General features: G+C 46.2%; 2 protein-coding genes and 1 long non-coding RNA gene across 7 annotated transcripts; 2 read left to right on the forward strand and 1 right to left on the reverse strand.

Moving 5' to 3' along the window:
* The first annotated feature begins 1,218 nt into the window (after positions 1-1,218).
* Positions 1,219-105,934, forward strand: agap1 (ArfGAP with GTPase domain, ankyrin repeat and PH domain 1). Of its 5 annotated transcripts, none has more exons than XM_036128281.1 (19): positions 1,220-2,050; positions 33,835-33,893; positions 33,976-34,063; positions 34,799-34,813; positions 37,432-37,517; positions 37,598-37,739; positions 39,850-39,984; positions 48,484-48,611; positions 48,685-48,846; positions 48,925-49,017; positions 61,994-62,098; positions 67,063-67,225; positions 70,445-70,609; positions 72,611-72,772; positions 80,195-80,349; positions 80,801-80,891; positions 84,498-84,720; positions 101,957-102,206; positions 102,292-105,934. In XM_036128281.1, exons 1-19 carry the CDS (start codon positions 1,888-1,890, stop codon positions 102,499-102,501), a joined length of 2,595 nt encoding a protein of 864 aa, XP_035984174.1. In that variant the 5' UTR covers positions 1,220-1,887; the 3' UTR covers positions 102,502-105,934. The 5 variants fall into 5 exon arrangements, with proteins under 5 accessions (XP_035984175.1, XP_035984174.1, XP_035984171.1 ...); XM_036128278.1 differs by lacking the exon at positions 1,220-2,050 and adding an exon at positions 24,362-25,633; XM_036128279.1 differs by lacking the exon at positions 1,220-2,050 and adding an exon at positions 24,362-25,633 and having other exon boundaries at positions 72,611-72,760.
* LOC118557901 lies at positions 89,750-95,834 on the forward strand. Its single transcript, XR_004928097.1, has 2 exons — positions 89,750-89,995; positions 94,384-95,834. It is a non-coding gene; the product is annotated as an uncharacterized LOC118557901 (long non-coding RNA).
* A 1,511-nt stretch (positions 105,935-107,445) lies between the features above and the next one.
* Positions 107,446-110,405, reverse strand: gbx2 (gastrulation brain homeobox 2). Its single transcript, XM_036128329.1, has 2 exons — positions 109,519-110,405; positions 107,446-108,467 (listed from the first exon to the last, which is right to left on the reverse strand). Exons 1-2 carry the CDS (start codon positions 110,027-110,029, stop codon positions 107,923-107,925), a joined length of 1,056 nt encoding a protein of 351 aa, XP_035984222.1. The 5' UTR covers positions 110,030-110,405; the 3' UTR covers positions 107,446-107,922.
* Positions 110,406-143,665: the final 33,260 nt, after the last annotated feature.

A 143,665-nucleotide genomic window follows, 5' to 3' on the forward strand; every position in this document is an offset into this window, starting at 1 on the left:
AGTGTTGCTTTCTAGTTTAATGTTGAAAAGAATGAAAAAAATAAGAAAATAAAACTGTTTCTCCTGCCTAAATTTGCCTGAATTCTGTTTTTCTTTGTAATAATTTTTTAATTTTTCATCTTTAAGACACCAGGATTTGCTCATAAATGTATCATTTTGTCTGTCCGATTACGTAATCTTTAAATATTAAATCATCAGCGGTTATTAGTTACTCAGTAGTTATTGAATACTTTTTTTTCTCTTACCTAGGTCCTGGCTGACTACTTTTTACTTTTACTTCAATAAAAACATGTTGAAGTAGTCCTACTCTTTGGTTTCTCTACCCACATCTGGCTGAACCAGGACATTTTATGTTTCAGATAAACTGAACTGAAACTAATTGAAAATAGGGAAGCTGAACTGAATTTATATTGAAAGAAGTTGGAAGCTTTAACAAGGTAAACTGGGTCAAAAGTGAGTTGATTTCAGCTGAAACGATTTGAGTCGGGCTTAAATTTCAACCGAACTGAGTTGAAACGGAGTAAATTTAAACAGTTTGTGTTTATTTTAATGGGACACATTAAACCGGACAGAAGTGGACAGGCCTGTGTTAAAACAAACAAAATAATACATTTAAAACAAATTAATTCAACTGAAAACACACCCAATTTCAGATGGATTAAGCTGAGCCGTTTTTGGTAAAAAATAAAAAAAAGTAAACTATGATAAGATGTAGAAAGATAAGTAAATTTAAATTGATAAAATTTATAAACTAAGCTGGACCAATTTTTTTATTTTTATTTTTCATTTTTATTTTTTGTCGAATTCGTCAGAAGCGAATCAAGATAATTGAACAAAAACAGCTTTGAAACAAAAAAAAAAAACAGTTTTATTTTGAAAGTCGCAAACCCAACTTCAGCTGGATTAAGCTGAGCCGTATTTGGTAAAAAAAAAAAAAATAAAAATAAAAAAGTGCTTCTTAAACTAATATGATAACATGTAGAAAGTTGTGATCAAATGAATTTAAATTAATTAAATATAGAAACTAAACTGGACCATTTTTTAAATTTTTTATTTATTTTATTTAATTTTTTGTCGGATTCGTCAGAAGCGAATCAAGATAATTGAACAAAAACAGCTTTGAAACAAACAAAAACAAAACGGTTTTATTTTGAAAGTCGCACCGGATGTCCTTTTTTGGTCATGCGCAGCTTGACGGTCCTGGAGGAAATCCCGGTCGGGATCCGATGGATCCGGTGGATTCGGTGAATCCGTGACGGAGCCACCGCGCAGCAGCAGCGGGTCACAATCACTGTCTCAGGTTCTCCTAGCGGGTCGGTACCGCCGTTCAGACCCGGTTCGGCTGTCCCGGATCGTCCGGTACCTGCTGCCGGTTCCCCCCGCCGACGTCGGAACCGAGCCGAGGACGTTTTTTTTTTTTCTTTCCCGGAGCTCCTCGGCACCGAGGAGACAAAACAAGGAGCGGGGACCGCAGCTAGCGCCGCGGGCTGTGTTCCGACACCCGGACCCGCGGCTCGTCCTCCGCGGCCGACCCGCCGATCAGCCCCGCTCCCCGGTGCCGACGTGCGGCCGCGTCGCTCCCCTGGAAGTCGGCGACGCCTCCCGGTTTTCCTCACCCGGGCAGCCGGGAGCTAGTTAGCTTTAGCCCGGCTAGCTTCCAGCAGGCCGTGCGGCGGCCCCCCTCCGCCGGCCAGTGATGAGGCCAGCTTCCGCCGAGAGCTCCGCGTAATCCGGCCGCAGCGCCCCCGGCGTCCCGCTCTCCCCGCCCGGCCGTCCTGGAAGGATATGGGGCAGCGGAGCCCCGCCGCCTGCCGCACACCTGGGCCCCGGGGAGCAGCAGCCCTGCCCGGACTGTAGCCGCCGCCCGGACCGGACCCCCCCCCAGCCATGAACTACCAGCTGCACCTGGCCAACTCGGCCGCCATCCGGGCCGAGATCCAGAGGTTCGAGTCGGTGCACCCGAACATCTACTCCATCTACGAGCTGCTGGAGCGGGTGGAGGAGCCGCTGCTGCAGAACCAGATCCGGGAACACGTGATCGCCATCGAAGGTAGGGGCTGGGGGGGTTCGGTTCGGTCCGGTCCGTCCGGATCTAGGTCCTGGGCTGCTGCCCTGGTTCTGATGGTGGAGTCTGCCCGGGTCAGCTGCTCTGACCTCTGACGTCAGAAATCCAGGAAGCATGGGAGCTTCTGGTTCTGCTGGGTCCGGTTCTGCTGGTTCTGGTCCGTGCTTTAGAACCTTTCTAGTGCTGATCTGTTCTCCGTTCTGGGCTTCAGGTGGCCCGCCAGAACCAGCAGAACCACGACTGATGGGACGGACAGATGCCGGTTCTGTTCTGGTCTGCCTGTCGATTCCCTGCCCTCCGCTAACCGCCTAGCTTAGCCTCGTTAGCATCAAAACAGAACCGTAGAACCCTGTCCAGTAAAGTTCCCCTCAGAGGTATCCAGCTGAAGTACCCGGTACCGCCAGCTCACCGTAACCTGCCGGTACCGGGTACTTCAGTTGGACCGGAACCAGGCGGTACCGGACCTGCTGCCATTGACCCACATTCCCACCAAAGGTTCCCGGTTCCTTTTTCTGACTGCCGGGAACCGTTCTGGACCAGAGGTTCTGGATCAGAGGTTCCGAGTGTCCAGCCTGCTGTGGGATAACGACAAGCCAACCGGACCACAGACGGTTCTGGCCCGGCTGCAGTGAGCAGAACCTCAGCAGCAGCTGCAGCTTCCTCCACAGGAACCCATCATTGTTCTGTTCCTCCGTCCTGGACCGGGCCTTTCCTGTGTGAGCGCTGCGGTGCCGGACCTGGGGAGGTTCCGGCCCGGGTTTGCGGCGGATCGGACCTTTTGTTGGTCCCGCTCTCCGGTTACACGGCGGTTCTGTGTGACCCGGTTGGGCCGGCTCCTGTTTGCTCACCTTTGTTTCCTCTCAGCGCGTCGCCGTCTCAGGTTTCTGTCCTAACCGGGCCGCACACAAAAGGCCCAGAACCCGGCGCCTCTCGGGTCCGGAGCACACTGTGGTGCCGGCTGGTTCCGGAGCCACAGAACAGAACTCCGGATGGTTCTGCTCGGGGTTCTGGATGTTCCTCAGACGGCTCCAGAACCCGAAGCTGCAGAACATCGACCCTGTTTGTTGTTTATTACAAACCGTGAAGTTAGCTGATACCCTGGAGTGGTTCTGACCCGTAGAACCCTGCCTGTAGACGGCGGACCTGCTAGTTATGGACCAGCCGACAGCGACCGGGTCAGAACATCCGACCAGAACCACAGATGTGGGTCAGAACACTCCCTAAATGTTGGACTATAACGGGATTATTTCATGTTTTCCCAGAATATTACTATTATTATAGTGTGACGGTGGTTCTGACCCGGTGAGGGAGGCAGAACCGTTTGGGTCTAAACTCCGTGTGGAACCTGGGCCCGGTTCCTGGGCCCGGTTCCTGTGATCAAAGTGTGATCACAGCGGTTCCTCTAAAGCAGCTCTCTGCTGTGATGTAACGGCTGTCCCTGAGCAGGCCTCCTCCAGATGACCTCTCCTCAGCAGAACCGGGCCGGCGCCGACCCGCGTGAGTCAGCGGCGCGCGGGCGGCAGGCTTCCTCTCCCGTGGGGATTATGGCAGCAGCTGGCGCCGACCGTGGAGCGGTCCAACCTGAGCCCGGCAGAACCATCTGGACCGTTATGTAAACGGCACAGCTGGGCCGGGCCGGGCTCAGGTCCGAGAACGGGTCCGGGTCGGTTCCTGCAGCAGCGAGATTAGGTTAACTGGGATGCTGGGATTAGCCGGGGATCAGGACTCTTCCTGCTTCTTTTAATCTGCAGCAGCGCGGATTATTCCTCAGAATGAGAAGAGAAACCAGAGAGTCCTCCAAGAGCAGCTGCCAGGTCCGGTTGGTTCCAGAGGCCTCACCCTAACGAGCCTCTGGCCCTAACGAGAATCTGACCCTAACGAGCCTCTGACCCTAACGAGCCTCTGACCCTAACGAGCCTCTGGCCCCAACGAGCCTCTGACCCTAACGAGCCTCTGACCCTAACGAGCCTCTGACCCTAACGAGCCTCTGGCCCTAACGAGCCTCTGACCCTAACGAGCCTCTGACCCTAACGAGCCTCTGGCCCTAACGAGCCTCTGACCCCAACGAGCTTCTTACCTTAACAAGCTTTTTACCTTAACGAGCTTTTTACCCTAACAAGCTTTTTACCCTAACGAGCTTCTGACCCTAACGAGCTTCTGACCTTAACAAGCTTTTTACCTTAACGAGCTTTTTACCCTAACGAGCTTTTTACCCTAACGAGCTTTTTACCCTAACGAGCTTCTGACCCTAACGAGCTTCTGACCCTAACGGGCTTCTGACCCTAACGAGCCTCTGACCCTAACGAGCTTCTGACCCTAACGAGCGTTGACCTTAACGAGGCAACCAGCTGTTCCTGCTGCCCTGTGATTGGTCGGCTGTGATGTTAAATCTTTTTAAATTTATAAATCTAAATTTATTTTATTATGTTAAATGTTATTTATGTTAATTAATTCCGTCTTCAGGTAATTTAAACCTGCTTGCCTCGTCTGCAAAGGTGGATTGTTCTGTTTGATCCAAGTTAAACTGGTTTATGAGGACCAGGTGGAAGTTTAACTACTCTGACTCTGGCCACCGTCCCCCACCTGCAGATTTATTTCCTTTTAATATATATTAATATAATATTATATATTAATATAATATTATATATTAATATAATATATTAAAACTAAACTGACAACCTTTTAGGTCCATAACTGCATCAGGCAACAGGACGCTGCTCGTTAGGATCAACGCTCGTTAGTGTCAGAGGCTCGTTAGTGTCAGAGGCTCGTTAGTGTCAGAGGCTCGTTAGTGTCAGAGGCTCGTTAGGGTTAACATGGACTGGGTAAAGGGGCGTGGCTTAAATGGATAAATATTTAGTTCCTAACCCGACTTTAAAGAAAACAGGAAGTATTAGCCAGGGGATGACATGAAGGATCCAGAACCTTGTGGATTGGACCACAGGTCCGGTTCCTCCCTCCAGACAGAAGACTTCCTGTTTTCTGTCCAATCAGCAGCGAGCCCAGGAGGCCACACCCAGTCGGTCGTTAACGGCAGATCTCCTGCAGCAGAACCGTCAAGTCTGGAACCAGAAGGTTCTGCTCCTGGCTCTAGGTTGTCGTCTTTTCAGAACCTGCTGGTTCTGGTTCTGGTGTCTCTGTGCGGCGGGTGGAACCGCTGGTTCCCACGCTGTGGAAAGGGCCCAGCATGGGGCCCAGTTGGACCCAGAGTCCAGATGAAACGGGGGAAATGTTCGGTTCTGGTGGGCCCGTTTCTGCCTCCAGTTGTTTGACTTGGCGCTGAAACTCACCGGTCCGGTTTTACAGGCCAGAACCGCCTCAGGGAGGCCGCGGGGGCCCGTCTGAGGAGGCAGTTGGACCCGTAGAACCGGGCCTGGAGCTGGGTTCTGTCTCAGTGGACCGCCCACCTCGCCAGAGGTCAAAGGTCACGGCGAGTCACTGCAGGAAGTCGAGGGGAAAGATTGTAAAGCACAAATTGATCGGGTTAGATCTGGGCTGCTGGACCGGGTCAGAACCGGGTCAGAACCTGATAAAGTCCACTACGATTCCCGAGGAATGAAACGGCTGGTGTTATAAATAAAATAAGATCCACATGAATAAATACTGAGGAAGATTAGAGAAAACGGAGGAGAGATACTGTGTTGAACTAATTACAATTAAAATGTTACATTTAAAACATCTGTAGATCTGTAGAATGTAAAAAGTAAAATAATAATAACTTAATTAATAAAAACGTAAAAATAAAGATGTCGATAAAATGGAAGACGTAATCCAGAGGTTCCAAAAAATAAAATGGTATCAGCTAAAGAGCTAGATGAAACTTTTAGTGATTTAAGTGAAGAAAAGACTTAAAATCTGTAAGTTTTTACATTTAAAGTGATTTTAAAAGTCAAAATTAAAGCATTTTTTTTCATAGTTTGGTCGATCTGTGATTTTATAGTCAGGTGTGACTTATATATCAGATTTAAATAAATAATTCTGACCAGCACGTTATTCTGAAATGTGCTGGAAAGAAACTTACCGGTGTAGTCGGTGCCTTGTTTCGCTAATTTACCGTATTTATCCTCTCAGGTATGTTCCATGTTATTCAGCCGGTGGAGGGTGTAATTGTGTAATTTAATACGTTGCCTTTGCCAGATTAAATGTCAGTTTTTAGTCTTGGATTGTGTGAAACAAGTTTCTAAATAAATGCCACTTAAAAAGAGGAAGAAAAACATATATGAGTCGCACCGGACTATGACACATTTTTGGACTGATGCGACGGAAATCCGGTAGTTTGAGACGTTTGTGGCAGTTTTAGCAACATGAGCTGGTTAGTTTTAAATCGGATAAAACTATAAATGTTGAAATGTGAGGAAGTGACACGGAGGCTGCAGGACCGGGAGTATGGAGCTAAAACAGCGACACTGAAGAGAGATTTGGCATTAAACTTTGTAAAATAAACGTTATAAAATCAGACATTGAAGAATCAAACACTGAAAAATCACTTGCAATGTTATTGAAAAAGATACTTGGCATTGAAAAATTCGACATTGTAAAATTACATATTGAAAAGTAAAACATTGTTGGAAAGTAAAATCTTATGATTTTCTCATTGTATGTTGTATGGAGCTAAAACAGTGACAGTTTGCAGCGACATTGTAAAATCAAACGTTGAAGAATTAAACATTGTAAATTGAACATTGTAAAATTAAACTTTGAAGAATCAAAAATTTTAAAACAAACATTGTAAAAACCAAACATTGAATAATTCACCTTGAAAAATCACTTAGAATGTCATTGCAAAAAAGAGATTCAGGATTGTAAAAGCAGACATTTAAAAGTCAAACATTGTTAGAAAGTAAAAACTTAAGATGATTTTCTCATTTTATGTTGTATGGAGCTAAAACAGTGACAGTTTGCAGCGACATTGTAAAATCAAACGTTGAAGAATTAAACATTGTAAATTGAACATTGTAAAATTAAACTTTGAAGAATCAAAAATTTTAAAACAAACATTGTAAAAACCAAACATTGAATAATTCACCTTGAAAAATCACTTAGAATGTCATTGAAAAAGAGATTCAGGATTGTAAAAGCAGACATTTAAAAGTCAAACATTGTTAGAAAGTAAAATCTTATAATTTTCTCATTTTAATGCTGTATGGAGCTAAAACAGTGACAGTTTGCAGCGACAATGCAAAATATAATTGGCATTGAAAAATTAGACATTGTAAAATCAGACTTTGCAAAGTCATACATTGTTAGAAAGTAAAAACTTATGATTTTCTCAATTAGAGACGTTTTAATTGTCACTGCAGAGCTCATTCAGCTACCATGTCACTACAAGCTGGCGCTGTTTTGCCGTCTGGGGCGGGGCTAAATTGAAGACCCCTTCATGGACCCTCCGTTTTTCTAGTACTCCTCATCATCTACCTGCAGTGAACTTATGGAAAGCTCCGGTCAAGTACTGCTGCTCGACCACAAGAAAGGGTTTTATTTTCATTTATATTATCTTCGTTAGCTTATACAGCTAATGATTGTAGAGACATGGAGCTAAACCAGTGACAGCAGGTAGATGATGAGGAGTACAGTAAAAACCGAGGGTCCATGAAGGGGTCATCAATTTGGATGAAAACATCTCGCACTGGAAAAAGCTGCAGCATAAAATGAGAATATCATAAATTTTTACTTTCATTTTACTACGTTTGACTTTTAAATGTGTAATTTTTCTCTTTTTCAATGTCATTGCAAGTGATTTTTCAATGTTTTTTTCTTCAATGTTTATTTTACAATGTTTCATTTTTCAATTTTTAATTATTCAATGTTTATTTTACAAGGTTTCGTTTTTTAATGTTTGATTTTACAAAGTTTGATTTTTCAATGTCTAATTTTACATTGTCTGATTTTTTTGATTTTTTTTTTTTTTTTTTTTTTTTTTTTTTTATGTTTGATTCTGCCAGATCTCTCTTCACGGTCGCCGTAAGTTGTCGCTGTTCTAGCGCCGTACAGGAGCTCTTCTCCTTTTTCTTGTAGTTTAATTCTACAATGTTTATTTTACAATGTTTGATTCTTAAGTTTAATTTTACAATGTTTAATTTTTCAAGGTTTAATTTTTCAAGGTTTAATTGTTCAATGTTTGGTTCTTCAATGTCTAATTTTACAAAGTTACATTTTTCAATGTCTGATTTTACAAAATTAAAATTTTCAATGTCCGATTTTATAATGTTTAATTTTTGAATGTCTAATTTTAAATTGTCTGATTTTTTTTTTTAAATGTTTGATTCTTGGAGGTTACATTTTTGGAGGTTAAATTTTTTTTTCACGGTTGCTATAAGTTGTCGCTGTTCTAGCGCCGTACAGGAGCTCTTCTCCTTTCTCTTGTAGTTTAATTCTACAATGTTTATTTTACAATGTTTGATTCTTCAGTTTATTTTACAAGGTTTCGTTTTTCAATGTTTGATTTTTTTAATGTTTAATTCTTCAAGGTTTAATTTTTTAATGTTTGATTTTACAAACATTAAAAGTCACTGTAAGTTGTCGCTGTTCTAGCGCCGTACAGCAGCTCTTCTCCTTCCTCTTGTAGTTTAATTTTTCAATGTCTAATTTTAAATTGTCTGAATTTTTTTTTTAATGTTTGATTCTTTGAAGTTAAATCTTTCAATGCCAGATCTCTCTTCACGGTCGCTGTAAGTTGTCGCTGTTCTAGCGCCGTACAGCAGCTCTTCTCCTTTCTCTTCCACCGTGTCTCTGATCCGCTGACTGAGGCCCGGCCCGCTGTGGCCAGACAGAACCTCCGCCGCACGCAGGCCTAGATCCTGGTTCTGATCCGCCTCCTGCCACTCTCAGGAGGAAGTGCTCGGTTCTCTACGGGCAGACAGACCACGGCACGCTGCCAGGAAACGGGATCCGGCTCCTCGTGGGTCAGAACCGACGGGTGTCTGTGGTTGGGTCGGGGCGAGCCAGGCTCACTTCTGCTCAGGCTGCTGCTGCAGCAACACGATGTAATTAACGAGGAAGACCTCCACCCTCCACGATGTAATTAACGAGGAAGACCTCCACCCTCCACGATGTAATTAACGAGGAAGACCTCCACCCTTAGGCCCGCGTTAACCAGGAGTCCATTAATTAGCCGATAAATGATTCATCTCAGAGCATCTGCTGCTCGCTGCGCGGCGCAGGAAGTGACATCAGCGTCTCCTGGGAGCCGTGGAGATGGATGGAGGTGTCCCCCTCCTCTAACTCCGTCTAACGAGCCTTATTGTGTTAGTGGGACACTGAGACGAAGCAGGAAGCCTATTTTTATACCTGGACAGAGCAGCAGCAGCAGCAGCCATTGTTTTGGTGCCGCTTCCTCTCCTGTGAAGACGTGACGCTGAACCGTGTCCAAGTGTCTGCGTCCGCTGGGACATCAAGGCAGACCCCCGGCAGGAGGAAAGGCCGGCCAGCTGCCGTGGTTCCATCCAGCCGTCCCAGAACAACAGGCCAGAGGATCAGGAGATCCGGCCGTGGTTCCTGATCAGACTGACGGCAGAAACAGGGCGACGGGGAACAAGATGGTGGGTTTGTTCTAAGCCCTGTCCACCGGGTTGGCAGGTGTACCTGTCAGGTATGGCTCAGGACTGAGGTTAGACTGTTGGTCACAGCACCTTATGAGTCAGAGAACCTTTAGTACCTGATGGAGAACCTTTGGTACCTGACTGGTGAACCTTTGGTACCTGAATGGAAAACCTTTGGTACCTGACTGGTGAACCGTTGGTACCTGACTGGTGAACCTTTGGTACCTGACTGGTGAACCTTTGGTACCTGCCTGGTGAACCGTTGGTACCTGACTGGTGAACCTTTGGTACCTGACTGGTGAACCTTTGGTACCTGACTGGTGAACCTTTGGTACCTGCCTGGTGAACCTTTGGTACCTGACTGGTGAACCTTTGGTACCTGACTGGTGAACCTTTGGTACCTGCCTGGTGAACCTTTGGTACCTGCCTGGTGAACCTTTGTTACCTGCCTGGTGAACCTTTGGTACCTGATGGTGAACCTTTGGTACCTGAATGGTGAACCTTTGGTACCTGAATGGTGAACCTTTGGTACCTGACTGGTGAACCTTTGGTACCAGACTGGTGAACCTTTGGTACCTGACTGGTGAACCTGTGGTAACTGACTGGTGAACCTGTGGTACCTGACTGGTGAACCTGTGGTACCTGACTGGTGAACCTTTGGTACCTGACTGGTGAACCTGTGGTACCTGACTGGTGAACCTTTGGTACCTGATGGTGAACCTTTGGTACCTGAATGGTGAACCTTTGGTACCTGAATGGTGAACCTTTGGTACCTGACTGGTGAACCTTTGGTACCAGACTGGTGAACCTTTGGTACCTGACTGGTGAACCTGTGGTAACTGACTGGTGAACCTGTGGTACCTGACTGGTGAACCTGTGGTACCTGACTGGTGAACCTTTGGTACCTGACTGGTGAACCTGTGGTACCAGACTGGTGAACCTTTGGTACCTGACTGGTGAACCTTTGGTACCTGCCTGGTGAACCTTTGGTACCTGCCTGGTGAACCTTTGGTACCTGACTGGTGAACCTTTGGTACCTGACTGGTGAACCTTTGGTACCTGCCTGGTGAACCTTTGGTACCTGAATGGTGAACCTTTGGTACCTGAATGGTGAACCTTTGGTACCTGACTGGTGAACCTTTGGTACCAGACTGGTGAACCTTTGGTACCTGACTGGTGAACCTGTGGTAACTGACTGGTGAACCTGTGGTACCTGACTGGTGAACCTGTGGTACCTGACTGGTGAACCTGTGGTACCTGACTGGTGAACCTTTGGTACCTGACTGGTGAACCTTTGGTACCTAATGGAGAACCTTTGATACCTGACTAGTGAACCGTTGGTACCTGAATGGGGAACCTTTGGTACCTCACTGGTGAACCTTTGGTACCTCACTGGTGAACCTTTGGTACCTGACTGGTGAACCTTTGGTACCTGCCTGGTGAACCTTTGGTACCTGACTGGTGAACCTTTGGTACCTGCCTGGTGAACCTTTGGTACCTGACTGGTGAACCTTTGGTACCTGACTGGTGAACCTTTGGTACCTGCCTGGTGAACCTTTGGTACCTGACTGGTGAACCTTTGGTACCTAATGGAGAACCTTTGGTACCTGACTAGTGAACCGTTGGTACCTGAATGGGGAACCTTTGGTACCTCACTGGGGAACCTTTGGTACCTCACTGGTGAACCTTTGGTACCTGAATGGTGAACCTTTGGTACCTGACTGGTGAACCTTTGGTACCAGACTGGTGAACCTTTGGTACCTGCCTGGTGAACCTTTGGTACCTGCCTGGTGAACCTTTGGTTCCTGACTGGTGAACCTTTGGTTCCTGAATGGTGAACCTTTGGTACCAGACTGGTGAACCTTTGGTACCTGATGGAGAACCTTTGGTACCTCACTGGTGAACCTTTGGTACCTGAATGGTGAACCTTTGGTACCTGAATGGTGAACCTTTGGTACCTGACTGGTGAACCTTTGGTACCAGACTGGTGAACCTTTGGTACCTGACTGGTGAACCTTTGGTACCTGACTGGTGAACCTTTGGTACCAGACTGGTGAACCTTTGGTACCTGACTGGTGAACCTGTGGTAACTGACTGGTGAACCTGTGGTACCTGACTGGTGAACCTGTGGTACCTGACTGGTGAACCTGTGGTACCTGACTGGTGAACCTTTGGTACCTGACTGGTGAACCTTTGGTACCTAATGGAGAACCTTTGATACCTGACTAGTGAACCGTTGGTACCTGAATGGGGAACCTTTGGTACCTCACTGGTGAACCTTTGGTACCTCACTGGTGAACCTTTGGTACCTGACTGGTGAACCTTTGGTACCTGCCTGGTGAACCTTTGGTACCTGCCTGGTGAACCTTTGGTACCTGCCTGGTGAACCTTTGGTACCTGACTGGTGAACCTTTGGTACCTGACTGGTGAACCTTTGGTACCTGCCTGGTGAACCTTTGGTACCTGACTGGTGAACCTTTGGTACCTAATGGAGAACCTTTGGTACCTGACTAGTGAACCGTTGGTACCTGAATGGGGAACCTTTGGTACCTCACTGGGGAACCTTTGGTACCTCACTGGTGAACCTTTGGTACCTGAATGGTGAACCTTTGGTACCTGACTGGTGAACCTTTGGTACCAGACTGGTGAACCTTTGGTACCTGCCTGGTGAACCTTTGGTACCTGCCTGGTGAACCTTTGGTTCCTGACTGGTGAACCTTTGGTTCCTGAATGGTGAACCTTTGGTACCAGACTGGTGAACCTTTGGTACCTGATGGAGAACCTTTGGTACCTCACTGGTGAACCTTTGGTACCTGAATGGTGAACCTTTGGTACCTGAATGGTGAACCTTTGGTACCTGAATGGGGAACCTTTGGTACCTGAATGGTGAACCTTTGGTACCTGACTGGTGAACCTTTGGTACCTGACTGGTGAACCTTTGGTACCTGACTGGTGAACCTTTGGTACCAGACTGGTGAACCTTTGGTACCTGACTGGTGAACCATTGGTACCTGACTGGTGAACCTTTGGTACCTGACTGGTGAACCTTTGGTACCTAATGGAGAACCTTTGGTACCTGACTAGTGAACCGTTGGTACCTGAATGGGGAACCTTTGGTACCTGAATGGGGAACCTTTGGTACCTGACTGGTGAACCTTTGGTACCTGAATGGTGAACCTTTGGTACCTGACTGGTGAACCTTTGGTACCTGCCTGGTGAACCTTTGGTACCTGACTAGTGAACCTTTGGTACCTGACTGGTGATCCTTTGGTACCTGAATGGTGAACCTTTAGTACCTGAATGGGGAACCTTTGGTACCGTACTGGTGAACCTTTGGTACCTGACTGGTGAACCTTTGGTACCTGAGTCCAGACATTCAGATGCTACATTCTCTGAGTCTACCTGGAGCTAACCTGTCCTGGTTCTGGTGGCCTCGGCCTCCAGTGTGGACCGCTGAGGCGCCCAGGGAACCAGAACCTGCTCCGTGTTCTTCGATGAAATCAGGACGTGTGAGGTTCTGGTTCCTGGATGGAACTAAACGGGCTTTTTGTTGCTGCTTCAGTCACCGAGAATACGATCCTCCACAACAATGTCATCAGGTCGATTGGTTCTCGGGGGAAGCGGCGCCGCCTCCTCCTGGGACACCGGGCCGTCCTTCAGGACCCATAAACTCCGGGTCGGGTCATAAACCGGGTCAGCACCCCCATCCCCCCATCTGTGCTCAGAACAGAAAATCAATCCCCTCTGTGTCTGCGAGGTCACCTCCGTCTGGCTCCAGGCTGTCTGGTTCCGAACCGGCCGGGTTCTGCTGCGGTTCTGGTCTCCTGGAAGGACGCGGCCACGCCCCGGCGGTTCAGAACCAGGGAGAGAAGCGGTCCTTTGTGAGGACGCGTGGGCAGACCCGGCACATTCCTGAGGAACACAGAGCTCACAGAGCAGGGTGTCCTTGTGAGGACGGGTCCAGACTGTCCTCAGAACCCAGCAGAACCGCAGAGCTCGCCAAGAGCCCGGACCTCTGACCCGACTGAGTCAGAACCCGGTTCCGCTCTGGGTTGGGAAACGTGGTTTTGAACAGGAAGCACTGAGTTCTGAGGGGATCAGGCCCACATTGGGTTCTGTGGGTTTGGACCGGGTGGTTCTGTTCCAGTGCGTGCATCACTGAACCAGAAACTGGGTCGGCTCGTCTCTGATCACCTACATTTGGGTCATGAGCTGGGCCCGGTTCTGGCTGGAGTGAAACCAGACTGAAGCCCGGTCCAGACAATTAGAACCGACCCTGGTTCCTATGGGCCTCACGGAGCTGCTCAGGGCTGGTTCTGTTCGGTTCTGATCAGTTCTGATCAATTCTGCTTGGTTCTGTTAATTTCTAATGAGTTCAGTTCTAATCGGTTCTGATCTGTTTAGTTCTAATTGGTTCAGTTCTAATTGGTTCTGTTCAGTTCTAATCGGTTCTGATCAGTTCTGATTAGTTCTACTTGGTTCGGTTCAGTTCTAATCGGTTCTGATCTGTTCTGATTAGTTCTACTTGGTTCGGTTCAGTTCTAATCGGTTCTGATCTGTTCAGTTCTAATCGGTTCAGTTCTAATCGGTTCTGATCTGTTCAGTTCTAATTGGTTCAGTTCTAATCGGTTCTGATCTGTTCAGTTCTAATCGGTTCAGTTCTAATCGGTTCTGATCTGTTCAGTTCTAATTGGTTCAGTTCTAATCGGTTCTGATCTGTTCAGTTCTAATTGGTTCAGTTCTAATCGGTTCTGATCAGTTCTTCTCTGTTCTGTTCAGTTCTGTTCAGTTCTGACCAGTTCTGCTTGGTTCAGTTCTAATCGGTTCTGTTCAGTTCTAATCGGTTCAGTTCTAATCGGTTCAGTTCAGTTCTAATTGGTTCAGTTCTAATCGGTTCAGTTGTAATCAGTTCAGTTTTGTTCAGTTCTCAGTCCCGTCTCAGTCAGCAGCTGCTGGACCTAACTGGACACAGTTCTGGTTCCTCCTCAGAACCGGAGCTCACCGACTGCTTCTGACAGTTCAGGCCAGCAGAAAGGAATTGTGGGAAATGTAGGCGGCAGCTAGAAGGCTTCCAGCTGCATTCCTGGGCTCTAGTTTCACAAAGTGACCCAGAAACTCACTTTCTGGACCACGGCGCCCCCTGGTGGTGCAGACGGTCACTTCTCATAAATCACCAGACGTGTTTGGGGACAATTTGGCCCTGAAAAGCATTTTTACTCACGTATTTAGTGAAAGCTTTCTAAAAGAGTCTTAACTGCTTATTTAATTTAATGTCAACCCTAAAATCTGTTCCAGTCCAGAACCGCTGCAGGAAACGAGCCACACAGAACCTCCAGGAGAACCGGGGCGTGCTGCTCCATGCAGAGCAGCAGGGGGCAGCAGAGAGCTGCAGAGGGACCCATCAGGGGGACCTGGTGAACCGCGTTGTTTCACTGCAGGCCTGAACACAGATAGAAAAACAGGTCGTCTCTTCCAGAGAGTAAAACAGGCGGTAAATCAGCAGAGGCCTTATCTGCTGCTGAAGGTCCCACCGCTGGGCGTCAGACTCCCTACGTCTGCCAGAGAGACGACGTTTAAGAGAGAAAACTAATATATTAGAGCTGCTGCATCCGTACGGCACACAATAGATGTAGTCCTGACGTCTGTTTCACGGCTGAAGACGATAAAATGCCTCAACCTGCACGAGTTTAGCTAAAGAATAACACAGAATGGTGATAAAACTGATGCAGAGATGTTTAGTTTTTACTAAAATGTTCTAAACAGGCTGCCGTATTTCACAATTATGACATTATTGTGGAAACAAACATGAAAGTCTGTGTTTTTTTGACATTTTAGACGTAATTTTACTGATTTTTGGTGAGTTTTCATACATATTCTAGTAGGTCAGAGTTGTTGGTTAAATTCCGGGGCTTCCGTATTTCACAATTATGACGTTATTGTGGAAACAAACGTGAAAAATATATATTTTTACATGTTAAAGACATAATTTTAGTGATTTTTGGTGAGTTTTCATACATATTCTGAGCTGTATGACTGACTAATGACAGAGAGTTGTTGGTTAAACTCCGGGTTGACCCTCAGGCCGGTGGCTGGATGTATTGTCCCAGGATTAAAGCGGGACGGGGGCTCTCCTGGGAGTTGAACCGTCAGCTGCGTCCTCTCGGAGCGTTTCTTTTTCAAACCTCCCTCCATGAATGCGTAATCAGCTCCATCTGCGCTGCAGCTGGCAGCAGAGACCCACACCGTCTCTGGCCGTCCTCCTTTGTCTGCCTCCTCCTCGTTTTTCACGGAGCAGCTCAGCCCGTCCTCTTTGTCTCTCAGCGCCGCCGTCAGCGTCAGCCTGCAGCTACGGTGTCCCTGAAGGCTCACAAAGCAGAGGAGAAACATCAAAGCAGAGCAAAGTCAGAGGAGAAGCGGCTTCTGCACGCGCTCAGTGGTCTCCATGGCAACAGACCAGCGCCTGGCTGCCTTGCTGCCTGGCTGCCTGGCCGCCTTGCTGCCTGGCTGCCTGGCTGCCTGGCTGCCTGGCTGCCTTGCTGCCTTGCTGCCTTGCTGCCTGGCTGCCTGGCTGCCTGGCTGCCTGGCTGCCTTGCTGCCTTACTGCCTGGCCGCCTTGCTGCCTTGCTGCCTGGCTGCCTTGCTGCCTGGCTGCCTGGCTGCCTGGCTGCCTGGCCGCCTTGCTGCCTTGCTGCCTGGCTGCCTGGCTGCCGTGCTGCCTGGCCGCCTTGCTGCCTGGCTGCCTTGGTGCCTTGCTGCCTTGCTGCCTTGCTGCCTGGCCGCCTTGCTGCCTGGCTGCCTTGGTGCCTTGCTGCCTTGCTGCCTTGCTGCCTGGCTGCCTTGCTGCTTGGCCGCCTTGCTGCCTGGCTGCCTGGCCGCCTTGCTGCCTTGCTGCCTGGCTGCCTGGCTGCCTTGCTGCTTGGCCGCCTTGCTGCCTGGCTGCCTTGGTGCCTTGCTGCCTGGCTGCCTTGGTGCCTTGCTGCCTTGCTGCCTGGCTGCCTGGCTGCCTGGCTGCCTTGCTGCCTGGCTGCCTGGCTGCCTGGCCGCCTTGCTGCCTGGCTGCCTGGCTGCCTGGCCGCCTTGCTGCCTGGCTGCCTTGGTGCCTTGCTGCCTTGCTGCCTGGCTGCCTGGCTGCCTGGCTGCCTTGCTGCCTGGCTGCCTTGCTGCCTTGCTGCTTGGCCGCCTTGCTGCCTGGCTGCCTTGGTGCCTTGCTGCCTTGCTGCCTGGCTGCCTTGCTGCCTTGCTGCTTGGCCGCCTTGCTGCCTGGCTGCCTTGCTGCCTTGCTGCCTTGCTGCCTTGCTGCCTTGCTGCCTGGCTGCCTTGCTGCCTGGCTGCCTTGCTGCCTGGCTGCCTGGCTGCCTTGCTGCTTGGCCGCCTTGCTGCCTGGCTGCCTTGGTGCCTTGCTGCCTTGCTGCCTGGCTGCCTTGGTGCCTTGCTGCCTTGCTGCCTGGCTGCCTGGCTGCCTGGCTGCCTGGCTGCCTGGCTGCCTTGCTGCCTGGCTGCCTGGCTGCCTGGCCGCCTTGCTGCCTGGCTGCCTGGCCGCCTTGCTGCCTGGCTGCCTTGGTGCCTTGCTGCCTTGCTGCCTGGCTGCCTGGCTGCCTGGCTGCCTGGCTGCCTTGCTGCCTGGCTGCCTTGCTGCCTGGCTGCCTGGCTGCCTGGCTGCCTGGCTGCCGTGCTGCCTGGCCGCCTTGCTGCCTGGCTGCCTTGGTGCCTTGCTGCCTTGCTGCCTGGCCGCCTTGCTGCCTGGCTGCCTGGCTGCCTGGCTGCCTGGCTGCCTGGCTGCCTTGCTGCCTGGCTGCCTGGCTGCCTGGCCGCCTTGCTGCCTGGCTGCCTGGCCGCCTTGCTGCCTGGCTGCCTTGGTGCCTTGCTGCCTTGCTGCCTGGCTGCCTGGCTGCCTGGCTGCCTGGCTGCCTTGCTGCCTGGCTGCCTTGCTGCCTGGCTGCCTGGCTGCCTGGCTGCCTGGCTGCCGTGCTGCCTGGCCGCCTTGCTGCCTGGCTGCCTTGGTGCCTTGCTGCCTTGCTGCCTGGCCGCCTTGCTGCCTGGCTGCCTTGGTGCCTTGCTGCCTTGCTGCCTTGCTGCCTGGCTGCCTTGCTGCTTGGCCGCCTTGCTGCCTGGCTGCCTGGCCGCCTTGCTGCCTTGCTGCCTGGCTGCCTGGCTGCCTTGCTGCTTGGCCGCCTTGCTGCCTGGCTGCCTTGGTGCCTTGCTGCCTGGCTGCCTGGCTGCCTGGCTGCCTTGCTGCCTGGCTGCCTGGCTGCCTGGCCGCCTTGCTGCCTGGCTGCCTGGCTGCCTGGCCGCCTTGCTGCCTGGCTGCCTTGGTGCCTTGCTGCCTTGCTGCCTGGCTGCCTGGCTGCCTGGCTGCCTTGCTGCCTGGCTGCCTGGCTGCCTTGCTGCCTGGCTGCCTGGCTGCCTGGCTGCCTGGCTGCCTGGCTGCCTTGCTGCCTTGCTGCCTGGCTGCCTGGCTGCCTTGCTGCCTTGCTGCCTGGCCGCCTTGCTGCCTGGCTGCCTTGGTGCCTTGCTGCCTTGCTGCCTTGCTGCCTGGCCGCCTTGCTGCCTGGCTGCCTTGGTGCCTTGCTGCCTTGCTGCCTGGCTGCCTGGCTGCCTGGCTGCCTTGGTGCCTTGCTGCCTGGCTGCCTTGCTGCCTTGCTGCCTGGCTGCCTTGCTGCCTGGCTGCCTAGCTGCCTTGCTGCCTTGCTGCCTGGCTGCCTTGCTGCCTGGCTGCCTAGCTGCCTGGCTGCCTTGCTGCCTTGCTGCCTAGCTGCCTGGCTGCCTTGCTGCCTAGCTGCCTGGCTGCCTTGCTGCCTTGCTGCCTTGCTGCCTGGCTGCCTTGCTGCCTGGCTGCCTGGCTGCCTTGCTGCCTAGCTGCCTGGCTGCCTTGCTGCCTTGCTGCCTTGCTGCCTTGCTGCCTTGCTGCCTAGCTGCCTGGCTGCCTTGCTGCCTTGCTGCCTTGCTGCCTGGCTGCCTTGGTGCCTTGCTGCCTTGCTGCCTGGCTGCCTTGCTGCCTGGCTGCCTTGCTGCCTGGCTGCCTTGCTGCCTGGCTGCCTTGCTGCCTGGCTGCCTTGCTGCCTTGCTCGTGGTCCTCTGACAGAGTTTATCTAGGGGTGCAGATGGTTCAAATCCCCCCGGCGGCTTTGTTGGGTCCAGTTTTCATTACCTGGCGTTTTCTAGGCGAGCTTCTTCTGCGGGGTTGTGCATGCTGATGATGCTGCCAGCAGGGGGCCCCGCCTCCCCGCCCTCCCCCTGCTGGTTGACCCATTTTCCTGTCTCTGGGGGGGGGGCAGAGCGTGGGAGGAAGCTGCACCTTCTGATGCTCCTGCAGCAGGAAGATGCTGCTGCAGCGTTTAAACGTGACGCTCCTGGTTTCCTGGTCTGACTCTCACCTGCAGAGCCTCACCTGGACGTCCTCTGTCCATCAAGCCCCCCCGCAGGCTCTGGTTCTGGGTGAAATCCTGCTGGATCACTCTGTGCCCCGCTTTGACTCAGTTATTAGCCTGGAATAATGTCTGCTGGGCTTTAAGGAGCGGCTCACCGTGTCATGCACGCTCCAGTGGGCTCCATACATATTTCATAGGATGGAGAGATGGAGCACCGCCACAGTGGATATCTGGGGGGTCAGACAGCACTTAACTCCTCCTGCAGATTAATCAGACCTTAAACGACTCAGATATCAGGTTAATTAGCTCTTTATTAGCCTCAGGTCAGATATATGTACACATATACACTACTTTCACCTAAACTCATGAGTTTTTTTTAGTTTTAAACACATATTTGTGCTTTAATCTTTGTGTCTGGGTCACCGTGGACCTGGAATCACGTATTGGGGCTAAAAAGTCTGATTTTAGAGGCAAACCAATTAAGTTTAGGAGGTTTCCTCAGAAACTCTGAAGCGCTCCACTGCAAAAACGCATCTAAAAATAAGTAAAATGTTCTTAAAGTTAGTGTATTTATCCTTGATTTGAGCAGGTAAATAAGATTATCTGCCAATAGAATAAGATTTTTGCATTTAAAGTAGGAACATTTCATCTCCATCAACCTCTTTCAAGTGCAGGATATCTAATTATCTTAATTTAGGGGTCAAAATACTCATTCCATTGTCAGATAATCTTATTTACCTGCTCAAATCAAGGACAAATACACTAACTTTAAGAACATTTTGCTTATTTTAGATCCGTTTTTGCAGTGAACGACTCAGATATCAGGTTAATTAGCTGTTTATTAGCCTCAGGTCAGATATATGTGCACATATACACTGCTTTCACCTAAACTCATGAGTTTTTTTTAGTTTTAAACACATATTTGTGCTTTAATCTTTGTGTCTGGGTCACCGTGGACCTGGAATCAGATATTGGGGCTACAAAGTCTGCTTTTAGAGGCAAACCAATTAAGTTTAGGAGGTTTCCTCAGAAACTCTGAGGCTCTCCACTGCAAAAACGGATCTAAAAATAAGTAAAATGTTCTTAAAGTTAGTGTATTTATCCTTGATTTGAGTAGGTAAATAAGATGCAAGTGCAAAAATCTTATTCCATTGGCAAATCATATTATTAACCTGCTCAAATCAAGGACAAACACTCATTTTAAGAACATTTTGCTTATTTTAGATCCGTTTTTGCAGTGAACGACTCAGATATCAGGTTAATTAGCTCTTTATTAGCCTCAGGTCAGGTACATGTACACATATGCACTACTTTCACCTAAACTCAGGAGTTTTTTTTAGTTTTAAACACATATTTTTGCTTTAATCTTTGTGTCTGGGTCACCGTGGACCTGGAATCAGATATTTGTGTTAAAATTTCTGCTTTTAGAGGCAAACCAATTAAGTCTAGGAGGTTTCCTCAGAAACTCTGAAGCTCTCTTCTGCAAAAACAGATCTAAAAATAAGTAAAATGTTCTTAAAGTTAGTGTATTTATCCTTGATCTGAGCAGGTAAAGAAGATGCAAGTGCAAAAATCTTGTTCCATTGGCAAATCATCTTATTTACCTGCTCAAATCAAGGATAAACACTCATTTTAAGAACATTTTACTTATTTCTAGTTCCGTTTTTGCAGTGAACGACTCAGATATCAGGTTAATTAGCTCTTTATTAGCCTCAGGTCAGATATATGTACACATATGCACTACTTTCACCTAAACTCAGGAGGTTTTTTTTGTTTTAAACACATATTTTTGCTTTAATCTTTGTGTCTGGGTCACCGTGGACCTGGAATCACATATTGGGGCTAAAAAGTTTGCTTTTAGAGGCAAACCAATTAAGTTTAGGAGATTTCCTCAAACTCTGAAGCGCTCCTCTGCAAAAACGGATCTAAAAATAAGTTAAATGTTCTTAAAATTTGTGTATTTATCCTTGATTTGAGCAGGTAAATAAGATGCAAGTCCAAAAATTGGCATATCATCTTATTAACCTGCTCAAATCAAGGACAAATGCACTAATTTTAAGAACATTTTACTTATTTCTAGTTCCGTTTTTGCAGTGTGTGGTGTTAAAGTTTCTAACCAAATCTGAAATGATAGATAGTTGGTCTGTTTGAAGGACATAAATCACCAGAAGAAGTAGAAATACTTTGTTAAAAGTTACATTTTACCAGACATGTCATCATTATGACTATAAAGATCAGTTAAGCTGGTAGTTTTAGATGATTTTGGTAGTTTTAGATGATTTAATTGGTAAATCCAGCAGCTGGTTACTATTTATGCTTTGGACAAACTGAAGATCTTAGCAGGAATTGCATTTATGTGTAGTTACAGAGGTCATGTTCGGTTTTATCGTTGATCCAAGAACCATTCAGGTGCAGACTGACACTTCTCCTACGAGCTTGCTGATGTTTTATTGATAATTAAGCTTATAGAGCTTTAATTTGGTGGCGTGTGAGGGTCTTTCTCTCTGTGGGAGAGCTGGTTAAACAGCGGCTGGCGTTTCAGGAGCCCTGGCCTCGTTCAGAGTCCTGTGAAGGAGGAGTTCTGGTTGGTAGGGAATGTTTTCCTCTCACTGAAACAGAGCCGGCGCCTCATGACGATCATGGCTGTGATAATAACTTCCTGCTGCCGATGGCGCTCAATAGGCATCCCATTGATGGAGCGCCTCTGCCCCCGTGGTTAGGAGATCCAGGGATGGGAGCAAGGAATTACAGAGAAAGAGAGGAAGAATGGAGGAATTACAGAGAAAGAGAGGAAGAATGGAGGAATTACAGAGAAAGAGAGGAAGAATGGAGGAATTACAGAGAAAGAGAGGAAGAATGGAGGAATTACAGAGAAAGAGAGGAAGAATTGATGAATTACAGAGAAAAAGGAGGAAAAATTGATGAATTACAGACAAAAATGAGGATGAAATGATGAATTACAGAGAAAAATTAGGAAGAATTGATGAATTACAGATAAAAAGGAGGAAAAATTGATGAATTACAGAGAAAGAGAGGAAGAATTGATGAATTGCAGACAAAAAGGAGGATGAAATGATGAATTACAGACAAAAATGAGGAAGAATTGATGAATTACAGACAAAAAGGAGGACGAATTGATTAATTACAGACAAAAATGAGGAAAATTGATGAATTACAGAGAAAATGAGGAAGAATTGATGAATTACAGACAAAGAGGAATAATTGATGAATTACAGAGAAAATGAGGAAGAATGAATGAATTACAGACAAAAAGGAGGAAGAATTGATGAATTACAGAGAAAATGAGGAAGAATTGATGAATTACAGACAAAAAGGAGGAAGAATTGATGAATTACAGACAAAATGAGGAAGAATTGATGAATTACAGACAAAGAGGAATAATTGATGAATTACAGAGAAAATGAGGAAGAATGAATGAATTACAGACAAAAAGGAGGAAGAATTGATAAATTACAGAGAAAATGAGGAAGAATTGATGAATTACAGACAAAAAGGAGGAAGAATTGATGAATTACAGAGAAATTGAGGAAGAATGGATGAATTACAGACAAAAAGGAATAATTGATGAATTACAGAGAAAATGAGGAAGAATGAATGAATTACAGACAAAAAGGAGGAAGAATTGATAAATTACAGAGAAAATGAGGAAGAATTGATGAATTACAGACAAAAAGGAGGAAGAATTGATGAATTACAGAGAAATTGAGGAATAACGGATGAATTACAGACAAAAATGAGGAATAACGGATGAATTACAAAGAAAAGGAGGAATAACGGATTAATTACAGAGGAAAGGAGGAATAACGGATGGCTGGAAGACAAGAAAAACTAGGAATGCACGAGTGAAAGGAGTAGAAAAGGTAGGAAACAATAAATGGAGGTGAGGAGAGGGAAGCAAGGAAGGGCGGTGCATCTTTGCAGTGTAACATAAAAAAACCAAAGGAAAAAGAGGAGGATGGAAGAGAATAAAAGAAAGGAGGTAAAGGCTTGATAAGGAAGAAAGGAATAGAGCCAAGACTAGAGGAAGTAAGGAAGGAAACGATGGAGAGTAAGTAAAGGAGAAAGGAAAGGAAGCAAGGAAGTGCGGTGAATCTTTTGCAGTGTAACATAAAAGTCGACGAATGAAAGGAAAAAAGAGGAGGATGGAAGGCTGGAAGAAGATAAAAGGAAGGAAGTAAAGGCTTGATTTAAGGAAGCACGGAATAGAGTTAAGACTAGAGGAAGGAAGGATGGAAAGGATGAAGGAGAGAGAGCAAGGAAATGATCAGAGAAGGAAAGGAGGGAGGAAGAATAAAAAGATGTGGAGTGAAAGAAACGGTAAAAAATTTAATTTCTCTGAAGAAGATGAGAACGACGGCAGCAGAAACGGAGAGCGAGGGAGGAGAATCTGTTGGAGAGGAAGGAGGGATGAAAACGGAGGGCTGAGAGCCTCAGGAGGTGCGTTTGATGTCGGCGCGCTGCATCGGACTGTAAATCACCTTCCTGACACGCGTGTCCGTGTCGGGCCGTCGGGGGGGGGGGGCGTTTGATCTCTGACCATCAAAGGTTCAGAACCGACTGAGGAAGAGGAGGAGGAGGAGGGGTTCTTCCTCCATGAGCCCTCAGCAGGAGCGCTTCACCTCCGCCTGCTCCTCCTGATGACCAGGGAGGAGCGCCAGGCGGCTTCAGTGCTGCAGAACCCACGGCGGATTCTGATTGGACGGAAAACAGGAAGTGCTCCGGGTCCAGCCGGAGACCACCTGGCTGGACCCGGAGCGGCGGAGGTGAAGCTGTGGCCGTGAGGTTCTGGATGTTCCACGGTGGGGGGGTGTTCTGCGGTAGAATCAGGGAGGAACCGGGTGAGTCCAGAACCGTGGTTCTGCTGGTTCCCTCTGGTCTCAGCAAACTAAGAAGCCGCTGAAGGTCTGAGTCTGCCTCTGCCTGAGGTTTCCAGCCGGCCGGAGGTTCCTACGAGGTTCCACTGAGGTTCCTCTGAGGTTCCACTAAGGTTCCACTGAGGTTCCTGAAGGGACTTTGTCCTGAGAACCCGCCTCGGATCAGGAGGGATCAGCAGACGTGTTGCAGCCGACGCCTCCTCTAGGGCTTCTTTAGAAAGCTCCTCGTGTGCCGAGCTGCCTGAGCCTGCATGGCTGCAGGGAGCTTTCCAGGGGTTTGACCGACAAACAGGAGGAGGAGGAGGAGGAGGAGGAGGAGGCTCCACCCGGCTCACTGAGAGGAGGAAAACCCGGCCTGGAGTTCCACTTCCTGCTCAGAGATCTTGTTTCTGATCAGCTCATCCACTGGGGTTCGTTTCTGCTCCGCTCCAGGTTTCCCTCCTCCTCCCTCCTCCCTCCTCCTCCCTCCTCCTCCTCCTCCTCCCTCCAGGCTCTGTGTGGGTGTCAGTGAGCAGGCAGAGCAGCTCAGACGGCAGCAAGACTCCGCAGCTCCTCGTCGGCTCGCTCCTGTGTTTGCTGAAAGCGGTCCGAGCCGTGGAGCGTAGGCGTCAGGTGAAGGAGGAGGAGGAGGTGCGGCTGCGCCGGCGTCTCTGCAAGGAGGCGAGGGAGCAGCGCGCACAATGGGAGCTGGAGAGCCGGGCGGCTGGTCTGCGACTGCCGGGTCAGAGGCTGATGGAAGTTTTTCCTCTGGGAGGAACGGGGAATGTGCTTCCTGTGAGGAACATCTGGAGCGCTGAGAGGCTGGTGTGAGGAGCGCAGGAGGCGTAGGGGGGGGGGGGATGTACCTGCTGGAGGGGATGGAGAGGGGAACTCCTCAGAGGAAGACCGTCTACAGGATCTCCCTCACGCTGGTGAAGAGGGAGAGCGTGGATGAAGCTCGGGGGGAGGCCGAGGGCCCCCCGCCAGGCGCCTCCAGGAGGGAGGGCCCCGCGGAGCCGCAGAGGGCCGGCTTGTTGGAGCAGCTGAAGGAGGCGGAGGACGAGTCGGAGGAGCTGTGCGCGTCTCGCGGGTTCAGAAGGAGGTTCAGGACGTTCAGCACGGGTCAGCTGGAGCTGGGCCGGCTCAGGGTCTCCCGCCGGACCCCGAAGGAGGAGCCCGTCAAGACGGAGACCGCTGCTGCCAAGGTGAAGCGCTTGCTGAAGGCCAGGAGCGTGGAGGAGAGGAGCCCCCGCTCGGGGGCTAACGGGACCCCCGCCGCCCCCCTGAAGCCGGGCCTCCTGCAGCGCAGCTTCAGCTTCAGCTTCAGGAGCCGCATCGGCGGGGAGCTGCTCCGTCTGCGGGCGCTCTCCAGGGACCGGCACCACAGCAGCTCCAGCTGCATCGCCCCGGCCCCCGCCGAGCCCCCGGCCCCCCGGCTCCCCGACAGGGAGAAGAGCCGCACCCTGGAGGTGGGTGCCGTCCTCAGCCGGACCGACTCCCTGACGGAGCTGAGCCGCCAGGAGAGGGCCCGAGGAGCCAAGAACCGGACCCTGGACAACAGCGACCTCCTGCAGCTGGCCGCCGAGGGAGAGGGCTCCCTGCTGCGGGGGGGCGGGGGCCGCTCCAGCGAACGCCGCCTGGGGCGCATCCTCAGCGGGATCTTCTCCAGGAGGGACGGGGCGTCCAGTCCGGGGGGGAGCCCCGGCTTCGGGAGGTCCCTGCGGCGCAGCCGGAGGACGGCGGCGTCGCAGTCCAGCACGGAGAGCGTGAACGGAGGCGGCGCTGACGGTAAGCACTCCTCACGGGGGGGTCAGGAACCCGCCTGATCCACATCTCCCAGCTCCCTCTCGGTTCTCCCCTGAGGCCCGGGCCGCAGAGCTGGAGCGTAGCAGCAGCCAGGCGTCGTGTCTGAGCAAACATCCTGGAAAACATTCAGGTTTTACTGCTTCTTCAGCAAACCCAGCTGTGTTTCCTCTGGGTCCACCGGACCCCCGGCACAGGCTCGGGTCCGGGGATCGCCCCTGTGAGGAACTCCTGCTTCTGCTGACGCTGCTGATCCGCTGTTCCTCGTTTATTAAGAGAATCGACCCGATACATGCCGCCGTTCTGACCCGGCTGCAGTTTTAGCTGCTTCAGGTGACGTGTGGCTCAGATTTAAAGATTTAAACCAGTTTGTCTTCAGCAGACCGAGAAGTGCAGAACAAAACGAGTCGATGGGTATCAGGAAAACGCCTGATCTCTGTCTGCTTTAGAGTCCTCTGGACCGGTTCTGGAGGGCTCATATCCTCCGGGTGGGGGCTCTGGAGGTGGACTAAAAGGTCTCAGGGAGGCACACCAGGAGGTCCTCCACATTTCTGGGATTCCTCTCTGAGCCCAGACACCTGGGTGGGGGTGGGTGGGTCAGTGGGGGAATGCGTGTGACCTACATCCACAGTCGAGCAGAAGTAATGTCCCCCCGTCCTCTCAGACGCTCTGAGGACGGCAGCCAATCAAGACGCTGTCTGTACTTAAAAGGTTCTGGAGCTCCTCCGCCTCGGTCCGGACCTGCAGGTAGCGTCCGGTGGCTCTCTGGGAGTTTATTAGGCGTCTCACAGAGGTCGCCCTGAGGTCACAGAGCTGCTGTGTGAGGCCGGGGTGTGTTCCTCCTCCTCCTCCTCCTCCTCCTCCTCCTCCTCACCAACCCTAATTGCTCCCTGGTCTGAGGCAGAGTGCTGCTGTGTTTGAGCAGTGGAGCGTTTTAGTCTCCCCCCCCCAAACCGACGGACTCACTTCCCCTCAGAGTGTCCCCACCGTCCCGGTAATCCACCGGGGGATGATCAGCCTCGCTGTCCTGCGGTCACAGAGGGGGTTTAAGCTAATTAACTCTGAGCAGCTCGTTATCCTGAGGAACCCGGACCAGGTGGGTTTCCTTCAAATAACGCAGGTTCCTCACAGAGAACGTGGCTCAGAGTGGAAATGGGAAGTGACGCCTGGGGGATGAGAGATCTGTGGTTAAAAATACAGAAGCATGAGGGTGAGTCAGGACAGGGACACCAGGGTTGATGGACAGATAGCAGACTGGCTGCTGGTCTCTGAGAGAGCTTTGCTGGTTTATCTGGGTCTGAACCTCTGCTGTCTGACTCAGGGAGACGGTACCAGGACTGGGAGACCGGTTCTGCTGCGTCTGGACTTTTATGGGTCAGAGGGGACTTTAGACAGACCACCTGAACTCACTCTGGAACCCACAGGCTTAATAGTTCACCAGGAACCTCACTGAGAACATACGAGGAACTTACCAAACAAACTGATAATGACCTTACCAGGAACCTTTTCAGGAACTTCACTATGAAGAAGTTCCTGAAAAGGTTTGTTAGATTACAAATAATCTAAGAAGAACTTCACCAGGAACCTTTTCAGGAACCTCACCGTGAACATACAAAGAACTTACCAAACACGCTGAGAACCTCACTAAGAACTTCACCTGAAACCTTTTTAAGGAACCTCACATAAACAAACAAGGAACCTACTAAGAACTTCACGAGGAACTTTTTCAGGAACCTCACTATGAAAAACAAGGAACCTACTAAGAACTTGAGCAAGAACTTTTTCAGAAACGTCACTATGAAAAACAAGGAACCTACTAAGAACTTCACCAGGAACTTTTTCAGGAACCTCACTATGAAAAACAAGGAACCTACTAAGAACTTCACCAGGAACCTTTTCATGATCCTCACTATGAAAAACAAGGAACCTACTAAGAACTTCACCAGGAACTTTTTCAGGTACCTCACTATGAAAAACAAGAAACCTAATAAGAACTTGAGCAAGAACTTTTTCAGAAGCGTCACTATGAAAAACAAGGAATCTACTAAGAACTTCACCAGGAACCTTTTCATGATCCTCACTATGAAAAACAAGGAACCTACTAAGAACTTCACCAGGAACTTTTTCAGGAACCTCACTATGAAAAACAAGGAACCTACTAAGAACTTCACCAGGAACTTTTTCAGGAACCTCACTATGAAAAACAAGGAACCTACTAAGAACTTCACCAGGAACTTTTTCATGAACCTCACTATGAAAAACAAGGAACCTACTAAGAACTTCACCAGAAACTTTTTCAGGAACCTTACCATGAACAAAAAAGGAACCTACTAAGAACTTCGCCAGGAACTTTTTCAGGAACCTCACTATGAAAAACAAGAAACCTACCAAGAACTTCACCAGGAGTTTGGTTTCATGTGTTTAGAACGGGCTGAGAACTGGGAACTCAGGCTGGAGCTAATGATTTAAGTTAAGTTCGATGTCGAGTTCATTAGGAAGTTAGAACCTGAGCCTAAGATTGAGACTTAGTTCCTTGGAAGGTTCCCAGGGGGAAAAGGTTCTGGCATCTTTGCTTAACATGTGGGCTGTAAGGAAAAATCCAACAGGATTTGTTGAAACAGGTCTTTTGGTAGTGATGGTAGCGTTTTTCTAGTATCTGAGTATTTTCTGGATCAGGAAGTACCCAGAACCTCTGGTTGAAACGGGTCTTTTGGTAGCGATGGTAGTGTTTTCTGGTATCTGAGTATTTTCTGGATCAGGAAGTACCCAGAACCTCTGGTTGAAATGGGTCTTTTGGTAGTGATGGTAGCGTTTTCTTGTATCTGAGTTTTTTCTGGATCAAGAAGTACCCAGAACCTCTGGTCTAAATGGGTCTTTTGGTAGCGATGGTAGCGTTTTCTTGTATCTGAGTATTTTCTGGATCAAGAAGTACCCAGAACCTCTTGTTGAAATGGGTCTTTTGGTAGCGATGGTAGTGTTTTCTGGTATCTGAGTATTTTCTGGATCAGGAAGTACCCAGAACCTCTGGTTGAAATGGGTCTTTTGGTAGCGATGGTAGCGTTTTCTTGTATCTGAGTATTTTCTGGATCAGGAAGTACCCAGAACCTCTGGTCCTAATGGGTCTTTTTCTAGCGATGGTAGCGTTTTCTTGTATCTGAGTATTTTCTGGATCAGGAAGTACCCAGAACCTCTTGTTGAAATGGATCTTTTGGTAGCGATGGTAGCGTTTTTCTGGTATCAGTATTTTCTGGATCAGGAAGTACCCAGAACCTCTGGTTGAAACGGGTCTTTTGGTAGCGATGGTAGCGTTTTTCTGGTATCTGAGTATTTTCTGGATCAGGAAGTACCCAGAACCTCTGGTTGAAACGGGTCTTTTGGTAGCGATGGTAGCGTTTTTCTGGTATCTGAGTATTTTCTGGATCAGGAAGTACCCAGAACCTCGGGTCTAAATGGGTCTTTTTGTAGCGATGGTAGCATTTTCTGGTATCTAAGTGTTTTCTGCTTGGTGGTAGAACCAATGCAGCGCTTCCCTCAGGCTGGCAGATAACAGCAGACGTACCCAGACATGTCGATGGAGGCGCAGTAATGTCAGCCGGCGTCTGAGTGAAGCTGTGAGTAATTTGGAGCTAATCTGCTGCGACTCCAAACTCGTTGTTCCAGCTCGTTTCAGGTGGACGCCCACTCTGACGGTTCCACGGTTCTCCTGGGCGCTTCAGTCCATCAGGTTCTGGCCGAGGATTTGGCTCGGCTTTCTCTCCGAACCTTCAGCCCCCTCCATGATGGTCCTCCTGCCTGAGGACCAGTGGATCAGGAGCAGCCTGCTGGACTCCAGGAGGCTGCTGTGTGGAGGCTGTGAGTGCTGCTGGTGTGACGGCGGCTTTATTTGATTTGGGAGGAGGATGAAAGCATCCGGCACGCTGCCAACCCACCAGCAGTGTGTGTTGGTGTCGGTGGGGGATGGTTGGACTGATTAAAAGGCTGATATTTAGGTCAGAGTGTGTGTGTGTGGAGCCAGTGATAGCATATCAGTGGTTTCCTGCACCCTGACCTGCCCTTCATGTTGCTGTGGATCATTTATGGATCTGTCAGCGTGTTGCTGCGCCGCTCATGGCCTGAATTAGACGATTTCTTCCCGGTTAGACCGCCGGTGGCATCGTCAGAGCTGAACCCGAACGCTGCGCCTCTTGTTTGGGCTTGTTTAGCTGGATGATTTAGAGGCTTAAAGAGGCGTTTTGATACCGAGGAAGGGTGTTACTCTAGCTAGCTATGCAGGCATGCATGCATGCACGATGTAATCTGTCACCTGTAGCCACCTCACAGTCCTCAACACACTGGAATGAGTGTTAGATAGATATCTGCTCATCAGGCTTTGGTTAAGAACCCTCGGAGGAACTAGGAACCTTTTTAGGTAGAAATATTCCCACAGTATTTCAAAAGAAAAAGAATCATCCTAAATATTGTTTGACAAATGGACTAGGACCCTAGGAACTTTCATAAGGAACTAGGAACTCTGAAACAGGTTGGATCTTTTAACATTTAATTAGGAACCTTTAAACTTTACTTTGAAAGTAACTGGGAACTAGAGGAACTAGGAACCTTTTAGGTAGATTCCCACATTATTTCTGATGTAAAGCGAAATAATCATCATAAACAATGTTTGAAAAGTGGACTAGGACCCTAGGAACTTTAGTAAGGAACTAGGAACTCTGAAACAGGTTGGATCTTTTTAACATTTAATTAGGAACCTTTAAACTTTACTTTGAAAGTAACTGGGAACTAGAGGAACTAGGAACATTTTAGGAGAAAGATTACCACAGTATTTCTGGTGGAATATATTTGTAGATAATGCATAAAGATTTCTTTGAAAGTAACTGGGAACTAGAGGAACTAGGAAGCTTTAAATCAGTAGTTCCTCTGTTACGTTCTTGTATGTGAAAGAAGTCACATGGATATTTGTAAATAATTCATAAAGATTACTTTCAAAGTAATTGGGAACTAGAGGAACTAGGAACCTTTTCGGTGAAAGATTCCACATTATTTCTGGTGGAAAGCAAAATAATATATTTGTAGATAATGCATAAAGATTACTTTCAAAGTAACTGGGAACTAGAGGAACTAGGAACCTTTTAGGAAAAAGATTCCCACAGTATTTCTGGTGGAAAGCAAAATAATATATTTGTAGATAATGCATAAATAGTTCTTTGAAAGTAACTGGGAACTAGAGGCACTAGGAACCTTTTAAAGCAGTAGTTCCTCTGATACGCCAGTCTTTGTGACAGAAAATAAAGGATTGTTCACGAATGAGCTAAGAACTTTGATAAGGAACTAGGAACCTTTGCAGGTCTCTGACAGTCCAACAGAAAACACCCAGGAAGTCAGGAAGCGGTTCTGTGTTTGGTTCCTGTTGGCTTCTTTCCAGATAAAGGAACTTGTCCCCTATCACAGCTCTGTGTTCACCGCAGGAACTGGGGGCAACATCTAGATCCAGAAGAACCATGAACGTGTTCTTCTCACCGCCTGGTTCTTTTGCAGCTCTCGCCTCTAAAGCAGAAATCTGCTGCAATAGTTCTGGAAACCAAACATTTGCCTAAACAAAGTTAGTAGAACTGATTTAGTGGCGCTTCCCTAGACCTCTGAGTGAGAACCTTAAGCCCCGGGTAGAGAAAGGAGCCCTGGGCTTGTGGGGTTCCTGGTTGTTGTGGTGGAAATGTGCCTTTATGGTGGTCTGAGCTGCCTGTGGGGCCCTTCAGAGAGCGGCGCTGGGAGTAGAAGCGGACCTGCAGCGCCGGTTCCTGCTTTGCATAACCGACCTGCTGCCTGAGTGCCACCCCCCCCCCCCCCCCCCCCCCCCAGTCTCTGGAGGGTTAGTCACCTCTGAACGTGACTTCCAGGAAGCTGGCGCTCTGACAGGCCAGGTGCGGCGCCACCTGTCCGACAGGTTTGATCAGCTGCATGACGGCCCGGCACGACCCGCTGGGGAGGGCGGTCCTCTTTAATTTCATTTTCATTATGAAAAACGGCTTAAAATAAATCAAATAACGCTTAGATGACATGGTTTATGACGGAACAACATGAAAAATACACATTAGTGCATTTTTATCAATTAAAATACTTTAATAAAATTATAGAATAATCAGATGAAACAAAAGAAAAGTCAGAAAAAAACAAGTTTTTATATAAAATAAAGAAAAAACATGAAAAGTTAAACGTAAGGAACAAATTAAAAACTTATTAAAGAAATGTATTTAAGAATAATAAACATAGGAAAAAGCTTCCTGTGTTGTTTAGCACATTTTTATCATTAAAGTAATAAAAAAATTATATAATATTCACATGTAACAACATAGAAAAACTGCATATAGGTAAGATGTTACAATTAATGCTATAGTAGAAAAAATAATAATTTTAAAATTTGAAATACACACACACACACACACACATATATATATATATATATATATATATATATATATATATATATATATATATATATATATATATATATATATATATATTCAGAATGTGTACTTTATTAATCTATTTTCCGTTAATATATTTTATTTATTGACATTTACTGGTCTCTGCTGGCTCGGTTCTCCTGGTTCCGGTCCCCCAGGAGTCCGGTGAGCGGTTCTGACGCTGATGTTCTGCAGGGTTACCCATAATTCCTTGTGCTGGGGACCGGTCTGCTCTCCTAGCAGAACTGAGCCTGCGGTTCTGGTCCACATATATGGTTCTGGTCTGATCCACACAGCCTGGTTCCGCCTAATGCGGCTCTTCTACAGAACTTCTAAAGAACTTTTGCCCCTGCTGGATTCAGAACATCTCTGGGCTCGCTCTGGGCTCCAACAGAACCGGGCCAGCTTCAGCTAGTGACAGTACAGGTTCTGGTTGGTCCTGGGTTCTGCACATGGTCCGGACCGATGGGTTATCTGCCGGGTCGAATGGTTCTGACCCAGTGAGCCAGAGGTTCCGCCGGCTTTATTTCTGGCTCATCTGGACTTTACCTGCTGGTTCTGTCCGGTCAGCGGTTCCGGTGTGTTGTCGGGTTTTCCTGCAGACGTCGGCTGCAGCAGCAGAACCCGGGTTCTGGACTGCCAGCAGCTGGCGGTCCGTTTCCAGGGGAACCGGAGCAGGAAGCAGCTGGGTCAACATCCTGCCCGGCGCTGGGGGCCGGGTCGGCCCGCCGTACAGAACCGCCTCTGTCCAGAACCACAACAATGGCCGCCTCTGTGAGCCCGCCGGCCAATCAGGACGCTGGGTTCCTCCAGAACCGGACCGGGTCCATTCTGACCGGGGCTGTGATTCTCAGTAGAAACGAATCAGTCCTGGTTCTGATCCAGAATGGTTCTGTAGCTCCTCTCTATCAGAACCATCGTGCTCGCTCAGAACCGGGTCTTGTTGGACCTGACCCAGCGCACCAGAACATGCCTGAAGACTTAGAACCCCAGTTTGGTTCTGAAGTTAAAAGGATCCAGATCTGTGAATTCCTCCCGGATGGTTCTGGTTGAGAGACCCGGTTCTGCTCATGAATTCTGGCGGTGAGAGGACGTGTGACCCGGTTGGCGAGGCGCCGCTGGTTCTGGTAGCTCCGGGCCGCGTGGAACCGGGTCGGCGCAGATTGCTGCTGCTGAATTAGTGAAATCGGGCCGGAGGCGCCGAGCGGAGGCGACCCAGTGACCCGGTTCTGATAGTAACCAGAACCCTGAGGGAACATTACTGGACTTTGATCGTTTTAGGAGTTTATTACATTTAATTTTCTCTGATTAAATCATTTCTGAGAACTTTTTTGTTAAAAAAATTAAAAAAAATTGTAAAATTGTAACTTTTACTGTAATTTAATGCATTAATTTTATGTTTTATTTAAGTTTTTATTCCTAAAATGCTTTGATGTTATTTTTTCTACATTTGTTATAAATCACAGAATTATTATAAATTATTATAAAACCTGTTTTTTAGGTTTTTAGTTTCATTATTATATTTTCCGCTGATGTTGCTGAACCGGGTCGACTGGTTCTGAGGATAAAAAAAGTTCTGTAGAAGTTTAAAAAGCTGCTTTTATTAACGGCCACCTCATCAGAACCTTTTGGGTTTTTATGACCCAGAATTGAGCAGAACTGATGAACGTCAGTGCTAAGGTTCTGGTTCTGGTTCTGGTTCTAACCGCTGGCCTCTCTCGGTTCCAGATGCCTTCGTGAACAGCCAGGAGTGGACGCTCAGCCGGACGGTACCAGAACTGAAAGTGGTGAGTTCCCCCGGTTCCGGTGAGTCCGGTCTGCTGTGCGGTTCCGTCAGAACTAAGCGGTTCCTTCTTCCTTCCCCCGCAGGGCATTGTGGGTAATCTTGCCAGCGGTAAGTCGGCGCTGGTCCACCGGTACCTGACGGGGACGTACGTCCAGGAAGAGTCTCCTGAAGGTGAGAACGGTTCTGGTGTCAGCATGGAGCCCCGATCAGAGTTTGGACCAGACCCGTCCGGTTCTGGTCCGGTTCTGGTCCGGTTCTGACCCGGTTCTGACCCGGTTCTGGTCCGGTTCTGGTCCGGTTCTGACCCGAAACGAACGTCTGAAGTCCCTGAGAAACAGAAGCGGCTGAAGGGGAAGAAACTCCAGCAGGAAGCAAATTCCTGGTGTCTAAAAATACGCCGGCGCTGCCCGGGTTCCCACAGCGGCACCGCCGGACCACAAACCAGAACTATTCTGGTTCTGGAGCTGCGGCCCGGCCCCTACGGTGCATTCAAGGCCCGTCGGACACATCCAGCTCCAGCGGAGCCGGGCTTTCCCAGCGACACCTGGGACCCATTAGCAGAACCAGCGGCCCGGTTGGGAAACCCCCCCCAGCTGCTCAGAACCGCTGCGGTCGGTTCTGTTGTTTCAGCGGCAGCAGGGGGAACAGACGCTGCTCTCATGTTTCCATCCAGGCTGGTTCTGGTCCGTACCGGGCCTCCATCTGGGCTCCAGAACCAAACGATACCTCCCCCCCCCCCACCAACCAGCGACGAAGAGAAGCCGAACATCTGGGGCTGTGTGTCGCTCTGCCGGCCCGTTTCTCCTGGTTCTGCCTGCGGCCCGGTTCTAACGGGTTCTAACGGGTTCTAACTCTGCTTTCTGTCTCTCCTCTCTCTCTTCCTGCTTTTCTGGGACGCTCTAATAGCCGACGTGGACGCAGGTAACCACCGCTCCGCTAGCCCCTCCATCCCGTCACCCTCCATCGGGTCGGTTCTGACCGCAGCTCCCTGAGAACAGCTCGGTTCTGCTCTGCAGTCGAGACGGAGCCACGATAAAAAAAAAAGGCTCTTTGGAGGCAAAACGAATCAGACTTTTTTTTAAAAAATTGGCAAAAAGTCTGATTTCAGCCTCCGTTTGGACCGGAAATTGAAATTCTCGGCTCTGCAGAACCTGAAGCTGAGCTCAACCAGCTGCTGCCATCCCACCATTAGCTCCGCCTCCTCTCCTGTCGCTCCTCTCCTCCTGTAGCGCACCAGGCAGATGAAAACGTAGACACGTACTAACTGCGCCGCACCCGGATCGGATCTCTGTAGCGGACGATTTCCGCGTTAGCGCGGCAGAACCGCTGTGGGTCCGGTCCAACGCGTCCCCACAGCGTGAGGACGACTCGCCGACGGGAAGTGGTATAAAACGGCTGTGTGGGTCACATTCCAGGTCAGAAACAGGTTTATCCAGATGAACAGCGCCCCCTGCAGGCCGCGGGGTCAAAGGCTAAACATTACAGCACTTCCTAGGGAAATAAAAACTGTTAATTTGAACTAAATGTTGAAAACGTTTTGACTTTAAATGATATGAGCGTTAACGGTGCATAGCCACGTTATCTGACTTCATTTATTTATACGTCTGTAGCTCACACTGGTTGCATAGAAGGTTTTTATCAAATATTATCACATCCTGCTGCCGTATTAGTTGTTAATTTTGTGTTTTATGCTTTGTTTTTGCTCAGTTTGTCAGTAAAGAAAGCCTTTTGTGTTCATTTCTGATTTTCATGGAAGTACATAAAGCGCATGCTCAGCAGGGGTTAAAACAAGGAAGCGGCTAACGGCTACTAGCATCTCCAGGCGAAACAAGAAAGCGGCTAACTGCTATTAGCATCTTCAGGCCAAACGAGGAAGCGGCTAACGGCTATTAGCATCTCCAGGCAAAACAAGGAAGCGGCTAATGCCTATTAGCATCTCCAGGCAAAACAAGGAAGCGGCTAAATGCTATTAGCATCTCCAAGCCAAACGAGGAAGCAGCTAACTGCTATTAGCATCCCCAGGCGAAACAAGAAAGCGGCTAACTGCTATTAGCATCTCCAGGCAAAACAAGGAAGCAGCTAACTGCTATTAGCATCTCCAGGCAAAACAAGGAAGCGGCTAACGGCTATTAGCATCTCCAGGCAAAACAAGGAAGCGGCTAACGCTTATTAGCATCTCCAGGCAAAACAAGGAAGCGGCTAACGCCTATTAGCATCTCCAGGCGAAACAAGGAAGTGGCTAACGCCTATTAGCATCTCCAGGCAAAACAAGGAAGCGGCTAATGCCCATTAGCATCTCCAGGCAAAACAAGGAAGCGGCTAACGCTTATTAGCATCTCCAGGCGAAACAAGAAAGCGGCTAACGCCTATTGGCATCCCCAGACGAAACAAGGAAGTGGCTAACGCCTATTAGCATCTCCAGGTAAAACGAGGAAGCGGCTAGCGACTATTAGCATCTCCCAGAGAAAATATAAAGAAAGGTCAAAGACCCAGTGAAAAAAAAGCACAAAATAAATGTGATTCTAAGAGGGAAAATCCTAGAATGTCTCTGGGAATCCAGTCTGAACGTTGGTGTTCACTGAAGCGGACGCTAAACGAGGCTCAGATGTGACGCAGAGATGACTGACGTCAGTAAATGTTCTCCTAACGTTGCTGTAGATCGTTTATCTAATTCATAACGTTCGTAGACCAGCCTCTCAGGTCGCCTTCATCTCCGGACCTCCGCTCCGGGTTTCCACACGACCACCGGCTTGTTTACCGTCGACCCAAACAAGCTCGGCTCACAGATACACAAACTGCAGTCGGGCGTCAACAGAACCAGAACCCACAGCAGCTCGTGTTCTGATCCGACAGCAACAGCAGCGCCTGGTTTCCACAACAGCCCCGGGGAACGAGTCAAAGCTGTGTAGAAAAGTACAGAACCTCCAAATAAATGTAGAGAACCCAGGAAGCAGGTTCTAGAACCTCCTTCTCTGTTTTATCGACCACAGCTGGTACCAAACAGAACCCAAACAGAACCAAACCCAATCATCGTTTGAATGACTTCTGTACCGTCTAAGGATGTGACCCCCCGCTCTTTTATTACGTTTTTAAACATTTTATCACATTTTATCTTCCTCTGCTTTCTAAAGCCACTGATTCTGGTTTTGGAACAGAACCGCTGACCCAACAGAACCTAACAGAACCTCACCAGAACACATTTCTAGCTAGCTTTTAAAGCCATACTTCCTGGTTATTTTCTAGCGGCCAATCAGGAGCCCCGTCTTCCCGTGTGATTCAGCAGAGAAAGGCGTCGGCTCCTTAAAGGTTCTGTTGAAAAGCCCGGCCCACACGGTGCCGGGTCAGCTGGTACCGGCACCAGAATAAGCGCTCAGGGTCCACTTCCCCCCGGCGAGCCGTGCTGCTGCTGCAGGGAGCAGAACATCTGCTCACGCCTCCATCTTGAAACCAGAGCCAGTCGTAGAACAGGTCCAGTTGGTTCTGGTTCCGGTTCTGGTCCGGTCCGCTGACACGGCCTCACCTCTGCTCTGCTCCCGCAGGAGGACGCTTCAAGAAGGAGATCGTGGTGGACGGCCAGAGTCACCTGCTGCTCATCAGAGACGAGGGAGGCCCCCCGGAGGCCCAGGTGGGTTCTGCTGGACAGAACCGTGTGGGTCCAGCCCGGTACCGGCAGGTTCTGATGGTTCTGTTGGGCTGTGTGTGCAGTTCGCTCTGTGGGTGGACGCCGTCATCTTCGTCTTCAGCCTGGAGGACAAGGCCAGCTTCCAGACGGTGTCCCACTACTACAGCCGCCTGGCCGCCTACAGGAACACCGCCGACCTGCCGCTGGTTCTGGTCGGAACCCAAGGTCCGTCAGAACCGCTCACACACACACACACACACACACACACACACACACACACACACACACACACACACCGGTTCTGACCTGCTCTCAGGCTCTCTGCAGCTGGCTTGGCTGAGGCTCTGCTGCCATCTAGTGGAGGGAGGCGGGATGGCAGGTGGAGGTGCTGCAGCCTCCGGTCCTCTGGTTCTGGTTCTGGTTCTGGTTCTGGTTCTGGTCCAGGGCTCAGCAACCTTTACACAGAACCATTTCTGCCATCGGTCCAGCTAAACTAATTCTGTTTAGAGCCACAAAAGTTACACATCTCGCTTGTTTTTATAGTGCACTACAGGAAATTAGTTTACATTTATTTAAAGATCAACAGTTTTTATTATTTAACCAACAGCATTTTTATGTTTAGATTTAATACATTTTCTTCAGTTGGACTTTTGATTTTTACAGCAAATGGCATCAAAATGATGAAAAAGCAACTTATTGACAAAAATCAACTTCATTTATCTACATAAAATATTCTACACACCATTAGTTTCCTATCTTTCTGCAAATATTATGCATATTTTGCAGAAATAAAGCATCCTAATGCGAGCAATTATAAATTATATTTACATTTAGGAACATTTACCATTTTCCCCCACATTTTAAGAGCCAAAGTTGAGCCCTGGTGGCAGCTTTTCAGCTTTTAAGTGTCACTTAGAGAAAGTTTATTTATACAGCGCCACTTCAGGGTAGAAAAAAAAGCCGTTTTTAGCTCAGCTGCCCAGCCTGGGCGCAAGTTTTACTGACTTTTTACGTAATTCAAGCCAACTGGTTTTTCTCAAGTTGTCAACTGTGCAGCAAGCATGTGGCGACAGTGGAGAGGAAAACGTCTTTTTACAGGACAGAAGCTCCGGCGCAGTGGGTCTCTCCTCATATTAAACCTGATTTAAATGGCTGCAGGTGCTGCAGAAGCCTGTTGTCCACCATGTCTGAGTCAGCAGAAAAACAGCCGATACAGGACAGAGGAAGCTGAGGACTCGTGTTCACAAACACTTCTCCAGCAGTCAGACACATTAAGGCACAGAACCTTCAGGAGGAATACTGTTTAAACATTAAAACACTTAAACCCTGAAAAAAGTTTAAACTAATGCATGTTTCAGATTATAAGGCGCATTAAGTCTTCTTCCAAAGTGTGTAATATCTCTATTTCACGTCCTCAGCTCTCTGTCCATCAGGAGGACAGATTAGGTGGATTAATCTGGCCTGTTTATAACATGAGGCTCAAATAAACTTTTATAATTAACTTACTAGGTTTATTGTTGCTAGCGCGTACTCATAATACATTAATGCACTTTTAGTTCAAACATTACAGTCAGGCAGTCTGGTAGACAGCTCAGGGGTCCTATCAGGTAGTCACACAGTGCACCGTAATGCTCCTAATGTTCATTGAGGTGAGCTTTGTTGATAACCAAAGTCGTACTTATACATTTTAACAGGTTTTTAAGCGCATTATACCGCATAAAATCAGTCGGTAAACACAACGGTGATCATAGATATAAGGCGAACCGTCAATTATTGAGAGGATTTAAGGATTTGAAGTGCCCCTTATAGTCTGAAACATACGGTATATTTGATTTATTGTATTATTTTATTATATTTTCAGCTCTTTGGCCTGTCAGAGTAAAATACCCGTCACAGACCCACAGCTGTGGTTCTCTCAGCAGCGGCCATGTTTGTGCTGAAGCCGTAGGAACAGATGTGTGTAGGGTGAACGTCTCGGTCACTTTGCCCCCCAGCAACACCAGCTGGGCTCCAGACACACAGTTAACGGGTTAAATACCCAGTAAATAGACGCTTAGATGTTAGATAAACGGATTCAGAGTCTGAACGTCTCCAGACGGCCAGCAGAGGGCGCCAGAGCTCCACTCAGGCTGCTGCCTGGCCCCGGTGGGATCAGAACCGGGGAGCGTGGGGGTCCTGACGCCCCCCTGCTGACGGCTCCTCCCTGCTGACGGCGCCTCTCTCCTGTCTCCTCTCTCCTGTCTCCTCTCTCCTGTCTCCTCTCTCCTCTCTCCTCTCTCCTGTCTCCTGTCTCCTCTCTCCTGTCTCCTCTCTCCTCTCTCCTGTCTCCTGCCAGACGCCATCGGGCCGACCAACCCGCGGGTGATCGACGACAGCCTCGCCAGGAAGCTCTCCAACGACCTGAAGCGCTGCACCTACTACGAGACCTGCGCCACCTACGGCCTCAACGTGGAGCGGGTCTTCCAGGACGGTAGGGGGGGGGGAGAAGGGGGGGGAAGGGGGGGGGGGGCTCCTCTGGGAAGGTGACATTCACCGCCGCTCATAATCACACGTCAATTAGGAGCTGAATGGAGCCGCTTAGCTCCAACAGAACCAATTAAGGGGGATTAATAGGAGCCTCGGACATTAAGGGGGGGGGGGGTGCCACCAGGTGACCGCGGTCATCAACGTCCTCACTGACCTGGACTCAGACTCCAGCTCTGGTCCAGTCTGCGCTCCCTCAGTGCGTCCAGTTAAAGTCGGCCCAGACAGCCGTGGTGCTGGTTGTAGTCCCTCTGGTAGCGCCATGCTAGCAGTTCTGCCCCGAAAAGTTAAAAAATAAAAACAACTGGACTTTTTTTTCCTGAAGTTTGAAGACGTTTCGCTTCCCATTCAGGAAGCTTCCTCAATTTAAAAAGTCTGGAGTTGTGAGGAGCTCCAAGCTTTATAGTACTGCCCAACAAAAGCCTTGTAATGACTTAGATGACATGCTAATTAACCTGAAACCGGTCCACCACTTAGTTAAAGTCGTTGTAGAAGAATAAACACATAAAAAACATCATCTTGCCATATGTTACTAACCTGACCCATGCCAGATGTATTTCGCTCCGCCTAGCTCCACTCACATCCATCTGGGACATCGTCCATAGAGAGTGATTTCTCCAACCAATTTTATGGTCCAGCCAATCAGGACGCAGGGCTGGAGTTTCATAGATGTGACGTAGCGGAGACGTGACCATGAGACTGTTTTGATAGCAATGGCGGCTTGTTGAGGAAGCAAGCGTTAACATTGATGCTGCTATTTCTTCTGTGTTGTCCAATCTACCTAATATTGTTTCATTAAAAGAACATCAGAGAACGCCTCTGAAGGCTTTTGTTGGTGGAAACCATGTTTTCGCCCTTCTCCCGACCGGATTTGGCAAGTTTTGTTTTCCGGGGCGCCCCGGAGCGGTTAGCGGTTAGCGTGAACCATATTAGGAGGGCTTTAGTCCTTTGCCGCCTGTCTCTCCCCCACTTCCTGTCAGCTCACTGTCAATAAAACACGTCTAGAGCCGCAAACACTTTTTTTTTTCCTGCGTCGCTCTCATCAGCGTCACGGGTTAGCTTCGGTGTGAGTGGTTGAAATAGCACGTCGATAAAGATGACAGACAAGTGGCTTATCCAATCATATGCCAGGATTTTTGATAAGACCCAGCCTTCAGTAAAGGCAATTCCTATGGAGAGGTCCCAGATGTATGAGTGGAGCTAGGCGGAGTGAGACATGCAGCTGGTGGAGTCAGGTTAAGTCAGCTGCATATTCACTAACCTAAACAACATTTCTGCTGCAGACACATAAAAGTGTTAGTCTGCAGGGTCCAGGCCACATCATGACGTCTGAGAGCACGTTAGGAAGAGAAGGAGCAGCAGAGACGCTGATGAAGCTGCGGTGGCTGGACGGAGGGTCAGCGGCTGAAGCTAGCGACAAACGGACGACCCTCAGGCTAATCTGCACCACATCCACCTGGGAGAAGTTCTCACCTACAGCTTGTTGCTATAACCGTTTCTGCAGCTAGAAGTTTAATTTCTGACACGCCAGCAGCTAAATTGAAGCAGCAGGGTTAGCAGCATTGAACCTTTCTGAAGTCACCAAACGAGGCTGAAATAAATGATCATTCGCTGCTTTAAAGAGCAACAGGCCGAGCTTCTAAATAACTTTAACCCTGCTGTTGAATTCTGGCATTAAAAGTAGAGTAAAAGTAAAGATCAGCTGCTGCTGCCCCGTCTGTCCTGCAGGGGGCAGCGCTGCACCACCGCTGTGTGCAGCAGAGAGCGAGGCAGAGCAGAGCCTCAGGAGGAAAATATCCCCACTAAACGCTGCCTTGTTATCCTCTTAATTATTCCACAGTGAGTGTGTGTGTGTGGCCTCCTGTGTGTCTCATCGTTATCTCACATTAATCAGCGCTCTAATCATGCGGCAGCAGGGCGAGCTGGATGTTTTCCGCCCGCATCAGCAGCCTGCAGCTCTCTCTGTGGGTTCTGAGCGGTACCGTCGGCAGCTCGGTTCTGTTTCCGCCCCGTTTGTTGGTTAGATTCATGACAGACGGAGACATCAGATCCTAACAGGAGTCAGGTGAGACGATGCTGGCTTAAAGAAACAAGATGGCTGCCGGATTCCATCAGATCCTCCAGGTTGGTGAGAAAGTTTCCTCTCTAAGGAAACCCAGCAGGTTGCATCAAGTCTCTCCAAGCAGCATTCACTCCTCCTGAAAGAGCGTAGAGCCACAGTGGACAGTCGTCTGCATTGTTGATGGCTTTGCAGCAATCCCTCATACTGAGCATGCATGAAGCGACAGTGGAGAGGAAAACTCCCCCTTAACAGGGAGGAGAACCTCCAGCAGAACCAGAACCAGGCTCAGTGTGAACGCTCATCTGCCTCCACCCACTGGGGCTTAGAGAAGACAGAGCAGAGACACAGAAAGCACAGAAGCTCACATTGACCCAGGAGTACTTTCTATGTTAGAGAAGACAGAGCAGAGACACAGAAAGCACAGAAGCTCACATTGACCCAGGAGTACTTTCTATGTTAGAGAACACAGAGCAGAGACACAGAAAGCACAGAAGCTCACATTGACCCAGGAGTACTTTCTATGTTAGAGAAGACAGAGCAGAGACACAAAAAGCTCACATTGACCCAGGAGTACTTTCTATGGTAGAGAAGACAGAGCAGAGACACAGAAAGCTCAGAAGCTCACATTGACCCAGGAGTACTTTCTATGTTAGAGAAGACAGAGCAGAGACACAGAAAGCTCAGAAGCTCACATTGACCCAGGAGTACTTTCTATGTTAGAGAAGACAGAGCAGAGACACAGAAAGCACAGAAGCTCACATTGACCCAGGAGTACTTTCTATGTTAGAGAAGACAGAGCAGAGACACAGAAAGCACAGAAGCTCACATTGACCCAGGAGTACTTTCTATGGTAGAGAAGACAGAGCAGAGACACAGAAAGCTCAGAAGCTCACATTGACCCAGGAGTACTTTCTATGGTAGAGAAGACAGAGCAGAGACAGAGAAAGCACAGAAGCTCACATTGACCCAGGAGTACTTTCTATGTTAGAGAAGACAGAGCAGAGACACAGAAAGCTCAGAAGCTCACATTGACCCAGGAGTACTTTCTATGTTAGAGAAGACAGAGCAGAGACACAGAAAGCTCAGAAGCTCACATTGACCCAGGAGTACTTTCTATGGTAGAGAAGACAGAGGAGAGACACAGAAAACACAGAAGCTCACATTGACCCAGGAGTACTTTCTATGTTAGAGAAGACAGAGCAGAGACACAGAAAGCTCAGAAGCTCACATTGACCCAGGAGTACTTTCTATGTTAGAGAAGACAGAGCAGAGACACAGAAAGCTCAGAAGCTCACATTGACCCAGGAGTACTTTCTATGTTAGAGAAGACAGAGCAGAGACACAGAAAGCTCAGAAGCTCACATTGACCCAGGAGTACTTTCTATGGTAGAGAAGACAGAGCAGAGACAGAGAAAGCACAGAAGCTCACATTGACCCAGGAGTACTTTCTATGTTAGAGAAGATAGAGCAGAGACACAGAAAGCTCAGAAGCTCACATTGACCCAGGAGTACTTTCTATGTTAGAGAAGACAGAGCAGAGACACAGAAAACACAGAAGCTCACATTTACCCAGGAGTACTTTCTATGTTAGAGAAGACAGAGCAGAGACACAGAAAGCTCAGAAGCTCACATTGACCCAGGAGTACTTTCTATGTTAGAGAAGACAGAGCAGAGACACAGAAAGCTCAGAAGCTCACATTGACCCAGGAGTACTTTCTATGTTAGAGAAGACAGAGGAGAGACACAGAAAACACAGAAGCTCACATTGACCCAGGAGTACTTTCTATGTTAGAGAAGACAGAGCAGAGACACAGAAAACACAGAAGCTCACATTTACCCAGGAGTACTTTCTATGTTAGAGAAGACAGAGCAGAGACACAGAAAGCTCAGAAGCTCACATTGACCCAGGAGTACTTTCTATGTTAGAGAAGACAGAGCAGAGACACAGAAAGCTCAGAAGCTCACATTGACCCAGGAGTACTTTCAATGTTAGAGAAGACAGAGCAGAGACACAGAAAGCACAGAAGCTCACATTGATCCAGGAGTACTTTCTATGTTAGATGGTAATAGTGGAGGATCTGCCTTCCCTGATGATGTCACAGCTAACAGAACACCAGACCAGGTGTACCTTCTATGAAGAGAAAAATGACGCTAAAATAACAACAAACAATGCAGACTGGAGAGCAGTAGGAGAACTCAGCAGAGTGAGAGAAACTACTTAGAGGTTTCCTCTTTGGAGTATTTTGACGCCCTGGATTGGTTAAAAAAAATCTTGATTTTCCTAAATTAAATGTTCAGGAGCTGCAAATATGAGTCGATGAAATGGATTTACGGGCCAAGTGGCGAGCTAATTGTTAGCTGAACGAATCAGGAAGCAGGTCGAGCTGCCAGGCTCTGGGTTTACCTGCCCAGAGCGCCGCTGCATCAGATGATCACGGCTACGATGTAGCACGGTGCTGGAGCGTTATTTGGTGCATCTTCACACATTATCAGACCGTGAGGCTGTAATATTACATAATATATACATAAATACACATAATATACACATTAATAGACCGCAAGGTGAACTTAAAGGATGTAATATTATATAAATACACATAATATACACATTAATAGACCGTGAGGTGAACATAAAGGCTGTAATATTACATAATATATACATAAATACACATAATATACACATTATTAGACTTTGAGGTGAACTAAAAGGATGTAATATTACATAATATATACATAAATACACATAATATACACATTAATAGACCGTGAGGTGAACATAAAGGCTGTAATATTACATAATAAATACATAAATACACATAATATACACATTATTAGACTTTGAGGTGAACTAAAAGGATGTAATATTACATAATATATACATAAATACACATAATATACACATTTTTAGACCGCAAGGTGAACTTAAAGGATGTAATATTATATAAATACACATAATATACACATTATTAGACCGCGATGTGAACTTAAAGGATGTAATATTACATAATATATACATAAATACACATAATATACACATTATTAGACCGCAAGGTGAACTTAGAGGCTGTAATATTACATAATATATACATAAATACACATTATATACACATTATTAGACCGTGAGCTGAACATAAAGGATGTAATATTACATAATATATACATAAATACACATAATATACACATTATTAGACCGCAAGGTGAACTTAGAGGCTGTAATATTACATAATATATACATAAAAACACATAATATACACATTATTAGACTGTGAGGTGAACTTAAAGGCTGTAATATTACATAATATATACATAAAAACACATAATATACACATTATTAGACCGCATTATTAGAACTTTTAGTAATTCAAACCCTCAGCAGCCACTAAACAAAGTGTCCAGGCTTGTTTACGACTTCCTGTGGGATCTAAGCAGCGCCTGGTGAGAGCGTGGACGGCGTTTCCGTGGTGACCACCAGCGACTCGCCGTGAGGGGGCGGGGCCTCCTGCGTTGCGTAACTGTGGGGTGGACAGGAACGCGTCCTGGTAGACGGAGGGAGTCCGTTACTGTGGCTGTGAGGCTGGGTGCAGGGAGGGTGACCTCGGTGTGAGGGATTCAGGGGGGGGGGGGGGTGACAGCACGGGGCCTGTCGTCCATCAGCGGCCTAATTTAATTAGCTTAATTACAGCGACAGCACTCTCCCTCTCCTCTTTATAACGCGTGTCAGAGTGCAGACTCTGGCTGCTTGGTTAGCGCTCATTAACGCGCCGTAATGACCACGCGTGCATAAATACGGCTCAGGAAGCACCGAGAGGGCGCATCCGTGTGTAAATATCCTCACAGCAGCAGCGGCGAGAGAGGACTGACGTCTGATTCCTTCAAAATTAAAAGACAGGAATGGAAACTGTGGTTACATGTTGGCTTTTTTAATCAGTCTGTCACTGCAAACAGGAGCTAAAACAAGTAAAATCCTCTTAAGATGAGGGTATTTGTCCTTTTTTATCTGATTATCTGCCAGTGGAAGGAGTATTTAGACCATTAAAATAAGATAATTGGGCAAACTGCAGCGGAAATAAGACGATGATCCTATTTTAAGTGCAAAAACCTTACTCCACTGGCAGATCATCTCATTTATCTGCTCAAATCGAGTCATTTCTGATAAAACTTGACTTGCTTTTAGTTCCTTTCTGCAGTGCAGGCGTGTTCATCTTCACTTTACACTGTAAAAAGGGAACTAAAAGTAAGTAAATATTTCTTGAAATCCCTGTATTTTTCCTTGATTTGAGAAGCTAAATAGGACTATTTGTCAATGGAATTAGTATTTTTACCCCTAAAATAAGATAATTAGATAAACTGCACTTGAAATAAGATGATGGAGATGAATTGTTCCCATTTTAAGTGCAAAAATCTTATTCCATTGGCAAATAGTCTTATTTACCTGCTCTAATCAAGGAAAAATACAATGATTTCAAGATTTTATTTACTTTTAGTTCCCTTTTTGCAGTGTAGAGCTTCTAAATCTTGATTTTTGTATTAAGCTGTTTTATATGTACCAATAATAAACAATAAAGGACCAACACATCCAGCTTTTTTCCCCCTAAAACCACGATTTAGTTGTTTCTCCAGCTGGAAACAAAGGTTCCCGGCTCAGAGCCCTGAGGAACGCCGGTGCAGGGAGCCCCCCGGTACCGTCTGTCTGTTTTCCTCCGTCCTGAGGCTTTGGACCCGAGCGGCGCCTCTCTGCAGCGTTCCTGTCTGGTCGTTCTGGTCGTTCTGGTCATTCTGGCTGCTCTCTGCGTCCTAATGAAGCCGAGTCGCCCCTCTGCCTCGTCACGCCTCAGCCGGGCGCCGCCATAAATCTGATCAGCGGGGAGACGTTTCCATTAGGGGGGAACGGCCGCTTCTCGGCGCTCGGCCCAGATTGATGGACAAAGTTAAATTGCATTAGCCGCGTAGTTTAAATATTTAGCACAACCTTATCATAACTGCGCTCAGCACTTAAAATACGGCCTGCCAGGTGGGTCCTCTCGCCGGTGGCTCTGCGGCGGCGGCTCGCTGGCCCCTCGCCTCCTTTCACGGTCTGTTTTCGTTCTGAACGGCCTCTCGGCGCCGCAGAGGCTTCTTTAAAGAGCGGCGAGGCCGGCCTGTGGTCCCGCTGCCCTTGGCCCCGCCCACCGTCACCTGAGGCGGAGCGCTAACGACGGCCACTCGTTAACGGAGCCCCGGGGCTTTAACGAGTCTAATTAAAGCAGCGGCGGCGCGAGAGAGGCCGTGTTTATTGCAGCGGGGGTTAATGCACTGCAAAAACAGAACTAAAAATAAGTAAAATTTTCTTAAAATGAGTGTATTTGTCCTTGATTAGAGCAGGCAAACAAGACTATTTGCCAATGGAATGAGATTTTTCCACTTAAAATAGGAACAATTCCTCTTTATCATCTTATTTCAAGTGCATTTTATCTAATTATCTTATTTTAGGGGTAAAAATACTCCTTCCATTGCACTGCAAAAACATATCTAAAAATACGTAAAATGTTCTTAAACTTGGTGTGTTTGTCCTAAATTTGAGCAGGTAAGTGAGATTATCTGCCAATGGAATGAGTATTTTTACCCCTAAAATAATATAATTAGATATACTGCACTTGAAATTTGACGATGAAGAGGAATTGTTCCTATTTTAAGTGCAAAAATCTCATTCCATTGGCAAATAGTCTTATTTACCTGCTCAAATCAAGGACAAATACTCATTTTAAGAACATTTTATTTATTTTTAGATCTGTTTTTTTTTTTTGTGTGCCTGCTCTGCAGAACCAGAACCACACTGCAAAAAGGGAACTGAAAGTATGTAAAATGTTCTTTAAATTAGTGTATTTCTTATTGATTTGAGCAGGTAAATAAGATTATTTGCCAATGAAATGAGATTTTGCATTTAAAATAGGAACATTTAATCCCTGTCATCTTATTTGATGTACAGGATGTCTAATTATCTTATTTTAGGGGCAAAGATACTCATTCCATTGGCAAATAATCTTATTTAGCTGCTCAATTCAAGGATAAATACACTAATTTTAAGAAAATTTGACTTATTTTTAGATATGTTTTTGCAGTGCAATGGAATGAGTATTTTTTCCCCCTAAAATAAGATAATTTAATATAATGCACTTGAAATAAGAGTTGACAGAGAAGTTGTTCCTATTTTAAGTGCAAAAATCTCATTCCATTGGCAGATTATCTTATTTAGCTGCTCTAATAAAGTACAAATACACTAATTATAAGAAAACTATGACTTATTTTTAGTTTAGTTTAGTCTGTTTTTGCAGTGTGGAGTCCCTGGGACTGTGAGCGGTTCTGGTCCGGTTCTAACTGTGTCTCTGCTTGTCGTTGGCGCCGCAGTGGCCCAGAAGGTGGTGGCCGTCAGGAAGAAGCAGCAGCTCTCCATCGGACCCTGCAAGTCGCTCCCCAACTCGCCGAGCCACACGTCCGTCTGCGCGGCGCCGCCATCCGCCGTCCACGTGGGCCAGGTACGACCCGCAGGTCCTCCTCCAGCCCGGCGCCGTCCAGAACCTCTGACCCGTCTGTTTCTCCCCCCCACAGACGAGTAACGGCGGTGGCGGCGGCAGCCTGAGCGACTACTCGTCGTCGGTGCCGTCCACGCCCAGCACCAGCCAGAAGGAGCTGCGCATCGACGCGCCGCAGGCCGCCAACACGCCCACGCCCGTCAGGAAGCAGTCCAAGCGCCGCTCCAACCTCTTCACCGTGAGTCCAGATCTCTGACCCGTTCTGGTCCCGGTTCTGGGGCCTCACCTGATGACGTCTTGTTGCTTCGCTCCACAGTCGAGGAAGGCCAGCGACCCGGACAAGGAGAAGAAGGGCCTGGAGAGCCGGGCCGACAGCATCGGCAGCGGGCGGGCCATCCCCATCAAGCAGGTGAGCCGCTCTGATCATCACAGCGCCGGGTCGTTAGGAGCCGGGTCGTTAGGAGCCGGGCCGTTAGGAGCCGGGTCGTTAGGAGCCGGGTCGTTAGGAGCCGGGCCGTTAGGAGCCGGGTCGTTAGGAGCCGGGTCGTTAGGAGCCGGGCCGTTAGGAACCGGGTCGTTAAGAGCCGGGTCGTTAGGAGCCGGGTCGTTAGGAGCCGGGCCGTTAGGAGCCGGGCCGTTAGGAGCCGGGCCGTTAGGAGCCGGGCCGTTAGGAGCCGGGTCGACAGCATCGGCAGCGGGCGGGCCATCCCCATCAAGCAGGTGAGCCGCTCTGATCACCAGACTGCCGGGTCGTTAGGAGCCGGGTCGTTAGGAGCCGGGCCGTTAGGAGCCGGGTCGTTAGGAGCCGGGCCGTTAGGAGCCGGGCTGTCAGGAGCCGGGTCGTCAGGAGCCGGGTCGTTAGGAGCTGGGTTGCTAGGAGCCGGGTCGTTAGGAGCCGGGCCGTTAGGAGCCGGGTCGTTAGGAGCCGGGTCGTTAGGAGCCGGGTCGTTAGGAGCCGGGTCGTTAGGAGCCGGGTCGTTAGGAGCTGGGTTGCTAGGAGCCGGGTCGTTAGGAGCCGGGCCGTTAGGAGCCGGGTCGTTAGGAGCCGGGTCGTTAGGAGCCGGGCCGTTAGGAGCCGGGCCGTTAGGAGCCGGGTCGTTAGGAGCCGGGTCGTCAGGAGCCGGGCCGTTAGGAGCCGGGCCGTTAGGAGCCGGGCCGTCAGGAGCCGGGCCGTTAGGAGCCGGGTCGTCAGGAGCCGGGCCGTTAGGAGCCGGGCCGTCAGGAGCCGGGTCGTTAGGAGCCGGGCCGTCAGGAGCCGGGTCGTTAGGAGCCGGGTCGTTAGGAGCCGGGCCGTTAGGAGCCGGGCTGTCAGGAGCCGGGTCGTCAGGAGCCGGGTCGTTAGGAGCTGGGTTGCTAGGAGCCGGGTCGTTAGGAGCCGGGCCGTTAGGAGCCGGGTCGTTAGGAGCCGGGTCGTTAGGAGCCGGGTCGTTAGGAGCCGGGTCGTTAGGAGCCGGGTCGTTAGGAGCTGGGTTGCTAGGAGCCGGGTCGTTAGGAGCCGGGCCGTTAGGAGCCGGGTCGTTAGGAGCCGGGTCGTTAGGAGCCGGGCCGTTAGGAGCCGGGCCGTTAGGAGCCGGGTCGTTAGGAGCCGGGTCGTCAGGAGCCGGGCCGTTAGGAGCCGGGCCGTTAGGAGCCGGGCCGTCAGGAGCCGGGCCGTTAGGAGCCGGGTCGTCAGGAGCCGGGCCGTTAGGAGCCGGGCCGTCAGGAGCCGGGTCGTTAGGAGCCGGGCCGTCAGGAGCCGGGTCGTTAGGAGCCGGGCCGTTAGGAGCCGGGCCGTTAGGAGCCGGGCCGTCAGGAGCCGGGTCGTCAGGAGCCGGGTCGTTAGGAGCCGGGCCGTCAGGAGCCGGGCCGTCAGGAGCCGGGTCGTTAGGAGCCGGGCCGTCAGGAGCCGGGTCGTTAGGAGCCGGGCCGTCAGGAGCCGGGCCGTCAGGAGCCGGGTCGTTAGGAGCCGGGCCGTCAGGAGCCGGGTCGTTAGGAGCCGGGCCGTCAGGAGCCGGGTCGTTAGGAGCCGGGCCGTTAGGAGCCGGGCCGTTAGGAGCCGGGCCGTCAGGAGCCGGGTCGTCAGGAGCCGGGTCGTTAGGAGCCGGGCCGTTAGGAACCGGGTCGTTAGGAGCCGGGCCGTCAGGAGCCGGGCCGTCAGGAGCCGGGTCGTTAGGAGCCGGGTCGCTAGGAGCCGGGTCGTTAGGAGCCGGGTCGTCAGGAGCCGGGTCGTCAGGAGCCGGGCCGTTAGGAGCCGGGTCGTCAGGAGCCGGGCCGTCAGGAGCCGGGTCGTCAGGAGCCGGGTCGTCAGGAGCCGGGCCGTTAGGAGCCGGGTCGTCAGGAGCCGGGCCGTCAGGAGCCGGGTCGTCAGGAGCCGGGTCGTTAGGAGCCGGGCCGTTAGGAACCGGGTCGTTAGGAGCCGGGCCGTCAGGAGCCGGGCCGTCAGGAGCCGGGTCGTTAGGAGCCGGGTCGCTAGGAGCCGGGTCGTTAGGAGGCGGGCCGTTAGGAGCCGGGTCGTTAGGAGCCGGGCCGTTAGGAGCCGGGTCGCTAGGAGCCGGGTAGTTAGGAGCCGGGCCGTTAGGAGCCGGGCCGTTAGGAGCCGGGCCGTTAGGAGCCGGGTCGTTAGGAGCCGGGCCGTTAGGAGCCGGGCCGTTAGGAGCCGGGTCGCTAGGAGCCGGGCCGTTAGGAGCCGGGCCGTTAGGAACCGGGCCGTTAGGAGCCGGGTCGTTAGGAGCCGGGTCGTTAGGAGCCGGGTCGTTAGGAGCGGGGTCGTTAGGAGCCGGGTCGTTAGGAGCCGGGTCGTTAGGAGCGGGGTCGTTAGGAGCCGGGTCGTTAGGAGCGGGGTCGTTAGGAGCCGGGTCGTTAGGAACCGGGTCGTTAGGAGCCGGGCCGTTAGGAGCCGGGCCGTTAGGAGCCGGGTCGCTAGGAGCCGGGTCGCTAGGAGCCGGGTCGTTAGGAGCCGGGTCGCTAGGAGCCGGGTCGTTAGGAGCCGGGTCGTTAGGAGCCGGGCCGTTAGGAGCCGGGCCGTTAGGAGCCGGGTCGCTAGGAGCCGGGTCGTTAGGAGCCGGGCCGTTAGGAGCCGGGCCGTTAGGAGCCGGGCCGTTAGGAGCCGGGTCGTTAGGAGCCGGGCCGTTAGGAGCCGGGCCGTTAGGAGCCGGGTCGTTAGGAGCCGGGCCGTTAGGAGCCGGGCCGTTAGGAGCCGGGCCGTTAGGAGCCGGGCCGTTAGGAGCCGGGTCGTTAGGAGCCGGGCCGTTAGGAGCCGGGCCGTTAGGAACCGGGCCGTCAGGAGCCGGGCCGTCAGGAGCCGGGTCGTTAGGAGCCGGGCCGTCAGGAGCCGGGTCGTTAGGAGCCGGGCCGTCAGGAGCCGGGTCGTTAGGAGGCGGGCCGTTAGGAGCCGCGCCGCCGGATCAGGCAATTACCGCGCCTTCAAACGCTCCTCTTCTTCTGTGGTGCCGCCTCAGAGTCTCATTACGGACTCGGCCGCTCCACATGAAACGTGCCGGGGTCTGCCGCTCGCCTCCGCTCTGCCGGCTCTGTCGATAAAGTTTTACACTGCGGAGCGACAGCAGAGCCCATCAGACGTCTGAGTGTCACGGGTCAGAGAAACGGTTTGAAATACACTGCAAAAACGGAACTTAAAATACGTAAAATGTTCTTTAAATTTGTGTATTTTTCTTTGATTTCAATAGGTAAATAAGATAATCTGCCAATGGAATAAGATTACTTCACTTAAAATAGGAACAATTCATCTACATCATCTTATTTCAAGTGCAGGGTATCTAATTATTTTATTTTAGGGGTAAAAATACTCATTCCATTGGCAAATAATCTTATTTACTTGCTCAAATCAAGGATAAATACAGTAATTTTAAGAACATTTTACTTAATTTTAGATAAGTTTTTTCAGCGTACAGACTCTTATGCCTAATTTGATGTTTATAGGTAAAGAAAAGCTGCAAAACGTGTGAAAACGTCTTTAATTTGAGAACATTAGGAAACTACAAACATGGCGGCCCAGCAGGAAGGCATGGTTAGCATCCAGGAACCGTCGCCCAGGTTCTGTTGGACCTGAAGAGCCGCTGATATCAGAGCGTTTGATCTGGCCTACATGACAGAGTTCAGCCGGACCCAGTTCTGGTCCGAATTCTGGCTTACACTGCAAAAATAGAACTAAAGATAAGTAAAATTGTCTTGAAATGAATGTATTTGCCCTTGATTTGAGAGGGTAAATTAGATTATTTGCCAATGGAATGAGATTTTTGCACTTAAAATAGAAACAATTCATCTCCATCATCTTATTTCAAGTGCAGTATACCTAATTATCTTATTTTAGGGGTAAAAATACTCATTTCATTGGCAAATAATCTCATTTACCCTCTCAAATCCAGGGCAAATACATTCATTTCAAGACAATTTTACTTATTTTTAGTTCTCTTTTTGCAGTGTAGGTGACGTCTTCAGACCCGGGTCAGAAACAAAAGGACGTTTTCTGGTCCGGTTCCATCCAGAAAGGTCCAAGTGGACCTGACGGCGGATTAGCGTCGGGGCTGGAGGACAGAAAACGCTGAGTCACTGATCGCCACGGTGATTCCCGCCTTCGCCTGGGAAGGCGGGAATCACCGTGGCGACCGGATAAACAGGCCGGGAGCTCCGGAGCCCTTAAGGGGGGACTCACCGGTACCAGTTTGTGTCTGCAGACGGGTCGAACAGAACCTCCAGAACCATTCAGAGGTGAGACCAAACAGGAAGCACTCTGATTGGACAGGAAGCAGGAAGTCCTGGCAGCAGGAGACGCAGCTTTAACGAGCAGAACTTTCTGATCCGGTTGCTCTTTACTGAGGGTTCTGGCTGCGGCTCTAGATCCCGGTGCGGTTCTGTGCTGAGGTCCAATTAAGCAGCAGAGCACTTCCAGGCTCTTCTTCAGTGGAAATGGGCCTCGTTTAGTGGTAAAGTGTTGCTGTAGAAGCCGTCAGATCTCCTAATATGTCCTCTCCTCAGCGTGTGTGTGTGTGTGTGCGTCCTGCCTGCCGGTGTGTCTGGACCTCGGCCCCCTCGTCTCATTAGAGCCCCTCTCAGCGCGCCTCTCCACATCTCCAGGTGCCGGCGCCTCTCTGCGCCTTTTGTTAAGGCGGGAACGCCCTCGTTAGGAGAGCCGGCGCTCATTAAAACCACTCACACACACCGGGGGTTCAGAGCGGGGCCGCTCTGATCCGCCACTCTGACTCAATTAGACGCAGAAATGAACACAAACACACCCCGAGACACGAGGACAAGACCTGCCGCTTGTTCCCCCCCCCCCTCTACCCCCCCGCTCCGGCGTCAGGGCCACAGATTACAGCTAATTATCATTCATGGAGCCGCAGCGGTTCAGCTCCCTGAACGTCTGAGGGCTGGACTTTGACTAGGCCGTCCCAGAACTTAAATACCTAAAATGTCTTTGTTTGAGCTTAATTATCAAAGATGCTGTTTTTTACCTACGGTTTGAACCTAAGTGGGGATTTTTAATTGATCAGTTTAAATGGGAGTAAATGGTGATGTGTGCCACCGTTAGGCGGCCGCCAGCTGGGAGGCTTTCTGCTCCCAGAGGTCCAGATCCAGGAGAACCGTCCGGCTCTGAAGGTCCGTTTGAAGCCGGTTCCCCCGTCTGGAGGGGGGGGGGGGGGTAGGAACCGGGTCGGGCCTCCAGCTGAAGGGCAGCTTTGTTTGCGGCGCGGGGAGCCTCGACATCTGCTCGGCGCCGCTAATTAACCGATAATTACAGGAAGCAGCGAGCTGACAGATTAATTTCCTGTAAAAACAGCAGCTGGGCCGCCGGGACCGGGCCGGTCCGGAGGGGGGGCCGGGTTCTGCTGGGGGGGCGGGCTTCAGAACCGGACCCGCCGTAGCTGAGCCCGTCTGTTCGTGAGAGCTGTACTGCTCGCTGTGTCCTTTTGGGTCCAGGCGGTTCTGCTCCGGTGGGCTTTCAGACCCGCTCTCTTCCTCCGCTTCATCTGATCCGACCCAACTTGGAGGTCCAGAACCGCTCTTCCCGTCCACAAACCTCAGCTGGAGAACCGGCGCGCCAGAACCCGACGTGAAGCCCGGTACAACGTCTGATAAAACGGCTGGTTCTGACCCGCAGATCGGGTTCTGCTCCGCAGTCTGGGTCGGTTCCTGCGTGAATCGGGTCCGAGGCGCCGGTTGATTCTGATTTCAAGGTTCGCTCCGGATCCGGATTCAGTTTTCTGCTGGAATAGCTCGACCCGTTTAGTTGGTTCTGGTCCACGTCGACCCGGACCGGTTTCAGGAAGTTCTGCTGAAGTTCTGCTGACTCAGGAAGGCACCCAGAACCTTTTTTAGTCTCCAGAACCCGCCATTGGCTCCGGGGAACCAGCAGCTTGCCCCGTTTGGACCCAGACCAGAACCTCCACTCTGATTGGGTCCTGGAGCGGGCCGGGTGGTTCTGCCCCCCCCCCACGTTCTGCGGCGGGGCGCCCGGTGATTCATGAGGGCGGCGGCGGCGCCACTGGCAGCGGCAGGCTGTAATTTCACGCTCGGCAGTAAAAGATGTCTCATAATCTGCTTCATTTAGCAGCCGAGGAATTTAATGAAATTAACCGCGGCCCTAATTAAGACGGTGAATATTAAAGAGCCGCTATCAGGGCCGTAATGAGGCCCGCCCTCCGCCCCATTGGAAAAATATCATTTCCCCGACAACGGCTGGCGGCGCTGGGAGCCATGTTGGCTGTGATGACATTGCTGTCACCAGCAGATGAGCCTTTTCGGGGGGGGGGGGGGATAATTAAGAGAAGGAACACAGGCGTCAATCAGAACCGGCCCGGTGCGAGGGGGTCCGGGTGCTCGGGCCACGCGCGGCGGCGGCGGCGAGGACGGCGGCGGCCTCCTCGGCGCTAATGAATGGAGACTGTTGAAGGAAGGTTTGGATAATTGAGTTTCTAATTAATTACCCAGAACTCTTAGCAGATAAACCCTCTGCAGCCCCTCCCCCACCCGCTGCTGCTCTTTGATGGCGTGCGGCTCCCCTGGGCTCGCCCTTCGCTGTCCTCGCCTCGTCAGCGCCGACCTTGGCGTGGAGACGGATGCGGATACGCGGCGGCGCCGTTCTCCCGCCGCCGCTCCGGTTCCGCCGCACCAGGTGACAAAAGCTGCGCTCTAATCGGTCCATCATCCGGCGCCGGGTCAGGAAGCTCCTGGGAGGGAAGAGGAGGAGCGGTTCTGCCGCCGCGGTCCGATAATCGGTTTCAGTGACGGGTCAGAACCGAGCCGGGGAAGTCCGTGCCAACAACAGAGAACCATGAAGGGTTCTGCTCGTCATAAAGAGAAGAAGGCGAGGTAGGTCGGGTCCGGTCGGCCACCAGAACCAAGGTTCTGCTCATGTGAAGCCAGGGTCGCATCATCTACCCCTCCATCAGGTGTCATTAAGGTCCGGTTCCCGGTTCTGCTCACTCTGACCTCACGTTTGGTCCAATAAGCAGTTCTGGATCCATTTGAACTCGCTGATGGGATGTTTTAGAACCGGACCTTTAACAGAACTCATCCTAACGCTGAGCCCCAGTTTTTAGCCGGTCTGTCCCAAAGGTTCTGGTTCTGGTGAAATGGCGCCGGGGTTCAGCGGCCAGAACCGGTAAGTTTCACCCTAAAGGTTTGTGTCCAGAACCTGCGGTAGTCGTGGTTCTGGTGGTTTCAGTCTCGCTTCGTAGACGAACTTTACAGAACCGGTCCAGAAACACGGGTCCTGCAGGTCGTTATCGGCGCCGTTGGGTCAGAGAGGTGATGTTGTCTCAGAGCGGGTCAGAACCCCCCCTCCCCCGCCTCGTTTTGTCCGTCTCTAATCAGCGCCTCACACTCTCGGCCCGTCTGGACCGTGATGGATGATCCCGGGTCTGATCTCGGGTCGGATCAGACGGCAGAATCCCACCTTCCTCTAATTTACCGTCCCACTCCGCGGGGACAAAAGGGGGGGGCGGCCCCCCCCTGTCAGCGCTGTCAGGCCCGGGAAGAGTCCATTGTCCGGGCAGAATGGGGGAGATGGAGCGATTAGGGGGGGCCATCGGGGGCGGGGGCCTCTATCTGGATCTGCTGGCCGGGTGAAGGGCCGTAATGGCCTCCGTGTTGTTCTCCTGCCAGGGACCGGACCTTTGTGTGTCCCTCTGTGGGACACGTGACGGCTCCCGTCTTTAATCAGGGGGGGGGCCGGGGGCGCCTCCTAACGAACGGCTTCCCCCGAGCCGCGACCTTTTCTTAAGCGCCGCGGTGCGATTCCTCACCGCGGCGATGGGGCAAACGTTCCCACGGCTCGGACCCACAAACCTCGCTAATGCCCCTCGGACGCCTAACGGATGACTCCATCCGCCGGCCCCCCGAGCTAGCGACCTTTTCCCGAGCGCTAGCTCCCAATACTTCACCCAGGCACCGGGAGTACGTCTCAGGACGTATTTATCTTGCACCCATCCTCCCCAGGAGGGGACCTTGCGGCCCGTCATGGCTGCCGCGGCGCCGCCGCCTCCCGAAGGTAAAGGGAGTGTGTCACGGGGCCCGCAGAGGTGAATAATGAAGGATATTACCCATCAGGAGGGTTTCAATTAGCCTTCCTCTCATGCAAACTGATCGCTTGTCATCCCGGGGACGGATGGGGGGAATTAATCTGCCCGAGTCCTGAAAGGTTTGGGGAGAAAAGCGTCGGTTTATTTCCGTTCAGGCCTCCTTCGCCGCTCGCCGCCGCACTTTATCTCTCAGTGGATGTGTTTTATTTCAAGGGGGGACTCGGCTTTATGAAAAGCCCCGTCAAACCTGGGGGGGGGATCAGGGTCCTCGTAGGGAGAAAGAAATCCGGCCCGCTTTGACAAATATTTCCAGTTTTAGTGACGTTTTCTGGACCAGCAGCGCCTCGGCACGCCACACTGCAAAAACTCAACTAAAAATAAGTAAATTTTTCTTGAAATTAGTGTATTTATACTTGATTTGAGCAGGTAAATAAAATAATCTGCCAATGGAATAAGATTTTTGCACTTAAAATAGGAAGAACTCTTCTCTATCACCTTATTTCAAGTACATTATATCCAATTGATATTTTATGAACCTGAAGTCCATAAAATATCAGTATTAGTGTAAAGATAAAATAGTTTGATGAATAAATCAGGAAATTACCAAAATCCCTGCGGTTTTTCTGGCAAAAATCAGATTAAACTGTCGTTTTCCTTTAAGAGCCGTCTGGTTTATTCCCTTTGTTTTAAAAATAGAAAATAAGAAATTATTTCTTGAAATGAGAGTATTTTTTCTTGATTTGAGCAGGTAAATAAGATTATTTGCCAATGGAATAAGATTTTTGCACTTAAAATAGGAACAATTTATCTCCATCTTCTTATTTGGAGTGAAGTATATCTAATTATCTTTATTTTAGGGGTAAAAATACTCATCCCATTGGCAGATAATCTTATTTACCTGCTCAAATAAAGGGAAAATACATTCATTTCAAGAAAATTTTTACTGATTTTTAGTTCTCTTCTTGCAGCCTTTCTCTCTGGTATCTGGCGGCTGCTCTGGTTTATTCTCCCCAGCAGGGTCGGTTTAACGGCGATCATCCCTGTTTCGCCGCCACTTAAAGCCGCTAACGGGCGCTAACATGCGCTAACGGGCGCTAACACGCACTAACGGGCGCTAACAGGCGCTAACGGACGGTCAGCCGGCCTGACAGCGGCGCGGCTGCCGGCAGCCTTCACTCGGCCGCAGCAGGAAGCTCGTCGCGTCGTGTTTAGCGCACCGCGGGGAGCCCCTGTTGCCGCGGCGACCTCCTGACAGCAGCTGGAGTCGGTTTGAACATGGCCGCCGAGCATCTGGGGTTGGCGTGCTGGGCGCGATCAGAGTCGGTTCAGTGCCGCGTTGGGAGGCACTGCCGTCTCCGTCTCCGCCGCCTTCCTTCCCTTCGTTGTCACTCTGCAGCGTTTCTTCGTGGCGTTTTGTCGCCACCAATTACACGGAGTGAGCCGCCGGCGCCGGCGGGGGTCAGCCGGGGCCCGCCGCCGTCTCTCACCGCCACCCACCGCCCTAATGAGAGCTGAGCGGAGAGCAGGCTTCTGTCCATCACCCGGCCTGTCCATCCAGCCCTCCTCCTCCTCCTCCTGCTCTTCCTCCCCTCACGGCCGGACTCTATTAATATCCTGTGTCGGAGTGTTAATGTTGTAGAGGTCCAGTGAAGTGACACGCGTGGCAGCGCGGCTGTAATTGCTAATCAGCGGACAGTTTTATCCCCCGCCGCCGCCTCCCTCTCGCCTCCTTTTTGACCTTCCCGCTCTCCCCCTTCTTACCTAATGAACGCTGCTCCAATGGAGTGTGGGCGGCGGAGGAGCGAGGGAGAGCGCGCCGGGCCTAAACGCTCACTGGGCCGCGGCTGATGTGCGTAGGAGAGAGAGATAAAGATTCAGACAATTAAATAAGTGCTGATTTCCCCACATTCTCTGCGTTCTTTCCGCCGCTGACATGTTGTTTGGGCGTCCCGACGTCTTCTGGCCGTGAGCTCGTTATCTCCACTTCACAGCCTCTGGTGGTCGTTTAGCTCTCGCTACGACCAATCCAGACTCGGGATAAATGCACGATTAGGACGGCGTGAGTCCGTGTGTGAGGCAGAGATGAGAGCGTGTCCTCGTGTAGCTGCTCTGGTTAACATTGTTAGGCTCAGCAGCATTTGGGTTCTCTGCCTTTTGATCCGTTGACGGTTCTTCAGGTTCTTTGGACCTCCTGATGTTGTGCTAAAGATAAAGTGGAGGTTGGGTCATGTTCTTTTTGAGCCACAGCTGGAGGCGTTTCTGGTTGAATAAAGGCTATACTCCAGGTGTGGCTTCATTTTCTCCAGGTTTATTTGAGCTAAATGTAGAGTTTTGTGTTTAGGCTTGTTTCTTTTATTAGCATGTTCAAGGTTTTTCTTTGTAAAAGCAGCTTCTGTGTTTGCATTTTTAAACTTTAAGCAACTGTCTGGTCTGATCAATGGTTCGATCACAGGACCGATAACTGGACCGATAACCAGACCGATCACTGATCTCATCACCGCTCCCATCACTGGACCGATAACCAGTTTGATCAATAGACCGATAACCGTACAGATAACCAGACCGATAACCGGTTTGATCAATGGACCGATCACCGGTTTGATCAATAGACCGATAACCGTACAGATAACCAGACCGATAACCGGTTTGATCAATAGACCAATAACCGTACAGATAACCAGACCGATAACCGGTTTGATCAATAGACCGATAACCGTACAGATAACCAGACCGATAACCGGTTTGATCAATAGACCGATAACCGTACAGATAACCGGACCGATAACCGGTTTGATCAATAGACCGATAACCGGTTTGATCAATGGACCGATAACCGTACAGATAACCAGGCCGATAACCGGTTTGATCAATAGACCGATAACCGGTTTGATCAATAGACCGATAACCGGTTTGATCAATAGACCGATAACCGTACAGATAACCGGACCGATAACCAGTTTGATCAATAGACCGATAACCGTACAGATAACCGGACCGATAACCGGTTTGATCAATGGACCGATAACCGGTTTGATCAATAGACCGATAACCGTACAGATAACCGGACCGATAACCGGTTTGATCAATGGACCGATAACCGGTTTGATCAATGGAATGATAACCGGTTTGATCAATAGACCGATAACCGTACAGATAACCAGACCGATAACCGGTTTGATCAATAGACCGATAACCGGTTTGATCAATAGACCGATAACCGTACAGATAACCGGACCGATAACCGGTTTGATCAATGGACCGATAACCGGTTTGATCAATGGACCGATAACCGGACCGATCACTAGTTTGATCAGTGCACCGATCACAGGACCAATTATTAGACCAATCACTGATCTCATCACCGGTCCCATCACTGGATCACCACACCAGTAACCGGACCAATAACTGGTTTGATCAACGGACCGATCACCAGGTTGATCAGTGCACCGATCACAGGACCAATAACTAGATCAATCACCGGTTTGACCAGTGGACCGATAACTGGACCAGTTATTAGACCAATCACCGATCTCATCACTGGACCCATCACTGGACCGATCACAGGACCAGTAACCGGACCACTGTGTTCCTTGCTGAAGTGGGAGGGAGTTGGTTGTCGTGCTGCTTTGTTTTTGGCTGTAGGTGTTAGATTAGACGTACTTGTTTTGATCAGTGTCAAATTGGTTCCTGACAGATATTGGACGAGTTTTAGACTGTTACTGTGGGCCAGTGTTGGGCCGGTTCCAGACCGGTGTTGTACCGGGTAACCAAAGGTAGACCAGTGTTTGCCTGAATTGGCTAATGTTAGATCAGCTGGAGGGTAGACTTTGATCTACCGCCCTGTTTTGTACAGGTTCTACATACACACAAACATTTCCAGGTTGGTCAAACAAACGGACTGAACTGGCCCTAAATATGACCTCTGCCATGGCAGTGCAGGTCATCTTGTTAGTAAATGAGGTTTTCCAGTTTGCTACCTTTTATTTTTACGCTAAAGTTTAACAGATCACAGTTACTGGTCCAAATGTAACAAGATGACAGTAAAGCAGAATTTCTGCTATCAAGGTGGAAGTCCAAATATGGGCAAAGGAAACTTTTAAAGGTACATACCCACATTATATGCTAATAAACAAGACCAAAAATCGTTTGATCATGATAAAATATGGTTATATACACCAGGGCTCCATCCTGATGATGTTTTGATGGTCCTTTTTGTGGATAAATAGCCCCAGTACCGGGTATGATTAGCAGACGTAAACAGACGTGGCGCCATCTAGTGGCAGTATCTCAGAACTGTCATAAAGCCGGTTTGCTTAATTAATAAATTAAATAATGGTGGACTGAGCCTGACCCTCTGCATCGCCTCACAGTAAAGCAGCAGCTCGGCGTGATGGAGACCAACTATTATTAATTAAATAAGCCGATCTACAGCAACTTTAAGAGCCTCATATCAGAACATTTACTCATGTCAGTCAACTCTGCGTCACATCTGAGCCTAGGCAGGTTTAGCTTCAGTGAACACCAACGTTCAGACTGGATTCACAGAGACATTCCAGGCTTTTCCCTCATGGAATTATAGATTTTTTGTGCTTTTTTTTCTGGATCTTGGACCATTCTGCATTGTTTCACCTGGAGATGCTAATAGCCGTTAGCCGCTTCCTCGTTGTAACCCCTGCAGTATGCACTTTCGGCTTTATTTGCTAACAAACTGAGCAAAAACAAAGCATAACACAACAAAATAATAACTAATACACCAGCAGGACGTGATAATCTTTGATAAAAACGTCGTATGTAACCAGAATGAGCTGCCATATCTCACCGTTGAGTCCGTTGAGTCGCGCTAACCACGTCTGCTGTCTCCCGCAGGGCATGCTGATGAAGAGGAGCGGCAAATCCCTCAACAAGGAGTGGAAGAAGAAGTACGTGACGCTGTGTGACAACGGGCTGCTCACCTACCACCCCAGCCTCCACGTAAGCCTCCTCCCCAGCAGCCGCTCTGACGGCGGCCATTACCCTCCTGTTGGGTCGTAACGCGTGCTGGCGCGCGCACACGCCTCGCTCTGCGCATTAATTAGGCCTCGGCGTCTGTTTGCCCACGCCGGCGCCCGTGATGAGAGCATCAGCTCTAATGTCTCTGCTAATTACCCCGGCTCTCGGCCCTGTTGGCACAATAAAGCTTTATTACAGCAGGCGGGCAGCCTCTCCGCCGTTTACTCTGTCAAAGTGTTTGCCGTCTCCTCGCTCGGATACGGCGGCCATTACGAGCCTCCAGATGCCGTTTAGCCCTTTGAAGGTGCGGGTTGGATCACTCAGCCTGGTTCTGGGCTCTAAACTAGTTTATCTAAGCTAAAGTAGGGCGATGGGGGCGATGGAGGCTTTATACGGCGCTTCCCGCCGTTTATTCCTCCTCCAGCTGGGGTGTTAGCGCGCACCGCTAACAGTTATTAGCTCATCTTTTACTGATCGGTTTGTTTCTATTCCTCACACTGCAAAAAGGGAACTAAAAGTAAGTAAAGTTTTCTTACATTTAGTATATTTTCCCTTGATTTGAGCAGCTAAATAAGACTATCTGCCAATGGAATGAGTAGTTTTACCCCTAAGATAAGATAATTAGATATCCGGCTCTTGAAATAAGATGATGGAGATTAAATGTTCTTATTTCAAGTGCAAAACTCTCATTCCATTGGCAAATAGTCTGATTTAGCTGCTCAAATTAAGGAAAAAAACACTAATTTTAAGAAAACTTTACTTACTTTTAGTTCCATTTTTGCAGTGCATATTTTTCCTGCTTCTTGCTTGAGACGTGACGGTAGAATAGTCAGTTTTCCTCTCGTTCACAGTTGGATTCTGTCCCCGTAGTTATTATTTATTTTTATTCTAGAAGGTTTGGTTCTGGTCGGCTTAAACTGGGCCCTGAATCTTTTATAGAAAATGCGTTTGTGGTCAGTTTGGGTCTATAAGCTGATTTGTTCTCAGGGTTTTTTAACCGGATTTATGCACTGCAAAAAGTAACTAAAATTAAGTAAATTTTTCTCGAAATGAGTGCATTTTTTCTTGATTTGAGCAGGTAAATAGGATTATTTGCCAATGGCATAAGATTTTTGCACTTTAAGTAGGAACAACTCATCTCCATCATCATTTTTTAAGTGCATAATATCTAATTATCTTATTTTAGGGGTAGAACTACTAATCCCATTGGCAAATAGTCTTATTTATCTGCTCAAATCAATGAAAAATAGACTAATTTCTGTAAAATTGTACTTACTTTTAGTTCCCTTTTTGCAGTGTGTCAGATTTTGTTAAAAAAAATTTTTAGTTGGTTCTGATTTAAACGTGACGTTTTTGGTTGTTTTTTGTCAGATTTAAACAAAAAAATCAGGTTTTAGACCAGTTTTAAGCTTGAATCTGGATCATTTTAAGTCAGATTTAATTGAGTTAGATTTATGATTTATAAGTTTGTGTTTGTGACTAAACTGTTAAACAGAATTTTATTTTTCTAACTATACATGTTGGTTTATGGACCAGTTGTGTCTTGGTGTTTGTTTTGTATTTAGGTCGTTTTCTTGTGTGTTTTTTTGCAGGTTTTGAATGGTTTTCCTTTCAAAACAGCTGTTTTAATTTATTTAATTTGTTGAATTCTGGGACGTTTCTAACGTGGTCTGAGTTTTCTAAAGCTAGAACGGTTCTGGTTCTGGTCGGCTGTGTCACCCGGTCCTGGACTGGACTTAAACCGGGCCCTGAATCTTTTATAGAAAATGTGTTTGTGGTCAGTTTGGGTCTATAAGCTGATTTGTTTTAACTGGTTTTATGTCAGAATTTCTTTTTAAGTTGGTTCTGATTCAAACGTGACGTTTTTGGTTGTTTTTTGTCAGATTTAAACAAAAAAATCAGGTTTTAGACCAGTTTTAAGCTTGAATCTGGATCATTTTTAAGTCAGATTTAATTGATTTGAGTTAGATTTATGATTTATAAGTTTGTGTTTGTGACTAAACTGTTAAAGTCACTGTTAAACAGATTTTTATTTTTCTAATTATACATATTGGTTTTTGGACCAGTTGTGTCTTAGTGTTTTTTTTTTTTTGTATTTAGGTCGTTTTCTTGTGTTTTTTGTTTTTTTTTTGCAGGTTTTCAATGATTTTCCTTTTAAAACAGCTGTTTTATTGTATTTAAGGAGATATTTGTTGGATTCTGGAGTTTTCTAAAGCTAGAACGGTTCTGGTTCTGGTCGGCTTAAACCGGGCCCTGAATCTTTTATAGAAAATGTGTTTGTGGTCAGTTTGGGTCTGTAAGCTGATTTGTTTTAACTGGTTTTATGTCAGAATTTCTTTTTAAGTTGGTTCTGATTCAAACGTGACGTTTTTGGTTGTTTTTTGTCAGATTTAAACAAAAAAATCAGGTTTTAGACCAGTTTTAAGCTTGAATCTGGATCATTTTTAAGTCAGATTTAATTGAGTTAGATTTATGATTTATAAGTTTGTGTTTGTGACTAAACTGTTAAACAGAATTTTATTTTTCTAATTATACACGTTGGTTTATGGACCAGTTGTGTCTTAGTGTTTATTTTGTATTTAGGTTGTTTTCTTGTGTTTTTTTTTTGTTGCAGGTTTTCAATGATTTTCCTTTTAAAACAGCTGTTTTATTGTATTAAAGGAGATATTTATTGGATTCTAAAGCTAGAACAGTTCTGGTTCTGGTCTCCCTGTTGGGTTTCCTGGTTTGTAACCTAGCTTTAACCGTAGACCGGTCCAGAACCCAGCCTCGCCGACCCAAAGTTCTGACCCAGTTCTGAACGAAAACGTCATTTTCTGTCAGCGCTGGAGCTCAAAGCACCAAATAAAGGGCTAGATGTCAGGAAGTGATGGTTTCACGCATTCCGATGACCTCTGACCCCTAGGGGCCGAGCACAGCGGAGGGCGGCGTGTCTGGGTGCGGCCTGAAGGTTGCCGGTTTGACTCCCCGCGGAGCCGGCGCCACACTTGGCCGACCTGCAGACGGCGCTGAGAGGAGGCGATGCGGTAAATTAGTGTTAAACTCATCACTTAACACATCAACACGCGCCGATGCCTGAACAGCGGCGCCGCGCCCCGCGGGCCAGAACCGGGCCCTCCTGCACGCCCCGATTAGCCTGTTAGCGGGCGCTAATCGAATGAAATCCAATCAGCGCCGCTAATTGGCCGCCTCTGTGCAAAGAAATCACATTAACGGCTAATTAAGGGACGGCAGCACCGGCGCCGCTACAGGATCCTGATCTGAGAATGGACCCAAGAACCCGACCAGAACCACCCCCTCCAGTTTGGGTCAAAATGCTCCGTCCCTCCATATTAATACAGTTTATGAACCAGGGACCACCAGCAGAACCTGGTTCTACCTGGTTTGGAAGGGTTGGACTTCCTTTGGGCCCAGAACGGACGGGTTCTGGTTCTGTTTCTGGTCCTGGTTCTGTGGCTGAAGTTCTGTGATTGTCCAGAAGGTTCTGGACCTGGTTCTGGTTCTGTGGCTGAAGTTCTGTGATTGTCCAGAGGGTTCTGGTCCTGGTCCTGGTTCTGGTCCTGGTCCTGGTTCTGTGGCTGAAGTTCTGTGATTGTCCAGAGGGTTCTGGTCCTGGTTCTGTGGCTGAACTTCTGTGATTGTCCGGAGGGTTCTGGTCCTGGTCCTGGTCCTGGTTCTGGTTCTGGTCCTGGTTCTGTGGCTGAAGTCTGTGATTGTCCAGAGGGTTCTGAGCGTGGTTCTAGTTCTGGTTCTGGTTCTGGTCCTGGTTCTGTGGCCTCCTCGGATCAGTTTCCTCTGGTGAAACGTTGTGGGTCAGCTTCTCTCCCTGGGATGAAAGCAGAACCGCTCCATCAGAACCTTCTTCCTGTGTCAGGTCCGGCACCGGTGCTGCTCGTTCTCCCTCATCTGTTCCGGTACCGGTTCTGTTCTGGAGCGGCCCGCTCCGTATCGTTCATCCCCTCCTAGTGTCTCTGCTCTCCGGCGCCGCCGGGTCCTGATAGCACGGACCGGACCGGACCGGACCGGACCGGACCTGAAAGCTCCCCGATGCAAATGGAGAGTCAATTACTGCGGTCAATCTGTCGGAGGGGCGGCGCCGCCCAGTGGGCCCGGTGGGCCCGGCTGGAGGGCCCGGTTGGAGGGCCCCCCGGGGGCTCGTTAGGAGCACTTGGCTTTGAACGGACCTTTTGTCAGGAGCGCTGCCAGGAGAGGCGGGTCCTGGCAGAACCGGGCCTCGTTAATGAAGCCCGACCGGCGCCGCTTTATCGGGCCCATAATTCAGTCCACAAAAGCCCGGCAGAACCGGCAGAACCGGACCCGATTTGGCACCAGGATGTAAAGAGCCACGTTCGGTGTCTGGAACCGGACCTGTTGCTTGTAGTTTGGCCCGGTCCGGTCCGGTTCAGACATTCTGGACCGGGTTAACCCAGAACTCTGTGTGGTTCTGTGGCTTGATGTTGATCAGTTTAGGAAACCATGTTGGACATTTTTCAGGACCGGTTCTATATCTAGTGGTTCTGGGTTTGAGTTCTGCCAGAACATTATGGTTCTGGACCCTCTGTGAAATGGATCAGACTTCAGAACTGGTTCTGGACCGGGTCGGGTCAGGGTTTGGGTTTCTTTTGATGTTTAAATTAAATCTTCTGTTAAGCATAGATTGGGTCGGTTCTGGATGTTTGACCCTGGACGGGTTCTGCTCGTGGTTCTCTTTGTGTTCTTTGGGTTTTTTTCTCCTTATTCCTAATTTATCTGGTCGGTCCAAATGGTTCTGACGGGTTTGGACCGGTTCTGTGTGTGCTTCATGTTCCGTGTCGAGTGACGGCACCGGGCCCATTCATGGGCCTCAAACCGGGCCCGGCTGTTTGATGCCTGGTTTGTTCCGCCGACCCGGACGAACAGAACCGAGCAGAACCGAGCCGGTTAACGGTCTGTTTCTGTCTCTGCAGGACTACATGCAGAACGTCCACGGGAAGGAGATCGACCTGCTGAGGACCACGGTGAAGGTACCGGGCAAGAGGCCGCCCCGGGCCGTGTCCAGCGGCGCCGCCGGGCCCAGCACCAACGGCCTGGCCAAGGACATGAGCAGCATGCAGCTGGGCCAGAACCCAGGTGGGTCCAGACACTCCCGGGTTCTGAGACAAAGTTCTGTGACCCAAACACAGGAGGGTTATTAAAGAGCCCGGTTAGCTCCAGCCGGTCAGAACCGGTACCGTTTGGGACCTTCAGCGCCAGATGTTTCAGTTAAATCTGAAAAGTGTGGCAGGCACTTGATTTCAGACCTCTCTCCCCTGGTTCCCCCAAATAAAACCCAGTTCTGGTTCTGGCCTCCGAGGTTCTTCAGACGGGTCACCACTCTGAGGAGCAGGTCACATGACCTACTAAGGCTGAGGAGCAGGTCACATGACCTACAGAGAGGCTGAGGAGCAGGTCACATGACCTACAGAGAGGCTGAGGAGCAGGTCACATGACCTACAGAGAGGCTGAGGAGCAGGTCACATGACCTACAGAGAGGCTGAGGAGCAGGTCACATGACCTACAGAGGCTGAGGAGCAGGTCACATGACCCACAGAGGCTGAGGAGCAGGTCACATGACCCACAGAGGCTGAGGAGCAGGTCACATGACCCACAGAGAGGATGAGGAGCAGGTCACATGACCTACAGAGAGGCTGAGGAGCAGGTCACATGACCAACAGAGAAGCTGAGGAGCAGGTCACATGACCAACAGAGAAGCTGAGGAGCAGGTCACATGACCCACAGAGGCTGAGGAGCAGGTCACATGACCCACAGAGAGGCTGAGGAGCAGGTCACATGACCCACAGAGAGGCTGAGGAGCAGGTCACATGACCTACTGAGGCTGAGGAGCAGGTCACATGACCCACAGAGGCTGAGGAGCAGGTCACATGACCCACAGAGAGGCTGAGGAGCAGGTCACATGACCCACAGAGAGGCTGAGGAGCAGGTCACATGACCCACAGAGAGGCTGAGGAGCAGGTCACATGACCCACAGAGAGGCTGAGGAGCAGGTCACATGACCTACAGAAAGGCTGAGGAGCAGGTCACATGACCTACTGAGGCTGAGGAGCAGGTCACATGACCTACTGAGAGGCTGAGGAGCAGGTCACATGACCTACAGAGAGGCTGAGGAGCAGGTCACATGACCCACAGAGAGGCTGAGGAGCAGGTCACATGACCTACAGAGAGGCTGAGGAGCAGGTCACATGACCTACAGAGAGGCTGAGGAGCAGGTCACATGACCTACAGAGGCTGAGGAGCAGGTCACATGACCAACAGAGAGGCTGAGGAGCAGGTCACATGACCCACAGAGAGGCTGAGGAGCAGGTCACATGACCAACAGAGAGGCTGAGGAGCAGGTCACATGACCCACAGAGGCTGAGGAGCAGGTCACATGACCTACAGAGGCTGAGGAGCAGGTCACATGACCTACAGAGGCTGAGGAGCAGGTCACATGACCTACAGAGAGGCTGAGGAGCAGGTCACATGACCCAGAGAGGCTGAGGAGCAGGTCACATGACCTACAGAGAGGCTGAGGAGCAGGTCACATGACCTACAGAGAGGCTGAGGAGCAGGTCACATGACCTACAGAGAGGCTGAGGAGCAGGTCACATGACCTACAGAGGCTGAGGAGCAGGTCACATGACCCACAGAGAGGCTGAGGAGCAGGTCACATGACCCACAGAGAGGCTGAGGAGCAGGTCACATGACCCACAGAGAGACTGAGGAGCAGGTCACATGACCTACAGAGAGGCTGAGGAGCAGGTCACATGACCTACAGAGGCTGAGGAGCAGGTCACATGACCTACAGAGACTGAGGAGCAGGTCACATGACCTACTGAGGCTGAGGAGCAGGTCACATGACCTACAGAGAGGCTGAGGAGCAGGTCACATGACCCACAGAGAGGCTGAGGAGCAGGTCACATGACCAACAGAGAGGCTGAGGAGCAGGTCACATGACCCACAGAGAGGCTGAGGAGCAGGTCACATGACCCACAGAGAGGCTGAGGAGCAGGTCACATGACCTACAGAAAGGCTGAGGAGCAGGTCACATGACCTACAGAAAGGCTGAGGAGCAGGTCACATGACCCAGAGAGGCTGAGGAGCAGGTCACATGACCTACAGAGACTGAGGAGCAGGTCACATGACCTACAGAGAGGCTGAGGAGCAGGTCACATGACCTACAGAGAGGATGAGGAGCAGGTCACATGACCAACAGAGAGGATGAGGAGCAGGTCACATGACCAACAGAGAGGCTGAGGAGCAGGTCACATGACCTACTAAGGCTGAGGAGCAGGTCACATGACCTACTAAGGCTGAGGAGCAGGTCACATGACCTACAGAGAGGCTGAGGAGCAGGTCACATGACCTACTAAGGCTGAGGAGCAGGTCACATGACCTACTAAGGCTGAGGAGCAGGTCACATGACCTACAGAGAGGCTGAGGAGCAGGTCACATGACCCACAGAGAGGATGAGGAGCAGGTCACATGACCTACAGAGAGGCTGAGGAGCAGGTCACATGACCTACAGAGAGGCTGAGGAGCAGGTCACATGACCTACTGAGGCTGAGGAGCAGGTCACATGACCAACAGAGAGGCTGAGGAGCAGGTCACATGACCCACAGAGAGGCTGAGGAGCAGGTCACATGACCCAGAGAGGCTGAGGAGCAGGTCACATGACCCACAGAGAGGCTGAGGAGCAGGTCACATGACCTACAGAGACTGAGGAGCAGGTCACATGACCTACAGAGAGGCTGAGGAGCAGGTCACATGACCTACAGAGAGGCTGAGGAGCAGGTCACATGACCTACAGAAAGGCTGAGGAGCAGGTCACATGACCCACAGAGGCTGAGGAGCAGGTCACATGACCTAAAGAGAGACTGAGGAGCAGGTCACATGACCTAAAGAGAGACTGAGGAGCAGGTCACATGACCTAAAGAGAGACTGAGGAGCAGGTCACATGACCCACAGAGGCTGAGGAGCAGGTCACATGACCCACAGAGGCTGAGGAGCAGGTCACATGACCTACAGAGGCTGAGGAGCAGGTCACATGACCCACAGAGAGACTGAGGAGCAGGTCACATGACCCACAGAGGCTGAGGAGCAGGTCACATGACCTACAGAGGCTGAGGAGCAGGTCACATGACCTACAGAGGCTGAGGAGCAGGTCACATGACCTACAGAGGCTGAGGAGCAGGTCACATGACCCACAGACCTGTTCTTCCAGTCAGTTTAGGTCTCCAAACAGCTGATTCAATGGAAGAGAGACTAAAATTAACTCATAAATGCCCCCCCCCCCCCCCTCGTCTCCTGCAGGTTTGGTGTCCAGCAGCTCGGCGGCGTCTCAGATGGCGAGCGGCGTCAGCCTGGTGTCCTTCAACAGCCGCGGCCCTGAGGGCATGCACCAGCGCTCCTACTCCGTCTCCAGCGCCGACCAGTGGACCGAGGCCACCGTCATCGCCAACTCCGGCGTCAGCTCAGGTGGGTGGCGCCGGGGGCCAGGTACCCCCCTCCACCGGGGGGCCCTGTGGGCCTCAGCGTGGAGCTGCGCGCTGGGGCCCATCGTCCGTCTGCCATTGATCCGGCTGTCAGAGCGCGGCGCTGCCTTAACTGTTTGTCAGTGGCGGCGCTGCGTCCTCGCCGCCGAACCCTGGCAGACTGACGGCTGTCGGCCTGCCGTCTCCCCGCGGCGGCGTTCAAAGCTGCGAAGCACTCCCAGGGGGGCCGTAGCGGCTCTCTGAGCGTGGGCCCGGCGTTAATGACAGCAGGGAGGCTGTCTTTAATCCAGAGCGTCATTTATTCATCATCATTCAGCCAGGGTCGATACAGCGCCCCCCGTAAACAAACCGGGCCAGCTTCTGCTTCAGATCGCCCCTCATTTATAGATTTACCCGTGTTAAATCTATAAATGAGGCCAGGCAGCCGGCTGTGGAGGTTCAGATTTAATAAAAGGGACACGGGGGCCTCCTGTTAGCGCTACACTTGATCTAAATCGGTTAGATCAAGCTAGCTGAAGCTAGCTGAAGGAGCCGGTCGGAGGTAGAGACGGTGGGTGGGGGGGGGGGGCATCTCCGGCGGCAGGGCTGCAGATGGGGGGCCGTTAATTGCACGCTCGGGGATGGCGTCTTGTCAGCAGAGATAAGTTGTCACGTTTTCCACTTGAGCTGAGACTAAACGATTGTAGAATAAGTTATGGCCGTCCTTGGGGCTGTCTGCGGTCCGGGTGCTCGTCGCCGCGGCAGCGTGCTCCCCCCCCCACCCGCCCGCCGCCCCCCCGCGCTGATGTCAGGGCGCCGCGCCGCCGTCATATTGATGGACGCTGAATGTTGTTTTATTCTGCCGCTGGTCACAGCTGTCAGCAGCCGCCTGCAGAGCCAGAGAGACCCGGTTCTGGTGTCAGGATCAGTGTCTTTACATGTCAGGGTCTGCGGACGCCTCAGAGTCCTGACCTCCCGGGAAGAACAGGAGCGCTCTGACATGTTTATAACGTAAAACGGGCTTCGGTCTGGACCTCATCCGCCCAGAACCAGAACAAAACGACCATTTTAATGTGAGAAACTGTAAAAGCACACTGCAAAAACGGACCTAAAAGTAAGTGAAATTTGCTTGGAATGAGTGTATTTGTCCTTGATTTGAGCAGCAAGTTTAAATGCGGATCCTTAAAAAGTCTTAAAAGGCATTGAATTCTGTAATATAAAACTAAGGCCTTAATTGGCATTAAAATGTCTTAAATCAATCTTTCTTAGGTCTTAAAATTGTTACCAGGTCATAAATAGGATTTTATTTTTGTAATCCTTACCAAACAGTCAAATAATTGATGCAATTATATATATTTTTTAAATTTACCAAACGGCTCAATGTAACCATTATTGGTTCCGTCCCGATAGCGGAACCAATAAAAACTGTTGCCGCCGGACCATAGCTGTGAAAAAGAGTTGGCACTGGTTATGTTGTGGTTTTTAAAACTGATTTATAGTTTATTTTAGCAGGGAACAAAACAAAGTTTGTGAATTCAGTTCAGTAGTTGTTAAAATATATCTGTAATTTGTGTGTTTTTTAGCTTTCTTCCTATATGGAATGTTTTTCAAAATCTTTAACATGTCTACTGAGCCAGAAAGTAATGGTTTATGTTAAAATAAACATTTGGGTAAAGTTGTCGCAACGAGGTTTATCTTGTTTATCGTGAAGTTGGTCTTAACTTTTTATTTCAAGTGGCATTAAAAAGTCTTAAAAAGTCTTGAATTTAACTTGCCTTGTGCTGTAGGAACCCTGTAAATGATCTGCCAATAGAATAGGAACAACTCATCTCTATCATCTTATTTCACATAAATATATCTAATTATCTTATTTTAAGGGTCAAAATACTAGTTCCATTGCTCAAATTAAGGGTGAATACACTCGTTTCAAGTCAGATGTACTTGTTTTAGCTCCCTTTTTGCCGTGCAGCGCCTCCTCCTGGCTAATTCCTCTTCTGCCTTGCAGACACGGGTCTGGGCGACTCGGTCTGCTCCAGCCCCAGCATCTCCAGCACCACCAGTCCCAAGATGGAGCCGCCTCCGTCGCCGCACGCCAACCGCAAGAAGCACCGGCGGAAGAAGAGCACCAGCAACTTCAAAGCGGACGGCCTCTCTGGTACTGCAGAAGGTAGCGCCATCTCACCTCCCCTCGCCTCTCCCTTTCCTCACCTGGGTTGGACCCCCCCCCAATCAGGCCGCTAATCCGCCCCAGTGCTGCCCACGTTGGTGTCAGCAGAATTTAAGACCCGGGTCTGGAAACGACGTCATGTGATCGCCGGAGAGTCCGGACCTCTAGCGAGAGGGAAGGACCTCCCCATCCTGCCATTCTTCAGCCCTTCATCCTCTCCACCATCTTTGATTTGTTTCCACCGGGCAGATTCGCCCCAAAGTGTTAGCGTTTGGTAAACAAAGTCAACAAAGACTAAAACCGGTTTTTAAATGGTACCAAAAACACTTTAAACAAAGACTAAAACCAGTTTTTAAATGGTACCAAAAACACTTTAAACAAAGACTAAAACCAGTTTTAAATGGTACCAAAAACGCTTCAAACAAAGATTAAAACCAGTTTTAAATGGTACCAAAAACACTTTAAACAAAGACTAAAACCAGTTTTAAATGGTACCAAAAACGCTTTAAACAAAGACTAAAACCAGTTTTAAGCAGTACCAAAAACACTTTAAACAAAGACTAAAACCAGTTTTTAAATGGTACCAAAAACACTTTAAACAAAGACTAAAACCAGTTTTAAATGGTACCAAAAACGCTTTAAACAAAGACTAAAACCAGTTTTAAATGGTACCAAAAACGCTTTAAACAAAGACTAAAACCAGTTTTAAGCAGTACCAAAAACACTTTAAACAAAGACTAAAACCAGTTTTAAATGGTACCAAAAACACTTTAAACAAACACTAAAACCAGTTTTAAATGGTACCAAAAACGCTTTAAACAAAGACTAAAAACAGTTTTAAATGGTACCAAAAACACTTTAAACAAAGACTAAAACCAGTTTTAAATGGTACCAAAAACGCTTTAAACAAAGACTAAAACCAGTTTAAGCCGTACCAAAAACGCTTTAAACAAACACTAAAACCAGTTTTAAATGGTACCAAAAACACTTTAAACAAAGACTAAAACCAGTTTTAAATGGTACCAAAAACGCTTTAAACAAAGACTAAAACCAGTTTTAAATGGTACCAAAAACACTTTAAACAAAGACTAAAACCAGTTTTAAGCAGTACCAAAAACACTTTAAACAAAGAATAAAACCAGGTTTAAATGGTACCAAAAACACTTTAAACAAAGACTAAAACCAGTTTTAAATGGTACCAAAAACGCTTTAAACAAAGACTAAAACCAGTTTTAAATGGTACCAAAAACGCTTTAAACAAAGACTAAAACCAGTTTAAGCCGTACCAAAAACACTTTAAACAAAGACTAAAACCAGTTTTAAATGGTACCAAAAACAATTTAAACAAAGACTAAAACCAGGTTTTAAACGGGACCAAAAACGCTTTAAACAAAGACTAAAACCAGTTTTAAACTGTACTAAAAACAATTTAAACAAAGACTAAAACCAGTTTTAAATGGTACCAAAAACACTTTAAACAAAGACTAAAACCAGTTTAAGCCGTACCAAAAACACTTTAAACAAAGACTAAAACCAGTTTAATCCGTACCAAAAACACTTTAAACAAAGACTAAAACCAGTTTTAAACGGTACTAAAAACACTTTAAACAAAGACTAAAACCAGTTTAAGCCGTACCAAAAACACTTTAAACAAAGACTAAAACCAGTTTTAAACGGTACTAAAAACACTTTAAACAAAGACTAAAACCAGTTTAAGCCGTACCAAAAATGCTTTAAACAAAAACTAAAACCAGTTTTAAACGGTACTAAAAACTCCGGTTCATCTGTTGAACGCGGTTCTGGTAGAACCTGTCATTGGGACAGAAACGGACTCATGAGCGTCCTGACTGGAGGAGAACCAGCGATGGGTTAAAGTTCATTTAGCGGCTGCTGCCTCCTGATTGGCTGACCCGACGGCAGCCCCGCCCATCGTTCCTGCGTGTAGTGATGGCGGCAGCTCTACGGCGCTCTGTGGATGGCTGAACAGATGTGGCGGCCGCAGCAGATGTGTAACGGCCGTCCCTCCATCACAGACATGACGAGTCGCTGTCTGAGTGACGGACGGCCGCTGCATCTGTCCTACCATCCCCTGCTTTCTGTGTAAATCTCATTCTCTCTCCTGACGCCGTCTTTATTCCTTTAATCCTGAGCCTCCATCAGGCCGCCGCTCCATCCTCACCTCCTCCGACCGCCACCCGTCACCAGCAGACTCGCCCCCCTATTAGTCAGCCAGAGAGGCTTAAGTGAAATATTATAAATAATCCAGCGTATTGAAATCTTTTATCAGCTGTGTCACTTTCATTATTCAATAAGCGATTAGTAACAGTCTTCCCAATTTAGCCATTAAGCACTGAGCGCGCTCAGTCGGCCGCCGGCCCGCAGCCTGTCACGGCGGGCGGGCGGGTGAAGTATCTTCGTGTCAGCGCGCCGCCCGGTGTAATTTACGAGGGGGGACCGCCCTCTGCGGCCCCGCTCCCCCTGGTAGGACCACACACACACCGACGCACCATCACAGGTGAGTTCACCTGCTGGAATCAGAGCAGGCTGAGCAAAGTGTTCAGTTATAATTCAGTTAACTCTGAACCGCTGTTGCTGCAGTTTAATGACAGCCTGACTTTGTTGCTTTTGGCTGAATCTCTGACTAATGCCAAAGGAAGCAGTTCAGCCCAGCTTCCACACATGACTTCTAAAGGTTTCATCGCCTGGCCTGCAGTAAAGGATTGGCTGAAGGATGGTGCTGCTCTCTCTCTGGGTAGCTTTCCAGGTGTCAGACACACTCTTAGTTCGTCTGCTGGACACGTTTTAGGTCTCGCAGTGGTTTGTGTGAGACCAAGACCAAACCATTTTTAAAGTGAGGCCAGAAACACTAATTTTAAACAAAAAAATTGTTTAATGCAAGGACAAAACAAGCTGTGAACCAAGGTCTAAACCTGTCCTAAACCCACCATAAATTAAGGCAAAAATCCTGTCTAAACCAAGAACTAAACCAACTGTAAACCAAGGTCTAAACCAGTCCTAAACTGACTATAAACTAAGACCTAGACCAGTACTAAACCGACTATAAACGAAGGCAAAAATCCGGTCTATACCAAGACCTAGACCAGCTGTAAACAAAGGTAAAAGCAGCCATCAACCAAAGCCACAATCAGTCCTAAACCAGCCATAAACTAAGGCAAAAATCTGCCCTAAACCAAGACTTTAACCAACTGTAAACCAAAGCTTAAACCGGTCCTAAACCAGCCATAAACTAAGGCAAAAATCTGCCCTAAACCAAGAACTAAACCAACTGTAAACCAAGGTCTAAACCAGTCCTAAACCGACTATAAACCAAGACCTAAACCAGTCCTAAACCAACTATAAACTAAGACCTAAACCAGTCCTAAACCGGCTATAAACTAAGGCAAAAATCTGCCCTAAACCAAGAACTAAACCAACTGTAAACCAAGGTCTAGACCAGTCCTATACTAAGGCAGAAATCGTGTCAAACCAAGAACTAAACCAACTGTAAACCAAGGTCTAAACCAGTCCTAAACTGACTATAAACTAAGACCTAGACCAGTACTAAACCGACTATAAACGAAGGCAAAAATCCGGTCTATACCAAGACCTAGACCAGCTGTAAACAAAGGTAAAAGCAGCCATCAACCAAAGCCACAATCAATCCTAAACCAGCCATAAACTAAGGCAAAAATCTGGCCTAAACCAAGACTTTAACCAACTGTAAACCAAGGCTTAAACCGGTCCTAAACCAGCCATAAACTAAGGCAAAAATCTGCCCTAAACCAAGAACTAAACCAACTGTAAACCAAGGTCTAAACCAGTCCTAAACCGACTATAAACCAAGACCTAAACCAGTCCTAAACCGGCTATAAACTAAGGCAAAAATCTGCCCTAAACCAAGAACTAAACCAACTGTAAACCAAGGTCTAGACCAGTCCTATACTAAGGCAGAAATCGTGTCAAACCAAGAACTAAACCAACTGTAAACCAAGGCCAAAGCCGGTTGGAAACTAATACCTCAGCCAGTTTTGCACCAAAGCCAGGTTCAGTTTTATGTCCACAATATTTTCTGGCCTACTCCTCAAGCTCAGAGGCTTAGTGTTCCTTTCAGACCAGGGATCTTCATCTCCGGTCCTCCAGGGCTGCTGTCCCTGGTCCAACACCTCTGAGTCAGACAATCAGGTCCTCAGCAGGTCTCTGGAGGAGCTAATTCAGCCGTTTTGATCCAGGTGTGGTGGACCAGGGACACGTCTAAAGGTTCTTGGCTCAGACCAAAGCCTGTTGGGTCAGAGTGCTGATCTTGGCCTCGTCACCTCTGCTGTCTACCCTTCAAAGCTGACCCACCTGAAAACCCGCTGTTACTGTCACACAGCGACAAACCTCTAAGAAAATAATGCATCTAGTTTCCTCCATGTTTTATCTGGCATGGAGCAGCTCCGGGTCGGGTCAGCACCGCGGATAAACGTGGGACGAATCGACTTCCCTTCCTGCCTCAGAGCCCGCTCCCACTCCACAGACCCCGAGAACAATCGGCTGCAATATTTTCCAGGTTATTAATGTTGTAAAATGCGGCGAATAATACGGGGAGTAATGACCTGTGTCGCAAAGCAATACTGTGTGCGCTGACATTTAAGGCTTTTAATTTGTGTTTCCTGGGGCCGCCGCCTGTCGCACGGCCGGCCGGACCCGGGCGTGCCGCCTGACGGGCCCGCCTGCGCGTCCCGCTGCAAACGCTGGATGTTTGCTCCCCTCTGTTTGTGCTGCGAAAGGTTGCCGGTGTCAGAGTTCACAAATTGCCTCGGCGCCACCTCCCTCCGCGCGAATGTCACCCACAGTAGCCGAGAGCGTCGGCAGTAATTACCAGGAATGGCGGCGGCGCATACGTTTAGCCGTGCGCGGCCTCGACCCGCAGCGTTTGAACCGACACACACACACACACGCTGAGCGATCTGCAGGGAGGACGTGCCGAGCATCAAAACAACCACCGTTAAACGCTTTTATTCACAAAATGTTAATATTGGAAGCGGGAATGGAGGAAAATATGAGTTCTAAGACGGCCTGGAAAGCTACATTTCCACCACGATGTTCTAAAATGTGATTTAAAAGTCAAGAAGACGCGTTTTTAGGCAGACTATAATCTACTGCTTGGTTTTATTTACATCTTTTATAGCACAGATTTCCCCACTATCACCATTTCTGGCAAATTAAAGAAGTTTCTGTCAGTGTATCTGATTATTTTAAAGTTTTTTCTCACAATCAATGGAAATAGTCTTGAAAAAAGGTTCTTAACACATTTTAGAGGCTAAAATACAGATATTTATATTTTTAGTTCATTATTCTAAAATCTTTCAATGTTTTCCATGTTTTTGTGAACTTTTGAACTGTTTTACATTTTTGTTACCAAGACTAGATGGAACCAGTTTTAAACCCGAACCAGTTTAGAGCCACGACCAGAACTGGTTCCCACTTAAAGCCAAACTCAGGCCAAATGCATCAATACTGGATTCAAACCGACGTCTGAGTCAGTCCGGACTAACAGAACCACGTTCTAAGCCAAACCCAGAGGAAGACAGGAGGTTGAAACTAGTTTCAAACCGAAGCCAGTGTAAAACCAAGACTGAAACTGGTTTTCTACTGGAGCTAAATCCCAGTTTCAAACCAAGGCTGTACAAATTTACAGCAAAGCCACATGCAGCTCAGAACCAAAGTTCTGAATATAAGCAGAAACTGGTCTGAAACTGGACTGAATCTGGTCTGAATCCGGTCTGAATCTGGTCTGAATCAGGTCTGAAACTGGACCGAATCTGGTCTGAATCCGAGTAGGTCTTTGAACGAGATTAGTCTGGAGCAAAGGCCCAATTCCTGTTTAAACTAAAACCAAGAACTAGTGGTGACTCAAAGCCTAAAGCGGCCTTAGACGACTAAATCGGGTCTCAAACCAAAACCAGTGTAAACCCCAGGGGTAGACTAGTTCCAACTCAAAGCCAGAACCAGTCGGAATCTTTAAACAAGGACCCATAACTAAGAACCAAAGCTGCTTCGATTTCAAGCTGCTGCTGAAACCAGTTTTAAACCCAAGCCTAAAAGGAACACTTTTGATTTAAGGCTGAAACTAAAGTAAAAACCGGCTTCAAACCAGTTCTAGAAACGCGACTGCATCCGATGCTAACCGGGTCTGAACATTAGGCTGATGGTAGGTTCATAGCAGCCGATGTCTCTAGATTTATGGATCAGAATAAACGGGTCGTCCCGTCAGCAGCAGAACAAAGTCTAAAGCTTTATTTGGTAACGATCGGATCTTAAAGGGTGTAGCTGCATGTGACGACCAGTAGGCGGCAGCAGAGAGCAGTGAGCAGAACATCGGACACATTCCGGGTCAGGAACTCGTCCGGATGCATTTCACTGCATCTCACTGGCCTCATCCATCCGGGGCGGACCTCAGCGGCCCGTTTTTAGCCCCTGCCCCCCCCCCCCCCCCCCCCCCCCCGGCACAGAACCAGAGGTTCTACTCTGAACTGGACCCAGAGGCTTCTGCAGGGCGATTTGATCGACCTTTAGTGTTACAAGCTTACAAGTGTGGCTTTAAATGTCACGCTGGTTCCTGTCCACCCAGGAGGGGGCTGCAGGTCCAGGTGGGGGTGCAGAGTGCCGAGTGATACCCCCCCCCCCACCCACCCACCCCGGTTCTATTCATCAGCTGCTCCGGGTCAGCGTACAGCGTTTAAATCACAAACAGCGTCTAAGCTGTGGCGCTCGGGGCAGGGGGCAGGGTCACCCCCACCCTGCGCTCCCCCTGGAAGCAGAGCATCATGGGAGTTTAATTATGACGGGAGCCTGCAGGGCCGGGGCGGCGCTCAGAACCAGGGGAGGTGTGAGCGGCTGGAAGGTGTTCTGGGAGGAGCTGAGGGAGATGTTTAGAAGTTATTCCATGAATGCATGGATGGACAGAACTTCAGGAACCCAGAGAGGTTCTGGGGGACCAGTCTGGGCTTTCTGGACCCTGAATGCTCGACCCAGTAACCAGCCGGTTCAGCCGGGTCCAAAACTAACCGTAAAACATTATTTAAGCTTTAGAATAATTGGTTAATTGGACCTGAGAGAAGTTTGTGGGAAACCCGGGCTGTTAAGTTAAAAATTGGGATTAAATCAGTAAATGATGCCTCATTTAGCCGCCAGCATGGCCCCAAACTAGCTTTTAGTTTATATTTTTTATTTTCTAAACCTTTATTAGCATTTTAAACAAATATCGGTGGCTCTGGCTGAGGAAAGACCTTCAGGCGAGTAAAAAGGAAGCAGAAATGGAAGAAAGGCTGCAGTTGTTTCCGTTGAATCAGCCTGTTCCTGGTCCTTTCAGAGTAAAAGCCCCCGGCGCTCTAAACCCCCGCTGTGTTTTCTCCCCCCCCCCCCCCCCCCCCCCGACAGAGCAAGAGGAGAACTTTGAGTTCACCATCGTGTCGCTGACGGGCCAGACGTGGAACTTCGAGGCCACGTCGTACGAAGAGCGGGACGCCTGGGTGCAGGTCATCGAGAGCCAGATCCTGGCCAGCCTGCAGTCCTGCGAGAGCAGCAAGAACAAGGTGACGTCGCCTTCCAGCGGGGGGGTGGGGGGGTGGGGGGGAACCCGGTTGTTTCTCGTTAGCGGCCAACGCAGGTAGGAGCCGCCGCCATCTCCACATTTACTCTCCCATAATTACAGAATACCAATTACTGTAGCTGCAGCCGAGCTCCACCTGCAGCAGGCGGCTCCATCTCAGCCGCCGTGTTGACGCCTCAGGCTCCTTCCTACCCCCCCCCCCCTCCCTACGCCCATCCAACCAAAACCGTTTCATTTGTCGGCCATGTTATTCCTCTCTATTCCAGACGTGGCCTGAAACCGTGCTGCCTCTCATCTGGGTCTGTGTGGAGCTCACATGACGCATTGAGTGGCAGCAGGAAGCCTGTTTTAGGCGTTTTAGGCGTCCGTCAGGGTAAAAGCGGCCGTAAGGTCAGCATTAAACTTTCAATCTGGTCCTTTTTCTTGTCTTTCAGTCTCGGCTGACCAGCCAGTCAGAGGCGCTGGCCCTGCAGTCCATCCGGAGCATCCGGGGCAACGGCCGCTGTGCCGACTGCGACGTCCAGAGTGAGTGGGAAACGCTTTCAGCGGCCAGAAAAAAGGCCAAAATGTTCAAAACTGGTGATGCACGATATTAAAAATGTATCAATTTTCTGCTTTTCATGGCCGATACCGATACGTTCATATTCAATATAGTTTTTTGCATAATCTGCAGCTTGTGCTGGATGCAGCTATGAAAAACACATTATTTAGTAGCTTTGGCTTATCTATAACAGCAAACAAAAGGTTTTGGCTCTTCAAATGTTTATTTTTTAATGCCATCACACAAAAAAAGTCGTAATTTGCCTTAAATAACAGAAGACACAAATCAATTCGGAACACAAAGAGCATCCCCGAACATGAATTTATATGTGCTAACATATGCAGGTCAGCCTCGGTTCCAAAAATTCAATAAAGTCAATAAAAGTGGATCCTCAAAAATGAGGTGCCATTTTTCAGGTGAGCTATTAGGTTTGTGGTGTTAAAACCCGAAGCCTTCTTTCCTCCTCTCTAAATTCTTGCTGAACAGGTTTAGCAAACTGCAACGCTGTTGTCATCTTCTTCTAATACCGAGAAAAACAACCACATTGGGGAAGACTTGTTTGTTTATTTATAGTCGGGCAATAACGGAGCCAAGCCTGGGTCCTGATAGTAAGGAACGCAAAATCCACAGGTCTTGTCCACTGATCCGTACCGGTAGCACGCGCGAAGAGAATAACGTCCGGGTTGCCAAAATAATAATGTAATTACGGTACTGAAAATACTTATTTCTATACTTAAATCATTAAAAAATGCTAAACTATATTGTAAATAAAATATTGAAGACTTTTCTGAAAGAAAAGATAGGTTTTACATTCTCTCCATTTTATTGCTTGACGTCATCATCGGATATGCTCAGAAGTCCGGGAATATATTATTGCGTAACGTTTATCTGTATTGTCTGAATGCACTCTGTTAGTTTTATTGCTTGTTCAAACAGGACTGGAAAAAAAATATTTAATCCTTAATTATACGGTGAATTTCGTTATACAAATAATCATGTTCTAAACATTTATTTTATTAGAAAGTTAAAATTATCGATTGAGAAATTAGCGCCCTCTGGTGTACACATCATAAACTAGAGAAGACCTCGTGATTATAGTAGCAGCATTGTTTTTTTTTTTTTTACAAAAACAAACAGGGAATAGAACAAAGAACACACACATACCTTATTTAAATTACATTTATTAAGCACAAAATACATACATGTGCAAATCAAATAAAAAACTTCAAACTTCAAAAAAATTTGAAATCAAATACGTTTCTGTACTCCTATATGTGTTTATAGCTGGGGGTTTATGTACTTTAAGCAATGGTTTATATATTTTTATTTCCCTAACCACAACTGGGAAACATTTTTGCTATTAAAAAACAATGTATTTTTTTATGTATTTCTGTTGTTTATTTTTTAGAATATGCAATATTGCCACAAATACAAAGATATACAAAAAGAAACCCCTGCCTCAAAAAAATACAAAAGAATAAAAAAGTACAAAAAACGAAATATTCCCCATCGGAAGTTATTCTGTTCGCGCACGCGCAAATGAGCTGATGGTACGGATCGTGTAGCGACAGGTCTCGTCCCGCTTTGGGGCTACTCTGCCTGAATAAAATTCAACCACATTTAATTAATTTATCGGCTATTTTCTATCTGTAAAATTTTACTTATCGGACCAATAAAAAAAATTTCACGACATTTAATTAATTTATCGGCTATTTTTTATCGGTAAAATTTACTTATCGGACCAATAAAAAAATTCCACCACATTTAATTAATTTATCGGCTATTTTTTATCAGTAAAATTTACTTATCGGACCAATAAAAAAATTCCACCACATTTAACTAATTTATCAGCTATTTTTTATCGGTAGGTAAAATTTTCTTATCGGACCAATAAAAAAATTCCACCACATTTAATTAATTTATCGGCTATTTTTTATCGGTAAAATTGACTTATCCGACCAATAAAAAAATTCCACCACATTTAAGTAATTTATCGGCTATTTTTTATCGGTAAAATTTACTTATCGGACCAATAAAAAAATTCCACCACATTTAATTAATTAATCGGCTATTTTTTATCTGTAAAATTTACTTATCGGACCAATAAAAAAATTCCACCACATTTAATTAATTTATCGGCTATTTTTTATCGGTAAAATTTACTTATCGGACCAATAAAAAAATTCCACCACATTTAATTAATTTATCGGCTATTTTTTATCGGTAAAATTTACTTATCGGACCAATAAAAAAATTCCACCACATTTAATTAATTTATCGGCTATTTTTTATCGGTAAAATTTACTTATCGGACCAATAAAAAAATTCCACCACATTTAATTAATTAATCGGCTATTTTTTATCTGTAAAATTTACTTATCGGACCAATAAAAAAATTCCACCACATTTAATTAATTTATCGGCTATTTTTTATCGGTAAAATGTACTTATAGTACCAATAAAAAAATTCCACCACATTTAATTAATTTATCGGCTATTTTTTATCGGTAAAATTTACTTATCGGACCAATAAAAAAATTCCACCACATTTAATTAATTTATCGGCTATTTTTTATCGGTAAAATTTACTTATCGGACCTATAAAAAAATTCCACCACATTTAATTCATTTATGGGCTTTTTTTTATCTGTAAAATTTACTTATCGCACCAATAAAAAAATTCCACCACATTTAATTAATCGGCTATTATTTATCGGTAAAATGTACTTATCGGACCAATAAAAAAATTCCACCACATTTATTAAATTTATCGGCTATTTTTTATCGGTAAAATGTACTTATAGTACCAATAAAAAAATTCCACCACATTTATTTAATTTATCGGCTATTTTTTATCGGTAAAATGTACTTATCGGACCAATAAAAAAATTCCACCACATTTAATTAATTTATCGGCTATTTTTTATCGGTAAAATGTACTTATCGGACCAATAAAAAAATTCCACCACATTTAATTAATTTATTGGCTTTTTTTTATCGGTAAAATTTACTTATCGGACCAATAAAAAAATTCCACCACATTTAATTAATCGGCTATTATTTATCGGTAAAATTTACTTATCGGACCAATAAAAAAATTCCACCACATTTATTTAATTTATCGGCTATTTTTTATCGGTAAAATGTACTTATCGGACCAATAAAAAAATTCCACCACATTTAATTAATTTATCGGCTATTTTTTATCGGTAAAATTTACTTATCGGACCAATAAAAAAATTCCACCACATTTAATTAATTTATCGGCTATTTTTTATCAGTAAAATTTACTTATCGGACCAATAAAAAAATTCCACCACATTTAATTAATTTATCGGCTATTTTTTATCAGTAAAATTTACTTATCGGACCAATAAAAAAATTCCACCACATTTAATTAATTTATCGGCTATTTTTTATCAGTAAAATTTACTTATCGGACCAATAAAAAAATTCCACCAAATTGGCCGATATTTTATCGGTCCGATAAAGATCGAGCATCCCTATTTAAAACGTCAGGCTACGACTAACAAACGGTGCCGACCCAAGCTGAGAAGCTCCTGATTCTGGTCTCCTCCCGTCTCACGCAGACCCGGACTGGGCCAGCCTGAACCTGGGCGCTCTGATCTGCATCGAGTGCTCGGGCATCCACCGCAACCTGGGCACCCACCTGTCCAGGGTGCGCTCTCTGGACCTGGACGAGTGGCCGCTGGAGCTCATCAAGGTGATGTCGGCCATCGGCAACGAGCTCGCCAACGGCGTGTGGGAGGCCAACGCCCAGGGACGCCTCAAACCGGGGCCCGACGCCAGCAGGTAGGATCAGGAACACGTTTACGGGACCGTACCGCGGAACCAGGTGTTTATCTTAGAGCAGGTGTGCCCAAAGTGACGCCCCTCTACTGATTCTGGAAGACAAACTGAATTTCAAGAAAGATTTGGTCCAGGTGGCTGATGCAGGTGGTAGATTTTAGTTTTAAAAGTTAAAATCCTACAATTGAAAATGTTACGTACTAAAAATAGGTAAAATGTTCTTAAAATGAGTGTATCTGTCCTTGATTTGAGCAGGTAAATAAAATAATCTGCCAATGGAATAAGATTTTTGCACTTAAAATAGGAACAATCCATCTCTATCATCTTATTCCAAGTGCATTATATCTAATTATCTTATTTTAGGGGTCAAAATACTCATTCAATTGGCAGATAATCTTATTTACCTGCTCAAATCAAAGACAAAAACACACATTTTAAGAACATTTTACAAATTTTTAGGTCTGTTTTTGCAGTGTATACAACAATTATTCATCTTTTATTAAACAAATTCTGTTTAATTTCATAGTAACATCTGTCAAATGACATTTAATTACTCAAATGCAGACTATGGTGCATTAAAATCTGCTTTGAATGTGTGTTTTCAAAGAACTACCGACCCAAATACTGTTCTAGTGTTGTTAGCCCAAAAAGAGTTCAGTTTATTATTTTTAAATTGTCAAATTTAATTATTCAGAATAATTTGCAAACTGGAAGACCATCTTTTATTATGACGAATGAGCAAAACCCTTTTTTAAATTCTGGATCTACAATTATTTTCACATTTATTTCCCTCAAAAAATCTGACAAATTATTTAAAATGATCATATTTTGTAAAGCAGGTAAAAAAATAACAATGTTACTGGTTTTATAGAAAGGTTAATTTTTTTTGGTCCTCGAGTTCCTTTGACTTAACAGTTTTGGCCCAATTACCGAAAAGTTTGGACACCCGTGTCCTAGAGGGACAGAATAAAACATTTAAATCAGATCAAACATTTAGGTGATTCATCTCAATATTCTACAATCTGTCCCTAAATCTCAGGTTTGACGGTAATTTCTTTCTGGTTCTTGAAATAAAACATTTGGACCTTTTTTCCTGCGACGACAGTTCGAGTCTCGCTTTAATTTGAATTAACTGGGTTTTGGCACATTCAGTGTGAAAGTTGAGATTCAGTTTTGCTGTCAGTCATTTAGGTTAAGGCATCAAATCCTCTTGGTTGACTGTAGGAAAAGGTCCAGAAGGTTCTCTATACCAGCCAGAACTTCTCCCTCGTTATTAGGTGTTTAGTTTTTTTCTACCAAAACTTAAAAGGTTCTGTTTGGTTCTTGGTTGATTTCACTTCCTAACGGGAAGCTTTGACCTCTGGGGGGGACGTCTCCTCTGGGTTTTTTTGGCTCGTTTTGGGGTGCAGTGCTTCCAGCTGCAGCCAGGGGGCGGCGTGTCGGTGTCAGTGAGGAACGCTAACAGATCGGTGAACCTGGCACGCCGCCGTGCGAGCTCGTGTAATTATGCGTCTCTGGGAGGCCATCATAACAAATTAGAGCATAAATATCCCCCCCACACACCCCCCACCCGGCACTCACCCCCACCCAACCCTCATTAGTCAACAGAAGCACCTTATAATTACTCCTCCCTGCTCACAGCACACCAGCATTTTAACCCTGCGCCTCCTGAAGCGCCACGTCCCGGTCCTGGCCGGATGGCAGCTAAACCCGGAGCGCTCCTCCACCCCAGCACCGACGCTCCTTATCGCTGCTCCTGTTGTTATTTATTTATGAATCTGAAGCCCGGCTCCCCCCAGAAGAGATTAGAGGAGGAGGTCAATATTATCTCAATTAACCCGCGACGCTCCACTGCAGCTCCATCTCTCCCCTCCGCCTCCTCTTTCCTGTCGATAGTATTTATCAGTCCATTCCTTAAGTGGCTCGCTGTTTGTCCTCTTCCCCTCCATAAATCCCGCCGCTCCTCGTCTCCTCCCTCTCCCATCCTTACATCGTTTCTCCTCCTCTGCCGGCTCACTTCGGAGGCCGGCCTCCGTCTCCCCCAGATGATCAGGATGCGGCACGAACGCCGCCGATCTTACAGCGAGGACATTTGCTCAGAATTTACATTAAAGCTGCAGAATTAGTTATTGATCACGGACGCGTCCGGAGGATCAGGGAAAGTGTAATTGATCCATTTCTTCCTGTCTGTGGTGAAACTAAACCAGCAGAAAGTGGAAAAAGTGAAGCCTGTCCTGCTCATTTGAATGCAGTGAGTGCAATTCACTCCGGTCACCAATAGGTGGCACTGTGGGTTGGGGCGGTACGTGTTAACGTGGCGTTATGACTCGTAAATCATAACTCCCTCCATCAAAACCCTTATGTGAATAAAATCCTCGTATGAGTCCGCCTCAGATAAGCCAGGCTGCCGGCTAACGTCCAACACCGTTAGCTACATTAGCATAATAACAATAAAGCGACATAAAAGGCCGTTTCTTAAAATAAAAAATAAAAAGATTTGCATATCTTATCTAGAGGTGATGCCAAACAGCATAAAGATGACCGATTATTTTCTTTTATGTACAAACGTAGTTTTACGGCTAGCATGCTAGCTAGCTAGCAAGCTAATCGGGCACATCTCTGCGAAATCGCATTTTTCCCCCAAACTGCGAACATGATCCTGATGTGGAGAAGCTGCTGTGGTAAACATCCTCCACTGGGGGGGGGGGGTAAATCTAACCTTTGAATTCTGATAAATTATTTAGAAAATCAAACGTTTATTACAATGCAATCAGGAAATTTCTCACATGAGCCTGAGCAGTCGGTGTGAACATTTTCCAAGTTCCCACTTCCACAATGGGAGGAGAACAGGGATTCCCGCTGTGGGAACTGGTTCCCGCTGTGGGAACTGGATACCAGAAGGTTCTTGAGTTTCTGGTTTTGGTATTTTTGATTTATTTTAAGCTCACCTACTGCTCTTTGTACCTTATAGTTATAAAATGCTTCATGGAGGTTAAGGGTCTGCTTTCAGACTTTAGCCTGGCTTTGTTTCCTGTCTCTGTGAGAGGAGAAGAGGGGAGAGGAGAGAGGAGAGGAGGAGAGAGGAGAGGAGGGGCATTTTGTGGGTTTAACTCCCTCTTTGTGTGTGAATCTGAACCTTCGGACCCGGCCCCCTACATCACAGCATGTTAGGGGGGCCAAACAGGGAAAAGGCCATAGAGAAGATGAAGCCGGTGGAGGCTTTTGTTCGGACGCGAGGAGAGGCTGAGGGATGGAGAAACGACCCCCCCCCCCCCCCACACACACACCCCCCCCACCCCTCCTCTCGTGGTCTCTCAAGTGAGTAATAGAGGCCGAAATTTCATTTTGCAAGTGGCTGATTTAATGATCCAAAGGGTAATTAATGGCCTGATTATCTTAATGTTAAATATGGCCAGCAGCAATTACGCTGACCTCCTGTCTGTCATTGCTGCCCCCCCCCCCCCCCCCACCACCACCACCACCTCCCCACCGCCACCTCGCCTCCCAATTAGGTGCTATGCTGAGGTTTGGCAGAGGAGGTGGAGACGGGGATGGACAGCAGAAGAAGAGGAGAAGATGAACACCTTTATTTTTTGAAGAGATGCTGCCTCACCCCCAGCTCCCCCCCCCCCCCCCCCCCCCCCCCCGCCTCCGTCCGTTCATCCTGCTGCCCAGGCCTCGTTAACATCAGCGCTGTCCCCCGTCATCGGTTCTGAGCCTCAGACTTGTTGACGCGGCGGCGGCGAGGCGGCGTAGACCGGCGGCAGCGGAGCCACAAAAAGACTCCGCCGTCCCCTAAACGCTCCCATTAACCTCTGGCTGCCCGCGGTCAGCCGTCATCACCTCGGCTGGCGAGCCTGCCCGGTGCCGCGCCCCAGCTGATGCCACCGCCCAGGGGCCTGCTAACTTTGGGCCCGCTGCCCACCAACAACCCCCCCCCCTGCCCCCCCGGGGGGACCGGCTGGCCGCGCGGTCCTCAGCGCCGCCGCTCATCGCTTTAATTGGGTGTCGAGTGGAGCGTCAACACCAGCACCCAGGGCCCGAGCTGCTCCGTTTGACGCGGCGTGTTAGCGGGCCGGGGCCGACGTCCAATGACAGCGCCCCCTGGACACTGACCCCCCCCCCCCCCCCCCCCCCCCCCCCCCCCCACCCCCCACCCCCTGACCTTTGGTGGCGTTTGGCATAGGAAATGGATTCACCAGCACCCAAAACCTGCCGGACCCGCAGCTTCAGTTTGATGAATGTTTTAACTGTTAGACTTAGACTTAGACTTAGACTTTCTTTATTGTCATTTTGTATACACAGAGTGCATACAGAACGAAATTTCGTTTTCACACAGCTCAGAAATATTGCAGTAACTCTACAGGATACCTTGCAGTGAATTACAGTACAGGATAAAGTGCAGTGATCAATCGCAGTCACTTACAGGATAAATTTCAATTTACTTCCGGATAAAGTGCAGCAGTGAACAGTAGGCACTGTTGCTTTTATAACTGTTGCTTTTATTGCAAATAAAAGCAACAAATAAGTACAATAAATAAAATAAATTCTTTATTTCCTCTCTGGGATGTTTAAATGTAATCATCCATCCATGGCTTAATACCAGTGGTACTTAGTCTTTAGTCGTTTAGAGTTCCTCTCTTCTACATTTTAAGCAGAGTTGGGTTCAAATCCAGGTTCTTTTTGGATTTCTGTTCCATTATTTTTAATTTAAATTAAACGTATTTGGTTCTTTTCTTTTTTTTTAAATGAGCATAAACCCGAGTTACTTCATATCTACTTATAGTAGATGTCTTCTCTGCTGTGAATATTTCCGCTGATCAGAACCGATCCGGTTTTGTTTGGGTCCATTTTCCCGGGGCGTGTTAGGTTTAAATGCTCGGCTTTGTCCCTTTTCGGAGCTGGAAGTGCTGCAGAACAGCAGAACAGCGAACAGAGAGCGTTTATTGGCTGCTACTATCTCGGTGGATCCAGGTCCTGATCGTATTGATCCTCGTTGGCAGAGTCAGAACCAGTGAATCGTTCTCCGGTTTCTCTGGTTCAGATGGGTCCTCTGCTGATGTCTCTGTGGTAAAAATGACGAATCCCCGCTGGGAAACACGCCCCGGGTTTAAGGTTGACGGACGGTCCTTCAGGTCGGCGGCGTGGACGGCAGAGGAAGCCACGCCTCTCCTGCGCCGGCAGAAAAACGAGCAGCGGGACGGCAGCTGAAGGATGGAGCGGCGGAGCCGTGCCTCCACCGTTTAACGGCGCTCCCCGCATGACGAATGCCCGGCCGGTAATAATTCAGCAGCAGGTCTGCGGCGCCGGGGGGCCGGGGGTTGGGGTTGAGGGGGGGGGCGCGTCAGCGGGACGAGGGCCCTTTATGGGAACAGATCCGTCTTGTTCGCTGCGTTCTGCCTGAAAAGGCCAGCGCTAACAGATTTAAAATTAGACCGCCGGCTTTTAATCTGGGCCGGGGTGCAGGTGCGGCGGCCGGCCCGACACGGCGGCCGGATTGGGCTCGGGGGACCAGATGGGGGGCCACCAGGAGAAGAAGGCGTGCCGAAGGGGGGCCCCCCCGCGCGTCACAGCATAATTGCCCCCCAGGGTCAGAAGGAACGGCGTTGGGGGGCAGATCCGACTCCAGTCCTCATAAAGCCGACCTGAGCAGGACACGTGTCACATTAGACACGAATAAAGAGCCAGAGGCCCCCCGGGCTGGGGGGGCTGGGGGGGGGGGGGTTGCTGCCCCTCAGATCCACCTGAGCTGACGTCAGGAAGGCAGTCAGGACGTTTCTGGGTCCTCGCAGGGACACTTCCCGTCTGGAGAGGCGCCTCAAACATCAGCGCCTCAACCTTTGGTGGAGATAACCGGCGTTCCCACGACGATCCGGCTCCGTTAACTCCCACCCTCCCCCCCACCGCCCCACCGAGTCCTCGTCGTTATCCGGCCCGAGCCGGCCCCTCGGCCCCCGCGTATGACAGGGGAAAAATAATTGGCCCCTGCACTCTAATTCATCTGTAAAAGGGAGGCCTTGATTAAATTAGTCCTAATAGACATTATTTTGTACATGACTGCCCCGCCGCTGCCGTGGCCGCGGCCCCCAGCTCGCCTAACAAGCCCTCCAATTTACTATTGACATTAAGCCGGCCGACACGAGCCAATCAGCGGGCCATTCATCGTCTGCGGCGGCGGCGGCGGGGTTATGCTAATGCGGACTAAAAGCACAAACTAAATGCACATTCTTTATGCCTGAGTCATCAGATTAACCTCGGCCCGCTCCGCTCCCTTCCTCTGATAACCCAGGAATAAATAACCCTCTCCACACGCATCACACCGTCCGCCGGCTCCGCTCCTGCTCGGCTCCTGGAGCAGAAATGAATCCTTTCGGTTAAAGCCCCCCCCCCCTCCTCCTCTCGCTCCATCCACCCACCCTCTGGCTAATTGGCTCAGTCGGCAAATTGCTGAGAGAATAAGAAAAAGAGTAGATGGGGGGTGGAGGGGGGGGGGGTGCGGCGGAGTCCTCCTCGCGTCGCCCCGTAATGTGTTTGGATTGAATGGGTCCACGGCGAGCCGCGGCCGGCTGGTAAACATTTGAAACCTTGGGCGCAAACACACACTCCTCCCCGCCGCTAATTCAGCCGCAGCTTCCACAGGGAGGGGGGGGGGTGGTCCGAAAATACAAAATAAATCAGCACCTGGGTCACATCCAGGAAAACTGGCTCTGTCGCTTTATCGCGTCCAGATGAACTTCAATCCTGCTTCCGAAACAAATTATTTCTGTACATTTAAATGCATCCCATGACGATTCAATATGTCAGCCATTTTGTTCTTTTTCTCTGCAAACGGTTGAAATAAATCCAATCCGATCGTATTTTCAGCTTTTCAGTCTAAATAAAATGCCCACATGAGGCTTTCTAAATTACAAAATTTGTTAAATAAAGGTAGTAGTGGACGAATGATAGATATCTTTGACACACTGCCATCATGATTTTTATTTAAATTTAGCTCATCAGTCACATTTTCACTGCTTTCACTACGTCTAAAAGGCTGATTTATCTATTAATCTGTCCTAAAAACCCTCCGTGGAAGCAGTGAAACGGTCCGCCTCACGGTTCGGTAATCCAGATTAATCTGAGCTGCAGTCACTCACTAATAAAACATCAACCGTCATCATTAGTTTAAGATGATTTTAAGTTGAACCGGAAACTAGATATTCCCATTAAAACCGCACCTCTGTGTGGACTAAACCCTGATCCTAATTAATCTGGCTCCTCATTTGTCGCATTCACTCTCTCCCGTCTGGTCAGGAGAGACCCCGATGCTGCATTACCCCCCCCCCCTCCCCCTCCCTCCTCCGCTTCATTAGTGTCAGCCCGGTCCACTCATCTGCGTCCAGCTAATCTAGTAGGAAATGTCAATGGCTTCCCCAGCCAGGCAGCCAGAGCCGTCAGGGTCAGCGCCACCACTTTGTCCGCAACAAAAGACCCAGAGAGACTCAATTCCCCCACCGGAGCGGGTTTAGTTCAGCGTTCCCTCGCGGGGGAATCATTAAGCTGTGTGTTAAACGGACGATTATTGGTTTATCAGCCTCAAGACGCTTCTCTAACCAAGTTAGCGCCTTACAATAGGAGAGCTGCCGCTGATGACAGCTGGAAAATAAATAAATATGCTTTTTTTTATGTTGGAATTCAGGAAAGGGTTTTATTATTTCTAAGGCCGTCTTTGTTTACCTTCTTAAGTCCTCTGTGAAGTTGAGAAAAACAGGAAGTTTAGTCGGGAAAAAAAGATGTGCTTCTCTCCGTAAAGATGTTGGAAAATGTATTTTTTTCTGGACTACTTTAAACCAACGATTTAAAAAATAAATAAATAAAAAGTAGCTTTCATTCAGTCAACACAAAAAGTACTGCAAACCCAAATGATGCCGACACACAAACACAGAAAACACACGCAAAGAAAAAATGCTGCAAGTAGCAAAAACAAACTGCAAGTTAAGAAAAACTGCAATTTAAGAAAAGCTGCGAGCTAGCACCGCATAACCGAAGTACTCCAGACCACTAGGTGGCGCCATATGTTAAACGGACTGAACGCATGTGGCGCGTTTCCAGTCGTACTGACCACTCAAAGCTCTGGGACCAGGAAAGTTGGATAGAAGAAATAAAATCTACGTGTTCCTTCGTGTCTTTTTGAACACTTAAATCTTTTACGATGTTGTGGAACAGCTGCATTTATACGTCGTTAATGTTAGCGCGTTTGAGACTTTAACTTATAGCAGTTTGCATTTGTGATGCGTCAATCACTGCAGGGTGAGATCTGTAGACGCCACATCGTTGTTCCGCCCCCTAGTGGCCTGGAGTACTTTCGTTATGCGGCGCTAGCTTGTGGCTTTTCTAGCATTTTACCGCTGCGTGTGTTTTTGTGCTGAAAAAACAGACTAAACTTAACTAAAAATAAGTTAAAATTTTCTTGAAATTAGTGAATTTGTACTTTATTTGAGCAGGTAAATAAATTAATCTGCCAATGGAATAAGATTTTTGGCACTTAAAATAGGAAGAACTCATCTCCATCAACTTATTTCAAGTGCATTATATCTAATTATCTCATTTTAGGGGTAAAAATACTCTTTCCATTGGCAGACAATCTTATTTACCTGCTCAAATCAAGGACAAATACATTAATTTCAAGAAAATGTTACTTATTTTTAGTTCTGTTTTTGCAGTGTGTGCGTTTGTGCGCCGGCATCATTTGTGATTGTAGCACATTTATGTGCTTGCAGTGCGTCTGCACCTCTTATCTACCACCGTAGATAATTAATACACATTATGGTGGCGTGGGCCGAGTACGGCGCCCTGAGGAGCTCCACTTTAAACGCTGTGACGCCTTTTTAAGGTGGGAGAAACAGGAAGCGCCAACATAGAGGCAGCAGAGCTGTTAGCTTTGAGTATTCATGACAGCCCGGCTGGAAACATTCACAAAGATCAGCAGGTTTGAGTTTAACGGCTGTGATTTGTTTCCTAAAATCTGACGGCAACAGAACCATTTAGCTAGTTTTATGTCTGAAAGCGGCTTCCTGTCTTGGGTTGTTTCATTTTTAGTCTCCTTGTTTGTGGATCCTCGTGGTTGTTCTGTGGGTGTAAACCAGACCCAGACTCATCGTTGAGTAGTAAATGTTGTTTTTTTATCGTTTAGGTCAGATTAGACCGTTTTATTGTGAGTTCTGGTCCCATGCTGCCGGTTATCCTGTAAGACGGACTCGCTGTGGTCCTGTGGGAACAGGGAGGCACCCGGAGGATCATCACTGTGACATGTAGTTAATTATCAGCTCCTCCTGGACTAAAGAAGGTGTCTGTGGTATCTTCTGCGTGCCGCGGCCCTTACCTCCCCCTCCTGTGATTACATCCCCCCCCCCCGGCTCATCTCTAGTATCCGCGCAGCACCACTGGAGCGTCACGTTTCAGCCCACAGATCAACTTCCCATCGCCGTGGCCCATTTCTCCTCTCCTCATTTGCATGGCGGCGGCTCTGCTCGGGTTAACCCCTCCGTCTCCTCCTGCCTCGTGGCTGATCCCAGGCCAGCTCACCCCCCCCCCGCCACCCTGGTTTTAATTATCTGTGCCTATCCAAGGGCAGCTAATGACCTGCTAATTGATTTCAGCCCTTCTTTTCCTCTCTCTGGCTTTCAGATCAAACCGAGCGGCCATGTTTCCTGGGTGAACTCGGAGCAGAATTAGTGCCCCTCACCTCTTCTTCCAGGGATTCATCTTTAAAGCACATTAGGTCAGGCAGTTAGCTGATGCTCCATCTATCCGTCTATTAATCTATTAATTAGAGGGCTAATTAGGCCAGAGGAGAAGCCACTGACACCACGTCACTCTTAACCCCGTTCCTTACCGCTCATTACCTCCCACCCACGCATCCTGCACCCTGTAATTAATGACGGGCTTTAACACCACGGTCTGAGCTCGTTCATCTCCGCTCGTGGCTGAAGGCTGAAGGCAGAGCGCCTCGTCTGGGCCGCCTCAAAATGTTTTCCTGGACGTGGAGGCTAACGCTAGCTGCCGGGAAAACGTCTGAAACGTTCGCTAAGAGTTTGCTAACTTTAACCAGATGCATTATTAACTATTAAAACTAAGGCTTGGACTGCATGTTGTTAGGGAACATTATTGTGAGAATAATAAGAATAATGTTTAGTGTTCCTTTGGGACAGTGCTTATCCAATAGTGTGTCGCGCCCCCTGGGGGAGCGTAAAGGTGTTGCAGGGGGGAACAGCACCCCCTGCTGTTTGGTCTGTACCTGCGGTCAGTAATGTGATAAATACTATTAATAAACTTCCTAAAAAAGTACAAAACTTCATGTAACTGAAGTTTGTCTTGAATATTAACGGCTAGATGTTGTTTTTGCCATACGAGGTTCATAGCTAGCTAAAAGCTGACTGCAGGTACGAGTCAGACTAAAAGCCGTTTATATTGTTAATATTATATAGTTGAAAAGCAACGTTTTACGCATTCTAGTTGTTAGAAACCAATGTTACATGTTATAAATGAACCTATATACACACACACATATACATATATATATATAGATATAGATATATAGATATAGATATATATATATATAGAGACAGATAGATATGTGTATGGGTTAATTTTAAAAGGGATTGTGGGTAATCGCCAGAACAGCTTTAATGCATTACAGCAGAAAACGATAAAAGTTACATTTTAACACTTTTTATTGGGATGGGGGGTAAACAGAAAACCTTTGATATTTAAAGAGATTTCTATCTTTTTGTCGCTGCTTTTCTGCTACATGAAGCAGGAACACGAGGGAATTATCTTGGTTCTTCCATTTCGCACCATGTTTCTGCTAATAGTTCAGTATTTCTCTATAAATGATGGACTAATGTGAGCCAAAGTAAAGCAGATAAAAACTTTCTGTTGCACCCTGTTGGCCGTGGTTCTGGTTCTGATCTCTGCGTTTTTCCTTCGTACCAAATGACTGGCAGGCTGTAGACGATGAAACGAGTTTTGTCTTCTTGTTCCTGACGAGGATCTTCTGTATCAGTCAGATGTCGCACATTTAATTTAATAAATTGTGATTCAGACTGTTAAAAACAGCCGTATTCACCTCCACGGTTTGTTGTGAGCCAGTTTAAATGTTTTATTTTGTCACCTGCTGCCCGGTTTATTCACTTTGTTTTTCATTCCCAGCTTTCTTTTACTACATTTACTAGTTTGGTCACATCAATTCTTGTGTTTTTACGTCTTACTGTGTGTCCTTCTTGTCGTTGAGTTGCTTTTTATCACATTTAGCGCCTCTTTTGTCGATATTTCATTAATTTTAGCCTTTGCATCTGGTAACTTTGCCTCATTTTATGTCATGTTGAGTTTTTTCATAATGGCTCAGCAAAGACAGTAAAGAGCCGCGGCCCCCCAGTTTTCTGCCGAGCTGATCGCCCCCTGAGAATAAATAAAAAACAACACATTTAACAGGAAATTAATATTTCATAACCTTTTTTAGTACAACAGAGCATCAGAATTTTAAACTACTAGTAAATTTCATGTTTTAATCTGAACTTTATACGTTTTTTTCATGCTTTTTCAGACTAATCTAGATTCATCCCGTATCAATATTTTAAGTATTTTCTGCAGCACGTGTAAAACGACAGTCGTAGAGCGCAGAGGTTCACAGAGAATGAAATAAAATCACCAAAGTTCATCAGAAACAAACAAAGTTTAATCTAATAAAACGTGGTGGAGGCTTATTGTGGCCGTCGTGATTGTCGGGGTGTGCGCCGCGGTTCGGCGATCCTTTAAAAACGCGCACAGAGCAAAGGAGGAGGAGCAGCTGTGGGACGTCCATTGGTTGTCGGCACAACGCCCTCTGGCTCTAGGTGGACAGGAAGCTCTGCAAACACGAGCCGACAAAGCAGCCGCTGGGGGAGAACGCATGAAGATGAGTGAATACGCACAATAACAGGCGTCCTGAGCCCAGACAACAGGCAGGAAGTCCCAGATGCACCGCGGCGAGATACGGCAAACGAGACGACGGTGTGAGGAGCAGAGGGCGACGTTATGAGCTGATGAAGCTGTCAGTCAGCAGTCAGAACCAGAGCGGTGCAGCACAGCAAACAGATTCCTAGGCTGTCAGGAAGACTCCTGATCTCAATGAAAAAGGAAAATATAGTGTGGAGAATAAAAGATGTTCCACTCTGTTCTCTAAATCCATCCATCAGTCGTCCAGCAGGTCACGTTCTGAGATGATTCCAGGTGAAATATCGACCGTAAAAATCAAAACTTTTGGCTTCACGCTAAAGAGAAATCAGAGAAATTCGGTACGAAATATTAGTTGGAGGAAAACCCAGATTAGAAACCAGCTCCTGTTCATTTCCACATTATAAAAGTAAAATAATAAACAATTTTAAACTAGCTAACTAGATACTGGTGAAGACTCTCAGTCATTCCAAAAAAGTAAAAAAAAAAAAAACAACTGGACCTTCTTTAAGACGTTTGAAGACGTTTCGCTTCCCATCTCAGCTCCTCACTACTCCAGACGTTTGAATTGAGAAAGCTTTCTGGATGGGAAGCGAAACGTCTTCAAACTTCTTAAAGAAGGTCCAGTTGTTTTGGTTTTTTACTTTTTTGGACTCGCTAACTAGATCCAGTTCCGTCTGCAGCGACAGGGCAGTTATCTGTCGTCTGTGATATTAAACGCTAACAGAGTTCTTTGATTTGTATATTTAAATCAGTAATTTTTGGAAAAGCGAGGGCCTCCCATTAAAAAAACCCTCTTCAAATTACTCAGAACAATAAGAAGACAAATATTGACAATAATCATCTGTTTTTTTCATAACCTTAAACAGATCCTTTAGTTTTTAACATTTGTTAAATTCTCACTCTGAAAGCATCGTTTTTTTTTTTTTTACTTCGTCTCCATCTTGTTTCCCTTTGTGAATACCACAGTTTTTCAATTTCTGACATTTTACATCTCAGAGTTCATTGTTTTTAACATAAGCCTAAAGTTCGAAATAAATCTCTGAGGAATTGTAAAACTCTAGTTGTTGCTGCAGCCAGTTATTTTTTGTAGTTCTTAGCCCATTTCTATAATTTTTATGTGCGTGTTATTAAAAAAAAAAAGAAGTAAAAAACAAAACAACTGGACTTGTTTTTCATAGTTGAAGACGTTTCTACGAAAAACTAAGAGAAACAAGTCCATTTGTTTTGGTTTTTGTAACTTTTTTGGACTAGCTAACTAGATCCAGCTCCGTCTGCAGCGACAGGGCAGTTATCCGTCGTCTGTCATATTAAACACTAACAGAGTTCTTTGATTTTATGTTTAAATCCGTCATTTTGTATTGACAATATATAATCTGTTTTTACGAGCTTTTCATAACCTTAAACAGATCCTTTAGTTTTTTTTTGTAGTTCTTAGCACATTTCTATCATTTTTATGTGTCTGTTATAAAAAAAAAAGGTAAAAAAACAAAACAACTGGACTTGTTTTTCGTAGTTGAAGACGTTTCTTCGAAAAACTAAGAAAAACAAATCCAGTTTTTTTGTTTTTTACTTTTTTTGGAATGACCATGACCTGAATGACTGAAAATCTTCACATGGAATTTGCTGAAGAATAACTTGAATTAAAAAGTAAATTGGTTCCTTTGAGTGTTTTTAAGCTGAGAATGAGATACTTTGAGTTGGACTCCCTCACATGTCAATGTTTTAATTGAGATTTCATTGTAAGTGCATATTTGGCTTTCATGTGTGTGTCTTTGTACGTATGTAATGATGTGATGCAATTTTGACGCCTATCTTGGCCAGGTCTCCCTTGCAAAAGAGATTTTTAATCTCAATGGGTATTACCTGGTTAAATAAAGGATAAATAAATAAAAAAATAAAAATCTGAACCAGCATATGTGTCTGTTAGCATTTTAGGGGCTTTGTAGGTCCAACATTGTTGTTTTGTTTTCACATTTTTACAAATTTGCGACCAAATTTGTAAAAATGTGGAGGACCAGAGCCACCCAGGTGGTTCAGTTCAGACTGAGTCAAAGACGGACCTCTAAGGGAATAGAACCAGCAACCGTCATGGTGTTAAAGATCCAGTCGACGGAGTGGATGCATGACGGTTGTTTCCTCTGGCTGGTGCAGATTTTATCCTCTAATTTCCCTGACTGACACACACAAATACACATTATTACCCCTCCGGGCTCCGCTTGACATATTTGCATTGTGTGTGTGTGTTTTCCTGTCACAAGCGATCTCACCGGGACTCGTGTTTAATTATCTACCCAGCATGCCTCGGTGCCGAAAACGCAGCGCTTCCTCTAATGGGATGTGAAAAGGGACACGCCGGGAAATCTGAGTGTGTGCGCACTCAGACACATGTTAACACGTGCAGTCACACACACTCGGTGTGGTTAATTAGTGCAATTAGCCTCTCCAGTGTCCAGAGCCGTGTTTTCAGGAGTCGTTAACTCGTGACGGAGAGTCGCTGTTTACTGCGACATGCACTAAACGCACAAACAAAATAAGCCCCGAACATTCACACAAACCGCTGATAAATAATGCAGCTCTCACAATTAAACAATCAGAAATAAACTAGCTGTTAAATTACCATCACACTGGTGTTAATAGAATAATTAACATTTAGATACATGAGAAGCATTCACCGATTACACAAAGATATTCAGCAATTAACACACAAACATGCGACCTAAATTGGCTAAAAACAAATACTCTCACTTAAGAACAACAAAGTAAACGTGCTAAACCAGCCGACATGCTAACACCAAGCTAGCAACGTACATTTAAAAGAACTTCATGTTGCTATAAGGGGAACAATAAATTGGTTTAGCCCCAAGTTAACAACAGTAAACTCTAGAAAAACAAAACAGCAGAGAACAGGGTTTAGTCTAATTTTAAACTCCGGGTTTAATCTCAATTTAAAACTCAGGGTTTAGTCTTTATTTGAAACTCAAGTTTTAGTCTTTTTTTTTTAACTCCGGGTTTACTCTATTTAAACTAAAGTTTTAGTCTTTATTTAAACTCAGGGTTTAGTCTAGATTTAAACTCTGGGTTTAATATCTATTTAAACTTCATATTTAGTCTCTATTTAAACTCGGGGGTAAGTTTTTATTTAAACTCATGGTTTATTTTTTATTTAAACTTGGTTTAATTTTATTTAAACTCAGTTTAATTTTTATTTAAACTCCAGGTTTAGTCTCTATTTAAACTTCAGGTTTAATCTCTATATAAACTCTGGGTTTAGTCTTTATTTATACTCCAGGTTTAGTTTTTATTTAAACTCAGGGTTTAGTTTTTATTTAAATTCAAGGTTTAGTCTATATTTAAATTCAGGGTTTAGTCTTTATTTAAACTCCAGGTTTAGTTTTTATTTAAACTCCAGGGTTTAGTTTTTATTTAAATTCAAGGTTTAGTCTATATTTAAATTCAGGGTTTAGTCTCTATTTAAACTGGGGGTTTAGTTTTTATTTAAACTCGGGATTTAGTCTCTATATAAACTCAGGTTTAGTTTTTATTTAAACTCCAGGGTTTAGTTTTTATTTAAATTCAGGGTTTAGTCTCTATTTAAATTCAGGGTTTAGTTTTTATTTAAATTCAGGATTTAGTCTCTATATAAACTCAGGTTTTACTCTCCATTTAAACTCCAGGTTTAGTCTGTATTTAAACTTTAGGTTTAGTTTTTATTTAAATTCAGGGTTTAGTCTCTATTTAAACTCAGGGCTCAGTCTTTGTTTAAACCCAGTATTTATTAAGTGCAGGACTAGCTTTAGACCTTTCAGCTTAGTACTCTTAACTCTGACTTATTAAATCAGTCCATCCTATCGGGCCGGTCGACCCGGTTTCTCTCCTGTGAACTTTGTCAACGCAGGAAGAAGCAGAACCAACTTTGGGTCTAAAGCATCGTTGAGAAGAAGACCATCAGTGTCTATGGGATGGTTTGCAGCCAGCAGAACGTTCTGGACGGTCTGCAGGCTCTTAGCAACTCCAGTGGGGGGAAGGAATGCGTCTCCCGGCTCCAGTGGCCTCACATTTCCTCCCAGAATCCCGCTGGGCGCTCGCTCTCACTCTCTGGGACCTCCAGGCTTTGTCCGCGGGCTGTCGGCCGTGGTCCCGCCCGGCCTCCCCGCTCTGGGTCGGGGCAGGAAGGAAGAACCTCGGGGACATTCCTTGATGCTAGGCGCCACCTTAAACCCCCCAACGCCTGCAGACGCACCCCTAAACACCGACCGGTATCCAGGAAGAGACTTAATGAGATTCAGAGAAGGTTCCCACACTGATCCAGAGTTTGTCCCAGAGTCGTTTCTCAGCCCGTTTCAAATTGGAAACCGAACTGGATCCAATATGTCAGAGTTTCAGTGAAAGGACAAGAGACGTTCCGCTCTGGAGACGTCGCCCCCTCCTCCTGGTCCTCAGGCTGGGCCCCCCCACCCTGGCCCAGACTGGTCCCTGGTGGCCGAGTGAGCCGCTGTTTACACGCAGGGATTAGACGGAGATTAGAGAGACCAGCAGTTGATGAAAGTCGATTGGTGAACAATCCTTCTGCCTGTCTCCCTGCGTCTTATTTTAGCCTCGCAGGACAGATTTACACCGGCAGCCCCCCCCAGTCCACCGCTTTTTATTTAAATGGTCAAAGTCTGCGTATCGTTTTACTAAGACGACCCGACAGAACCGACACTCTGTGTGGATGTTCATCAGGGAGTCAGCACCTTTTAAAACCAGCAGATGTTGGTACTTATATATTAGATCAGCTGCAGAGAGAAACAAAAAGTTTATGTATGTTTAAGCGTTCCTGGTTCTGGAGAATCTTCATCCAGAACCAGCCATAAAAAAGGCTCTGGGTCACTCGGTTTACACACGTTCTCATCTTCCACCCATGTGCCAAATTTATTAGGTTATCATGTTGGTGGTTTGGTGAATTCTGAAGGTTTGCTGAAATGGTTCTGATTTAAATGGATGTTTTTGTTCTACATGTTCTACATCACGCTGTTTTTTTCCATTGATTGTGGTTCTGATCTGCGTCTGGACCGGCTATGAGAGCGAGCCGGTCCTACGGTAGAACCGACGGCTTCGTCTGTAGAGACGACAAAGACGCCGTTCCCTTTATTTCTGACCCGGTTCTTGTGTTTGGGTGTAATTCTAACAGACGTAGAACTCTACGGTTTTTAATGTCTTAAGGTTTGAATCCATGTCTAACCGCCGTCCTGACTTCTGCCCCCCCCTGGGTGCGATCTTTCAGGGAGGAGCGGGAGCGTTGGATCCGGGCGAAGTACGAGCAGCGGCTGTTCCTGGCCTCGCTGCCCTGCGCAGACCTCCCTCTGGGCCAGCAGCTGCTGAGAGCCACGGCCGAGGAGGACCTGCGCGCCGTCGTGCTGCTGCTCGCCCACGGCTCCCGGCAGCAGGTCAACGAGACGTACGGGGACGGCTGCACCGCGCTGCACCTGGCCGGCCACAAGGGCAACGTGGTCCTGCTGCAGCTCCTGATCTGGGTAAGCTTCCTGCAGGCGGGTCGGTGGGGGGGGGAGCCCCGCTGCCGCCCGATGCGAGGTCTGAACCGTGTCGCTGTCTCCACAGTACGGCGTGGACCCCACGGCGAGGGACGCCCACGGGAACAGCGCCATGGCGTACGCCCGGCAGTCGAGCAGCCAGGAGTGCGTGGACGTCCTGGCGCAGTACGGCTGCACCGACGAGCGCTACCCCCTCATGGCCACGCCCAACCTGTCGCGCCGCAACACCAACCGCAACAACAGCTGCAGCAGCCTGGGCAGCGCCGCCCTCATATGACCCGGACACTTCCTGGGTCGCTCTACCCTAAACGCAACCCAAACCCCCCCAAAAAAAAAACTACCCCCCGCCCCCGTTTGGGAGAAATCTGCCCCCCCGGGAACCACTACATGTTGAGACGCTAAGCCACGCCCCTCATCCGCCAAACCGCTGCCGCCACGTCGGCGACGCTGCTTCTGATGGGAGAACCATGGGCAGTAGGGGGGGAAACCCCCAAAGCATGTTGGGAAATGTGGTCCACAGTCATTAAAGCTTCTTGACAGTTCGGCGTCACGGTCAGAATTCGGAGCGGTTCTGAGCTGGTCAGGACGCGGGAGGTCTCAGACACTTTGTTTAATTTAACGCGCTTTTCCGCCATTGTGTATATAAACCTCACTGTGCATTGCTGGACCAATGGTTAAACGCGTCGTCGTGGGAGGATTTCCTTGTTTTCGCTTGATGACGTTCGGGTGTATAAAGTCATAAAATGTACAGAAGCTCTTCCAGGCTCAGGGACCGGAGACTCTCCATCGTCGCCCTCCATCGTCGTTTTTTTTTCCCAGCGAGTCCTTTTTTTTCCTTTTAACTTCAGTATTTATAAATGAAGACCCTAACCATTATATCCTCCAGCATTCTTACTTTTTATTCTATCGTTATTCCAACGTAAAAAAAAACACAAAGACAAAGGGAGCTACAAGAAGGGCTTTTTTCTTTCTTCTTCTTCTTCTTCTCTGCTCTGAAAACCTCCTCCTGTAAATAACCCGCCTCCCCGTTTCCTTTAGCGATCGTGTCGTGTAGCCGAGCGAGGCAGGAAGTGCGTTCAGTACGCCGGGCGGCACAGTGGAAGTGCTTTATCGTATCGTGTGGTTTGGTTAGAGGGGGAACTAGTGTAGGTGGTCAAACCGGCGGTTCTCTGCGTCTTCGTGGACTTTAGGGGCCGTTTTAATTAGTTCAGCCGAAGACGAGGAACTTTGTGTCTGAACGACTACGGCTCTTTAGCTTCTGTCCAGGTTGATGTCTAACCGGGTAAAGATGAAGCTGTGACGAAGTTAAAGCTTCGGAACATCTCGCCTGCGTTCACAGGCCCAATCTAAGGCGTCTTCGCATCAAGACGTTAATTTAACGCCCCTACCTTCATGTCCGTGGTGGTCTGACGACGTTGAACCGCCGGTTTGACCTCCCGCTTATTGTCGGGTGTGGTAAACTCACCTGCCCCCCTACCCGGGTCACGAAGCTCGTTTTTTTAGACGTGTGACTGGAGATGAGTCGACTGAAAGTGGAGAGAGTCTCAGGAAGGACGCTGCCATCTTTTCTCTCTTTAATCTAGAACTCTTAAGGTAGACGGTCTCAGCTGGGCAACGTACATGGCTCACTGTGTCGTGGTCGCTTTGTTGACTCTGAAGTTATTCTCCTAGAAACACTCTGTCTGTCTGTAGGAATATAAGCTCTAAAACTTAACCTAAATGTCAGTTTTCTCCTCATGCCTTTTCGTTTTGCACGCCTGCCTTTATGTTCCCAGGTTTTGTCACTTTCACTTCCCTACATGTCAGTATGTCGTCAAGTCTGGACTGAACAACATTTTATTTCTGAAGTACGTTTTTTTCTGACTCGTCTCTGTAGCCGGACAGCTTGACCTAGCGAGAACGATTTGTTTCTGACAGAAATGCACTAAATTTAATTGTGTTTGTCCGTCTTTACTACGACTCTTTTTCTGATACGACTTTGGCATTTCTTTATTTATCCGGATGTTTATTTAAGCTCGCGGCTAAATTGTTGACGCCGACTTCAGCCAGTGAAGCAAAGGCTTGGTTTAAAGGGAGATTTCCAATAAATCTGCACTTATTCTGGTCAGTGCAAAGTACAAAAATCAGTTTAAATTCTGAGTTTATATGTGATGTAAAGCAACCCGCCCAGAATGTTTATTTAAGCTCATAGGAGCAAGAAAGTTTGCGTCAACAAACAGCTATTTAAGGATGTCGTTGATTTCTAGTTTACGTAATCCAAGATCTATTCTGTGTTATCTGGTGTTTATTTTTTGTGACTTCACTTCTGAAAGTTTTTGAAATATCGTAACGATAAACAGTTTAGTCGGAGGAAAAAAAAAAAGTTGTTTAAGTTTACAGGCAAAAGCAGATGGCTGACGTCTGTTTTTCTGCTTTAAAAAGGGAAATAACGCTAACTCCCACCGCCGTTCTCAGTTAGCTGGATGTGGCGAACAGCAAAAAAAAGTCATTTGTTCTATTAACAAAATGTTTATCTCACTCAATCAATGGGCTCATTTTCCTTTAGACTAAAAATAAAAAGTTCTAAATTGGAGATTAAAGCACCTTGGGATGACGTTGATGCTGATTAGCTAGTTAGCGTCACATCGCTAACGAATAGCTAGCATACATTTTTCACCATTAAATCATTAAACATCTGGCAAATCTATAACATTCAGCATCTAAATTTAACTATTGCCATAATATCCCTGGTTAGCCATTTTAAAACTTAAAGGTTTTTAAATGGGAGTCGCGTAAAAAGGAGCAGCTACCACTGGGTTAGGTATAGCTAGCTAAAAACTGCTTAGTCATTCTGACAGCATCTTTTTACAGATAACATTTAGCAACAGTATCAGATTAAACATTGTCCAATTTTAATTGTTAGCATTTCAAGTAATTTTCCTAGCTAGCTTTTGGCTGAAAGTTAGCTTTATTAACGGCCTTTTTTCAATTTGAATAAAAATTGTAATAATTTAGTCTTGTTCTGAAATGATGCTAAAATGTTAAAATTCACACGGTTTGAGAACAAGTCCCCATCGCATAATTAGGCTAACAAGCAAAATCAATAAATGTGTTATTTCTATTGGTTTCTGGCTCATACTGAGGGTTTCAACAAAGAAAATGTTGAATATTAAATGTAATAATTAAGGAAATCAAAATGTTTGACAGCTAGCATATAAGAGGTTCAGCTTTCATGTGGCCCGTATAAACCCGCTCTCCTTCCTCTTCAGATTTGGGCTAAAAATTGTAAAAATGCTTGAAGTGTTGGGCTCCTGGAAGGCAGCCGCAGCGTTACGACGTGTAGATAAATAGCGGCCTTCTCTGTGGAATTATAAACCTGTAGAAACGTTTGTGTGCGTAGATTTAAAATATCCGAAGAGGTGTTTGCTCGTCCCATCCACCCTGGATGTCCGTCGTATTTCTCAACGCTCCCAGAGGGAAAAACCTTCTACCTTTTTGTACGTTTTTTCCCCAAATTCCATCCTCTTTTTATTCATGCTATCCTCTTTATCATCCAGATGCATTATTGTTCTTGTTGTCACTGTTATTCTAATTATTATTATTATTATTATTGAATTTTGTTTGTTGTACAGTACCGATGTTGAAAAAATTCTACCTAATGCAGAATCTTCTACTGTAATTTGTCTCTTTTCAATAAAGACAAGAAAAACTGCTTCTTAATATAAACTCGACATGAGACTCTGTTGTGAATTTCAGGAGATTTTCCTGTTTTTAGACAGCTGGACGTTTCAATCCGGATGAATCCCAGTTTTTCTGACGCCGTCGACGTTCCTGCAAAGCTCATTTCTGAGAAAAACTGACATAAGATGTTTTATTTTAATTGTGTGAAATGGTGCAAAGGAAACTTAAATGTGACAAAAAATATAACAAGTGAGGGTTTTCTTGCTATTAATTAAGAGAGCTTTATTGGCTCAAATGAACCTTAGGAGCTTTAAGGATAATTAAACAATCCTGTTTTACAGGATCTCATTTGGCTCGTTTTCTTTTAGCCTCAGGATCCACAATTTATTTTATTTATTTTATATTTTGCTAACCAACTTTATATATGCTTATATAATTTATGTTTAGAGTATTGTATTATGTGGTGTTTTAAAACATTAACCTGATAAAGCAAAAAAAAAAAAATACTTTGTAAATTATTATTGATGTAAATTAAAATAAACCTAATATTTATTTATAATTATCTCCTAATGAGCAGAAAAGAGATTCTTTAAACTTGTTTATAATTAAAATATGAAATTTGAAATGTCTGCTGTGAGTAAATAGTGAAAGAAGCGATGATGAGGCCCTTTAAGGCTCACTGCTCTGGCCTTATGGGTTAGGGGGGTGATGATGATGATGTTGATGAAGAAGAAGAACCCCCCACCCCTCATCTTCATGATACTTTCCATAAATAAAATTAAAATATTTTAGACCCAAATTGTTAAACAGTAAATCCAGATTTTTTTCTTAGTGTTAACAGATCACGACTTTATTTTAAATTGATTTAATCTTTAAAAACGTGTTTGAGCTCACATTTTATTTATTTATTCATTATTGTTTTATTTGGCCTTTTAATTGTAGGCATTTTATTATTTATGGCATTTTTAGAAAATTCGTTTTTTTTGTGAGAAGCTCCAGAACCATTTTTTAAAACAATTAATAGAAACTGATGTTTTCCCCTGAAGAGTGATAATAAACTGCTCAATAGTTTAAAAACTGCATCAGGTTGCATGAATTAAACGGAGGATTTGTTTATTTTTTCGTTGTTTTTTGTGTGTTTTTGTAAGAAAACCTGACAACGCTTAATCTGGGCCTGCGTCATTACGCACCGCGGCGCTACATGAAACCGTTCAGTTTACAGCGAAGATTTGGGAAATAAAAACCCTAAAATAATAATTTTGAACAGAAAACTCCGTTTATTGATGTCCGAATGACGTCACCGTAGCCAGATACATTTCCGACCATAATTTGTGGCTTTTAGATTAATTTGGAGACGCGATGGTTTACCTTTTGGACATATTGGGACGAATTTCCTGTCATTTCTGCGCGTTTTTTTTTATTGCTGAGGAACTGAGGCCTTCAAAATAAAATCAAATGTGTAAATAATTATAAATAACAGTGAAAGTGGAGTTAGTTTTTTTTTTTTAATGTGATCCATGTGCAGGAGTGTGTGTAAATGAGTCAGACGGAACGCTTCGGCTCACTTTGCGTCCTTTAATCGCAGATTTGCACATTAGTGTATAAATAAATTAGCAGCTTGACCCAGTCCAAAGCAGCAGAACCTCACGGCTCCGCTCAGTCCCGCCTGGCTGCCTCCGCGCGAAGAGGAGGCGCTGATCAGCTGTCCTCTTCCTCCTCCTCCTCCTCCTCCTCCTCCTCCTCGCTGCGCTGCGGCTCGATGCGCAGTTTTTGGCGCAGCTGCAGCGGGTTTAAAAAAAAAAAAAAAAAACTGCGGCTCTTTCAGCAGGATCGACGGTCTCAGGCTCAGAGGTCAACAAGAAACGAGTTCGTGTCCCAAACCGAGCAGAACCCGATCAGCGAGGCGAGTTCTGACCCACGTCGGGCAGACTCGTGGAATAAAGAGGAAACGTTTTAATCGAATGTGTCAAAAACAAATGAAGCAATGGAGAGTTCGTCGGGTGGTTCCGGTTCGGCTGCGCGCAGAACCGGGGCTCTCCTAGGGCCGGGCCTGCTCCATCTGCTGGTGCTGACTCCTGATGGCGAAGCGGCTGACGTGCACCGGGATCGGAACCACTATCTTGGGGTTCCGGCTCGGCTCCCCGGACTTGTTGTTCACGTTGCCGGCCTTGACCCGTTTCCACTTGGCCCGCCGGTTCTGGAACCAGATCTTCACCTGCACCTCGCTCAGCTTGAGCGCATGCGCGATCTGGGAGCGCTCGGTCAGGGACAGGTACTTCTTGCAGTGGAACTCCTTCTCCAGCTCCAGCAGCTGCTCGCTGGTGAAGGCGGTGCGCCGCCGCCGGTTCTTGCCGCTGCCGCCGCCCGCCGCGCCGCCGCCGGACGCGCAGCCGCCGCCGCCGCCGGAGGAGCCGTGGAGGTGCGGCCCGTCGTCCAGGCCTCCGCCGCCGTCCCCGTCCTCCTTGTGGCACAGGGACGTGAGGTTGTCGTCGGAGCTGTAGTCCAGGTCGCTGTCCATGGAGAAGCTCTCATCCTTCCGGCCGCCGTCGTCCTCCTTGGCGTCTTCCTTACTGTGCGCTCTGGCTGCGGGGAGAGGAGACGCCTCGTCAAAACTCACACAGGGTTCTGGTTTTAGGAGCAGTACGGTTACGTCACCCAAAATTAAATTAACATTAAGAAGTTGCGTGGTTTGTGTTCAAAAAATACAAAAAAAAAAAAAAGCCAGATCAGAAAATCTAAATTTATTTTCAGGTTCAAACTTTAAATTCCGATTTGAATTGACTGGAAACGCGCAGTTGGGTTTTCATGGGGGAGTAAAAAAAAAAGGGGGGGGGGGGGTGAGGAAGAGGAGGGTGTCGGTATCCATCATCGACTGGGATCAGATTCAGGACGCGCTCTGCGGGGATGTTCCGTTTTCACGCGTAATTACGCACCGACTGTCTCCACGCGGCCTTCTCCCTGTCCGCGTGTTTGTGTGCGCGCGCCCAGTGATGTCAGAGGTGGTGACAAATAAAAAACAAATATGTCACGAGTCAATAAACCTGGTGCACGCGCAGGTTTCTGGTGTCAGCGGCCAAATTCATCATTATCATTATTATTATAATCATTATTTCAGAAAATGGCGTAAAACTGAATCACAGATCCAGCAAAAAATGCATTAATGCCGCATTAATAAACAATAATAATTTAACTGTGACGATGAAACATTTAGGTTCGCTGAATAAATCCGATTTTTTTCTATTTGAACCATTTAACCTGAGGCCTGCGGCGGCGTCAGCTGCGCCATAATTCATCTCTCATCATCCTTGTAATTATTTTAGACCCGGTTTAACATAAACACGTTTCACGGCTGCGTTTATTATTCCGTTTGTTATTAATAAATATACGCAACGTAAATATGTTTTAATTTGACCGCCAGAAAAGGCTAATTTACTTGTAAATATGTTTATTTTTCTTTAAGTATCAGAACTTTAATTCAGTTTTTTTTTTAATTTTAAAAAGAATTTAAGCCTTAAACTCAACAAACGGAATTCTAAAAACTATAAACTGATCATATTCGCCCCTGTTTTTGCGTAAATCTCATCAGATTAATGTTTAATATTAATATTTAATATTAATCTGCAGACCCGCCTACCTGTGGCTGTCTGCAGCGGCGTGTCCGCGTCGTGGAAAGCCGGCAGCGCGGACTCTTTGCCCGGCATGAAGCTCTTGCCGTCGTCCGCCTCCAGCCGCAGCTCCTGAGTTTTGTCGAAGACGGCGTGCAGGGCCTGCGAGCCGAACTTCCTGGCGGCCTCCTGGTGCTGCTGGGACGGCGAGAAGCCGCCGGGGAGCGACGCCATGAGGGTGGAGGTGAGCGCCATGCCCTGCGTCAGCCCCTGCGCCAGGCTGGAGCAGAAGCCGCTCTGCAGGCTGGGCATCTGCGGGTGGTGGCCGCCGGGCAGCGCCTGCTGCAGGGCTGGAGGCGGCGGAGGGGGCGGCTGCAGCACCACGGAGCGGTAGGGCATGAACATGGGGTACCCGGTGTAGACGAAGTGTCCCGGGCTGGGCTGCGGGGGCCCCCCGATCAGGGAGTCGATGCTGAAGGCGGTGGTGCTTCCGAGTGGCCGCTGCATCACCATGAAGGACGGACTGAATGCCGCGCTCATATGAACGACCGCTGGAGCTGCGAGGAGGCCGGGGAGGAGGCGCTGTGGGCGGCCGCGTTAGGGACGGAGCCCCGCTGGGGCGGCGGGAGTCACCGGGAGCTGAGGGCAGCGATAATCCGCTCAGAGACGAACATTCCTCCCTGGAGTCCGCAGGAGATCCGCTGCTTCCTGGGAAAAGCGCAAACTGGACGTGGACTGGTCGCCGCGCGTCTTTTCCGCTGCTCCGTGACGCACCGTGCGCACTTTGGAGAAGACGCGTCTCCAGTGCAGCTGTCCCCGGACCTGAAGCGTCTGTCTGCGGACTGCTGTGCGTCAGTGTGCGCGCTCCCCGCCGCTCTGCGCCTCCGCAACTGTTTTGGATTTAAATTGCGCTCCCCTCTGTTTAATTGCGCTGCCTTTAGCGCCGGGACGCCGCCTCCCTCGCTCTCTGATTGGTGGATGTCATGTGACGACCCAGGTGTCTGAAATGCCTGGAACCCACGCAGAGTGGGACCAGAGGCCATTCAGGACCAGAAGCACCGGAAAAAGCCGGAGTGGGTTCGGTAAATGCTCCGAGTGGAAGTGAAGGAAAGGCTTTTTCTCACGTGGATCAAATGTTTAAAGTATTAAAACAGTTCAGAGTCTGCGTGGATCATTTTTATCATCTCAGGACCCAGTAGTTTATTTTTCTACAGTTTCATCCTCTGATTTTAGGAGGTGCTGGAGTGGAGCTGCTGGTGCTGAAGCAGGAATCCTCTCATGAAGGATGCTCCTCAGGAGGGGGATCCTGGACCGGTCCAGTCCAGAACAGGATTCTGGTTTTAGGTGATCCCACCAACAGGAAGGAGACCAACAGAAAATGGCCGAACTTCCTGATTCCTGCCAGTTCAATCTGTTGTTTTCCGTTTTTTTCTGTACAGATTGAACTAAAAACAACCCGAATCTTTCTGGTTCTGATGGAATCTGAGTTAAATCCTTCAGAACATCTGCAGGTCCCACTTTTGTTTCTCCATCCAGATCTAATCCTCGGCAGATGTTGTTCATTTAGCCTCCATGTTGGCTCCTGTCGTGAGAAACCTACCAATAAATCAGTCTAAAGTCGTTTTGTTGTCTTTTTAGTTCAGAAGGACTGGAGGAGATTTCTGCAGCCCTGAAACGGGAACGTCTTTAGACCGCTGGAGAACTCCTGATGTTCCGTGTTTCCCGGAGTCTTAAGGTGAGCAGCAGCATGAAGAAACCCAGAAGATGAGCTGGTTTGATCCAGATGTGGGCAGATGTGGCAGAACCACCTCAGAGACGCTCATTTCAGACTCCCATGACATTAGACTGACAGCCAACCCTAACACCATCAGTTCCAGGAATCTAAACTTCAGCAAAGTAAAAAAAGGTTCAGATCTCAGAAAGACCTGGAAAACTTTATAAAATAAGACTTTAATGTTTAGGGATCAACGCTGTCTGTCCACGTTTAGCTCTGGGATCTATATGGTGGCGTTTGTGATCAGAAGCTTGAATTATTGTGTTTTTATTGATTGGTATCGAGGCTACAAGTTTAGGGTGGGCAGTCAGAACCGCTCGGTTCTGTTCCTACATTACAGTCCGTTATGGATCTGAATGAAGCCAGGTGTTCCCATCCACTCCTAAAATCATAAGATAAGATAAGATAGGTTTTATTGATCTCACATTGGAGAAATTCACATGTCACATCGGCTCAGTAGTCAGTAATCGGAAGAAGAAGAGGGTTCCAAAGTAGGACAAGGTGCATCAGGTATATACAGTGTGTCCCGTTTATACAGTGGATCAAAAAGAGGAAGCTGATAAAATAAAGATAAAGATACCATACAAATAGAAATAAGGCAGAGGATGTCTTATGTACATTCATGGTGACTTATATACATGTGTATTGACATATATTCAGGTGTAATAGCAGCAGTGGTCACTTCTTTCAGGATTATTGCACAGAGTATTAAATGGAATTGCACATTAGTACAGTTACAATTATAATTACAGTTACAGTTACAATGCAGCATTGTATAATCTGGTAGCAGCAGGAATGATTGACCTGCGGTAGCGCTACTTCTTACAGACAGGAGGATAAAAACACTTTAGTGGTCCTGGTATGCACGAAAGTTAAAAAAATTAAAGCCAGGGTTTCATGAATTTAAGAATATAATGTTGGGTTTACTAATTACTACAGAGATTTAGGAAGCAGAACTATTTGGTCCCATTTCACAGTCAAAACCGCCCGTCTTGTTTGGTGCAAGAAAACCAACAGATCATCAGCATATATAGATATAAAACCGTTTAACTTCGTATTTACCATATACTAGTGCCGATTTTATCCAGGAAAACATGTGGACTCAGTCTATTATTGTAGAATAATACAAGTTCATTAATGTTTTATTAGCTTTCTTATCAGAAATGATTGCAGAACTTCCCAAAATGGGTCAAAATTTTCAACTTCACGCTAAAACTGCTGGATGTTCGAGGATTAAAACATAAACAACAGCTGTTAATTTATAAATCCCAACAAACATCTGTTCAGTAGAACATCTGTAACTCAGGGTTGGGTGAAAAGGTAGTTCTGGAACCTGGAGGAAGTCTTTTCAGCAGATTTAATCATGTGACGGCGTTGCACGTCTCCTCTCCTCATTAAAAACGGTTTTACCAGGTAAGATGCTCGGGAAGCAGCAGTCATTTAACACCCAGTTATGTTGATGATGTCAGATAATAACGTGTTTAAAATGAGCTAAATTCGTATTTAATTCCGGCTTCTATGCTGAGATCAGTCGATCGGAGACGGATTGGGTTCCCGGCCAACACTCATGGCCGCGTGCTGCGATCTGACGGATGTCCCGCCTGCCTCCGTCAGCCGCCCTCGGTTTGTGTTTGCGGTTGAAATCCCATCAGCTGCAGCTGCCTGTGAGCTCTGCAGTGCGCCGGTGATTATCCCGCCATCCATCTCCCGCCCGCCGCCACTCCGCGCCACGCCGCTCTAAATCACAATGTTTGCTCCTGCGTCGGCGTCAAACTGCATTCTGATGAATCCTGGAACGGCCTCCTCATCAATTCACAGGAAGGAGCATCAATGCCGCATCAGAAGGGACACATGTGACCCCTGACCCCTCCAAAGCCCCCCGTCTCTCCTGGGCCGAGTCAAGGACACGGGTGGATGCCTCCCACCCCCCCCCGCTCAGGGTCACCGGGACGCCATCTCATTAAAGGCAGCCCCATCCGCAACTGCAATGCAGACATTAAATAGCAGTATTTTTCAATTAGGGCTGACAAATTCAATCAAAATTCCATAGATTAGGATGAAATGAGGCATGGGTCATTTACAAGGGAATTTAATTGCACCGCCATTAGACAAATAGTACAGCGGCCTCCGTGTCGTCATCAATCACGCGGAGGCATCAATAGTAAAAGGTTGGAAGGCTGCGGCTGTGTGCGTGCCGGCGGGGCGTGCGCGGCCCCCCGTGCGCGGGCCGGCGCTGCCACCAGCAGCTAATAAATACCCTCTTTTGTACTTATAAATTATCCAGTTTAATTAACAACATGGATTATGATTGGACTGTGATTTAATTAAACCTTTCCTGCATGCAGGGCGAGCGCCGCTGCCATCCATTATGAGGAGGGGGAGGTGGAGGTGCTGAGGCAGGGGGGGCTGGGGTTGGGGGGGAGGGTGGGGGGGTAATGAAGTTTCCTCTGATAGAAGCTGCTTACCTGGGAGATTATCAGCCTCTGCAACAAGCGGCCATAATGGTCCGCTGAACGGCTCCAGAACCAAATAAACTGCTGAGCTGTTGCGTAAGACCCCCGCATGACCCCCACCACCCAATGACACCCATGACCCCCCGTGGCCCCCACCCACCATCATCACAGCCCATCGCTCCCTCCCCCACAGAGGTGCTGGTATTGTCCCCACAGGTTGAAGAGCTAAGAGGATGTAGCAGGAAAACCCACCAGAACAGAACCGGTTCTAACCCGGTCTAAAACTGGTTCCCCCCCCCTTAAAAAGCCCCGATGCTCACACAGGAAGACCCGGCCCAGGTGGGCTGGATCTACACTGCAAAAAGGGATCTAAAAATAAGTCAAATGTTCTTAAAGTTAGTGTATTTATCCCTGATTTGTGCAGGTAAATAAGATTATCTGCTAATGGAATGAGTATTTTTACCCCTAAAATAAGATAATTAGACATAATGCACTTTAAATAAGACGATGGAGATGAATTGTTCCTATTTTAAGTGCAGAAATCTTATTCCATAGGCAGATAATCCTATTTACCTGCTCAAATCTAGGACAAATACACTCATTTTAAGAACATTTTACTTATTTTTAGTTCTGTTTTTGCAGTGCGGAAGATATTTTGGTGGTGCTGGCTGGGTCCAAATCACAAGTAGCAGCTTTTTAGTTGAAGCTGTTTGGATATTTACGCCTAAAACAGGCGACCGGATCGGCACTGAGCTCGCCATACGAGCCGCAGTGAGTCCGATCAGCAGGTTCTCCATCCCCTCGCGTTCTGCTGTGGAACAAGAAGCGAGAAATTCCCAAATATTATTATTCCTCCGCTGATAATAAACTGTTTTTTTTTCTTCCCCATTTTCTACATTCGGTCCCACTGGGTCCACAAACGTTAAAAGGTTCTGTTGGGACTTTCTGTAACAGACCAACACAAAGTGGTGGCTCTCCACTAAGCTCAAGGAAAGTGATCCGTGGTTTTTAACATTTAAAAATGTTAAAATCCAGAAACTGGAGCGCTTCAGTGATCAGAACCCTGCAGAACCACCTTAGCTGCAGGTCTTCTTGGGTTTTGGCTCCACCGGGACCCTGAAATGTCTCCAGTTCTCTGTGAAACAAGTCCTGCCACAGATTCTCAGGTAAGCGCAGGTCTGGGCTTTGACTAGGCCGCTCTGATTCTGCTCTCAGGTCTCTGGTTCCGTCGTCCCAGACCAGCTTCCCACAGCATGATGCTGCCGCCGCCGTGCCTCAATCAGGGCAACGTTAGGTCTTCTCCTCTCAGCACCGTCTTCCACCTGAGCTGTGGGTCTCTGCAGCTCCTCCAGAGTGACCGCGGCCCTCTGGGCGGCTTCTCTGATTGGTCTCTCCTTGCCTGACCAGAGAGGCGTTACCTTTAACGCTTTTTAGTGTTTATTTCTCATTTTATCAGCCCTTAAGGACCCTAAGGCAGCTTGGTGATCCGACCGAACATCAGATCCTGTCTCCGGTTCCGTCAGTGAATTTGGGCCGCGGATCCTTCTGCACCTTCTGCTCTCGGCTCCCAGCTCTCGCATCAATGCTGATTGGGAGCAGCGATTGGATTTTTGATTATCAGAGCTGAAAGGGGGCCCGATTGATCCAGCGGCGAGGTCGACCCGCTCCGACGGCGGGCGCTCCACTGAGCCTGATGAGCATCGACTTCTTCTGAGTGTCTGGTCCGCATCGATCAGCAGAACCCCCCGGTGGGTGCAGGAGGAAGACCTGAGAGGGAACGTCTCTTTAGAGCGTCCCGTTTGGGTCGTGTGGATCCGTCCTCTGGTGGTTCTGGAGAGTCACAGGAACCCGTTAAGGAATGGTGAATTTATCCAGTTTGTTCTTTGACAGATGGACCCTCGCTGGTTCTGGAGGAAAGCATCACAGAACATCTCCTTTAGGAACCAGAGCATCCGCTTTTCTCTCTCTCTGCAGGTCTGAGATCGGACCCAGACCTCCTCTGGACTCTGGCCTCGGCTCTGGAGGTCAGAACCTGGACCGGGTCAAGACGAGCGTCCCTTCCTGGAGGTTCTGACAAGCAGAACTCTCCTTGGAGCCGAGATCCAAACCGAGGATGCGCTTTACGAGGACCGGGATAAACTTTTTATTTCTCTCCCCCTTCGGAATAAAAAGCTGGTGATCAACGGAGCGGCGTGTTCCGTCTGAGACTTACAAGCTCGTTAAAGCCATCAGAACCGGGCCGGGCCGGCGTGATAAACCGGTGTCAGCAGTAACTCACACACAGCAGCAGCCACAGGCCCATCTCCTGCATCCCCTCTCCTCCTCTCACAGTAAATCCTCAGGCTGCTGCCGCCGTGGCGCCCCCTGCAGGCCGCCGCGGGCAGCCGATCCAGGCCCGGAGGTTCTGCAGCCCGGATCACGTTCAGCTGCAGGAATGAGGGTCATAAAAACTAAACTTCACCGTTCAGAGGAGCCCTGGACGCTTACACACGTCTGCCCCCCCCCCCCCAACCGCGGGCGGCAACAAGCCGGCCTCATTACCAGAGATGAGCCGTTTGACTTGCAAAGATGATGAATAAAAATGGATAAAACGGGTTCTGGGGGGCTGGGGGGGCTGGGGGGGGGTTCAGGAGAAGCTGAGCCTTGAATCGGGTTAAAGGTTCATTCCTCTGAGTAGAGGCTGCTGTTGAGCGGCGGATTAAATCAGATGTTCTGCGCGGCTGCAGGTGTTGCTGCTGCCTCTAACCTGTCATTGAGGCGGCCGGCCCCCTCCTCAGGCGTGTGAAGCGTGACCTCTGACCTCAGGCGTGTGAAGGCGTACAGGTAGACCCAGACAGGGGGGAATCTGCGCTAATTAGATCAGGTCAGATCTCTCCCTCCGTGATTTCATTACTGCTGCCTTAATCACTGCTGGTGCGGCGTCTGGAGCGGGATGTGAAGAGACGGCGGCTAAATCTGGCTCTCCTCTGGCTAGGAGCGTCGCCTCCTATTAGCAGCGCCGCCGCGGCAGAGCAGGCGAGCCGCTGCCAGCGCGTTTTTTTTTTTCCACGCGGGCCCGACGCGGACGCATGAAAGGGCGCCTTTGTCTGCGGCGGGCGTTCTCACAGGAACCGTCTCCGGCGGGCCTAACGTCGTTATCACCTGCATGATTCTGCCGGGTCGGTTCTCACAGAGGAGACGCCGAGGAGCTGGGAGGCGTTTATGGTTCTGTCAGGCCGGGTTCAGACGCATTCCCCTTCATTTAGGAACAATTTCAGAGGCAGGAACGCCTTAAATGACTTGATGCTCTTCCAGAACCGGTCCTCCAGCTGATGTTCTTGAAACAGGTTGTTCTTCAGCTGATTTGTTGCTTGGAGAACTCCTGAAGCGGTTCTTTAGGCTCTCTATGGAATCAGCAGAACCTAAATCTATTAGAAGAGTCTGGTTCTGCTTTCAGAGAACACCGCAGCGCTGGTTCTGCTCGGGTTCAGGTTCCCTGCTGTTCTTCATGTCTGACAGCAGAACACGGATGTGTTTTTGGAATCACTGGTACCGACCTGTCCTGGTTCCAGCTCATGCAGGTTCTTGTACATCTCTCAGTGAGTTGAGTGCTTTAGGTCCAGTTCTGTGTTCCCTCTGACCCGTGGAACCTGTTCTGGTTCAGATCTACATGATAGTTCTGTCTCCAGCACAAATCAAACGTTTCTTTTACTGTTTTACGCCTCTGGGAGTCAGCCGTACCTTTGATTGGGTCCAAATGAGACCGATGACCTGCTGACACCGCAGCAGGGAGTTGGACCGCACTAAAGCCCGTGTTCTAGGTGCTAAAACATCTGGTTTCTCTTGGTGCCGTCTCCAGAAAGCTGGTGGAGAACTTGTTCTGGACTTCAGATTGGCTTCAGACATCAACTAGAACAGGGACTCTATGATGTCCTCAGAGTAGAACCGCCCAGCTATCGATACGAGGGTCCACTTCTTGTCCCAGGATCAGTCCAGAACCAGAGTCCAGTTTGTTTATTAAATCTTTGAAAATGACCCAGAACCTGTTTAAAACTGCTCCTTTAGACATATTTTCAGCAACCTCTCACAAATATGTTTATTTATTTATTGTTTTAAACAGAATATGCAAAAAACACCAAACATGAAACAATCTGAGAGGAAAGGCAACAGAGTTTTGGCTCCTATGAGGTGATTCTTAAAGACGACCTCCACTCAAACTCAAAAAGACTGATTCACAAATTGTGTCACAAAGCAGCTGTGTGCAGAAAGTGCATTTAGAGTAAAACCTGCATAAAATGAGGTGTGTGTGTGTGTGTGTGGGGGGGGGGGGGGGGGGGGGGGGTCGTGGCCGAGTGGTTAGAGCAGTGCCTTTGCACTCAGAAAAGGATGCAAGAACCCGGTTCAATCCCCGGTCCCGGCACTCTGGGTCCCTGAGCAAGACCCTTAACCCCAGATTGCTCCCCGGGGGCCGCACATGGCAGCCCACTGCTCCCAAAGGGTGATGGGTTAAAAGCAGAGAACAAATTTCGTTGTAATGTATGTTTCAATGACAATAAACATGATATTACTATTACTATAAAAATGCATAAAATGCACAAACCTACATGAAATACGTAAACCTGCATAAAATGCATAAACCTGTATAAAATGCGTAAACCTGCATAAAAATGCATAAAACCTGCATAAAATGCGTAAACCTGCATAAAATGCAGGTTTTATGCATTTTATGCAGGTTTACGTAAACATGCATAAAATGCATAAAACCTGTATAAAATGCGTAAACCTGCATAAAATGCATAAAACCTGCATAAAAATGCATAAAACCTGCATAAAATGCGTAGACCTGCATAAAATGCATAAAAATGCGTAAAACCTGCATAAAATGCGTAAACATGCATAAAATGCATAAAACCTGTATAAAATGCGTAAACCTGCATAAAATGCATAAAACCTGCATAAAATGCGTAAACCTGCATAAAATGCATAAAACCTGCATAAAATGCGTAAACCTGCATAAAATGCATAAAACCTGTATAAAATGCGTAAACCTGCATAAAATGTATAAAACCTGCATAAAAATGCATAAAACCTGCATAAAATGCGTAAACCTGCATAAAATGCATAAAACCTGCATAAAATCTGCATAAAAATGCGTAAAACCTGCATAAAAATGCATAAAACCTGCATAAAATGCGTAAACCTGCATAAAATGCATAAAAATGCATAAAACCTGCATAAAATGTGTAAACATGCATAAAAATGCGTAAAACCTGCATAAAATGCATAAAACCTGCATAAAATGCGTAAACCTGCATAAAATGCATAAAAATGCATAAAACCTGCATAAAATGTGTAAACATGCATAAAAATGCGTAAAACCTGCATAAAATGCATAAAACATGCATAAAATGCGTAAACCTGCATAAAACCTGCATAAAATGTGTAAACCTGCATAAAATGCATAAATCCTGGATAAAATGCATAAAACTTGCATAAAATGCGTAAACCTGCATAAAATGCATAAAACCAGCATAAAATGCATCAGAAGCCCAAAACAGAACGAAGCCTAAAAGAGGAAAGGAAACCTGAACTTTAACCAGAGTTAGATTTAATTAAAGCTCCCAGAAATAAAACCCATGCACAGTTCTGTAGTAAAAACAGCCGATAAACCCAAATGAATGCATAATGCAACATGTTTGTAACGTGTTTAAACACAGAGAGCTGCACCGCTTAGAGAAATATACCAGAATAAAAACAGATGAACTGGGTTTTTGGTTCATCTTGGTGGAAAATCTCCTCTGACCTGGCAGTTTTATGTGAAAACGCAGACCTTTACGCGTCTTTGTTGCCTTTGTGCAGGCAGCAGCGGGTTGCTGCTCTCGGATGGTCTGGCTGGGAAGGTTTCGGGCCGGCCCGGCTGCAGAGGCGCTGCGAGTGTGTGGATGAAAGAGCTGTGACAGATCGCTGGCTGAACATCAGGCGGCGTTTAGTTCTGCTCCGCTGTTTCATGTAAGAGGCCCTTAATGAGAGCTGAGAGGCTCCGGCTTCCTGTCCAGGCCCAGATTAAAGGGACAATCTGTCAATTTGCTCAAACGTTTGCGTCTCAACCGCCAGGTTTAGAGGAGGAAGACAGACGAGCCGCTCGTTTCCACTTAACAGACCTTTTGACTGAAATGCAAAAAAAACATTAATTAAAAGATAAAAAAAAGCAGCAGATCGGTTATTTCTCTTTTTTTAAAGCTAAAATTTGAGTGAAACAAGATTCTGGCTAAGAACCCTTCTGTCATAAAAAAACAGCATTTCAGGACGCTTTTTGCCGCCTGGCAGCAGAAAGCGGGGAACGTAAAAGGAGAAAGACTCAAACAGATGTAAATTAGCTTCAGCAGAGCAGAGAGACGGTCATTAATTCGCTAATTGACCCAGCAGACATCTAACCGAGGGCGTCCTCATCAGAAGCCACTCACCTGCTGGGACGCTGAACGCTGATCATGTTCCTGTTGGCGTATTAAGGGGCCCCCCCAGGGCCAGCAGGGTAACCATGGAGCCATCTCCTCTTGGCTCTGCAGATGTCCACCGCTGGGTCTCCAGCAGGACGGCGCTCGGGTCGCTGTGCTGGACCTTTGCCCTTCTGCTCGTTTAGCAATGCTGGGACAGATCTGCTCACCTGTGGGCCTTTCTGGGCCAACAACGAGTCGCTAACGAGAGCCCCACACAGGGACGAGCTCATCTGATTAGTGGGTTAGCGTACGGACATGTTGCTACACGACTCCAGTAAATAATGACCAGCAGAAGGAGATATTGTCCCATTTTATGAGGGTTCACACGGCCTAACCCGGATTAGAACCAACACCACTGGACGTAGTGTTTTTATTACAAATAATACACAATCGCGTTAAATTTCAGCGTTTTTAGCACAATTTTGTCCTAAATAGCAAAAATTACACGTTCATAATTAAACAGGGTTAGTTTAGTTTGGCTACCAACATCTTCACACCACTGGGTCCAAAGGCGGCGCTGGTTTCAGACTCCTGCATGTCATCAGTTTGGTGTGGAGCACTTTAGATCCCAGCTACTCCATATTCTCCTCTGTTCTGATGGACTCCAGGCCAGCAGGGGGCGATAATCTGACCACTACAGGTAAGATCTTTTTTTTTCTCTCTACAAAAAAACGTTATTTAACCACTGTAAATTACATCAGGTACCCGTACAGAACTGCATAAACAGCATTCACAGAAAGTGTATATCCTGTAATTTACTGTAATTTACTGTAATTTTCAAGCTGTATGCAAATGAAATTTTGTTCTGTACGCACTCTGTGCATACAAAATGACAAAGTTGTCCAAGTCATAAAGTAAAAAAATAATAAAATAATAATAATAATAAAGGGGCAACAATATATTATACATAGATTCTAGAAGAGGGCATTAAAACAGCAGATTAAATTTGCTCACAAAAGAAAGAAAATTACCAGCAATTTTTGCTCTTACAGATTCTAAAGATTTTACATAAGATTTAGTCTCATTTTTTACATTTTGAGGAAACAGCATTTTTGTAAAATAATTTTTACTAATAAAATTAAAACATTAACACCAACCTCATTACCTGCAATTTTCGCAACTATACCAAATAACACTTCTTTTAGGGTAAGGTCAGGTAAGATCTAGTGTTATTAATCCCAGATGGGGAAATTCATGTCCGGTTGCACCAATGATCCCAAAAATAGAAGAAAAGTGAGAATAAAGATTTCCTTTGACACTTTCTACCTTTTTTTTCCCTCTCAGTCATTAACTTTCTGCCCACATTTGTAGTTTAACGGTGGTGAAATCACCAGTGAGAGCTGCTCTGCTGCTGTTGGGTTTGTAGAGCCGGCCTCTGAGGGACCCGCCCACATAAAACACAAACATCAGGGTTCCTCCTGCTGTCTGTGAGCGTCCTGCTGCCCACCAGAGAGGCCACCGCCACGTTCCACGTCTCATCCTTTCATGCAGAAGTTCAGGGTGAACGCCGGGTCTCATTACGCAGAACTCAACTTTTCATGATTTTTGACACAAATGGGCCTCCGTACGCGCGCGGCAGCAGGTCGAGTGTTGCCAACGCGAGGCCGTGAGTGATGTCTAAACGTGTAAACTGGGTGTTAATGAGTCTGCGGCGGGTTGGACTCAGACGGGGAGAAGTCAACAGCCGCGTTAACCCGCAGACTCTCGGCCGGCTGATGAAACGAGCGGCTCTGCCTCCCCTCGCTGCGGCTCCGGCATCATTAGCCGGCAGAGAGACAGTATGTTGGGCCGGTAATGAGCCCTCGCCCATCATCCCTCACACCTTAATTAGCAGCGGGCGCGGCGCTCGCTCTCCCCCGCTCGCCGCTAATGGAGTGAACAAGGCAGAAAACGAGGACTATTAAAGCCGGACATGAACTCCAGCTCGCCGCGTGAGACACTTGAGACATAATCGTCCTCTCGGCTCGCCGCCTCGGCTGCCGCCTTCTGGGGGAAGCAGGGTGGATGAGGATGGATGGATGAGGATGGATGAGGATGGATGAGGATGGAGGAGGATGGATGAGGATGGAGGAGGATGGATGGATGAGGATGGAGGAGGATGGATGGAGGAGGATGGATGGATGAGGATGGATGAGGATGGATGGATGAGGATGGATGAGGATGGATGAGGATGGATGGATGAGGATGGAGGAGGATGGATGGAGGAGGATGGATGGATGAGGATGGATGAGGATGGATGGATGAGGATGGATGAGGATGGAGGAGGATGGATTGATGAGGATGGATGGATGAGGATGGATGAGGATGAATGAGGATGGATGGATGAGGATGGATGAGGATGGATGAGGATGGATGGATGAGGATGGAGGAGGATGGATGGAGGAGGATGGATGGATGAGGATGGATGAGGATGGATGGATGAGGATGGATGAGGATGGATGAGGATGGATGAGGATGGATGGATGAGGATGGATGGATGAGGATGGATGAGGATGAATGAGGATGGATGGATGAGGATGGATGAGGATGGATGGATGAGGATGGATGGATGAGGATGGATGAGGATGGATGGGTGAGGATGGATGGGTGAGGATGGATGAGGATGGATGAGGATGGGTAAGGATGGATGAGGATGGATGAGGATGGATGAGGATGGATGGATGAGGATGGATGAGGATGGATGGATGAGGATGGATGGATGAGGATGGATGAGGATGGATGGGTGAGGATGGATGAGGATGGATGAGGATGGGTAAGGGTGGATGAGGGTGGATGAGGATGGATGAGGGTGGATCAGGATGGATGAGGATGGATGGATGAGGATGGATGAGGGTGGATCAGGATGGATGAGGATGGATGGATGAGGATGGATGGATGAGGATGGATGGATGAGGATGGATGAGGATGGATGAGGATGGATGAGGGTGGATGAGGATGGATGAGGATGGATGGATGAGGCTGGATGAGGATGGATGAGGGTGGATGAGGATGGATGATGATGGATGAGGATGGATGAGGATGGATGAGGGTGGGACGTCCCCGTCTGGGTCTCACCTGTTTACCTCAGGTGACCGGGATGAGAGGAAGAGGGCGGGGTGGGTGATGAAGAGGCAGGAGGCAGAATCATCATGGGGCGGGTCAGTGGCGGTTCTAGACCAAATTTACCAGGGGGGGGGGGGGCAGTGTTTTTTCACAGGGGCACAGAACAAAAAAAATTAAACAATAAAATGGGAATATTTAACTGTGTAATAATATTAAGTGAGCCACTTGTGGCTCTGGAACTGCAGGTTTTAGACCCCTGATCAAGCAGATGAAAACTTTGCCCCCAGCTCACTGCAAAAAGGGAACACAAAGCAAGTAAACATTTTTAAAGTTTGTGTATTTTTCCTTGATTTGAGCAGGTAAATAAGACTATTTGCCAATAGAACAAGATTTTTGTACTTAAAATCTTAAAATAATTCATCTCCATCGTCCTATTTTAAGTGCAGCATATCTAAGTATCTGATTTCAGGGGTAAAAATACTCATTCCATTGGCAAATAGTCTTGTTTAGCTATACTTTTTGCAGTGTATAAAGCTAAACGTGAAACATCTTAATTTTTAAATGCTTCTTGGAGTAAAACTGTATAGGTAAAAAATAAAATTGGTCAAAGTGACCAATCAGTTATGGTTTCTTTGCCATTGCAAATAATTATTAGAAGTGTATTTAATGTTATGTGTTTAGTACAGGGGCCATAACAGGGGCCAGGACCATTTCTACTGGGGCATGGGCCCCTGTTGGCCCCTGTCTAGAACCGCCCCTGGGTTCTAGACAAGTTTTACGCTGTTTTAGTCAAACTGCAGAGATGAGCTGAGTTAAAAGGATCCAAACCCACCTGGACCCAAAATCCTATCTAGTTTAATTTAACCGGCCAGTCCAGGTTTAATCTGACCGGCAGGATCTAGAGAACCTCCAGCAGAACCCGTCTGACAGCACGAAGTAGGCTGAAGGTGGATGTTTTTGTCCCGTCCGTCTACATGTTGACAGCAGCTTCCTTCAGTTCAGCTAAAATAAACAACATTCAGCGAAAGCCGAGTTTTCTGGTCGCTCTGATCCGTCAGCTTTCCGCCCCGCGTCCCGTCTTCTGCTTTTATCTGGGCCGTCTGCACCGCGCGGCGGCGGCGCTTGTTTTTTAGCAGAATGACCCTTTAGGGGGAGCAGCTCACTCCGACTCAATCAGAGTCTGAATCAATTAGCGTTTCGGAGGAGCAGAGGACAATTAGCCAGCTGGCTGTTATGAAACAAAGCAATTAATGTAACGTTAATAAGTCAGATTTCCAGCAATTCCACGTCGTTCGCTAATCACCGACTAATTACTGCGACGGCTTCTCAGTGCATCTGATGATGAGAGATTAATCGGACAAATCTGGGCCTTTAACAAACTCCTGGGAGCTGCTGTGGCATCAACATCTGGCCTCAGTCTGGTTACAGGTCTCTGCCGGTGCTCTGCAGCCTCTCATGGGTCACGATGGCGTTTTGGGAGGCAGACAACAAAGAGCAGAGCGGATGTAACAAAAACACGGAGAGCCTGCTGTCAGCAGCCGTTACTGCCGCTGATAAAGCTCTCCTCTCAGGGCTATGATGAAATTCAGATGACTCCTCCTGCAGGGGGACTCCTGCTCCTTTGCCTCACATCAGCGCCGCGAGACGAGGCGCATTTAAACATGGTTTCCATGCAGAGACGTCTGGGTCTGAAACTGCAGGGGCAAAAATAATTAAAAAAGGGTTTAAGGGGAGCCTCTGCATTAAAGATAACACAACTATAGATAAATGGGACTCCATTATAAACATGTTAAAGTAGAAAACACATAAACAAATAGTTACAAAACACACCAACGGAGCAAAGAGCCACGCTTATCTACATAAAAATGCATAAAACCTACAAAAAATCTGCATAAAAGCATAATACCTGCATAAAAATAGATAACCTGCATAAACCCTGCATAAAAATGCATAAAACCTACATAAAAATGCATAAAACCTGCATAAAAATAGAGTTAACCTGCATAAACCCTGCATAGAAATGCATAAAATTTACATAAAAATGCATAAAACCTGCATAAAAATAGAGATAACCTGCATAAAACCTGCATAGAAATGCATAAAACCTGCATAAAATGCACAACCCTACATACAATACGTAAACCTGCATAAATATGTAAATCTGCATAAATATGTAAATCTGCATAAATGCATAACACCTGCATAAAAATAGATAAACCTTGCATAAAATCAACAAATAGTTACAAAACACACCAACGGAGCAAAGAGCCACGCTAAAAACTGAAAAAGTAATCAACTGAATAAAAACGAGTAAAACATTTCTAAACATATTCACAGACCTTGGAATCGGACACTTTATGAACATTTCTGTGGGAATCTGCTGCAGTACTGAATATAAAAAGACTGTTGAGCTGACCGAGCAGCCAACAGTGTGTGAATAAAGGGTTAATAAGCTCAGCGAGGACCTTAAAGCTGTTAAACATTTCCAAACCACCGTCGTGTTTGAGGCTAAATGTGAAAGGCAGAGGTCCGAGGAGTCGACCCTGTGGAGCTCCTCATGCTGTGGCGGCTGAATCAGTTCAGCTTGACGTCTGTGCTGCTTTAAAGGCTCTTATTTAGATTCCCAGGCTCTCAGCCTCTGACACAGGGGTGTCCAAAGTGGGGCCCCGGGGCCATTCGTGGCTCCAACTGCATTTAAAGTGAGATTTTAAGTGCAGGTGGAAACTTTTTATTTTTAAGGTAGGGTAAATTTGTTAAAGACAAGTTAAATCTTACTTAATTGAATCAAATTGTCTTTTAGAGAGCGCAGGTTTTACATCCGCTTTAATTTCAGAGTAAATGGGACGATTTAAACTGGGATAAATACGGTTTAATATATTTTTTTTCTAACTGTCATATGTTGTTGGGCAGATCAAAAGAAAATAACAATATTTTTGGTCGTGTGATTTATCTTAAAATGTGACGCTGCAGCATGTCTGGCCTCTGCTTTTGCTAATTAACTCTTTTTAAACCGATAAAATAACAAAAGAACAGCAGAACCTTTGGTCCAAATGGTCAAAGCAGCAATACGCTTCAGTCAGAGGTGTTTTTTCAGGATTTGTTAGAAGGTTCTGGGTAACGGGGGTGAGACGGATGCTCATGAGGCCAGAGGTTCTCCATCTGGGCTCACGGGGAGCTCCGCCTCCTCGCGTTCAGGTGAGTCCTGCAGAAAACAGGTGAAGCTGCCATTAAAAGGCAGCTGTTGCCTGAATTACAGCCCAGCGACCAGCAGGTAATAATCGTCCTGCTGGGTGAAGGTCAGGGAGGCTGAGAAGGTTCCCATCTTAGAAGAGGCCTCAGCATCCTGCTCCTGGTCCTTTGACCTGCACTGGGTCAGCCGGCCTCCTGGTGGAGCAAACCTCCAGAAAAGGAGCGTTTAACGGGAGAGGAAAGCTGCAGCCTCAGAGAAGGAAACAAAACATAGAATCTACAGAGAAACCTGCAGGAACCCCGGCCATCAGCAGACCTGGAGGAGAACCCAAACCATTAAAGGTGCAGGAGTAGCTGGTTAGAGGAGGAGAACGTTAGATGAGGAGAACGGAGGAGTTTAGCTGCTGCTGTGGGTCAATCTGAGCAGAAGGAGCAGTCATCCATGGGTGCTGCGGCCCGGCGAGGAGACAAAGAGCTCAGAGGGCTGTGAGCTGATGAGCCGCTGATCGTTTGGCGCTCCGCGTGTTTATCCGCCGTCCGCTGGGACCACAACTGGAGCCACAACTGGAGCCACAACTGGAGCCACAACTGGAGCCACAACTGGAGCCAACGCAGCGTGGCGTCTTGGCGCTGCCGGGCGTCCTCCTTGGCTCCGGAAGGCGGCGTGCACACTTGGCCGCTCATCGGATTAAGGTGCCACGGTTTGTTCCGCTCGGTGGGCCCACCTGGACCGCAGCACCGACGAGGGAGCAGCCGCCGCAGCGCCGCCTCACCTGGTCCCGCTGACCCAGAAAGGGGTCTGGAGGTTCTGAGAGGTTTCTGTTTAACCGCTGGTCCAGGGAAGAGAAGCAGCTCGTCCTGTTTGCTCCTGGTCCAGATGTGTTCTCCAGAGGTTCCTCTGTGATGCTGTGAGCTCCAGGAGGTTCTGGGAGGTTCTGAGAGGTTCTGAGAGGTTCTGGTCTCCTTGGAGGCGGTACCATAAGGCGGAGAACATCTGAGGGTGGACCTCCTGGTTCCACCGGACGCATCCAGATGTTTGTGGTCCATGTCTCCTCAGCGGAGAACCTGGTTCTGGTTGCCATGTCTGACAGAAGGACACATTTTGGACGTTCTCTTGTCTTTCTGCTCAAACCTGAAGCTTTGGTCTGAGGCTGAAATGTTTAAAAGGCTTAAAATCAGTTTTAAAATAATGTTTATTCACAGCAGAACTTCTGCGTAGCAAAGATTTATTTATTTTATAAAAGTAGAAAATTTATACGTTTGAGAAAGTGACAATGAGGATTTATTTGTTTGAGTTTGATCTGATCTAGTTTATCACAGATAGTTGGTCGCACAAATATCAGGTAAATAATATTAATAATAATAATAACCATAAAACAACAACAACAACAATAATAACAACATAATAAAAAAAATAATAGTAGTAAAAACAATAGTAATAATAATAGCAATAATAATAAAAATAAAAATTAATAAAAATTAATAAAATAATAATGACGATGATAGATATAATAATGATAATGATAATAATAATAATAATAATAATAATAGCAATAATAATAATAAAACTAAAAAGTAATAAAATATAATAAAATAAAAATGATGATGATAGACATAATAATAATAATAATAATAATAATAATAATAATAATAATAATAATAATAATAATAATCATTATCATTATCATCATTCAGGTTCAGGCGCGGTTTAAAGGTCTGACTTTGAGCCAACAGGAGTGAACCTCACATTTAAAGGCAACATTTTTCTGCTGTTTGCACAATTTTTCAGAATCTAATATCAAACGTTTCTAGAGAAAAATAAAATAAACATTAAAAAAAACAATAAAAGTGGGTCTGATATATGATTAAAATCTGCATTTCAGGGCAGCTTTAACCTTTCATCTCATCTCCAGATGTCCAATGATGGTGATGATGTGACCTGTCATGGCTCCGCCCACTTGGTGGAGGGTTGGGGGGGGGATTCAGTCCTTGGGGACCTCTGTCAGGAAATGGGTCAACCGCTCAGTGAGGTGGAAACACCCAGGAAGCTCAGTTAGTCTCTGTGATCGCTGCAGCTACTGCATCCCTGATTCTAGACGCTTTCTGAGGCTCAATTCCACCGTGACCTGCTGAGGACAACATCCTCCTGAGGACGGTGTCCTCCTGAGGACGGTGTCCTCCTGTGGACGCTGTCCTCCTGTGGACGCTGTCCTCCTGTGGACGTGTCCTCCTGAGGACGTGTCCTCCTGTTGACATGTCCTCCTGTGAAAAAGGAAAGCTCCTGCTGCTCCACTCCAGGAGGCCTCCTGCTGGGTTTCCAGGAGCAGAACCCTGCAGCATCGGTGAATTATTCACACCCTGTCAGATTTAGATGCAGCGTGATCTGTTCTTCCAGCCTGCAGGTAGCCTCACCATGTAGGAGCGATGCAGTCAGAGTCCAGAACCAGGACCTGTGGAGGCAGCAGAAAGATGAATCCTCAGTGATCGCTCTGATGCTGACGGAGGCTGTGAGGCATGATCAACCATTTCAGAATAAATAGAAACAAATGTTGCTTTTCCAGTAAATTAAGCTTTTTTTCTGCTTAATTTCTGGCGGTGTCAGTCTCTCCTTCCAAGAAGCACCTTGATTGGATTAATTTAAGCCTAAATCTGCAGGGGTATGAATACCTGCCGCTTTAATTGTATTCCTGCAGCCCCAGAACCAGCTGCTTGTCTGGATGCTCCTCCTGGACGCATCTCAGAAAGTCCTTTGGCCCCTTTGAGTCACACGTGTCAAACTCACGGCCCGCGGGCCGAATCGGCCCGTATAAGACAATTTATCCGGCCCTCAAGAGCCAAAAAAGTCATATTGTGTCATAAAGTAGAGGCATATATGCTTTTAAATTGTAAAAAGTGGCTAAAACTGATTTTTTTTAACTGTGTAGTAACAGCATCCTGCCACTAGATGTCATATTTTCCCACAACACATTAAAACAACCCAGAAATGTCCAGAAAGAGAAGAAGTGATGCAGAAATATCAACTTTTTTTGCAGATAAACTGCATTTTGATGAAATCAAAAGTATAATTTATAGAGGTGCAACCGGCCCTTTTAATGACTGATGATGCCAATGAATAATGATGCCAAAGTTGCCACGTATAGAAATTATTTTGCCAGCTCTGCTTTAGGTGTAACACTTACTCACAATGGAAGATTCAACAGACTTGTCAGTAAAAGCTTTATTTTATCAGCCTTTTAGCAGCAAATGATATAAAGATAAATGCGTGTGAAGCTGCAACATCCAGCAGAGACGCTGGCAGGAGATATTCCAGTTTTACAAATAAAGATTTTAAACAATGAATTCATCAGTAGGCTGAAATCAAGCCTAAACCAAGATTAATTCAACATCAATTCAACATTAAATCAACATTAATTCAACATTAATTCAACAGTAAACCAAGGAGACAGCCGGGATGCAAACGTTTGTGTCCCTGGTGAACGGATGTGATCAACATTAGAGCCATAAATCTTATTTTTGAAGAGCAAAATTGCACATGTGCTCATATTTCTGTATTCTACATTTTTTTCTCGCATTTTCAAATGATTTAATATAATAAATGAATAAAATACTGGCAGGTAATAATTGTTTTAGCTTTATTATGTTTAAAATGACCCAGTTATTACATTATTCGTTGCTTTATCAACCTTAATAACCCTTTAAACCACGATCTCTAAAAACTTTTACCTGTTTTAAGGTTTTTAATCCAACAAATAGTTTTATTACCACAACAATAATTTCAAACAAATATGGGCTGAAATGAAGAAGCTGTGTTGATGACTGACCAATGATCCGATGATTGAGGCGCTGCAGTCGGGTTCTGGAAACTGGGTTTATAAATCCAGCCTGAAAGGCCCAGCAGCTGATAGCTAGGAGGAAAATCTCTGTTGTTTAAATGTCCAAAGCAATGAGAGTTTGGTAAAAAAACACAAATTAATGGTTAATAAATGTCTTTCTGACCAGAGGTTCATGTAAAATATGAGTCTGTAAAATGCTTTTTGAATTAAAAACATAAAATTAATGTTTACCCTTCAGTTTCGCTGACTATGAAGATATAAAACCACATTAATTTTATTTCAACTTTAGACAGACCTATGGTAAGAGCGCCCCCACGTGGCCGCAAAGCGGAGGAACAGGGGGCTGTTTGGGAATATATATATATATATATATATATATATATATATATGAATATATATATAGTTTTTAGTGTTTTATACGGTAACATGGTTTTTATGAATCTATATATAGTTTTTAGTGTTTCATTCTATAACATGTTTTCTATGAATCTATATATAGTTTTTAGTGTTTCATTCTATAACATGTTTTCTATGAATCTATATATAGTTTTTAGTGTTTCATTCTATAACACGGTTTTTATAAATCTATATATAGTTTTTAGTGTTTCGTACGGTAACATGGTTTTTATAAATCTATATATAGTTTTTAGTGTTTTATACAGTAACATGGTTTTTATGAATCTATATATAGTTTTTAGTGTTTCATTCTATAACATGGTATTTATAAATCTATATATAGTTTTTAGTGTTTCATTCTGTAACATGGTTTTTATAAATCTATATATAGTTTTAGTGTTTCATACAGTAACATGGTTTTTATGAATCTATATATAGTTTTTAGTATTTCATTCTATAACATGGTTTTTATGAATCTATATATAGTTTTGAGTGTTTCATTCTGTAACATGGTTTTTATGAATCTATATATAGTTTTTAGTGTTTCATACAGTAACATGGTTTTTATAAATCTATATATAGTTTTAGTGTTTCATACAGTAACGTGGTTTTTATAAATCTATATATAGTTTTGAGTGTTTCATACAGTAACATGTTTTTTATAAATCTATATATAGTTTTTAGTGTTTCATTCTATAACATGGTTTTTATGAATCTATATATAGTTTTTAGTGTTTCATACAGTAACACGGTATTTATAAATCTATATATAGTTTTTAGTGTTTCATTCTATAAATTTTTTTTATGAATCTATATATAGTTTTAGTGTTTCATACAGTAACATGGTATTTATAAATCTATATATAGTTTTTAGTGTTTCATACAGTAACATGGTTTTTATAAATCTATATATAGTTTTTAGTGTTTCATAAAGTAACATGGTTTTTATGAATCTATATATAGTTTTTAGTATTTCATTCTATAACATGGTTTTTATGAATCTATATATAGTTTTGAGTGTTTCATACAGTAACACGGTATTTATAAATCTATATATAGTTTTTAGTGTTTCATAAAGTAACGTAGTTTTTATAAATCTATATATAGTTTTGAGTGTTTCATTCAGTAACATGGTTCTTATGAATCTATATATAGTTTTTAGTGTTTCATTCAATAACATGTTTTTTTATGAATCTATATATAGTTTTTAGTATTTCATTCTGTAACATGGTTTTTATAAATCTATATATAGTTTTGAGTGTTTCATACAGTAACATGTTTTTTATAAATCTATATATAGTTTTTAGTGTTTCATTCTATAACATGGTTTTTATGAATCTATATATAGTTTTTAGTGTTTCATACAGTAACACGGTATTTATAAATCTATATATAGTTTTTAGTGTTTCATTCTATAAATTTTTTTTATGAATCTATATATAGTTTTAGTGTTTCATACAGTAACATGGTATTTATAAATCTATATATAGTTTTTAGTGTTTCATACAGTAACATGGTTTTTATAAATCTATATATAGTTTTTAGTGTTTCATAAAGTAACATGGTTTTTATGAATCTATATATAGTTTTTAGTATTTCATTCTATAACATGGTTTTTATGAATCTATATATAGTTTTGAGTGTTTCATACAGTAACACGGTATTTATAAATCTATATATAGTTTTTAGTGTTTCATAAAGTAACGTAGTTTTTATAAATCTATATATAGTTTTGAGTGTTTCATTCAGTAACATGGTTCTTATGAATCTATATATAGTTTTTAGTGTTTCATTCAATAACATGTTTTTTTATGAATCTATATATAGTTTTTAGTATTTCATTCTGTAACATGGTTTTTATGAATCTATATATAGTTTTTAGTGTTTCATACAGTAACATGGTTTTTATAAATCTATATATAGTTTTTAGTATTTCATTCTATAACATGGTTTTTATGAATCTATATATAGTTTTTAGTGTTTCATACAGTAACATGGTATTTATAAATCTATGTATAGTTTTTAGTGTTTCATAAAGTAACGTAGTTTTTATAAATCTATATATAGTTTTGAGTGTTTCATTCAGTAACATGGTTCTTATGAATCTATATATAGTTTTTAGTGTTTCATTCAATAACATGTTTTTTTATGAATCTATATATAGTTTTTAGTATTTCATTCTGTAACATGGTTTTTAAGAATCTATATATAGTTTTTAGTGTTTCATACAGTAACATCGTTTTTATAAATCTATATATAGTTTTTAGTATTTCATTCTATAACATGGTTTTTATGAATCTATATATAGTTTTTTCGTGTTTCATACAGTAACATGGTTTTTATAAATCTAGATATAGTTTTTAGTGTTTCATTCTGTAACATGGTTTTTATAAATCTATATATGGTTTTTAGTGTTTCATTCTATAACATGGTTTTTATAAATCTATGTATAGTTTTTAGTGTTTCATATAGTAACATGGTTTTTATAAATCTATGTATAGTTTTTAGTGTTTCATACAGTAACATGTTTTTTTATAAATCTATATATAGTTTTAGTGTTTCATACAGTAACATGGTTTTAATAAATCTATATATAGTTTTTAGTATTTCATTCTATAACATGGTTTTTATGAATCTATATATAGTTTTGAGTGTTTCATACAGTAACACGGTATTTATAAATCTATATATAGTTTTTAGTGTTTCATAAAGTAACGTAGTTTTTATAAATCTATATATCGTTTTGAGTGTTTCATTCAGTAACATGGTTCTTATGAATCTATATATAGTTTTTAGTGTTTCATTCAATAACATGTTTTTTTATGAATCTATATATAGTTTTTAGTATTTCATTCTGTAACATGGTTTTTATGAATCTATATATAGTTTTTAGTGTTTCATACAGTAACATGGTTTTTATAAATCTATATATAGTTTTTAGTATTTCATTCTATAACATGGTTTTTATGAATCTATATATAGTTTTTAGTGTTTCATACAGTAACATGGTATTTATAAATCTATGTATAGTTTTTAGTGTTTCATAAAGTAACGTAGTTTTTATAAATCTATATATAGTTTTGAGTGTTTCATTCAGTAACATGGTTCTTATGAATCTATATATAGTTTTTAGTGTTTCATTCAATAACATGTTTTTTTATGAATCTATATATAGTTTTTAGTATTTCATTCTGTAACATGGTTTTTATGAATCTATATATAGTTTTTAGTGTTTCATACAGTAACATGGTTTTTATAAATCTATATATAGTTTTTAGTATTTCATTCTATAACATGGTTTTTATGAATCTATATATAGTTTTTAGTGTTTCATACAGTAACATGGTATTTATAAATCTATGTATAGTTTTTAGTGTTTCATAAAGTAACGTAGTTTTTATAAATCTATATATAGTTTTGAGTGTTTCATTCAGTAACATGGTTTTTATGAATCTATATATAGTTTTTAGTGTTTCATTCTATAACATGTTTTTTATGAATCTATATATAGTTTTTAGTATTTCATTCTATAACATGTTTTTTATGAATCTATATATAGTTTTTAGTGTTTCATACAGTAACATGGTTTTTATAAATCTATATATAGTTTTTAGTATTTCATTCTATAACATGGTTTTTATGAATCTATATATAGTTTTTAGTGTTTCATACAGTAACATGGTATTTATAAATCTATATATAGTTTTTAGTATTTCATTCTATAACATGGTTTTTATGAATCTATATATAGTTTTTAGTGTTTCATACAGTAACATGGTATTTATAAATCTATGTATAGTTTTTAGTGTTTCATAAAGTAACGTAGTTTTTATAAATCTATATATAGTTTTGAGTGTTTCATTCAGTAACATGGTTTTTATGAATCTATATATAGTTTTTAGTGTTTCATTCTATAACATGTTTTTTATGAATCTATATATAGTTTTTAGTATTTCATTCTATAACATGTTTTTTATGAATCTATATATAGTTTTTAGTGTTTCATACAGTAACATCGTTTTCATAAATCTAGATATAGTTTTTAGTGTTTCATTCTATAACATGTTTTTTATAAATCTATGTATAGTTTTTTCGTGTTTCATACAGTAACATGGTTTTTATAAATCTAGATATAGTTTTTAGTGTTTCATTCTGTAACATGGTTTTTATAAATCTATATATGGTTTTTAGTGTTTCATTCTATAACATGGTTTTTATAAATCTATGTATAGTTTTTAGTGTTTCATATAGTAACATGGTTTTTATAAATCTATGTATAGTTTTTAGTGTTTCATACAGTAACATGTTTTTTATAAATCTATATATAGTTTTAGTGTTTCATACAGTAACATGGTTTTTATAAATCTAGATATAGTTTTTAGTGTTTCATTCTGTAACATGTTTTTTATAAATCTATATATAGGTTTTAGTGTTTCATTCTATAACATGGTTTTTATAAATCTATGTATAGTTTTTAGTGTTTCATATAGTAACATGGTTTTTATAAATCTATGTATAGTTTTTAGTGTTTCATACAGTAACATGTTTTTTATAAATCTATATATAGGTTTTAGTGTTTCATTCTATAACATGGTTTTTATGAATCTATATATAGTTTTTAGTGTTTCATTTTGCACAGGAGCTCAGCTGTTCTGCATATTTTGTGTGTAGTTGTGCTAATTATGTTTAGTGTTTTGGAACTCCCTGCTCTGTTTTCAAAATTGTGCTTAAGCAATGGTAAAAAAAAAAAAAAAAAACCCAACTATAAACGGGAGAAAATGTTAAAATGACTTTGTTTATAACTAAAGCATGGATGTGGCATGCTGGATTAAAACCCGCTTTATCTCATTGATTTAAAACCAGACAAAGCAGTAAATCTGCAGCAGAACCAGAACCAGAACCTTTTCTAAAGTCGTTTTATTGCTCTGCAGAGGCTGCAGCTGCGTGGAAACAGCGTCATCTCGTGTTCACCAGAGGCAACAGCAGCTTCAGGTGCTGCAGTGCGCTTTAAACCCAGAAACATCGCGGTTCTGCTGCAGATCTTTGGCTGTTTGGACCTTTTTTTATCCTCCTGGAACCTTCATCTTGACCCCCAGCTCATGTGTTTCCAACCAGGATGTTTAAAGAAAGCTGAGATGTTTTTTTGGACCAGATCTCTAAAGAGAACCAACCTGACGCTCGGTGAGCTGCTGCCGCCTGGTGGATTCCTGCAGTACTGCACCGGTTTCATATGAAACCATCATTACCTTCAGTTTTTATTGGTTTCTCTGTTATGGATCCGTCTGCTGTAGCTTCTCCTCAAGTTAAATCAGAAAAGAATCAAGAAGGACAAATATAGGCAGAATAAGAGGGTAATTTATTAATAGATAATACGACTTTAAATGTCCTGCAACAACAGAGGAAACTGGTAAAAAAAATATCACACAAAACAATAAACATGACTTTTAAACATGTGCAGAAATATTTTAACAAGACATCCAGCAGGACATGGAAGGTATGTGTTCAGTATTTATAGGTATAAGTAGAGGAAAGAGGGAGCAACCAGTTTGAAGGCAGTACTTAAAGTTTAGCTGGTTAATAACAACTGAGGAACTTCTTATCCGCACAGAAAGCAAGAGTCCAACATCTGTTGTTTCTGGCAACCATCACCAAATCCCACCCAGAGCTTAGAAAACACGTTAAAACATGAACTGGATAACATGAAAAGCAGGTAGAGCTGCACAAACACTTCAGGGTCCAGTTGATATTTACCAGCAGGAAGTCGCTTTGGTTCAGCCTGGGCTCAGATTATTTATTTCAGTTAGAGAAGAGCGAAATCTGAATCGCAATTAATGGAAATACGGCAGTTTTATGATCATCCGTGTCCATAATCCAGTCCAAATATGTTAATACCAACAGGAATAAAGTGATAAAAAAGTTTAAGGGGGTACAGAGGAGGAACTGATTGGAGTCCATCGTAGATCCAGATGTGGATCTTTGGGTGTGATTTAACCTTAAATATAGTTTATCTTTCTGAATGCAAAGCAAAGAAAGACCCAGAAACTGGAAACAAGTCTAAAGTGAATAGAAGGAAAACAGCCCAGATTCAAGAGCCACCACTTGAATATCTCAACATTTATAATATTAATATGCACAGCAAGTACAGGGGACGACGCTGTATTTTATTCAAGGAAAATCAGCCAAATTAACAAGCTTGGTCTTATTCTGAGTGATTCTGGAGGACTGGGTGCAACGGATAGACTCATTAGAATGTGACATGCCAAGTGGAAAAGCTGGTGGACGGAGCACGGCAGCAACAGATGCCCTGGAGGGGATCAGAATACGAACTGTTGACGCTGGAACGAAGAGTAGTGAGTTTTCTGCACAGTAAGAACATATATATCTAAAAGTGAAGCAATGTCTATCTGTCAGACACTGCCAAGGAAGACAGATGAGTCAAAGCTGATATTATTGTAAAGCTCATCAGCAGAAAACAGAACGTATTATTTCAAGCAGAAAAACCAAGAGGCACCAACGTGTGCATAAATGAACATTTAACGAAAAGGAATGGTGTCATTGCTAGAGAGGCCAGGATGTTGAGGAAACAAAAAAGATTTATAGCAACATGGACTGGAAATGTCTGGATCAAAAAAACGGAAGAGTCAAAGATGATAAAGAAACTGAAAGGACTAGAAAAAGTATAAAAGTGTTTGTTGATCAAGGCAACGTGAAATGATGTTGACGTTATAGAAAGTTGCACATGGATGTAGCTAAAAATGTAAATAAAGTAACTGGTTATAAAATATATGATTCTGAAAAGGAACTTGACAAAAATGTATCTTCACATCTAAATAAAGAACGCAAACATTACACTGAGCAACAATTTAACCATGAGATATTTGTGAAAGGAATATTATTATCAATCACCCATTTCAACAGAAGTCTAAAATGCAATTTGTTTAAAATAAAGGATCACTTAAAGCTATACTTGGTAATCCTGTTCAGAAACACTTTTTGTTACACTGAGTGAAATGGTCCTTCCATCCTGACAGCAGTAAAATATTTCGTATTCAGAAAAAAATGAGGTTAAAAATTAGACCTCTGTGGGAGCTGCAGGCCTGTAAATACTCTGACCAATCACTGCTGTTCGGTCCGCAGGGCAGTGATTGGTCAGAGTCTTGGTCTGAAGCAATCACCTTATCTACTGGTTGACCCACATGCTGATCATTCTGACGCGCTCACGTAACGCCAATGTGCGCTTCTATTGTTAATGCATATGGTTAGCTTAGCGGTTAGCTTAGCAGTTAGCTTAGTGGTTAGCTTAGCGGTTAGCTTAGTGGTTAGCTTAGCAGTTAGCTTAGTGGTTAGCTTAGCGGTTAGCGGTTCATTGTAGCTCCGCTGCTCTCACTGTAGACTTTGAACATGGCTGAGAGTCACAGGAAGCGAACCACGTTCATGTTTATCAGAAGAAGAGGAAGGCCTCAGTAGAAAGAAATGAGACCAGAGTGGATCTGGGAGATTTTTTTTTCACCCCATCCCCCTGAGGAGCAGAAGAGCAGGTAAGACGATCTTGAATATGCACAGTTATTTAAAAAGGGACTTGATGAAACTTCAAGAAAAATCACCGACCCAAGCTTTAATAAAGAGCAAGAACAGATTTGGGGTTGTAACAGAAACATGTTTAAAAGATGTAGACATTGATCAAGTTCAGCTAGAGGGATATTAATTTACATATGTGCAAATTTAAAGTGTAATGCAGTTAGCAGCATGACGACTGTTCTTACTACACTATGGAAGTCATTGCAGTAGAAATCTTGAGAGAAAAAAGTAAAAACATCATTACTAATTGTGTTTATAAAGCATGGAACCCTTGTGTTGAGCTATTTATAGAGAAAACACAGAATCTCTAATTGCTGCGTGATTTTAACACTGATCTAGGAAATGTGTGTGGATGAAGGACAACAAATTAATTTATTAATGCATTGTAAAGTTTAGGTCTGTACCCTTTAGTAACCAAACCAACAAGAATCACTACACATAGAGCAACAATTATTCATAATATTTCCACTAATGTTACTGAGGGATTGGGGGGAAGTGGGATCTTAATGACTGATGTCAGAGATCATTTACCTGTGTTTACGGTCCATAAACAGAACTATAATAAAACACGAGTTCTAAAGCTTGTTAGGGATAGGCCACAAATGGATTTGGAGGCTTTGAAGAGAGAACTGGAACAAGTTTATTATTTTCTCTGAGTCATTCATAAGGCTATTCTGCAACCAGTATGATCATTTTTTTAAAGTAAGGAAACTAACCAAGAAGGATGCTGAGAATAAACCAAAAGGTCTACAGAATGCCAGTAAGAAGAAAAATATTTATACACAAGTTTCCTAAAATTAAGAACAAAGGAGGCTGAAAACGAGTACAAAATATATAGAAATACATCAGTATCTATAGGAGTACAATAGTAACCTATATAGAAATAGGAATAATAAAGGCTACATGGGGAATAATAAATAAGTTAGTACAAAAGGATAGAGTAGGATTACTTTGTCAAAGAAAGTTTAGACATGATACAAAGAAAACATTAAATGAGTTTAATAGTTATTTTGTGAATGCAGGTCCATCTATGGCAAGGATACAATGGATAAGGACGCAGGTCACCACATGAAGGACAATATAAACAGCATTTTTTAAAGGAGGTAAGAAAAAGATGAAATAAGGCACATTTTAAAATCTCCTGATTGGGATGTTATGGATATGATGCTAGTGAAGGATGTAATATATCATGCTATTGTTAACTTATGTGTCATTTATCGTTCTCAACTGGATTATTCCCTGAAAAACTGAAAACAGCTAAAGTGGTTTCACTTTATAAAAGTGGAAACAAACTTTTCTGATTACAGATTATTAGAGTAACTATTTGTTGCCAGGTTGGACAATAACCCTGACAGGGAGAATATTCTGTGCAGTAGTCAGTGTGGTAAACATCAGTGGCTCTGATGGATTTAACAGGTGAACTATCCACTGCTATAGAGAATAGAAAGTATTTTATTAAATCAATTACTGTGTTTAGAAGTAAAACAACACAATGTTAGGAAAATATAATGAACTGGGTTAATAATTGGTTCTTTGTGCTTGATGATTACGTTTAGAAATGAAACGTTCTCATAGTTGTATGTAAGTCAGCTTTTATCGGTTAAATATTTAAAGTTATTATTGGTCAGAGGGTGGATAATGTAAGGTTTCTGCTCCTAAATGTAATAAAAACTGTAATTATTGCTATATCTGTTAATGCTGCGCAGACACAAGCTTTCAATAGATATAACATCTCAGCTCTATCCTTTTTAAACTAAATTAAATACACATTTTCTCTGTTTTTGCCCTTTTTTGTCCAATTTTCCAACATTTTGCATAAAAACAAAAAAAAAAATGCACCAGTGAAAACGTGTGGTAAACATACACATGTGCAAACTGGTCTTCTGAGTATTTAATTTAGTCATTTATGGGGGAAAAATGTTACCTGACTCCGCCAGATAGATTTGCTCCGCATATCCATCTGGAAACCTTCAGTTGAAGTAATTTTGGGAAGGGGCGAAAATACTGGTTAGCTGATTGGCCTATGTTGGTGATAGACGGGCCAAATAAACCAATCAGATTCGTCGTCGCTCGTAACAGTGCGACGACGAAAACACAACCACAAGCCAAGCTACTCTTGCTGCTGCAGGTAAAGGCTCGTTAGCTCAGCAAAGAAATACTCTGTAATTCCGATAAAACTTGCTCGATAGCCGCGCTAACGCTAGTTTCATCGGCTGAAGCCGCCATGTTGTTTAGACTGAACTGACGCGCTTCCCGTTGCGTCACACCTCAACGCCAACGCTGATTGGACGTTCGTTTGGTGAATGGCTCCAAATTTTCTTTAACGGAGAGTAGCCAGACTGATCTGCGAGTGAAACCTTGAAAGCTCGCGAGATCAGGATGGTCTCACGAGGCTAGGAAAAATGCTCTTTGCACTCTGAACTGAGCTGTTTTCCACACACGGAGCTGTTAAACTGAAAGTGGTTAGAGGCGTGATAAAACATAACATAAATGTAACGTTTCATGTGCGTGTGAAAACTGGTGTTTCATGGGGTTTATCAGAGGAAACAGCTGAATCCAGTGTGAATTTATTTATCGTTCTATCATTTGTTAGAAAGCTTGTTTCAGGTCAATTAAAACCAGACGCTCGTTAGTGCCGTTGATCAGGCCTTTGTTCCATCTGACAGGGACGTTCCTATTGGTTCATATTGTGTATTAGGACGTGTTGAAGCAGGAAGGAAAAGCGTTTTCCTCTGACTCAGGACTGGGAAATACTGCAAAAAGAACAAAAAGTCAAAACTCCTGAAAGTCACGGCAGACGTGGGCAACATTTCTGAGAATCAGGCTGAGCTGCTCCTGGTGACACGTCATGAAAACCTTTTTAGCTTTGACTTTGTGATTTCCTCTTTTCCCCCCGAACATGCCAGTGTGTGCGCTTGTGCGTATTTAATGGACTGAATAGACGTTCAAGGCTGTGAGAGCAACCTAATGGATTTATATTTACCTGCCCGCATTTAGGTGCTCCTCAATCGGTCCATTAGGACAACAAATGAATAGTTCTTCAGAACAAAAACGACTTTACAGCGTCTGAACGACCTTAAGTACCCAAGCTTACCTCTAGCAAAGACATATTTCTGATGTCCGCTCCTTCGGCAGCCCAAACTACATTTATTTATCTGCTGTTGACGAAATAAAACTCACATCAAACATTTAAACCCCTTGAAGCTGCTGCTGGGTGTAGAGCTCTGCTTGAACTATCACAACACAGGACATTTGATTCAAATGAAGGAAATTTATTCAGAAACAGCTAACATTTGGTCCCTCTATAAAAAAACAAAATCTTCAATTTGAGTCAATTTTACTGTGTAGTAACTAAAAGTACAGCTTGTTTAGGTGGAAGGTCTGTACTTTACCAGGTTTACCAGATTCAGAGTTAAAGAGGAGCTTCAGCAAGGAGACCCTTCAGGAGTCGGGAGCTTTCTGCGGAGCTTTCTGTGGGTCTGGTTACCACCAGCGATCCTCCAGAAGGAAAGCTCAGATTGGATCAACGTTAAAACCAGCGGTGGTGACGCTTAGATCTATGAGGGGCCAGAATAGCTCGAGCGGCCACCAGGGGGCAGCATCAGGGTGGCAGCGTCAGGGTGGCAGCGTCAGGGTGGCAGCATCAGGGTGGCAGCGTCATGGTGGCAGCGTCATGGTGGCAGCGTCAGGGTGGCAGCGTCAGGGTGGCAGCATCAGGGTGGCAGCATCATGGTGGCAGCATCAGGGTGGCAGCATCATGGTGGCAGCGTCATGGTGGCAGCGTCAGGGTGGCAGCATCAGGGTGGCAGCATCAGGGTGGCAGCATCATGGTGGCAGCATCAGGGTGGCAGCGTCAGGGTGGCAGCATCAGGGTGGCAGCATCATGGTGGCAGCGTCAGGGTGGCAGCGTCAGGGTGGCAGCATCAGGGTGGCAGCGTCATGGTGGCAGCGTCATGGTGGCAGCGTCATGGTGGCAGCATCAGGGTGGCAGCATCAGGGTGGCAGCGTCAGGGTGGCAGCGTCATGGTGGCAGCGTCAGGGTGGCAGCATCAGGGTGGCAGCATCAGGGTGGCAGCATCATGGTGGCAGCATCAGGGTGGCAGCATCAGGGTGGCAGCGTCATGGTGGCAGCGTCAGGGTGGCAGCATCAGGGTGGCAGCATCAGGGTGGCAGCATCATGGTGGCAGCATCAGGGTGGCAGCATCATGGTGGCAGCGTCATGGTGGCAGCGTCAGGGTGGCAGCATCAGGGTGGCAGCGTCAGGGTGGCAGCGTCAGGGTGGCAGCGTCAGGCCCCTGACGCTCTGGTAAACCAGCATGGATAGAAACCGTCTTCCCGAGCAGCCGAGTGTTTGAAGAGCTGGATGTTTTATAGTTGGATCCAAACCGGACCTGTTTGTCCATTAAAAGCTTATTTTGCTCTAAGTTGGCGTAAACAATTAAGAGTGAACTAAACTGGAAGGTTTGTAGCACCCAGGCCTAGTCTGGAGCTTCAGTGTTTAGCCGTGTCTCCTTCCTGGAAGGAGCCACTGATAAACAGATAGAACGTACCCCTGGCCTCCCTACGTTGTTTTTGGCTGCGTCTATCTCCTGGATGGAGCTGTCGCTGCCTTTAAATTTGTATTTTTCTCTCCTGTGTTTCCCTCCTGTCTTCTCAACACTTTTTAAACCTGCTCTGAAAACAAATCTTTTCTCATTAGCTTTTGACGCATCATGACAGAGCTCAACTTATTCATTATATTCAGGGTTTTTTTTCATCTTTTAAGTGTCTTATAGTATGTTTTACTCAAGTTATTATAATATTCCTGCCTGTTTTCTATATATTTCTATTGTATTTTACTGTAGTTGATTGTAATGTATTTTACGTGTTTATTGGGTAAGCTGTTCGTTTTTGTTCCTCGCTTTGGTCAGCTGTGCTTATAAATAAAGCTGAGCTGGAGGTCTCTTCCCTCCCACCATCGCCACATGCTTGCTCAGGACTCAATGCAATCAACGGGTTTTCCTCTGTTTGGGTGAGTTTATTACAAACTGGCATTAAATTATGACTTTATTCTTCATTTGCAGCGTCTAAACTGAACCCTGGAGGTTTCTGGGCTTTAAAGAGACGTTTCTTAACAAAGCAGAGCTGTGCCTGGAGGCCACTAATCAACAGGAGCTCTCCCGTTAGAGATAATTTTATTTTTTGTGATGATTAAGAGAGTCTCCATTATTAGGAGCACCTCTAACTATAATAAATGTTAATAAATCGGTGAAATTAACTCTCTGTAGAGTCTCTAAATTTGCTGAAAATGAATTCAGATCTTTATTCTGGACATTAAATGAAGTAATAAGACCCTTTAAAGCTGAATTTTAAATACAAATATCCCTAATTCATAAACTGGGCCACTTATGAAGGTTCTGGGTAAAACTTGGACACCTGAAAATGTCTGTGAGGAA

This window comes from Fundulus heteroclitus, chromosome 24 (assembly GCF_011125445.2).
Source record: "Fundulus heteroclitus isolate FHET01 chromosome 24, MU-UCD_Fhet_4.1, whole genome shotgun sequence".
NCBI lineage: Eukaryota > Metazoa > Chordata > Actinopteri > Cyprinodontiformes > Fundulidae > Fundulus > Fundulus heteroclitus.

Excerpts from the sequence above, each read along its gene's own strand:
- agap1 (XM_036128278.1), top strand. The coding sequence starts at position 24,706 with ATGTACCTGCTGGAGGGGATGGAGAGGGGAACTCCTCAGAGGAAGACC. Across the intron at positions 48,612-48,684 it reads CCGCCGTCCACGTGGGCCAG|ACGAGTAACGGCGGTGGCGG; the intron begins GTACGACCCGCA and ends TCCCCCCCACAG. Across the intron at positions 48,847-48,924 it reads GCCGCTCCAACCTCTTCACC|TCGAGGAAGGCCAGCGACCC; the intron begins GTGAGTCCAGAT and ends TTCGCTCCACAG.
- gbx2 (XM_036128329.1), bottom strand. The coding sequence starts at position 110,029 with ATGAGCGCGGCATTCAGTCCGTCCTTCATGGTGATGCAGCGGCCACTC. Across the intron at positions 108,468-109,518 it reads GCCGCTGCAGACAGCCACAG|CCAGAGCGCACAGTAAGGAA; the intron begins GTAGGCGGGTCT and ends CTCTCCCCGCAG.